Genomic DNA, 111,927 nt, shown 5'->3' with positions numbered 1-111,927 from the left:
ATACTGTATGTAGTTCTCAAAATATTTTTTTACAGATTTTGAGACTAGATCAGTGGTTCTCAAACTTTTTTTGCTTAAGTACCCTTTTTATGATTTCTTCAAGCCAAGTACCCCTTGACCAGACCGCAACATTTTGCATTAAAATACATTTAAATGAGAGTCAGACAGTAATTATATCTGATGCCCCTTAAGTAGATTTATTGGTTATAAACATTTCTGTATGTAGCTTAACACAATTATATAAATCATTTTTTTTACATTTAACAGCAAACTGTCCTAACTTACATTATTTCGCGCCCAGACACTGCTCCTGATTCCGGAAATGCGTTTTAAATTTAGAATTAAAATTTATGCATATTTGTGCAGTCCTAATTTCATATAACAATAATACTATTATGATCTATTGATTTTCATTGTTTATTCCTATTATTCCTATCCTATTCAGTTTCTCTCACATACCCCCTGCAGTATCCCAAAGTATGCGTACCCCCATTTGGGAAACACTGGACTAGATAAATAATTGTTATTTTTGACTGAACGATCCCTTTAAATTGGTCCAAATACAGATGAATGAACGGGTTGATTCTTCTTTTAATGGTAAATACTATAACTTTGTGACTCATGTACCAATATTCTGGCAAAGTTACACACCCACAGTAGTCTGTGGTTGTCTGGGAATGTACGGGTGTTCAATGATAAGGGGAAACCCCTACACACTTCCAGCCAATTCTTGTGACAGCTGCACTGTTGCTACTTGACTGACAGCTCACATGACCAATCAGAATGAGTAAAGAAAAAGAAAATCCGTCTCAAATAGGTAGCTGAAAATAGATTTTGGCAGCCGATTTCGGCTCAGCTGTCCAAAACCAGAGTCTGTCATTTCCAAATACCAACACGCAAGCATGAGCATTCTCTCAAAAAAATGACTTTTATTTCTCAGTACAAAGACATACATGACATGCAATCACACAGTAACAACGCTCATAAATTATTTAACAATTGCTTCAAAATGCTATACAATTTTTCTGTACACTTTCAAGTACCAGCTAAAATGAGGAAACCGTCTGAACACATCCAGCTGGAAGTGCAGCTGTGAATAACATGCACAAAGCATCCCCACAGCATTTCATAAATGTCCGTCATTAACCCAAAATAACGCCGCGCTGAGCGGGCTTATGCACGCTACTGTTTAGTTGCTCTTTATATGCATAGTAACTCCTGCATCTCTCTCAATAACAGTTCTGTCTATAAACGATGCTTAAATGCTTCAAACTTGACATGTGAGAAATCTTAAGAGGCAAAGTAATTTTGGAGCACGTTTTGTAAACGTCACGTCTGTAAAAGTACAAAAAGAGGTTCTGAAAATGTGTTTGAGAAGGAATTTTGAGACTAAGTTTAGCCGGGTCTGTTGTTGTCTGAGGTAGACAGCTGCACCCAACCTGCTGCCCGTTGTGTGCAAGCACCTGAAACTCGGTAGAAATTTGACCTCTGACCCCTGAACTAGACCTCCCTGGCCGGTCCAAAGCCTTAAAAAGCAGTTTTCATAGCTTCAGCTGTTAGTTCATACAGCACGGAGCAGCACTTTAACATACAATCTGTCAACAGCTAAGGGGACACACGAGTCTCAGACTTCTTATTTTTTGCCCTCATGTGGTAACGCTCTGCTACGCTTTGGTTAAATATTATCACCCACGGCAGATTTTTATACACAAAATTTACAAAGTAGTGCTTAGATACTTAGGATATGGAAGCAGAACTGCAGTCGAGCCGTGGACGTTAAACTGCCCATGCCCGAGTGGCCCATTTCCCCCTTTCTCACCCCCGTCCCCCCCCCCCTCTTTCCCTACGTGCACTTCGTCGGTCTGTCAGAGGCATCATGGGAACACTTCAGCCTGCCAGCAGATTGTCCGAGGCTGCCACTGGCACGGATGAATAACTCCTATTCATCATTATCTGAGGAAGAGAGACAGAGGAAAAAGAAACAGAAGCGTTAGGAAAAGCAACCAACGTCTTGAGATCTGAAGAAAACTTCCAGGCTATATTCCTGATGTCAGAGGTCATGTTAAAATCCACAGCGAGATGCTATGAACACACACTGTAAAATGCCAGGAAAGCCTCACATCACTGCCTTGAAACTGCTCAGAGCAATGCAGCATGACTTACATAAGAGTTTGTGAAGTAAATACAGGAGAAAAATAACTCTGGGGGAGTTAAAGAAACACGCACACATAAAGAGATATGATATTGATCGTGTAAAAGGAGGACAAATTTGAGTTATACCCAAACAAAGATAATGGCAGTTGTATTTATTTATCTCTTTATGAATGTGTGTGTCTTCTCTGAAGTGCTTGATATACTGCATTGGATGAAATAGCTTCTCTCTTATACACCCACTCCTCTATCTTTCATTTATCTATTTCTACAGAGATCAGGCTGTGAATGAACTTGTAAATATGTCCTCACAGGATTGTGCGAGACGAACATCAAACGGCTTTACACAGAAGAGTACATGAACGGATCAGAGTGTCAATGTGGTTATATACATGATATGGGGATTCATTCAATTATTTAAAATGAATTCAATTAATACAAATTAAATATAAATATTAAATGAATTAAGTCTCTAAATGAAGATTCTATTAAAGGGACAGTTGACCTAAAAATGAAAATTCTGTCATGAATTACTTACCCTCATGTCTTTGTTTGGTTGAATAGAAATGAAGATATTTGGAAGAATGTTAGCAACTGAGATCAGTTGCAAATGTTAGTTGCTAACGTTCTAACATTTATTTTTGGGTGAATTATCCCTTTAACACATAACATTATTTTGGAAAATGCATAAACTAAAGTACAAACTAAAGGGATAGTTGGCACAAAAATTAAATTGTTTCATCATTCCAAACCTGTATGATTTTTTTTTGCAGAACACAAAAGAAGATATTCTGAAGAATGTTTGTAACCAAACGACCTTGGTTACTATTGACTTCCATTGTAAGGACAAAAAACACACTTCTGAAAATATCTAGTATAGGTTTTAAATAACATGGGGGTGAATACATGGTAACAGATTTCATTATTTTGGTAAACTATCCCTGTTAATAAATACAAATTGTGATGGACACAGCTTTAGCTTGAATTACTTAAATAGCATAAAAATTCCTTCTTATATAATTTATGTCATGTGACCCATTACATTTTTCTTTATACAAAATTACATTATCATGTTAAACGGACAGTCCTACTATATACTCTACCTTCTTGGTAAGCTCCATCCGCCATCACCAAATGGAGAATTTTGGGATATAGGTGCTGATGCTGGGTTCCCAAAATGCTTTGCACCATGCTGGAGACCATTTCAATGTTCTCATCCTCGTCTTCATGGATGGCCTAACAAAGAAACTCGCATTAATATAACAATCTAACTCTGGATGAAACTATGAACAAAGTTTTTCATCTTTAAATTACATTATAAGGTGAACAGAGTTTTATAGCAGTTTACGACAGTTCCATTCTGACAAACTGCCAAAAAAAGGAAGCACATCTGTTGAACCAGTATGTTACCATTTACGCTCTCATGCAAATCTGATTTTGGACCAAGTGAAATAATGACTAATTCAGACCTTGATTTTGTTGTACGCTTGGATGAAATTCTCAAATCCCATCGCCTGCTCCAGATGACACCGCAGCTCCTCCAGACGACTAAAGATGCTGTCTTGCTGCTCTAGTTCTTCACCATCCTCTTCCTCGCTGTCATCTGCATTCAGATCCATCCGAGGCACATTACACAATCAATCAATACGCTTTTAACCTCAAAACAGTTAAATGTGATTCTATTACTGAGAAATATTGTCTGTGTTAGCATTTAAAGTGTTAATACCCAATAACACAATAGTCTTAATAAAGGATCGATAAACAGATTTGATTAAAGCCACAACAATATATTTAGCTCAATAAACAAGCTCTTATTTCTTATTATGATTTGGAGAACAGTCTTGAACGTGAACAGTTTGTTTCTGATGCATTTAGGTTGTGGTTACCTGAATGCCACTCCTCATTGAGCTGGCCTTCACTGCTGTTCTGCTCTTCATCTTCCTCCACTTCCATTCCATCAGTAACCAGTTCTCCTGGCTCTTCTTCATCGTGACTAACATCATCATGTTCCTCAGCCGTCCCATTGTAAACAACCAGAGGAGTCTCAGGACTGGGATTCTCACCAGCCCCTTCTAGCCCATTAACACCGGCTGACTCTTCGTCAGCAGGACTTCCGTTGGATCCTCCAACGTCATCTTCCTCTTCATCATCGTCTTCGTCACTACGCTGTTCTTGGAGAAGCCTCTCCATAGATGCCCTGAGCTCTCTCAAGTCATCATCATCATACACACTGTGAGAACGAGAGAGCGAGTGTGTAAGATATGCGTAGGAGTGTGGGTAAGAGCATATGGGATTGTGTATCTTACTCTTCAGTTTCAGATGGTTCATCTCCTTTGTCCTCCAGATCCTCGACCTCCAGGTTGTTTTCAGGAGCGACAGAACCTTCGCGTTCAACAGCATCACTGAACAGCTTACTGAGGTCTGGTAGGGAGCACGTCCTCAGCATCTGACAAAACACACAAACATGAATGACCAGTGAATGACATGTCAAATGAAAGACTTCAACATGCTGTGGGAACATTATTTAACTGTCTGATTCTACTATAGCACACTTGAGTGGGGGTCTTAGTTCATTCTCTGGACTCACGTGGGAATTGTGGGATTGACAGCGAAGCTAGAAGTGAATTTGTCAAACAAAATATAAAAGCATTCTGTGAGCATTGACTGCTTTTCAAAACCTGCTGAAAGGGGGATTAGGGGATTTTCACATTGTGTTTAACCCTCAATTATTTTCAGATTTAAACCCGGGTTAAGCAAGATTTCCCACTTTGGGTGGGAAGAGACATTTAGGTGTGAAAACGGAAACTACTGTACTGTTCATGTCACTATATCTACTTTAGATCTCCAGTGTGGTTTAAATGATAAACTGTGATAAATTGTGAAACTTTCTGTAAACTAAGCTGCAAGTGCAAAGATGGCAAAATCTCATTCCCACACACAATGTACAGTATATTACCGTATGATCACCCACATCAAAACATTGGATTTGGAGCATGTTCTTTACATTATACCTATCCTTGCGAAGGTACTGCAGCACTTTGTGTCTGCACAGCCTTCTGAGGCATCCCAATTTTAGAAACGAATGGCTGAAGATTATTTTTAACACTGTCTCTGTTCATTTCATTCCAACCTTCAAAGTTTGAACGGAACATTTTAAGCACAGATTGTTTTGTGTACCTGTCACAATGCAATGCAGCAGAGGATGCTGCAGTGACAACCATCTTAAAGGCACAGCGGCAATAAACAGCCTGATAAAAACTGAAGTGTAGGGCAGCACAATATATAAAAACGATCAAAATATCACAAATGTGGATATTGCAATGGTTTGGAATAACTAAATAATTAAAAAAAATTAAAAAGTAATTTTTATTAAAGTTTCAAGTTGATTCAGATAAGCGACTGGCTGTGCCCGATGTGCGGAAGATGCTCAATAATCAGAAAGAATGTGAAAAGTATGTTGGTTGTATTATTTTTAGTATAAATATATTTAAAAAAAAAAAGATTTTGAAAATAAATTTTTCCAAAAATGAAAATTCTATCATCATTTTCTCACCCTCAGATTGTTCCAAACCTGTATACTTGTCTCTGTTTTGCTTAACACACAGGAAGAAATTTGGAAGAATGTCAGATCTCATCCACCATTTACTGCCACAGTACGGAAAATAAATACTATGGGAGTCAATGGGGTTGAGATTTGACAATCTTCCATATACGTTCCTGTGTGTTCAACAGAACAACAAATTTTATACAAGTTTGGGACAATCTGATGACGAGTAATGACAGAATTTTCATTTTGGGGTAAAGTATCACTTTAATATAGTTTAAATTAATTTTACAGACTTAAAGAGTTATTGTATTGCATATCCTAGATCAACATTTTTAGCAACTGTTCTTTATCGTGCGACCCTACTGAAAGAAATAGTTCACACATAAATGAAAATTCTGTAACAATTTACTCAAGTTATTCCTGTATAAAATGTGTTGTTCTGTTGAACACAAAAGAAGCTTTTTTTGAGGATTATGGAAACTAAATAGTTTTTTCCATAGTGCCCAAGAACTGTTTGTATACAAATACTAAATATATTTTTCTGTTCAGCAGAACAACAAATTTACACAGGTTTGGAACAACTAGCAGGTGAGCAAATGATGGCAGAATTTTCTTTTTTGGGTGAACTATCCCTTGAAGTGTGTACTTTTTTTATTTTAAACAGAAGGTAAAATCAACATTTTTCATCATTGGGGAAAATACAGTTTTGGATCTCCTGCCATTGGTTGAGCCATAGACATTTCTGCAACAAGCTAGATGTGAACTTTGCAAGAAACCTTGGCTAACATACACCAAGTTGACTCGTTGACCCAAAAATGCACAAGCACACTCTCCATGAAGTTGTTCAATCAGAATCGTGCGTGAGAATAAAAGCCCTAACTATTAAACACTCAGCGGGGACTTAAAATTCTCTCCACAGAGCAGAGGAGGGTTTTAATATCAGTGCAGTCATCCATCTCCAACACCGCCGATGGTACGGAGCAGCACTCTGTTCTCTCACTTGCGCAGTAGAGAGGCGTGTTAAACTACTGATTAAACACTTACAGTCTGCTCCGAGAAAGTCCAAAGTTTGTGTGTGTGTGCGCGAGTGTTTGCATCTCGTCCAGTTGTCCGGGAGGGTGTAAGCAATCCGAAAGGCCATATGTGCGTTTGTTTGCGAAAGTGTGGGCGAGGTGTGAATGTGCTTTTGCTAGGGCGAAGTGTGTGTGTGCCTGTGGGGTGGGCAAAAACGTACACGGGGCAGAGAAAAGCCTTTTGGTTAAATGGCATATCAAGGATGTGGAAGAATCGCATTAATAACGCTCCACTCAGGAGCTCAAACACACACACAGTGGTCCTGCACTGCAATGGCCCGCGGCACATCCAAACACACATTCCCACCATTATGTGCGCGCAAACACAAAACTGAGTCTGGGGAAAACAAATCACTGGGTGATGTATAAGTCGAACCCCCTTGATTCTCTAAGTGTAACACATTTTCAGAGACTGCCATCTGTTTCTCCTGCGATAGTGTCATCTTATCTTCCATCCATCTTTTGCTTCCAGTCTCTCTCTCTCTCTTTCTCTCGCTTTCTCTGTCTAGTGTAATGAGTGTGATGTATGGTAGCAGTGGAGTTCTCATTACTATGTTCTGTATTGGCTGTTATATCTTTCTATTAACACACACACACCTTTCACAGTCCTCTGGACATTACCTGCACACTTAAATGGTAAAATTATGCATCTAAGGCCTGCTTCGCCCGGTGCACAAGGTGTACTTATTTATTTTGGCAACCCTATTGAAAGATTCACGCCGCCCGTGTAAGCGCAGTGCAGCTGCAGGCTTACTTGTGCTGCGTAATGCACAAAACTCTGCGGAAAACAAAATGCTGAGCAGCAGAGTAAAAACACAAGTTTTTACAATATCATTTTTTAATGAGAGCATTGTACATGCTTGCAAGTTCAGCAAATCTGCATTTGGACCTTCAAAATCCATCTGCATGAATTACTTTTTCCATGTAAATGTCGTACACAAGTTTGTAATTAGCAAAGGCTCACTCCCATTTAAATGTATAATTATGGAACATTAACAAACTTTAATAGCTTTCCTTTCACTCCGCTGTTCTGATTAATGGGCCAAATACATAATTGGGTTTTCGACACAAATTTTTGTTTATGTTTGGGCTGTCCGTTTACACGAAAAACGGGGGGACTGAAAGCAGTTTTGAAAAAGTCGCCCATTATCGTCTCTGTGTAAACTGTTGTTGCGTCAAATTGGCATACTATCTGACCTAAATAGTATTTGAAAATATAAATATCATGTCCCAAATCATAGTATGTTGAATAGAGTATGCCAGAGATTGCCAGATGGTCTACTAATTTCGGTAGAATTTAGAAGTGCAGAATTTTGCAAAATACTACCAACAACTAGGTATGTAACGATTCACTCAGTTCACGATGCATTGCGCTACACGGTTTTTATTTCACAATACGTTTTTTTTACAAAATGAGTTGAGAAATTAGAAATGAACAACTACCCTTTAATTATACCTCAAATACTGCACATTTCTTTGTAAAATAAAATAGCTTTTATGTCAAATAACAAAATGAAACTGCAATTTTAAAACAAATTGCAAATAAAATAAGTTAAAATAATACAAAAGTCTCTAAGACTTTGTGTTTTTTGTAACTTGGATTTTAAAGAAATATCAACATATCCACCTTTACCAAGTTTGCAGTAAACACAGCGGCCCCTGCTTTTCAAAACATGTATTGCGATTCAATTAACGTCTCATAATCACATATTATAATCGATTTTCAATGGGCTCACTTATCCTTACATCCCTACTCACAACTCACCGGGAGAAGGGAGAGTTTAGTGACGCTACACAGCATTAATAAAAATGAAATAAACAATGCTTCACTGAATTAACAAATGCAAGTATACAGCAAACATTACATGTGAAATAGTGAAACCTCTTATCTACTCCATATTTGGTGATTTTTATTTTTTGGGCATAAATCATTATTATTAGTCACCCTATGTTTATCACTGGGTTTTGCAAATATCTAACCAATACAAAGTATTAAAAGAGCTATTCAACTTCGACAAAACCGTACAACGATTTAAAAACTACAGGGGCGGTTTCCTGGACAGGGTTTAAGACTAGTCCGTAGTCCCAGACTAATTTAAATGTTTCTTGATTGAAAACAACTTGCAATGGCATATCTTGAATTGTCTCAAGATGTACACCAGTAATGTTTTTTTTAGTTATGTTTTTAAAAATGACTAAAATATCCTAATTTAACTAAAGCCTAGTCCTGCCTTAAAATAATTCCTCTCTGTGAAAATACCCCAGAGTGTTTTTTCCATGTCCTGAAAAACAGCGAATTTGGTCGTATGAAGTTTGAGAAGGACAGCGACAAAATACATACTTAAATGCAAAGAAGGGCTGTATTTTGTATCATGTTTTCTCAATGAGACAGTTGTGCTCTAGGCAACAGCAGCCACTTTAGTTTTGTGCCAGTATGTCCCAGTGCGTGCATACACAAAAAAATATCAATACTTTTCGGTAACAAAAACAATACATACTTTAAGTGCATAGTATGAGTAGGCGGACTGGGAGGCAACATGCGAAACCGTGAAACACTGTTGTCAAGCGTATGCATATTACATGTTCAATATGTGGGTATGCACGAAAGTACTTCTTTACAAAGTGACAAAGCGCCAACTACTGGCCTGGCATGCATAACACAGCGTTTTTGAATACACTGTCGTGTGTACGTAAAACTTTTTAAAAACGCAAAGGAAAAACTATTTTGTTTGAGCTAATCATTGTGGAAACAGTGACTTATATTGTATGTTTTTTCACAGTTCAACAATCCTAAGCAGTTAACTGTCTAAAGCACAAACACCCACATGCACCCATTTACTAACCACTCACAGAGGCTGAGGTCTCAAAACTTCTACTTCTATTTTCTCCCACTTTCTACAAGCTATTCCCATCACTCCTACACTTCTATCTGCACACCATCAACAAATTGTTCCGCATCGCCACTTTTCCCACCACAAAACAGGCTCGGGTTAAAAAAAAACATCATATATCCACCTTGCCAACACAGAACAATCTCTCCTCCTGTTCAGGACGAAAACACTTGAGCAGGTTGTTTTCAGTAAGATCCTTTCCTTCCTCCCACAGTCTGCTTGACACTAATCAGTCTTTAGAAGTGAGCATTCAACAGAGACCACCTCGCCATCCCTCACTAAGGCTCTGCAGCTGTCGAGAGCATCTTCAACATCATCCATCTTCACTTGTCTGCTGCTTTTGACACTTCACAACTATCTAATCCTCCCGTCTGTCTTCTCCACCCTGGGCATCAGAGGAACTACATTCTGCTGGTATAAGTTCTCTCTCACAGGTAGATTCTTTCAGATGTTATGAATGTGTTTCATGATGTGTCTAATGTTAAATAACCAACAGGGCACCTAAGGGTTTGAGTCTCTGTTAATTCGTGAAAACCTTTCAAAAGTAGCCAAAAATATCCCTGTGAACACCAAACACAACAAAACACGTTTTCCACCCTGTGTCCCACATGTTTTACCGTGATGGCGATTTACTCACCTTTGGGTTGTTTGTGTCAAAAAGGCCGGTGGAGAGGCCGATGAGAAGCGCATCGTCATGACGGTGCGACCGCTGCGGAGAGACCGACCGAGACCGTGAGGTGACGGAGGAGGAGTCATCCGCCGAGGACTGGGCAGACAGGAGGGCCAATGCTACCGTGCGTCTGTGAGCCGGACTGCTGCTCAGCTTCACAAACAGAGATTCATCAACTACGTGGAAAGAAAAGAAGATATCAACAATTTCCTTGAGTTAGTCTCTTTGACAGTGAAGCTTTATTCAAGATGGATGTTCTGGAGCTTCTGGGGTTTAGTGAAGGTTGAGAGAAAAATGAGGTGTAAAGGGAAAGCCTCCAGATCTTTGATCGGTGGATAATGAGACACGTTTGTGTGTGAGAGAGATAAGGGTTCTTAGCAGTACACTGGAGATTACCTGCGGGTTCAGGCTGTTTCTCCTCCCTTTGAGGCATCTCTGTGCACTCTTCCTGAATTAGCCTGCCATCTGCTGGCCTAAAGTGACATTGCCGTGATAAAAATATTAGGCTATGAAAACTAATTTAAGAATCTACATATTAAACAGGATTATTATTGATGAAACCAAATTATTTTTACAGGTGATATGAAAATTTAGGATTAAGATGTCCATCTGTACTTACTCAGATATTTGGGAATCATTGGTCCAAGCTTGCAGAACGTCCTCTGGGGGCTTTGTAGTTTGTGAAGCGGCTTCCTCCAAAACGATCGACTCCATATCATCAACCACTAGATGGAAAGAAAAAAGATATCAGATTTCTGCAGTGTATTCACATTACACATTAATATTCAATACATTATTCTCACCTTCTGTCTCACTTTCACCAGAATCTGTGTTTTGCAGCTCCCCCGTTGATGGTGAGATTAAATCCTGACTTTTAACCTCTGTTGTGATCGGCACTGTGCTGTGATATGTCACTTCCTGTTTGGAATCTTCAGCAGGCTGGCATGGCTGAAAGAGAGGCACTTGATTGGCTTGTGTGGCATCTGGAGACTCTTCAATGGGATTAAGGCTTTCTAATGAAGACACAGACACAAAACCATTAAGATTAAACTGTTGTGGGTCACACAGTCCGTCACTGAACACATTAAACAGAATATAGAAAAGACAAAAATCAAATGACTCGCCAGTTTGTATGTTGTCGCAGATGCTGGTATGACCTAGTTGCTGGGTAAGGGTTTGCAGTTCGGCTTTTTCCAACACCTTCAGAACCTCTGCGTCTGGGCTCCGCCCCCAAGCTTTCCGTGGCTCCTCCTCCTTCAAATCGTCCATGCGAATGACTTCACCTACTGTGGGTTAAAACAAACAGACGATACTGCAAAATACCAAGACACACACTGTGAAAAACACTATAGTCACACAAAACATCTGGCTTTCTAAGAAAGTTGTTATTGTAGACTGGTGGTGAACAAACATGTACACTAAAGCTCTGTTTGAGTTTGTTGTCAAGGTGGTTGCGATAGGATGCTCTGGAGTCCCAAAGCATAAACACACCCTCCATGGATACAAACCAAAACACATCAATACGTAACTTATTCACCCTGTAAATACTAAGGCGATCTAAAAAACATTTACATCCTAGTTTAGGAAAATAAAAATATAAATAAACATTACGAAAAAAAATCTACATATATTTGGGAAGACAGTTTGTTTAATATAATGCCAAATCAGTTTCATTGTGAGAACTAGAAGATGCCAAAATAAGCAAGAGCACCTGTTAGTCGACCTGCTGTAGCAAGACAGGTTTCTTCCAGAGTTTGTTGAGCCACAGACAACAGAGACGCACCATCCGTCTCCCATTTCTTCCTGTCTCCACCAGAGGGAGCACTCGCCTCTGGAGATGCTGCCTGAGAAGCTGAACAAAGCGAAGGGGAAATCAAACATATGTTGTGCTCACATAAAATGAATTGTGAAAAATGAACCTTACGTTTTAATACTAAAGTATAACTCATGAATATAAATTGATGAACTGTTCGCACCTGCCAGAGTCGCACAGGTCTCCTCCAGAGTTTGTTCGGCTACAGAGAGTATAGGTGGAGGTACAGCCTCCCATTTCTTTCTATCACCACCCGTCGGCGGTCTTTCCTCTGTGATGGGATGTTGGATTGGTTGAGGAGGAGGGGGGCATGGTTCACTGCTACAAGATGTGGAAGCTTTCTCTCCATCTTCCTCAGGAGTCTGTACCTTCTGATTAAGCCTCCTGAGAATCTCCTTCTTTTCAATCTTAACCAAAACGATGATCATTAATGGTACTGTACATGATCAAATGAATGTTTTCATTGGTGATTGTTCAAGACAGTGTTGTTACATGAGTGATGAATTCCTTGCACCTCAGCAATCTACCTAACATGCATCCAAAAATGGCATTCTTACCTGTACAACGGAAGTTTCTACTCTGAGAGAGTCCTCTTTCATAGGTGAACTCTGCCCAGATGAGATCTGCAAAAAATAAATCTTATTGATATTACGGTAGCCAGTGTAGCATGCGCAGAAAATTGGCATAAATTCAATATCATCGGTAATACAGTGGAATTAGAAGATAATCTGAAACAAATCTATTTACAAACAACTTGTAAGAATAAAAAGCAAAGAGGGGAGTTCAGTGTCCCAAAAAATGATTATCGGTTATTTGAAGTTCCTAGAAAATTATTGGACGCCTCCACTATTAGCGAATGTATTTGGTGACTAACCGCGCCCACATCCTTTAAAGCAGCGGTCATGGAAATGGCTGGAATGGAGGGTCTAGAAGAGGGTGTGGCTTTGGAGACGGCTTCCTGAGGGGTGGGTTCAGACTGTTGAGTGGGAGGGGCTACAGGAGGTGGAGCTCCACCTGCAGGTCCAACGTTGACCTTTACTCCTCGTGCTACAAGCTAGACAAAGGCAAAACATAAGTGATACAAAACTAAGAGACGAACGACTACGGAAGAAGGGTGTGATAAAGTTTGACATACATGATCCTCCCATGCTTTCTTCTCTCGCTCATAGGCTTCTCTCCTCTTCTTTTCGAGCTGTTCCTTGAGTAGGGCGGCACGAGACTTTGATTGGGCCTAAAAAACAGACACACACACAAACAGCCAAATAAAAAACACTAGTTTCAAATAGATGTCAGAAAGCAAAATTAATTTAAGTCTTACCTTCAATGCTTCTATCTTCCTTCTCCTGAGAACTGCTTCTTCACATGATTCCTGACTGTCTAAACCATCACTGTCACGCTGGGAGAAACCGTGCGAAACAAACGGTTAAACATAGCATTCTACAGCTTTCCAAAAATGAAACAATACGTTCTGGAATAACGGTGTGAGAAAACGATAAAAGAACTGACATTTTAAAATATTAGATTCTGTTAGAAATATTAGATGCGTTTTTGAAACTGTTGACAAGATCATCAATTTAAAATCAAAAGCTTAAAGACTTTTTCAATTTAGGACATGAATGTGGGTGTTTCATCCGTACCTTCTCTCCTCTGAGGAGAGCTTTGATCTGCTGGCGTTCATTAAAATTCTGCAGTCTGATCTGCCGTAGCCTTGCCAAGTACTCCTGAAGAATACACAGATCACATTTCATCTGTCTTTATTCTCATCCCACCACCTCCCTCCAACAAAGGTTTGCCAAAATTGCCAGGACACAAACGGATACGAAATTTGGTGAACGGGGGTGAAAAGAAACGAGACATGAAACATTCTGGATGCAAAAACAAGAGGGGAGCGATTACAGCAACATTCATTGATGAGGACCATATTAGGAGGAGTCACGTGTTCTGGAATCCAGCAGAAGGTGTTATGTTCATGCCTTTAAAAAAAAAAAATGAAGGATCCAAAAAGCAGGAAAACATCCACAAACGAAAAAATTATTTATATCATTTTGCCAGGGGTGTGTTTTGGGTAAACTGAAATAATGCACTGGAGAGACAGCTTTGATCATTGTGCAGGGACCGGACATCAGTTGAAGATGGCAGTTCAACAGAAAATAACTGAATGATGGGGGTTGAGGTGCGATGAACTGAGCAATATTGTTCCATCCCAATCTGGACTCCTACCTCCTCCTCTTTGTTGATTCGGGGTCTCCTGCATCGAGAGGAGTTTGACCAGCTTGCAATGATGGCGGCCAGGTTTTGCCGGGACCCCTATTCACCCATTGGTTAAATCGGTATTATTAAAGCCACATATTTAGACACATCACTGACTCCAAAACCCAAACACTGTCTTGCTGAAAGAATTCTTGATTTTGAAATGTTTGTAAATGTGCGTAGTGTTTATTGCCTGGCACCGTTTCTGCCCTTTCTCTTTCAAATCATGCCACAAATGCCATGAACCCGTATTGAACTTGGAGCATTCCTTGAATTAGAAGAGGAAGACATAAAAAAATCATACCAGCTGTCCCTCTGCTCGGACTTTATTCAGCATGGCTTCTCTTTTCCGCTGATGAAACTCTTCCACCTGCTTAGCCCTTTCTGATGCCAGCTGACCTCGAAACCTAAAGATATGATAAAGTGATCGCATAACTCGCTTTTAAAGGACTTTCAATTTGCATATTTGCATCTATAACCTGATGAAACCCAGTGAACTGACCTGCAGTCGTTTTCATTTTGGAGGCTTGCTTTCCGTGGTTCTCTTCTAATGACATCCTTACCAGGAATGCAGGCATGACCATTGAGATTCCCTGAGTCTGCAGGAGTCCTTTAAACACAGACATACAAACATTAATATGACAAATCAATCCTCAATAATGTTACAAACAAATATCCCACCTGTTGTGGTCCCCTGAAGCCATGTCTCCTACAGCAGCATCTTTGGGTGCAGGTTTATCGGCAGGTGAATGGGCGTGGTCTAAAGGAACTCGGCTGGGAGGAGCATGGAAAGGGCCAGGAACATGGGGGGTGAGATGGGTGGGGCCAGGCAGAGGGGTGGGGACTATTCCAGCTGCTCCAATGCCGCCACCACCACCACCCCCATAGAACTATGAGAATCCAAACATAAAACGAGAAATAATAAGACACTGTGAGATTATAAGATATTTTCACCTAAACTGAAAAGTATTGTACCTTCCGCTCAGGACTGCTGCCTCCACTAGAACTGAGTACATGTTTCCAGCCCTGTTCTCGAGCCCGGTTTATGCGGTTCAGCTAAGATGAGAAATGTCAAAGTTTGTCAAAGAGTCAAACACCCAATAACACATGCATTAATTGATTTAAATAATCGTTTATGGGGATTGATCAGTTTACCTTTTCCCTTTCAAATCTCTTCATCTGAGAAGCCTTCAGTAACCACATCTACAGAGAGAAACACGATTATTGATGCTTCTTGACTCAATAAAAAGGCTTTCAAAGAGGCATTCTAATGTCTTCAAACACAATAGACGCATCACTCGAATAAAAGCAATGAGGCCATCTGTTGAACTTCGAGTGAACTGCTGTTCATAAGCTCACCTGTTCTCTTTGTTTCCTCTCCCTCTCCATCATCTCCATGCGTTTCTTCCTCGCTCCTTCCTGGAAGAAAACGTACGTGTAATGCTTATAGACAGTAACAGGTAAGCAGCATTTTCGGAACCAAAATAAATCTTTTAAAATGAACTTCACAGGGATGACATTTTTCGATGTAAAATGAACTCGGATTTCCATATACAGTGACCGAAAACAATTATTTTTGGACAAAATATCACATCAAGTGAGATCTGCAAAACAAATACTTCATCCGAGCTATCTTTGCAGTGACTTTTAACCGAGTGGTCCCAAGGTGACTATGAAGTAGATGTATTGGTTTTTAACTTAAACCAAACCGTTTCTTTTACCAAACAATTGGTCGGAGAAGTGCATATGTGCAAAGAAATGCCACCACATGTGACATGATATTGAATAATAATGACTTTTATTTATGTGTCCTAAGATTTTACGGTCATTGCATGTACTATACTATGTACAACTGCTCAACAGACATAATAAAAAAGCAAATGACGATTTAAACAAAGGTCTAGGATAGGACACTGGACATCTCAAATTCAGAAAGTACAGCGGGTGTTAAGAACAGTGAGATGGTGAACAGCTTAATAGAAAGGATGAAGAGTAGGAAATGTAGATGCCCACCATTCAGGTGATGGCAAGAAGCTACCAAGAAACGATAGAGAAAATAGAAACATGAAAAAGTTGGGTTTAAAATAAAAAAACAGGACAGAATACACTAACCTTATCACAAGACTTTGTGACACTACTACACCCAAACCATTATCCAAACTTATCAACTAAATAGTTAAACTGCCTATCACACCAGTGACATTCTCTAGTTCACAATCTTCACCACATTTAGTCATTTAGTAGACGCTTTTTTCCAAAGCGACTTACAGGTGGGACTACTGGGGTTAACCCTACAACCATCCCAAATCTTTACCCAGCCATCACTATATAATCTCTCTAACCCTGTTCTAAATTGGTTTTATTAGCGACACAGAGGGATTTGGGTTAAAAAAAACGAACGGGCCGAGAATGAGCTGTTGCAGTACAGTGGGTTGGTGCAGGGGTGGGTGAATTAAAGGAGGAGTTCTAGGTGTTAGAACAGGGAGTTGGAGACAGGGGGCGCTCTATGATGTACCTCATGCTTCCTCCTCTCCTCCTCCACTCGACTCATTCTCCTCCGCGCTGGCACAGGAGGGGGGGCCTGGACAACAACATGACACCAGGAACGAGGATCAAAAGTCTCTCGCTCTCATTTTTTGCAGAGCCGGAAAACATTGACAAATATCCATATGATACAAACACTATATGGCGATCCTTGAAAACAATTACCACCCCAACTGACATACAGTAGACACAAACTGGTTGGCCATGGAGATGGATTAACCAATGGAATTCATGGCGCTCGCTATTTGTTGTCAGGCTCAGGGCTCTTACCTGCTTGAGTTTGATTGGTTTCTTTGCTGCGTCCGGGACATTCCTGAGAGCTTCCGGTGGTCTCCGTACTGTTAAAGGCACTCCATATTTGGCAGCTGGTTTGGTGATTTTCTGAGCTGGAGAGATGGGGGCGGGGCCAGGGGCAGGACGTTTGGCTGGCGAGAGAAGAGGAAATGAGTTACTCATTCAGTGTAAGTGTCTAATGCTGATCTACAACCAAGAAACATGTTTACCTGGTGCTCCCTGGGCCACACTTGTTTTAGGCTGATGAAGGTGAAGTGAGTGACTAAATTCTTGTGCAATAAGCTGTAACACACAAAAGGATACATATTAAAGTAAATCTGCAACACATTCAGGTCTGAAATTAAACTTGAGATATAACACATCTGAGTCATCGTGCTGCTAAATAAGCATGTTTTGGTGCTTGTGTCACCTGGGGAGTGAGAAACTTGTGAATCCTGCGCACAAGAAAAGGCTTGTCCAGAATGGTCGAGACTGAGGGTCTCTCCCTGGGGTTGCGCTTAAACAGCTTGGCCAGGAGAAGGCGCAGATCCTGGGAGTAATGCACTGAAACAGCCGGGTACGAACCACGGATGATTTTCAGCACCAGGTTCTTCATGTTACCTGCCTCAAACTGAAAGAAAGACATCAAGATCAAGCTGAAAATGACATTCACTAAATCACACACACCTACAATATTATAAAAATAAAGATACTGTCATCATTTATTTACCCTTTCGTCATTTCAAACCTGTTTGACTTTCTTTCTTGCGCAGAACATAAAAGAAGATATTTTGAAGAATGTTGTTAACTGTTCCCCATTCACTTCCATTGGTTTTGTGTCTATACAATAGATGTGAATGGGGGCCAGTGCTGTTCGGTTACCAACTTTCCTTAAAATATCTTCTTTTGTGTTCTGCGGAAGAAAGAAAGTCAAACAGGTTTGAAATGACAAGAGGACGAGTAAATGAAGACAGGATTTTAATTTTGGGTTAACTATCACTTTAACTTTCATTCCACTGCAGTTTCGCCTCTCGACTGTCAATGCTATAAAATATTCCTCAAACTTTTAACTCCTCAAACTTTTCAGAGAGTAAATAATTAAACAAGGGAAAAGAGAGAATGAGGAAAGAGCTGAGACCTAAATTCATATGCAGAGATTAATGAGACATTAAAGAGCTAGTTCTTTTTGATCATTCACATAAAAAGGCGCTTTTAGTCAAAAAAGCTGCCACTCAAACTAGTACGAGAACACGAGGTACTTACAGCATGCTTAAGCGTGCACATTTCATATAGGACACATCCCAGGGCCCAGACATCACTAGGGTGAAACCCGACAGAATGAGGGAGAAACAAACAACAGAACAACAGGAAGAAAGTAGGACAAATGGGTAAATATGGGGTTGAACATGTGCCTTGCTCACATGTACACATGGAAATATGTACACGCAAAGAAGCGTATAACAACATCAGAAGTCTATCTTGAGCAAACCCTCTTCTAAAATGAAACTGAGCAATAGGATGCTGTAAAATTAACCTTTATGAATATATGGACAAACTCATACATTAAAGTGTACATATTGAATGCTAGTCGCTTTAGATAAAAGCATCCGCCAAATGCATGAATGTAAATGTAAACTTATAGCCTGTTTTCATCAATAGTGCCTGAGAATATTCTGACTGATTAAATTACATATAGTGCAATAGCCTCTTTGAAGGGATCAATATGTAATTGCTGGCATCAGAGGTACTGTTAACTGTCTTTCCTGTCCTGCTCTTATATAGCCATCGTGCTCAAAACAGGAAGTTGTTTACCTTTTGTTATTATATGGTTTATTTTCACATATCTCTGGTGACAGGTAGTATGGTGTGCCGATACATGTCCTCGCCAACTCCACAGTACTGAAAACATAACCACACAGTCTATAAGGGGGATTCCCATCACATTTATTTTGGTGTTTGTGAAATCAATTAAAAATAGCATGTAAATCGGACAACATCTTGCCTGTTTAAAACCCTGGCGATTCCAAAGTCTCCCAGCTGTACAGTACCATCTTTGGTCAGGAAAATATTCTTGATAGAAAACAAAAGCAAAAGCTTAACTTTGCATTAAGCATAGTGGATCAGCTTCATTTCAACAGCAGTGTTGGTAAATCTAAAGTGTACCTGTGACTTGATGTCCCTGTGTAGGATTTTGCGGTCATGCACGTGTTTAAGAGCCAAGCAGATCTGCACAAACCAGTCAAGAATCTACCAGGAAACAACAGATTGCAAAACATCTTGAGGTTTTTCTTTGATTTCAGATGAATGCCTGTTATTGATCTGCAGCAAGCTTGCTATTAAAATGACTTTTTGGATCCTAATATACCATCTAGAATTTCTATATTGTGAAATGCATTTTTCAATAATGGAGGCACTTCAAAATAGTGAACGTAGTCATTTTTCTCACCTGTTCTTCAGGAAATAGAATCCCTTTCTGGTTATTGATCTTCTTAAACAGGTCCCCTCCTTCACAGTAATCCATTACTATGTACAAACAACCACTCTCTAGAAAAAAAAATCCTGTCAATGACAAACTGCCAGCAATGGTTCGGTTCACAACTCAAGTGGCTCCTTGACATTTAAACAGTTTGTATTGACATGCCATAGTAAAAAAATCAAAACACAGTAATTGGTTTGAATGTCGGTGATTTAAATAGCCGAATAAAGCAGACTCTACATTTAATTTTATTAACAGCCATAAACTCAACCTCTATGTCACTACACTGTGGTTGGATCATGCAAGAGATGCTGAATAAATCCACAGAGAGCATTAACTCTACAACATCCTCTTTATAATTAAATTCACGAGGTTGGGCCTTTGCCAGATCATGCAGATCTCCGCCGGCTATCAATCACAGACCATCCTTTACATTAGGTCGTATTTTGCCGGAACAAATGTTCTTAGATAAATCAACATTTGGCAACTAAAAATTGCTCACCCTTTAACATGCATTAGTCATAAAATACATGCCTTCCAGGAAAACGGCAGAGAAGGGTAATGAGGTATAACGTTTCAATATTACATTATGCAGTTTCTGAAGAAAGATGTCTTGCATTACAGCAAGTTACCTTCAAAGGATTCCTTGTACTGGACAATGTTAGGATGGCTCATGTTAGCCAGAACTGCCACCTCTTTACGCGATTCCTGTCTTTCTTTGTTGGACATCTGGTGAGATAAAAAACAGATAAAAAATATATTGTACATAATAGGGTTTTAACTCTCCATATATAGTCCTTAAAAATAAAACTATTATTATTACTGACCATCACATACATATACAGACATCAAACACATAATAAAGAAATGTACTACCCTGGAGATGCCAATCTCCTTGATAACATATTGTCGGCCATCTTCCCTTGACTTGACCAGGATGGCTTTCCCGAAGGATCCCTCCCCAATCTTCTTTAACCTTTCATACTTTTCCATGTCTGTGGAGGACAACACTTCTCATGCTGAGATAGGGAGGAAAAAACACAAATAAAATAAACAAAAATAGAGCATCAACAAAATAACATTATGTGCTAAAGAGCTTTATGTATAACATAAAAATGTGCCAAGACAATAGACCATAACAACCATACGCAAACCATCATCTCTAAAACGTCATTCGATTCAACCTAATTCAGGAGATTGACTGAAAAACTACAGCAACCATGTGACATCTCCAAATTTCTCTAGGTATTTAAAGTCACATTCAGCACCAGATGGGTCTCTGAAAGACTGTCACTCATTCATTCATTCACAGAGCCATCTCAAGCAGAGCACCTCCTGATGAGTAAAAGGTTAATTTCACTTCCACACAGAATACAGAGGCATGCTGGGAATCACTATAGCTGCCACCTGGCATTAGAGATAGCAGTGCAAACTAAAGGTATGAAAAAGAAAAACATGCAGTTTGCAATGGAGCTTTGAAGAATTAAACCAAACTAAAAGATCACACAGTGTATGTGGGCTAATGAATTGAATATGACAAAGAGGACCCACCACAGTTAAAAGGGTGCAGAAAAAATAGAGGCACACGGGCATGTCCAACCATTGCACACATTAAGATAACCAGCCAGCAGACTGTCCAATAATAGTCAACAGAAGGCGGACAAATCAGGTTAGAAACTTACAAGCTCTATTCACATAACACGTGAAGCGCTGCTTTTGACTCGAGACAAGTCGTTACAATAGCGTTGACGTATTATGCACTGCCGAGAAAAGATCGTCACATAAACACAAGTCAAAGTTTTATAAGCATCAAGCGGATTTCTAACATTACAGGCCCTGCACGAACAGATACTCGCGAGCCAAACCACTGTTAATACTGCACAAGACGCTTGCTAAGTTAAACAAGGACGAATTTATCCCTGACACCTTTTGAAATGTAATTATAAACCACTTTTGAGAAAAATAATGTAATGTAATATGAAATGAACACAATTTGGCAAACAAAAGCTGTTCTTACCTTCTGTATACAGAACACAGCTCGAGCATTGGCAGCATCAGTTCAGCTCACATGAATATTTTCGACTGTGGGCGGTCTCGAGACGAAAGGCGGGACAAGATGACTAAAAAGAGCGATTCGATTGGTCCGCTAAGGGGGTTGCTTTTCGTTAATAGGGTGAAATAACGTCTGTCAAAACTCAAACCGGAAGTTTGTCTGCCAATGTTTGGTGCAAATTTCACCTTAGCAACCGTCACCGGTTGGTACACGGTCATCGAGCCGCTATCGGCTTTCATGGCCGCTAACTGAAGAGCTTTGAACTGGTTAGAAGTGGGTGGATGTGAAATGACAAAGCAGACAAGACATTTACAAACGACGTATTGCTAATTAAAATAATGCTGTACATTGTGAAACTAATTATCTCAGTTTAAGTATTTTGTATTTATGAAAAACCTGCATTTTTTATGTCGTAGAATTAATACTTTAATTAACATGGATGCTTTTTTGGTTTACTTACTTGGTGTTTGTTTATTGGTCAGGCTGTTTTCTACTTCCACTGATATTATATAATTTAAACGAAAGCATTATTAACTAAATTATTATGCGAAGTAAATTAATGCATAGATGATAAAACAAATATTTGAAAGCAGTGCGTTTGGCTCCACCTACTGACTCAAGCGCACATGTGCAGCTGCAGCTCGTCAACATGGCGGCACCCATTTCTTTCCAACATCAGGATTGAATAGGGGTCGGGTTTAACAAACCCTGTTTGAAGTATTTAATAAAGAACTCTGCCAGTCGATGGTATTGTCGTACTAACGTGAGTTTGACGTTTCGTAGTTTTATCATTTAAATCCTGTAATTTTGTCGCTTGGAAGAATATTAAAGGTTGCTGAAATGATTATGAAAAGTGCTGTCACCATTACAACATGACACTTTCTGGAACACCGCAAGGAATATATTGATCATTGTATATAAGATGGAACAGCAAAACCAATTTCTTAATCCCAATAAAATCCAAAACTGCCCCTTGGTTTAAATTTACTGAGAGATAATGTTTATAGCAATGCATGTGCATATGACGTCTTTATTTAAAGACCCTTTTTTCTCTTGTAGGGCTGTGATGTCCAGACTTGGCATAGTGTTTGGGGGTTCTCGTGGCATTGGACTAGCGGTTTCTCAGCTGTTAGCACAGAGGGGTCACAGGGTTGTAGTGGTGTCAAGGAATAAGGAAGCAGCACAAACTGCTGCTGAATCTCTCCCTGGAGGTGAATGAATGAATCACTCTGAATCGATTTGAATTACCTGCTATAGTAAAAGGCACAGTTCAGCCACAATCGAAAATCCTGTCATTATTTACTCACCCTCAGTCCCGTATTACTTTCTTCTGCAGATCACAAAAGAAGATATTTTGTAGACGGTTGCTAACCAAACAACACTGGCCCCCATTGACTTCAATTGTATGGACACCATTTCTCAAAATATCTTCTTCTACGTTCCACAGAAAAAGTTATATACCGAATATGAATGACGTTGGAGTGAATAATGATGCCCAGCATTTTCTTATTTTAGGGTGAACTACAAGGGTGTCGAAAGATATTAATTACACTGTCTGTGTTAACCAAAGAAATAAAGGAATCAAACATGTCTCCAGACATATTTCCCTAGTCTAAATCATTCGTTTTATAAAAACATTACATTTTCAACGATGAATTGGGATAGTTTTAACAATTTAAAGGCTCTTTAAGTAGGCTACCTTTAATTCAATTTAAGGCATCTTAAGAACAGTTGGATCTTTCCCTATACACTCATCTGTATAAAACTTGAGCTTGTATGAAAATTTATCAATTTCATTTTATTTGGTATTTTATGAGGTAAATGACAAGTCATCACACACAATATAAAATCCGTATGATGGCTGATCAATGCCACGATCAGATCTTTATTCTATGTGACAAATACATAGATGAAGTTAATTTTTTTCAAGCATTCTCTCAAGTAGACAATAATTGAAGAACCAATCTTTATTTCCATTGTAGGGGAGCATTTGGGCCTTAGTTGTGATGTATCTAAAGAAGAGGAAGTTCAGAGAACATTTGAGGTCATCGGTAAGACATACGGCACAGTTGGATATCTGGTTAATGCGGCTGGCATCAACAGGTTAGAGGTCACCAATTAATCCTGAAGAATAATATGTTGTTGAGTCATTAAAGCCTTGTTTTAAAAAGTCAGTTTCAAAGTCTGCACACTAGCCAGTGTGAACAATAATGATGTAGGTGAGATCTAAATGGATTGCTTTATTTTATTTGATGTTATGTTTTGTATGTCCTAGAGATGCATTGTTATTAAGGAGTAAATCTGAAGATATGGTGTCTGTTTTGCACACCAACCTGCTGGGCTCAATGCTCACATGCAGAGCAGCTTTACGGAGCATGCTCAGCCACGGAGGAGCTATTGTCAACATAGGTGAGACATTTTTTAGTGTAGAACCATTATGTGGAAAACAGCATTTCCTATCAATCTGTGTTGACTTGATCACCACTAGATGGCGCACAAGCTCTAGAGTTCAGTTCTAACATCTCGAATAAAAATATTTGTCTTGATATTATTTACAATTATAAGTCTTAATGTATCTAATCAGACACATTTTGAAGAAGAATAAGTTACAAATATGCGTTCAATCGCTTAGACTAAAGTACAGTATGTATAAGCCTCATGTGGGTTTATAGAAAGTTTTGTGAATACTACATGAATGTTATTGATGTATTCTCAGGCTCTTTGGTGGGTGTGAAAGGTAATGCCGGTCAGTGTGTGTACAGTGCCAGCAAAGCAGGCCTGGAGGGCTTAACACGCTCCTTAGCCAAAGAAGTGGCTGCCCGAAATATACGAGTCAACTTGGTGGCTCCAGGTTGTTGTTCTCACTTCTCCTTCTGTTGGCTTGTAACCAGCAAGTTTACTCTCACATTCAGTTCAGTCAGGAATAAACCGTATTCTTGACTTTTCAGGATTCATCCAGACAGATATGACTGCAGGGCTGGAGAAGGAAGAATTGGTGAAGAGAATTCCACTGGGCCGGTTTGGGGAGCCAGCAGAGGTTTCGCAGGCTGTCCTTTTCCTCCTGGAGTCCCCTTATATCACAGGACAGATTTTGATAGTTGATGGAGGTCTACAGCTGGCCATGTAATGATTCCTGACATCAACCCACAAGGAGATTTATGTATGGGATGGTCCACCAGAAACACCACTTGTTTGAAGAAGCAGTGTTGTCTGCAAGAGAGAGTTATAGCTGTAAGGTCTCTCTGAGGTGTGAGAGATCAGTCTCTGGCTTTAACCAATGATTTGACACTTGTGTGTGTTGAACATAAATCATCACCTGGCAGTAATTCGAGGAGGACAAATGGAGGCCATACAACCATTTCACCTTTGCTCAATCAGTGTCTTAGTACGAAACTCTTATCTGAAGTTGCGCAAGATGTGATTGTATATAAAGAAAATAAAGTCATTTTATTGCTTTATGGATGAACTTTATTTAGCTGTTTACATGCATGTATTGATATGCTGATAGTTCTTATATTTATAGAAAGGCTTGATGTCTCTGGAGTTCAGTTTCAAACAGAATTGTGTAAGACTAGAATGAGCCCAGCTGGATTAGATTAAGAAAGGTTCAGGTTATTTTTAGTTCACTAGTTTTTGGGTTTACAGCCCCACATTCCGTGCTTGGAATGACAGAGGTCACAGGTCAATGCGTGGTGGATATGATTCACTTTGTGATGTCATGGTTATATTTTAAATCCAGACATCTTTCGGTATCTTGCCTGCCTCCAAACTCCAAAAATCAACCCAGAATCATCAAAGTGTTACAATCCGACTTATGTCTACAGAAACTTGGGTGGACTAATTGAAAGACCAAAGAATAAAATCTGGCATTTTTGCCATCATAAAAATGCAGACCACTAAAAAGCTTGTTTAACTTTATAGGGAAACGTTTTTCGCCAAGAAAAATCGGACTCAACCCAGATTTAATACTTTCAGAGACTTTTATTTATGTTACTATTCATAGACCAAAACAGAATAAGAAAAACAGTCTGTATACAGGCACAGGTTGGCTTGGAAAACAGAAAATATTACAGAATAAAAGCCCCATAATATCTGTTTTGTTTATTTTGAGGATAAAACAGCGGTGTAAGAAAGGCAATATGTAATCGAAGGCTTATATGTATATATTTTATGATATTTATATACGTTTTGTAAGTGTCTGTCTGTCAGATGATTGAGATTGTTTCTGATTGACTTAAAGTAAAACCAAATATTTGTGAGTATGTTAATATGACAAAACATAATGCTTTATTTTCCCCCCAAAAAGATGAAATGTAAATTATTAAAATCTTCTATTAAAAAAAAAAAAATCACATTTTGTGTGCATTTCTGTAATCCCGAACCTCAACACTGAGCAAAGCATCACTGTCTGTTCATTTCATGCACCGCCACCATTAAAATCAGTTTTACTTACTCATACTTATAAAAACTTTTCTTAAAGTGATAGTTCACCCAAAAATAACATTTCTGTCATCGTTTATTCACCCCCTTCATTTCAAAACTTTGTGACTTCCTTTCTACTGTATAAGGCAAAAGATGTTTTGGAAAATGTTGTTAACTGGCCCCCATTCACTTGCATTGGTTTTGTGTCCGCACAATAGAAGTGAATGGGGTTCGCTGTTCAGTAACTTGCCTTCTTTAAAATATCTTCTTTTGTGCTTTGCGTAAGAAACAAAGGTTTGAAATGGCACGAGGGTAAATGTAAATGATGACAGAATTTTAATTTTTGGGTGAATTATAACTCAAATCCACGACCTAGCCCTTTTCTACTCTCCAGCCCACAAACACGCACAATCCCATTCTACATCCTCCACTTCCATCATCCTCATTTCCATAGTAACACAACAAACATCTGCATTTATCAAAACCTGTCATTCGGCTAAAACTCTGCAATTTCGCCACTTACGTTAATGACATGTCAGCCTCCTCTTAATCGCTCCAAAAAAACGAACAAAAGATGGGGTGGGAAAAAATCATTAAGGCCCGGCCTTGTGCAACATCTCTGGACTTGTGCTGAGATCCAGACACAGCAGATCTATGGCGGTGTGCATCCGTCAACGCTACGGATGACTGAAATAAGGCTGATTACTATAATTAAGGAGTTCTTTGTCATATTAAAACCCTGATGCTCCAGGGACGATCAGGTCCATGAAGCTTAAGGTGTGTTCTTGTACTCAGCTTTACCTTCAAAATCCCCTCCTCCCCCACTTCTAGAGAACCCCAAGAGTCCTACTTCCTGTGCTGGATGGAAAACACCTCCTCCAGCATTTCATAAATATATCTAATCTAAACCATAACAACTAAATACATTACAAAAGTGTTACATGTTGGCAACGTAGTAACATGCAGCGCTAGATGCTATTCATCTTATTTTTCTGTCTTTTTAATATAATTAACATTAGGCACTTGTGAAAATCAAGAGATGACTCAACAAGGTGATCATCGGTATACTACCTCCTTCCGTAAAGCATGTGCTTGTGTGTGTATGTGCTTGTATTAGTTTTTTGATAGCAGGTATGTCAATATTAAGTGCGCCAGCGAACCAATACATCCGTTTAAAAGCCGGACATGACCTCACTTAACCCCCCACGTCAATTCCCCTTAAAAAACAAAGCATAGTATAGTGAATGGTCTATTTCTCATTCTCAGATGGAGAACTGATGTTAAATATCACACACCGAAATCTCGGAGATGCCGAGCAGCTTCCTCCCTCTCCTTCACAAAGACTGAACGGCTTTTATAGTCATCCACTTTTCTCCTCCAATCTAACCTCATTAAGAAAACAGCAAGAGGTTCATATCGGGAAATTGGTGGGGATTATTAAGTACACTTGGTATTGGCAATGGATTTAAGGGATCAGGGTTCGAAGGTCAGATCCTCCGTGCTGGGTCTACAGGTCATCGCTCTCCACCAGGGTGCCAGGAGGAAGAGAATTGGAATCAGGGAAGAAGGCAGCCTTCACGTCCAGACCTCGCTCTGTGAGAGCAGCGTAGCGGCTTGTTGATGGACGCACCTTCTTGGGCTTTGGAGTGTGAGTCTGCTGCCACTGAGCTGAAAAAAGGAAGCAAAATGGATGTAGTGCCCCATAGCACTGTTATAGGACCTTGCTTTCTTTATATTTGAGTTATGGGTTTACAATAAGATGATGGGATATCTTATCCCGTCTCTATCATGCACTTTTCAGACTGGTAGCACTTAACTTTAGTCATGGTATGACTGATTATACCATTCAGCATAAAACTACACCCATTCCGTGATTAAAAAACACTTTCTTATAGTTCCAGTACACAGACTGCCAGAGCAGTGTTGGTTTAACCTTAGGTAAAGCATCTGTATTGTTAAACATGTTGTGGATGGCAAACACGCAACACTGGCTGACAGGACTGCAATGGAAACGTTACTGGGCGGAGGAAGGGAGTATGCTTTTATTGGAAAGATTAAATTCAGATTTGTTCTTTGTCTGAAGCAACTTATGCAAGTGTATAACACGTTGATCAGATAAACCACTTAAAACTACTTCGTTTCCAATTTGGAATGTTACCAATCCCAACCCGTTATCCCAGATATACCTGGCGTCGTTGCCTGCATGCTTTGTTATACTCACTATGAACGTCGAGACGTGCTGTACTGGAGATGATGCCAGCTTCATTCTTAGCTGAAACCGTGTACCACCCTGCGTCTTCCTTTAGGGCAGGCTGGATGATCATACAGAGGTAACCGAAGTTATCCTGGTGCATGCTGGGTAATATAATGCAAGACGTGAGAATGAGCACGTTGCAACATTTTATGCAATTTTAAGAGAACGGGGGCGTTTTAGACAAACAGGTTGAATATTCATACTCCATAAACATATCACTTTAATTTGAATCCACCTAAATAAACCGCGTTCACATCAAAGTTATTGCACATTTTACAGCTCGTGACAAACTGCTCTCGCCTCTCTGAGGTGGCATGGATGGTAGCGCCTGCGGTAGGGTTACAGTGCATGTTTCTTTTATAAGGCTTGTCGTCACTCTTTATGTATACACACACATTAACAGCTTCAAATCGGCTTTGCTTCAGCAGCCATATATAGATGAACAGTGTGCACATGAAGTGAGGGAGTGGAATAATGTGTCCAAAACAAAATCCTGTCAATAACATTCAGTGGTTAACTATTTCATCTGAAAGTTAAACTGATCATTGGAGTTTGCATTTCATGTCATCTGTTAATGGATAGGAGGAACATAAACAGTTCGATTGGTGAAATGGTTGTAGGAGGGCTGTGATTGGCTGAGCTCTTATACCTTATTCTGTCTGTGTTGTGAGTAAAAGACTCGTTCTCTTTCTTCCAGAATATCTGTGGGAACGGCACTCCGGACACGCGACACTCCAAACGGACGGGATGGCCCTCAGCCACGCTCGTGTTTTGGAGTTTCTCAATGAAGCATGGGGCTTTATGCATCTCTTTGGCTAAGAAGAAAAGAGATACATAAGACACGTATGAAAATTAGAGCTGTCAATATAATTCGCATCCAGAATAAAAGTTTGTGTCCAGATAATATATGTCTGTGTACTGTGCACAAAATATTTTTTGTATTATTAAACGCATACACCTACATATTTTGGAAATATGTGTATATATGCATTTATATACACAAATATATTTTTTATTTTATGTATGTGTATGTTTTTATAAACATTAAATTAGTATGCACAGTACACAGACATTATTATGTAACACTAACTTTTATTCTGGATGCGTTTCATCATTACTGTTTGAATGCCCTAACCAGAAGATGATGGTTATGTACATGCTTACATACCTGCAACAATGAGCTCTAGGTTAAAAGAGTTCTGTCCAGCCCTGTTGCTGGCGATGCAAGTATACACGCCGGCATCTCTGCTAGTGACGGGCTCGATGACCAATGAGTGAACTCCGTTCTCCCTCACCAGCATCTTGTGGGATGAGTCTGGACGGATGGTCTGGCCATTCAGCTGCCAGACAAGGTCAGGGGTTGGCAAACCGCTTACCTAAAGAACAATAGACGCAATCGTATACATTCAGTATAAAAAACATATCTCCATGTGATTCGAATTTGATGTAATGCATTAAGTATTTAATCCCAGTGTTATGTTTACTGGACTGTTTGGTATCTGCTATGCATGCGGTTCTCATGAGAAATGGGTCTGTGCACAATGCCCGGTATCTGTTTTCACCATCTCTCACATTCCCGAGAAACACAACACCTGCCACACCCTGAGGTGTGCCAGCACCAGACCACCAGTTAACGCATCTGTGTGCTCACGCTTGTTTGTGTGTGCATGAACGCTTGTTTACGCATGGGACCGAGATGGGTGGATTGAGATGTTTACAATGCTTGTTTATCTATTCGTGTTTGTTGTGCTGTTCCTGAGAACGTTCCCGTCTGTGAGCTCTCTGTTCGAGTGCCGTTCCCCCGGGTATGAATATTCCCTGCGCGATGCATAAAGCGTCCATCACATCAATCCCAACAGCCAACTTGAGTGTATTTGTGACTTTTATCAAAATAATTGCGTCATATCATCCCTAATGACTTTGTAAGTGAAAAAGCAGATCAACTAAAAAGGAAAAAAGGAACAAACTGTTTTTATTATATTCTTTGATTTAGACCTTGCAAACAACTAGGGATGTATTTGGCTTGGAAAGTATAAAAAGCCTGAAAGCGAGTGGAAATAAATCTGATTTATAAATACTTCTGACATTAAGGGCTTAGTGTCTGTGAGAGTCAGTGATCTTTTTTAAGCATGTGAATCCTTCTATACCACAGTGAAAGGTTTTATTGTGACAGCTAAATGTTTCAATTTGAACAGCCCAGACATGAACATCAGAAAGAGAAATAAACCTGATAAAGTCTGAAGTGAATGCAATGTGATTCAAAGCTGAATAAACAGAATTGGCAGGAATACAAAAATGAACAAAGCACAGGAAGAATGAAAGGAGGGATAGTTAAAGAACTATAAGATGGAAACCGATCTGGAAATAGAAACCGATCTGAGTGAAAGAAAACTAAATAACATTCACTTTCACTAAATGTATTTTTTTATCAATACTGTAATGTAGGTTCAAGGGAACGTCAACATTTGTTTGTGTCTTTTTAAGTGATAGTTCACCCCAAAAAAAGAAAATTCTGTCATCCTTTACTCATCCTCTTGTCATTTCAAACCTTTGTGACTTTTTTCTGGTCGAATCAAAAGATATTTTGAAGAAAGTCGGTAAAGAAACAGCACTGGCCCCCATTCACTATTGTATGGACACAAAACCGTTGCAAGTGGATGCGGACCAGTTAACACCATTCTTCAAAATATCTTCTTCTGTGATCTTCAGAATAAAGAAAGTCATACAGGTTTGAAATGACAAGAGGGTGAGTTAATGATTACGGAATAAAATTTTGGGCTGAAGTATCACTTTAAGTTGAACATTAACTTTACACCTTACAGTCATTTTACAGCCTGTTGTTTTTTTCCACAAAACCCAACTGCCAAAAACATGTTTGTTGAACAAAAGCATGTTGTTTGTTTATGCATCAGTTGGTACTGTGTCTGCGTGTGACTTCCATTGTAAAAGCATAACTGTCAACACATATGTTTTGTCGTTGGTTTTAATGGGCATACCACAGATTTAGTCAATACAACTCAACTTATATGTAGAGGTTTCTTTTCAAGGTTCAATTTCACATTTGTTTAGGTTATGTCACATTGATAATATATGTGCTGAGCTCCGGTATGTGAAAAGCTTTGAGGTCAGGTGGCTGATATCAAAACTGGTGTGAGTAACAGCGCTGGTCACCTTGCAGTCCATACGACAGAGTTTGCCCTCCTGTACAATAAGGTCACCAGGGGCCTGCAGGAAGTGAGGGCGAAAGTGACGTTCCTGAATGTTCTCATTCTCATCACCACTGTCTCTGGACCTTGAGCGGGGTCTGAGAGAAAGAAAAAGACACTGTTTAAACCTGATGCTGCCAGGCATCTACCAAACAGATAATACAACTTTTTACATCTGTTATTTCTATATTTAAAGAGTTAAAGATACCTCAAAACAGAGAACTCATTTTTTAAATCATGATTTTATGGTGTTGTTTTATTGTGTTAGCTCGATTTTTTAATTATTATTTCTTGATCAAAACAACCCAACTGCAGTTTGATTAAGATTATTTGTAATGTACAATAAAAAACATAATTTTGTAACATTTTTTAAAGAAAAGTTTTCGCAAATGAACCCTTCATTTAGATATGCGATAGAATAACCCGAGATTGATGTTTTTCCTATTTAAACTAATTTTATTATATGAATTAGTGCTAGCAGAAATTCATCATACCACGATTCGCATTCAGTGCGAAATTGTAGTTTCCCAAAAACAGAACGGGTAAAAACATATTTTAACCAATGAGAATAGAATCAATCTTCTTAGACGAAGCTCAGATTACTTTTGTGTGTAGGAAATCTTAAACATACGTCATGAATGATAGGCATGCACATTGTGCGGTACCTTTAGAAACTATTGACTCTGTCAATCAAATAAGTAAAGAACTCAAAGGACAGAAAGGACTCATATAATATAACATCTTATCAGGAGGAAACCCCACCCATTGCAAACCATTCCCAAACACACATTCTCTATTCTTCACAAAGACTTTGTTAAATGGTCCTTACATAACTGTTCAAAACATACAGGTGTCTTTTACACAGGACACGCCCTCTTTTACTGCTAATCCCATAAATCAACTCAAGTCATTGGCGGTTGACAATGATCTACATTAAATTCAACAGGTCTGGGAAAAGATTAGAGTGTTTTCCCCGAAATCAGAGTAATTGAGGTTAAACCCGACCTGGGACCTGTCGAGACCAGAATAAAGCTCTATAGAAGCGGCGGTTGCTTACCTGCGAATGTGTCCAGGTGTGGAGCGCTGACTTCTTCCTCTTTGGTTAACAGCTTGGACCATCATTCTGCCAGTACAGCTCACTCTTCCCTGAGAAGAAAAAACCTGTTTTATTTCATTCCATAAAAAAATTGTAATTAGAAACATACAAGTAAAAAAGAAGAGATAAACTGAGGATAGAAATCAGAATTCAGTGTTTAGATCTGTTCACATGCCATCTATTGAATTGAATTAGAAGCCAGCTTTTTAGACGAATGAGTGCTGCACACATGATGTATATGCTTTTTAATCTTTTGTTAATTTCACAATGCCGTTTTTCAACATTTTTGTTTTGATCTCTTCTGTTTATATGCAACCAGCTTTACCAATTTGACTGTACAAACATTTGTCATGCCAACAAGGCGTTTTAAAACTAAAACAGAGAGGGAGAGAGAATGAGAGGCCTGTGACCACATAAACTTGCGTGACTATTCGACCTCCTTGTTTGTCATTGCGAGTTTGTGATGGATTGCACAGCTTGACTGTTTGATTCATTGAGCAGATCTGGAACATTTCAGAATCTGTTTGTGCAAGTGGACCGACTGCTGATGTTTATCTGTCTGAATCACACAACACTGGTCCAGACAACTAGCCATTTGATTGTGTTTGTGCGTTTGCGTGAAGGGTGATGACAAACTAAGTCAATCTGTTTCATTCTCTACCACAATAATTAACGTTCTAACTATAATCAATTCATTCTGACTTGTGTATTATATAAAGTGTTGTGTGTTTGTGTCTCACCGCTGGGTTGCTGGCCATAATAGTGTAGTTTCCATCATCATCTAGTGAGGCAGCGGCCGTGTGCAGGAGGCATGTGCCATCCGGCTCACGGCTGATACGGTAATGCTCACTGCGCTTAGATATCTGCTTTCCGTCCTTAAACCAGTATACCTGCAAACACACACAGACATAATAGATGCAATGACACAACATGTTTTTAACCCCGGTGCCTTTGCTTTTTCCTTTTGTCTTCCTCTTTGTTTGTAATATTACAAAGAATTCTGTCATCACAGTGAAAAGGCCAGATTATATATAGCAGGAATCTCATCATATCAGTGTCCTCTCCCTCAATCCCCTTTTATAACATACATGCCTCTTTGCAAAACACCATAAAATGTAAAACAAACATTTCAACAGCAACTAGCGCATCTCTTAAACTTAATAAAGCTCTGGAATGTTTGAAATGTCCGGAGCTTATAATTATAACCACTCCTATTCACTATAGATGTTGACATTTGAAACTGTCAATATATAGTATAAAAGCTGCAATCTGTAAATCTCCATCTCTGTTTAAATCTTTAATATTTATGTCATTATTAGCATTTTTTCATTTTTCAAACCAAAGTTACTAACAAGCAACATGAATGTAACAACCCCTTACCTTTGGTTTTGGATCACCGATGACCTTGCAGCTGAAGGTCACAGGCATGCCTTCGAAAACCTTGTAGTGCTTAAGCTTCTGATCGAGGAAGGGAGCGACTTTCTCTCCCGGTGCATCTTCATCATGCTCAACATCATCGTCAGATTCCTCCACAGGCGAGCGCTCCAGACGGAACTCAATCTCGCTGATCAACCGCTGCTCAAAGCTGGATACTTTATACTCCTGTCACACACACAGGAAGTGATGTTGGGAGCCATGAATGCTGGGTTAAATGGTCAGTGAAAGCAGAAAATACTGCAGGAAGGGCACACAAAATCTTTAACAGAGTCGTTTCTCCAATGCTAAACTATCATCTTACATCCTAGTCTAATATTCAAAGAGAACTCAGTCACAGAGCTTCTCTGTTTACAATTTTCTAAAAAGTCAGTCTGTCAAAACACTGCTCAGTTTGTTTAAGCATCGAAACCAGCCAGATCATTTTAAGGCAGTGTTTTTAAAAGCCAACCTCCTTGAAACAGCCATTTTATCTTGTGATTTTTGCCACGTTGTTTTGTCCAACTTGTATATCAACGCATTTGGCAGATATAGTGCATGTACAGTGTATTCAGTCCACACATTTTTATTCATATTCCTTGCATACTCCTGCTTTTATGACATATTCTCTTTTTTTCTCTCCATCTGATTTTTCTCTGGCGGCCATGAGAAACATCTGGACAATGGTATGCCCTCATAACATCGCAACAACAATCACAGGTTTAAGATTCAGCTGCAGCGAGAAAAATGCACACACAACTGAAACTGCACATGCCAATGATGCCTCCTCTCCATTTAGTTCTCTTTCACCAACGGCACACACACATGCGCATTAGTAACATAAACACACAGACAACCACAATTTGCTTAAGGACATGTGTGGAACCCTAAACACACTTTATATTTATGACATAAAATTAACAGCATTTCCACTTTTCACGGTTCAGAAGAAGACAAGAATGTGCATTTTAGTATCTGGACTCAATGGTTGGAAATGTGTAAAGCAGAGACGCTCTCTTCCGTTCCCATGTCAACCTATTATTCTATGACCAATAAGAATATAAAAACGTGGAGTTTTATTTAACTCTATTCATAGAATATTGCAATAATCAGTAATCGCTATAATTCTTCCAAATGGTAAAATGCGGTTTGCTGCCAATTTGTTTCATGACACTTCATGGCCATTGATGAATGAAGAAAAAATATTTGACTTGACAAAGAATATTTTCTCTCAAGCATCAACGACTCTACAACTGTGCTTAACAAGAACCCAAATGCACTATGAAAATAGTGCACGGTATTGATAAATATTCTGTGTTTAGTTACATACAGTAGTGAATGGCCAAAACATAGGGGTGACCACACACAGAGAGGTGAGAGAAATAATGTTAGTCTATGGTGAGTCTATGGTGTGGTAAGACAAACTTGGATGCTTAGTAATAAAAAGGAAACAATGCTGGTTATATCAGACCCGATGAGTATGAACAACCTTTTGAGGGACATAATCTGAATCAGCAGAGTTCCCTTCCTGTAAAGAGATCAGAAAACAGGCGGGGGGTCGGGGTTGATGATGTCACATCCTCTCCACAAATGTGCACAGTCACACACACACACACACACACATAACAGCGTCTGTGTGTGTTTATGAATGTACATTTTCGCACACCTCCAAAATGCTTCCTGCACACTGATTGCAAAATGACATCACGCCCTACCAAATGCATATGTGCAGGCATATGCAGGAGCTCAGAGCAATTAGCTGAATTAAAATGTCATTTACAAACAAGCAGGCCAACCACGATGCTCTACATGACTTCCAACAGCTTAGCAACACAAGCATTACTCTTTCGGAAAAAGTGTGTAAACTGATGTGAAAATAATTGCACTTATTTAAATAAGAAATTTAAAGGTCTAATCATTTACAAGCAACTTTTGTTTCTATGTGACACAATGGCATGTTGTGTAGATAGGTGCGAATGCTGCGTTTGAACATATGAACGCATGTATTTCTGTATGTACTGTACCTGTCTGACAGGCTCCTCCTCCACCTGTTGTGTGTTAAACACTGTGGCAGCATTGTCAGCACCCAGCAGCCTGCGAGCCATCTTCTCCTCATAAGTTAACCTCTGAAAGCAAGCAGGATTAATCTGTCAGAGCCTGGGTTAGTGTGCGAGAACACACACGCAAGAGCATTAAGTGTACTTGGACGCTTGTTACAGTGATTTGTGAGGTTAAATATGAGGTGGGTTTTGCTGTGCATTCTGGGTAAATATTAGACCCTTTGTCTAATAGCGATTAATCTTAGTTGCATTTGTAAACATTTTAAAGTTGTGTTTTCTCTAAATTACGCTGGCTTTTTATTTGCCAATTATCTTTGAAACTAAAATTTGCAATTGAAATAATAAGTCAAACGAAGGCACTTTTTTACATGACAGCTCAACTTGTAAATCATATCATATCATAGTAATTATAAAATTACTGTTGAGAATCGTGGTAATGTAAAGATAACACTTGTAAAGAGTACTTGCTCACTATCTTTTTTACTTGTGTAATTTCATAAATAAAAGTCACAGACTACAAAAACGCTTAAAGGGATTTTCTTTGTAAATTTAAAAAAGGGCATTTACGAGAGTACCATGACAGTGCATCTGGGGTCAGCACTGCATGACGCATGCTCGTCAGCACCATGCGCATGCGTCGTGCAATGTTGACCACAGATGTACTCGTGAACCAGCATTGGAAACTAACACAGAAATAGTTGAATATAGTCTGTTTATTTGCGCACAAAACGTATCCTCATCACTTTTTATTATTAAGGCTGCACCACTGGAGTGACATGGGCTATTTTAACTTGTCTTTACTTAATTTCAGCGGTTAGAAGTTTGGTTAATTTGCAGTCTATGAAGGAGTCAGAAAGTTCCCGACTTCTCCAAAACTACATTATCTTAATTTGCGTTCTGGAGATAAACAGAGGTCATAGGGTTGACAAACAACCTCAGGATGAGTCAATTTTGACAGATTTTTTATTTTTTCGGCAAAGGTACGCTTTAAGACACAATATATCCAATTGCGACTCACATTATTAATCAAACTGTTTTAATTCACCCAAAAATCATTTATTCACCACTTATCATTTCAAACCTATATGACTTTCTTCCGCAAAACACAAAAGAAGATAATTTAAAGAAAGCCGAACAGTGCCGGCACCTATTCACTTATATGTATGGACACAAAACCAATGCGTGAAATGGTACCAGTTAACAAGATTTTTCAAAATATCTTCTTTCATCTGAATTAGAAAACAAATCAAACAGCTTTGAAATAACAAGAGGGTGAATGATTACAGAATTTGTATTTTTGGGTGAACTGTTCCTATAAGGTGGAATACATACAAATAGCTTTCCTGTAGCTCAGTGGTAAGAGCATTGCGTTAACAACGCAAGGTTGTGGGTTCGATGCCAGGGGATGTAAAATGTATAGGGTAAAGCAATGTAAGTCGCTTTGGATAAAATCATCTGCCCAGTGCCTAAATGTTAAATTTAAAACAATTACATAAATGTAACTTCTGGGTGAAATTCCTTTATGTGGTAAATCAGATTTTCTATCAGTCAAACCGCCACTTGTATTATTGAATGTAAGTTTACTGATGTGGTTATGCTAGTAACGTGTTAATTTGTATAAGTGATCTAGTACAGTGGTTCTCAAATGGGGGTACGCATACCCCCAGGGGTACTTTGGGGTACTGCAGGGGGTATGTTAGAGAAACTGACATTTAGGAATAAATAATGAAAATCAATAAATTATGATCATTTTATATGAAATTAGGACTACACAAAGATGCATAAAAATAAATTAATAAATTTAGATATAATAAAGGTTTGACTCTCAAACTTCATTGTATTTTAAAGTAAAATGTTGTTGTCTGATCAAGGGGTAATTGGCTTGAAAAAATCTTAAAGGGGTACTTAAGCCAAAAAAGTTTGAGAACCACTGGTCTAGTACAACTATATTATAATTCTTTAATACTGCAAACATTATTTTAGTCACAAGCACGCAATCACAAACCTGTTGGCCATTGCTGAGTCGCTCCTCTTTGAAACGCAGTTTTCTCTCCAGGTCTTGTATAACTGCATCTTTGGAGCCCTGGATATCTGAATCGGAGAAGGTGCGTGGTGTACGGGGTGTGGATTTACGAGGCAGTGCCCTGTTAAAATACATTCATAGCAAAAAGAAAATGCTTTTAAATTTCAACAAATAATAGACTTGCCATTCGTTCAGGTACAGAAACAGCTGTTTTTGACAAAGCAGGTGTTGAAAGATTAATGAAATCCAGTTTCTCTAGCGTGCCAATGTCGTAGAATAGCATGTACGAATATCAGTCTAAACTTTACTAAAAGTACAAAAATGTTAATGCCGTAGGCACCATCAGGACAGGTCAACACTTGATATAAAGAATAATATATTCATTTGTATGCATATTTTGATGGATTTGTAAATTATCAGGTTTAGATCTCATTTTGTTGAATATGGAAAATAGCTTCAAATGACTGATCGAAATTGATTATATAAACTATAGCATCTAATAAGTAGCTGCCCATCAAATCCTGACAAACACAAATAAACAACTGAACTCAACCCCAATAAATAATAAACTGCAATTTCTAAAAAAAAGAATATTGTGTATATTCTCTGAGATGCGTGAATCACTTTCATGATCTGTTTGTGTATATGTGCTCTCTTCAGAATTCCACAGCGGTCTCTTATCTTTTCCCCTCTGGCTCTGGAATGCCAGGAAAGAGCGAGAGACCAAGAGCTAGGGAGGAGGGGATGTAAGAGATGAACTAGTAGTGGAAGATAATAAAGATGAAGAGGTGAAGCTTCGGTTTTGAATCAGGGTAGCGTTCTTCCTCTTTCTTTATCGCTGATGGATGAGTGGTCTTTAACTCTTGTTTCATGAGCGTCTTACATACAGGATCGACTTCACAAAAGATCCACATCTCAGATCATGAGAAACGGCCTTTCAAGCCCTGGGCTCTCCAGTACTTCATTTTTTATCTGCTGTACATAACTTGCAGTAGAAAAAAAGAACGTGGGAATATAAAGAATATAGATGTGGGAAAACGAAAGATTCTAGTTGAATATGTGAGGAGAGAGGACTATTGAACAGCTTGGGCCCTTTGTAAAGTGACATAGCTAGGTGGAGAATTCCTTCAAAAAGGATCATTCTCGGATCATTCTCATATTATCTGAGTTGCTTTCTAGAAATGTTTTCTCGTTCTCAAACACCCAGGCCGGGCTGACTTTAAAGTTTCCTCAGCTCTCACTGGTCCCTGTGTCTCCATAAACATGCCATGTAAGAATGCAAATATATCATCTACACAGCAACAGGAAAACAGGGGCAGCACTCCAGATTACTCATTATCCCAAGAGTTTACTTTGTATATAATGCACAGTGGTCTAGAGCAGGAGATCCCAAACGTTTTCCTTTCAGAACCCACCTAGACAAGTACAATCCTTTCAACCCCCCCCCAAAGAAAATTCTGAAATGGAAACATGGGGTAAAATACATCCCAAAAATAATAAACTGTATTTTAACTCACACAACGATTTGGAAGGAGTAAAAACATAATGATATGTTAATGAGAACAACATTTGTTTTTGGGTAAACTATTCCTTTAAGAATGAGGGAACTGTAGCAAAGAATTGTGGGTACTCACACTGTGCCATTACCCTTGGGCAGCCCCAGTGCGTTCACTGGCGGTGGAGGAGGTGAGACCGGAAGCACGGATACCAAAAACCCGGCTGGTGATGCGGGAGTGGACGTGAAGGGGGAGGAGCTTTCTGAGCGGGTGGGACTTGATGTGACAGGTGGAGGGGGTGGTGGAGGAGGTGGAGGGAAATCCTTTGCCGAGCCAGAGGGAGAGGAGAGATTGCTGGAGCTGAGGAACGGTGGAGGTGGTGGAGGGAACGAGGGAGAGTTAGGGGACTCCACGCTGGTTCCTTTAGATAGCAGCGGCTGTTGTTGGAAGGGTGGAAGAGTGATGCGGCTGAACGGTTTTTGGACAGTCGTGGGGGATAATGGGGAGGTGACGCTGGAGCTCGAGGAGGTTGAGGACTGGGTGCTGTATCCCATCGGTCCTCCGCTTGTCGTGGGGCTCTGTGCAGCGATGAACTGCTTGGGTCGGGCGTAGTTGAAGGTGCTGGTCTGCATGGTGCTACTCTCCAGCTCCTGGAAGGAGGGAGGTGGTGGGAGAGGAGGAGATGGAGGCGGAGTTTCGTGTGATGGTTGCTGAGGAGGCGGAACCTCCTGATTTAGCTGTTGTTGCTGCTCTAGGAGGATCTGATCTTGAAGTTGCTTCAGCTGTGCGGCGTTTCTGTTGAGGAATAATTCAAATGAGAAATGATTAGAATTAACTTTTCATTAAGCAACACAACATGGAACAAAAAACTGGGAGTTAATAGAACCAACTAGCTGTACAGTTGCACATAAAAACAAAACAAGAAAACAATTAGCTTGAAACAAATTAAAGAATACTGCTGTGTTGTTTTAAAGCAACGCTGGGTAAAATATAGATGATCACAACAGCTTGTTTCAAATAAAAAAATGTGACGAAATATAACTTTACAATAAACTAATAATGAGAAAGACAACAATCTAATGGATAAACAAAAAAAACGGATAAGTCCATATACGATGATGTGTACACGATTTTGTTGCGGTCATCACGGAGTAATAACAAATCAATAACTCAAATCAGAGATTCCACAATATTGCACAGCTTCTGGGATAGCCTCTCACATGTGAAAATGTTTTGCTTTCTGTTTTGATATTGACTCGATATTACAGTTTTTTACAGGATACTTTGTAACGCCGTGTCAGTTCAGCAAACGCCTTTGTTTTGTTGTGTTGTAATATGGTGGACGACTTTTGCATGTCACCCCACAACCATCAGTAGCCCAAGACATATATATATTATATGGTAACAGCTACAGTCACATTTACAATTAGTCATTTAGCATATTTTTTACGTTTGCCAGCAATTTTAGAAATATATATATCAGATGCGTTGCAAACATGGCCGCTGAGTGGCACGACTTCCGTAAATTAACTTTGGTATTAGCTTGTAGCATCACCATACAGCCCTTCAAAATTTAGCACTACCACTTGTAAAGTATCGTATCGCTTATGTAAAACAAAGGAGTTAAAACTGTAAATCTACAAAATGAAAAGGTAATATTGCCTTTGTGTGTGTTTTTTTATTTTAAATAAATCAACAAAGAACAGCGAGTGATACAATAAAACCCCATACGGCAGTAGAATACTAACGGTTTATCCTCAATCGCAGGATATAAGGCCTGTCTGTCACATAAGAAAAAGTTTGGTCCAGAGGATGCAAAGTGTGGCATAATGTGTGTTTCTACAAATGCACATGCAAGAGCATCTGTGCAGACGCCATCTTGCAAAATTGTAAGTTAATAAACACTGAAATGTCCGTAGATCTGGTTTTCTGGTCGTTCTGTTACTGTGTAGTTGTACAAGGAAATGAAAATCCACTGAAAAGGGAGTGATATGCTATCTTGGGTAAAGTTTAAATTATGATGTCAACCGCATGTAAACAGGGAGAAAGAAAGTGAAACAGAGACATTGTGCGAGTCGTGTAAATGTGGGTGGATGATTGATCATTGCAGTACGTGCGTCAAACCCGTGACCTCAAGTCATGGTTCCCCCCACTTATACAAACACAGAACTGACCTCCACACTGTCATTTGCTTTTCTATACACCAGATATTTGCTGCCTAGAGTTTTCCATCATCTGAAAAACCTTCTAGTCACCGCATGGTCAGTAAGAAATATTGTGCACAAAACCCAACCTACTCCTCTGATATTTTTTCGCACATTTAAGTGATTGAATTCAGCCATGGTTCACTAACCCTCTAGCCATGTCAAACCTGTATGACTTCCTTTCTTCCACAGAACACAAAAGAAGATATTTTGAAGAACATTATTAACCGGGACCCATTCACTAGCATTGGTTTTGTGTCCATACAATAGAAGTGAATGGGTGCCAGTGCTGTTCGGTTACCAACTTTCTCATCTCATTACCTCTTCTGCTAGAAACTGCTAGATTCCTTTTGCTGAAATTCTACCACATCATCTTCGGTATAAATAAACATTTACCGTGCAGCGATAAACATGGTAAAGTGCGGCTTTGTGCTTTTCTGCCGGTCCTCCCGAATCTCCTGAAACGGAGTTGATGTAATTTCTCCATGTGTTTTGTGAGGGGATTGGGGGGTGTAGGCCTGTCATATCCCAAACCCTGTTTAACCTAATTATTTCCAGATGTTAACTAATGAGTCACTGTGTTTTCCCTGCTTCTCTTTTTTGTTAAAATGGATGAGGTGGACACTATATCCAAGTTTGAGCGAGCTGAGAAACCCTTGGTGTTTGTAATGAGAAAGAGAAAAATGGGGAATATGCAATGTGTGTCAGTAAGATGCCAAGGTGTAACACAAACCTAAAGCACAAGATCAATAAATATCAACCATCAAAGTGTTATTTAAAAAAATAACACTTCAGTTTAGCCCCATCAGATACTGTATAAAGGCGACATACACATTTATTCCAAATGTCATGTATACAACTTGATACTAACAACTATGAGGCTAATCGTGATTATTTCAAATGTATTGACCTATATATTTTTAATTTATAAGTTTGATAAGCTAAACAATGCAATCTCAGACGGTGGCTTTCTCCACATTAAACAAATAAATAACCATCGAAGACCATCTTCTCCTTTTGTCTCCTCAACATCTTTCTGTTTTTTCAACCGCCTGTACATTGGAGTCTTTTACAGGAATATTTTGGCAGCTGGTGAAAGGCTCTTGGGCTGCTGTGCTTTCATTCCTTTTTTGGCTCTGTTTTGAGTCTGAAGCACCAGCGTTCAGGCTCACTTCTTCAAATTTCAATCCCTGCAAACCCCACGTCTCCAAATTCTGTCTCCTCATTTCTTTTCAAACAAGAAGTTCAATCTCGCTTGTTACCACATTTTTACCTCAGAAATGCTTTTTTCCCTCTTCGTCTTGCTTCTCTCTCTCTCTTCTGAGTAAGAGTTGCCGGTTAACGGTCGGTGGAGGTCTGGCATTACAAGTCCCTCCAGAAATATCCCCCTCCAACCACTGCTCCTGCTCTTAATATCCCACCTAATAGTTTCCAGCATTCAAGAAATATCACAATGTACGATCGTAGACCCGCTTTCTAAAAATAGTTTTGCAGGTTTCTTTGCTTACTCTCCCTGTTGCATTTGTGGAATTCTAACCTGAATTGATGGAGGGTGGTCGGCCATTACGGACATAATAAGTTTGCCTTAAAAGGCACAGTGACCATAAATAGGTAGCATTATGTGCGCCCTTAATGTCAGATTATTTATTACACCGCATTCAGACACAGTATATTTTCATCTTAGATGTGGCTTCTATGAAGTGCATGAACAGGTCTTGATAGGAAAATTAAACCAGCTCGTAATGTTCGAGGGGCCCTTGCTTAGGATTTGAGATCCTCCACAGAGGCTGGGAGGGTATTCCATGTGTCATATTTTGTGAGAGAGGGGTAGAGAGACTATAGGAAATTTTGAGGAATAAAAAGGATCGGAGCATATTGAGAGCTAGATTTGAACTCAAGTGACCTGCATGACCACCAGAACTCAACGCCCGCTTTAAAGTGATAATTCGAAAATAAAAAATTCTGACATCAATCACAATCTTGTCATTTTTAACCTCTTGGCTTTCTTTCATACAAAGATATCAAAAGAAGATATTTATCTAACCACGCAATGGCGGTACCCATTCACTTCTATTGTATGGACATAAAACCAAGTCAATGGGTACCGCTGTTGTTGTTTGTTCCCAACATTATTCAAAATATCTTCTTTTGTGTTCTGCATAAGAAAGAAACTCATGTAGGTTTAAAAATGACAAGAGGGTGAGTAAATTATGACAGAATTTTCATATTTGGGAGAACTATCCATTTAAGCACATGCGCTAACCTCTCTGCTATGACTCCCTGTTCCCACAGTTTATTGGGTCCAGCATTGTATCCTGATGACACAATGCGGGGCGCTACTGTTGATTTCAGTGGGTTACTAATGGAAAGATGCATAATGGTTCCATATGCTGATAGTATGAAGCGCTTCTTAAAGAGTACGTAGCATGAGATCATGTAAATGACATTTCATGCAGTCTGTTCTGTTGCCGTGTTTGAAAGTAAGCTGTCTGCCAAGTTCTAAGTCCGAAGGTGAATAAATAACAAAGTTATTTGCTTGTAAAATGGGAGTCGACTCTGAATCACACAAACGAGACGTGGACTAGTACACCCGCGTATCTACGTCACAATACATAGTCCCCGCCTACGTTTTGCTGAGACTGCCGCGAAAACTTATCTCTCCTCCCCCAAACACTGTCGCTCGTTCGTGATGCGTGTGTCTCATGTCTAGAACCTGTGTTCTACGGTGTGAAACTAAGTCCATCTTATTTCAACTACCAAAGGAAGAACGTCTGAGGGAAAAATGGTTACAATTCATTTTTCCAACGATACCAAAGGAGTATAACCCCATGCATGGTTGTACTGTGCGCGCATCATTTCATCGAACATGGGTTTAATAATATTGGCGCGTTCACTGCAGGGTATGTGAAATGACAATCCTTGAAAGAGGGGGCAATACCAACTCTATTCGAACCTGTTAGCTAAACCGAATCCCAACCTGTAAGTGTGACTTTTGATTTTTGTCTTAACTTCAAGAAATAGTTTTGTACCCTATGTCTGTGTTTAGCTAATGCATATAACGCTAACATTAGCATGTACCGTTATTTCTTGGGTGTTACAGTTTGTTTATCTTGCTATTAAGTTTGCATTTTGACACATTTGCCGCACGTGCACCTATATAGAAATATTAGGGTTTCGTATATATCATTTTTCATAACGTCAACTGTCTGAAATGCTCTATGTACCATGCAACGCACAGTTTAGACAAAATAATAGTATTACTAACGTATTAACACTATTTAAAGGAAAATTATATTTTATTTCATTGATGAGCAAAAGCACAACATGCATGTTGTCACACTGGGAGTTTTTATGACAAGAGTTGTCAGTTGCCACTGAAAAACATCCTGCTCCAGTCGTGGTGGAGTTTGTTGTGGATTAGCGTCTTTTTCCTCGTCAGACTCGGGCTCAAATTGGTAAGTTAAAAATCGCAGGCATCTCTAGCTAAACATAATATAAATGACATTCAACCACATGTAAACCGTAATCCTGTAATGATGGTAGGGGGGTTCCATTTGCGATAAATGATGAACGCGTTTGACCAATAACAACAGACTACACCATCGGACCAATCACATGACACAAGGTTAGCGGGTAGGCAGGGCCTAGACGGATGAAATCGCGGAACGAGCCAGTCAAGAAGTAAGGTACGAATAATTGCCTATTATTATGATATTATAGTGTTTTTACACATTGTATTTACATAAACTTGTTGTTGGACACTCCATAAACCAAAGTAGGACCTTAAAAACCATATGCTAGGTACTCTTTAAATAACGACGGCCTTCAGTCAAAGACCACATAAAGTAACCCACTCAAATTTTCTAACAAATTACAAGGTTTGTTACAAGTGGAGATATAGCAGACCCTCTTACACAAACACAAAACATACACTTCACATTCCTGCACTTACACACATTCCAGTTTAATTTCGGTACATGTCTACTAAATGCACACAATGGCAGCTCCTACTGTTTTACTGGAACCCCAGAGAAATGCTCGACCTTGCTTAAAGCAAACACACAAGGAAATTGATCAGGTCTGTTTTAAAGGGGCACCCGAACGATGTGTCATGCATTCTGAGTTCTATACAATGTTAAACATGCTGTCTTCTCATGCTCAACATGGTCCACTTGTCAAAAAACGAGTTGGGCATATACATAGTATGTCTGTGCTCGATACACTCCCCCGACGATCGGTCAGGTTTCTGAAAGTTTTTTTCGAACATATAAAACATATATATATAAAAAAATTCTAGGTCCCTTAATGGAATATTATCACATCTAGCGGATGACCTTGGTATCGGAGTATAAATTCAAAATATTGGAGAGACAAGTTTAGCCAAGTAACAGTTCTTCCCGGTTTCTCATGATTGTTATCATAAATAATATACAGGCAGCTATTTTGTTTGTGAAAGTATACCGGAAGTTCAGTTGGGGTCACAAAAGTGCGCATGCACAGTAACGTTTGTTTATGTTGTTAAGATGAAACCATCATAGGCTAGTTAATATCTGGTGTATCTTTATTGGTTGCAATAGTTATGATGTAAGCATCAACATGATAACAGAACGCTTTTACATATAGCTGTCAGAACTTGACTTAAACTACAAAAATATATTATACTATGCATAACAAAAACTTAAAATTATCTTTTTGCTGCTAAACAAACGTTTTATTCCTGATGACACAACAAGTCAAAGGAGTACATATTAAACCCACTGTAGTCACTCAATCCTTTCCACATCCAGCCTACTCAAAGAATTCTGGAAGTCTATATTATCTTGCCTGTCAGTCCGTTTCTTATTTAGTTTTCTTCTTCCTCCAACCGTCTTACACACTACTGCGATCCTCTTTTCTTCTGAAGTCTGTCGTGCTGTATCTGAATCAAACGCAGACAGGGAGCTAAACTGTTGCATTAGTCTTCTCTTCTTACCAGAGCAGCTAACTACAGGCATATGCTGGAATGATACACTACACCACTATCGTGAGTCGTGCACAGCTTTGATGTGGTGACATTTGTTCCACTATAAAACCCTGTAATTGCAAAATATATGCCCTTTAAAAACAAAATGAAAAGACACGGGTCAGTGCACTGAACAAAGAATAATTAGTACACCAATCGCATTCTTTCATGCAGAGTGAATCAATGACATGATGATGATACAGAATTTATTTGAATGTCACTATAGACCAGATGCACAAAGTGCTGCCTACCTATATCAAATTCTCACAATACACAGTAAAAATCCTCACTACTATTTAAAAAGATGTCCCCATTCTTCTCATGTTATCCCTCTTAACCATATCTCATATTTCGTGTAGTTAACAGTACGACTTTGTCTGTGATCCTTGGAAACTACACAAAATGTAAATATTAAATTGAAGCTTAAGGTCACAGCTACAGTATCCTTTGGTGTGTCCTGCTCCTAAACTTTGTGGCTTCTCTGAGTTCATAATAATTCTGAAACATGTCTCCCTCTTGCTTATCTCCTCTTTCATCTGATTCCATCTGGAATATGTGGTAAGGAAGGCAGGACAGGAGCCGTGAGGTGGGCCGGTGGCGTGAGTGATATTTGGAATCAGCTGTGCGCACACCGGTCCCGCTATCTCACGGAGCATAAGAGGACGAGCGACGGGACTGCTGACGAGAGAGGACATGTGTTTACGTTGGTATTTATGTTCTTGTAGCTGGCAGTCGACTGTGAGGTGGCTGCCGGGCTTTTACTACCGTATTATTGTTTATTTATTTTGATTAAAGTGATTTAAATGTTTGCCGGTTCTCGCCTCATTCCTTCCTTTTATTGAACCTTGTTATAGAATACATATAGCCTAGTATTAATGATTAGAAAATCACACTCGTAACATAACAATGGGAGATAAGTGAGAATGTTAACATTTATTAAAAGCGTCAACATATCAGTTACTGTCATCACTTTAAGGTGAATTTTGTGACAATGTCTGTTTCTTTTCAGCAAACCTGCATAAGCCATGTGACAGATGTAAACAAATGTGTCTTAGCGGGAAATGTGTTATTGATATCTGATCAGGCTCATACAAATTTGTTGTTTAAAGGTAAAAGTAAATAAGTGCTGAGAATAGCTAATAAACTCGTTGTAAAGATGATCTCATTCAGTGTGATCCAGCCTTAACGTTACGTACTAGATGCTAATAGCAATAGCATCCAAGCTGTCCATGTACTTTTAAACATTTAGTTTAGAATACTTCTCCATTTTACTTGACGGGGGGCAGCTGACAGTCATACAATGCTGACGAACATTGTTTATTGTAATCCGGCGAACTTTATGTATGCAGCGAGTACAAATATTCATCTTCTCCTCTGTCATGTTCACAGCTCTAGGTATCGATGAATGGCTTCCGGCGGGGCAGCGGATGTTTTCTCGCCCTCTGAGGTTAAACACGGAAGTGACCGTGGATCGAGTCTATAAGAGCACATTTAATTGGGCTGTGCTGCAAAGTTCTCATACTTCAATTCCTACCTTCTTTTCATCCTCTTACTCTTCCCTTTCATCTCCTTTATTTGTTCTTCTCACGCTAAATTCTTGTGTCTACCCCTTTAATTAAACATCTCAGATCGGTTTAATGGTTGTGTTTACACCATGTTGCACGAGATTCAAATCACTGCTTTAAACGTATAAAAGCTGAGTTCAAACCTTCAGGTGTGCTTATTCTATAGGCATCACTGTTGTGCTTCGGGTCAAATACATACAATACAAATACACACATGATTTCAGAGTAAAAACGTGCCTTTGTGTGAATGTTTCTATGCATGTAGATAAGCTCAACTGTTAACCGGCCGCAAATCACAGGAAGCAGTTTCAACAAGACAGGAAGTTGTTGAGTTTAAAGACTTGATAATAGAGGACTCCCAGTGTTTACTGAGCACCTCCTGAATTGTGTGTGTGTGCATTAGTTGAAGTAAACTAAAAAAATAACCTTTGTACAAAAGGCATTCACATCCTGTGTTTGTGTATCAGGCTGTGAAAGAACACAGTCTTGTCAAATATTAAAACAATTATCTGAACAGCTGAACTGAAGCCACATTGCCAAAACAAACACAAATGCTTTTTGCTACTGGTGTAAAAAAAACATGCTTGATATCGGACATGAAAATGCACTACAATGGAATGCTTTTATGAAATAATGTACAGTAGACAAACCAAGACTGAGGAGTATGATAGAGGAAGCTGAGATATCCCGAAAACCATACATACACACTATTGTGTAGTATCCCGGATTCACACTGCTCACCTTTATGTACTTGTAACCACCCTTGGGACATCGGTATAACATCAGCATTCCACTAAACTGATGATTAATCATAATTAATCATTTGAATTACTATTAAAGCGGCCCTAACACAAGGGGTGTCTGTCAATCACATATTAATCTTGAGTACCTATAGAGTAGTATTGCATACTTCGTATCTTCGAAGAGTATTTAGTTTGATCACATTTATAAATGACAGATACAGCTTTACGATTACTTCCGAAATCATACGCCGAGTGCGGGGGGGAGTGGTAGGCTGAACTAAAGCACATTGCCAACAAAACACAATCATCAGTTTCACTCACCGCATGCGGTTCATGTCCGGCACCTTTAGCAGTGGGAAGGCTCCATATATCAGTTTCAAACGATCTCCAAATCCAGCGTTATATCCACCGTTTATAAAACATTCATCACCCAAATGTAGTGAACAAACAAACACCTGAACTCCGCGAACATATTTTCTATCTTTAAGAACTGCTTTAAGAACTGATTCAACAGATTAGAGGTAGAGCCTAGAATCAATGCCTGTACACATACTGTATATGATCACAGTACACAGTCATTTACAGATGCAAGCTGGAAAACTTGAGTCAGAATTGCGGTGGTGCTGTGATGGAAATGAATTTCGAAATTTTGAGCATTTACAACATCGTGCAATGATGTGGTATAGTTATTCAGCCTAAGCATTTGTAAAATCAGTCCTTCTTTAAACGTAGTGGATGTTTCTCTAATGCACATTAAACTCTTAAAGACTACCACACCCAAACCCTGCCACTGCCAGCTCAGTTCACTTTCTTATATAGCATTCTGTACTTTTGAAGAATCCACTTTATGCAAAATATAAATGCATAATCTATACACCATCACACAACATAATTCAATAAGCATATTTTTTTAAATCAGCACAGACTCACCCTACAGAACTGCAGATTTTTAAATTCTTCGATTACAAGAACAACCGTGCAAAGTATCCAAGGCCAACTGTGGGATCAGACTAGCGTCTCTGATTCCCTGCAGATACATAGCCTATACATACACACTCACCCATAGAGACACAATATTCAAGCCACAGACAGAGAATGAGAGCAGGATACAAAGTCTGATCCTTCCATTAGTTCTGAATGTAATAGCAGTGCTGTCGATCACAGAAAAGCTGAAACGGATGCATTCTCACGCCAACACAGCCACTAACATGCATTAAATCATTTGGATGGTTTTCAGGAATCTTCCAATTTCGGCCGTTGAGTTTAAAGAGGTCAACAGAGTACATCATGAGGACTTTAAATGTTCTTGAATATGCTGAAAACAACACTTTTTCAAAATCATCTAGTTGTTGCATGAACTGCTAGTCAACTTAACTGGTCAGGTTAAACATAGATGACATGTTTTTCTAGTTTATTTTTACTTGACTTTTCAAATTTGACCAATGCTCATCGGCATCAGTGATTTTAAGCGATAAAAATTAAAGCATCACCTCTAAGATTATTCTAAGGAATATGACCTTACTAACAGACTAGTCAAACTATGGAGATCCATCTCCAATACATCTTGGCACACAGAAATGGACTGGAAATGCTGATTTTAAGCGCTCTCTCTGATTACAGGCATTGGCAGTGCGTGTTCCTGCTTTGGGGCTGCTTGACCCAGATCTGATCTCACAATGCGGCTCCCGCCCAAGCCAAGCGGCTCCATGCACTCCACACTCCCCACCAGACCCGTGAAGGAAATGTCCAACTTTCCATAAAGATGTCAGGCCAACATAAAAAGGCTCATTCTCTTCTCCAGCTCACACACTCACTTTCATGCCTGCGCTTTTTATATTCTCTAATTTCACAGTCTTGCATTGTCTCTTTCTCAGATTTAAACTCTCTCCATCTCTCCTGTCCTCCCCTTTTCCAAAGGCATGAATGGAACCTTGCACAGCAAGAACAGTAAATGTGTTTAACATTACATCACTTCATTTTAGGTCCCATTCACTCGTTTCTTACTTTTCCACTCGCGTTATCTGCAATCTAAACGGCTTGACCGGCAAAGTCCATTATTCCAGATTCTCTCTCTCCACCCCCACAGCTTTCTCCTCTAATTGCATGCACAGCACATAAAATAAAACCAGACTGTTTTCTTTTCGCACAGAATGCCCCAATGCATCTCTCTGTCTTTCTCTCGCTCTCGCTCTGAAAGTGTGTATATGTCTGGATTGTAGGAATGTGAGCTGAAGACATTCCACTCCGGATTGGCCGAGAAGACATCACCTATCACCATCAAATAGGATTACCAGCAGGAAAAGTTGAGAGAAAGTGAGAGAGGGAGGAGTAAGAACAGGAGAAATCAGCCCTAAACAAGGGCGAGAAAAGCAACAAAGAGAGGTAGAGGCTTCATGAACCGAGACTCTGCTAAACCATCTATTAGGTATTGCTGCCTACAGCTACAGTAAGTGCCAACCCATACAAACATTAAAGTGCTTATCATTCAGCTGTGCAAAAGAAAAACCCACTAACACAATTATTTTACCAGATATTTGGAGGCTTTGAGTTTATATAACCCACTTCTTTGCCAAGCCCGGCTGCGCTGTGCTGACTAACAGTATTCTGAATCTTAATGCCACATTTGCTTCTTTCTGTCATCTCCTGCTTGTGCTTCTCATGTGTCACTTTGGATAAAAAGCATCTATTACGTGAATCAATGCAAATATACATCTATTGAAGGTTTGCAGTATCAAGTCAGGCGAGTATGAAAAACACTTCTTCTGTTGTTTTCTTCTTCTGTCATAAACTTATATTCAAGTCTTAAGTTGTGTTCCAATGGATGTGCGCAATTGCTCTGAACCTAAAACTACAAGAAATCCTTTTACATACAATAAAAAGTATTAAAAGAAACACATGTATAGCTATTTAATAAAATATAAGCGATAAGTTACATATCAATATGTTCTCTTTTAACATTTAATTTATCAACAAAAAGTTACGTGGTTAAAAAGATCCGCTATAAAAGTTATTTTACAGATAGTTTGAAAAGTTTGTACCTTTTTGTCCACCTTGTTAAAGTTATTCCCGTTGGAAGTAAGTAATTCCTTACAGGTGTGTTTGAGTGTGTACAAAGCAGACGACTGTGCGCTCTGTCAGGTGCTCTTGTCTTTATATTAGACCGCGCAGACAAGCGCTGAGTGACGGCGGTGTCTACATCCACCGCTCTGACTCACTGCTGACTGCAGTCTGCCGCATGCCTGTCACAATAAAAGTCCTACAACACGACAACTGCAGCAATAAAAGTCCCCACTGTCAACTATTTTTAAACAATGTGTAAATAAGTTACAATGTTCTTACCTAAAAGAACAGATCATGGTTTGACGTTTTAAGTAAATATTTGAGCTAGGACTTATTTTACAGCAGTCCAAACATTGGACATCACAGTGAATAAAACTGTACATGTCATTATATTTAGAAAACCAAACACAAACTGGAAAATGATTTTTTTTGGTCATAATGCATTACAAATAAATGTCTTCATGCATCATTGCTAATCCATGTGCTTTCTTTATGTTATCCTGTTGTTAAAGTCTTCAAATCTAAACCATAGACGAAATCTCTCTCTTAAAAATTATAAGATTGTTTTAAAAACGCCCTCTACAGTATGTTAACTGAATACACACAGTACAATTTTACCCTGATCAAGTTTTCCATATTTCCACATTTTGGTCCACTAATGAATCAATGTTTACAGTACTTCAAACTTTATCTAAACATTGTATTTATTTTTTCGTCCTTCAGTCAGTTTGAGCTTGTTAGAGTTAAAGATACTTTAATCTGAGATGTTTAGTGACAAAAATGTATTTACATTGCTCTGCGTACACAGATTGGATAGTTTCTACATCTGCTGTCTATTAAATGTTCTGGAGCAAGTTTTCTCTTTCTCATCCCGGTTCACCTCCCAAATTGTGTTCTGCTCTGTGTGTACAGGTTTGACTGAACTTGCGAGGGACAAAACTTTGACAATGCCCTCACAAATAAAATGAAACATGTTATCGACTCATTTTAGTTGGTCCCCACTAAAACAATTTTTATGCTTTAATTAAAAAAAATGGTCAAAGGTTTGTGTGGGGCTTAGAGGTTAAATTAAACAAAAACATCATAAGCCTGGTATGAAAACAATGAATGTCTATGAGAAGTCCTCCTAAATTATTGCGTGTGTGCGTTCTGATTTTAAGGCCGATGGGAGTATGCAGTTATCATTTCTCTGTTGTTCTGTAATGTCTATTTTAAAAATTGTTCTGTATCTCTCTGTGCTCCTCTGTTGGTTCATTTGGATGTCAGGGGTGCAGATGAGTCGCCCCTATGAGCAAGAGCAGGCAGGGAGGAAGAAGTCCTTTCAACACCCATTATAATCCTCAGAAGTGAGTCATGACCGCCAGTAAAGAGCAAGACCATGTTTGCTAGTGTCAATCACTACAACGTACATCAAAACACTATTTTTAATGACAAACTGGCTATCATTACTGTTAGTACACTTATTTTTCTCACGTTGAATACAATATCTTTTTGTTTTTCTGGTGTCATACTGTACTTTTATTTAGTGAGTGATTAAAAACTAGATGATGTAAACATCACATATAAAAAAATGTGTTGTATTACATATTTAGATGAATAAGCCCATACAGACACAATGCGATTCTCAGAGTGTTTTAGATTCAGAGTGTCATAGTAAGTATGCCACGAATATCCCTCCAGATCTAGAGACCTTTAAACAGAAGATCAGTTGTGGCTTTAACTTTCCATTCTGTCAACACAAGTGCGTGCTGTCATTCCACAACGCCTATCACCCACCCCCATCATATTCACAATTCATTCAACTCTGACCAGATCAAATATATTATGACATCATCATAATATAATAATGACATCATAAAAGTAAGAGTTCTTACAAAGCACTTACAATAAAAATGTGTCTACATTCGGAGGATTTAAATATTCAGTCACACTACTGTTATGCTAATGTTACATTTTTAACTTTAATAGTTCAGCCCCGTTAACTTTCATTGCAAGTGTGTAACAATTCATTTTATGACTTGAATAAGTGTATACAACTGCTTTTTTAAATGAAGCGACGTTTAGTAGTAAAGTTAGTAATAAAGGTTAGTTATGAAAAACAGCATCACGCAGATCGAACTTAATCGAACTTTTTTTTAACTTTTATCCAGAAACTGATTAAACATTATCATAACCAGTTTAACCAGTTTCACTTCTCATTAGCAACGTTCGCTTTCTTCTCCCCTCTTTCTCTCTAGTTTCCAGTAACAGATTTTCTATTGAGATGGCCTGTTCTGGACTCTCTCTTCCATATTTGGAAAGCAGCTCAATTCCCTCTGGGTAACTTTAGCACTACCAGCCAATACAGTGCTGAACCTCCAATCCTCCGGCCAATACTACATCCCCCCATCTCCTTATAAGGACAACACAGGTCAATGATGTCGTTAGTCTCATAGCCTTCTTGGCTTCTGTTCCTGCAGACATTGTCCTGCTCAGTCAATCTAAAGCAAACTGTCTGAGCTGATCCAAAACAAAGCTGATGTTTTTACTCAATAGGTCATCAGTGAAAAAAAAGGCAATTTTTTTAGCTTTACCGATCCTCTTTTTAATTAGTCATACAATATTATAAACACAAAATAAGAGTCAGTCCACAGAGGAAACCTGTGTGTTCTCAAATAATGTTGACAAGATAAAAATGATTTGCTCAATTTATTTGCATAGGCGCAAGAAGGATATGAAAATATTTGGGGGGCTGCGTTACTCAACAATCGTGTTTAAACTGCATTTCCCTGTTGAATGTGGCCTCTATATGTGTGTTTTCTTTTGGATTCGCTTCTTAACCACACACAACGCCTGTGTATGAAAATGATTGTTAATATACCATTTGGGTCTTTACGAGCAACACCTCATAAACAAAAAGGCTTTGAGAAACAGCACTGAGTCACACGCCAGAAATGCAACCAGCTGATCTGTGTGCCACGGATTTACCCATAACACAAGAGGGTTTTAATGCTGCTCCGAATGCTAAAGCTTTGCTGTGTTATCTAACCAAAATGAACGCTACTTGAATGAACTGACCTGAAAAACACAACTCAAACAATAAAAGTGAATGTGACTACTGAATGTGACGACCTTAAAAATATGCAGCAGCCTCAATAATAACATTGACACATTTTACCACGGTTTTGGCTAAACTTTTGTTACAGGAACACAAACTATTAGTTTAGCAGTTAATGTGTGTAATACTCACTGATCTATATAAATGACTGGATTGCTCATGACGTCAGTACACTGAAGCTATCACGACGCCATGTTGGTATGCCCAAGAGCAATTCTTACAATGCAAATGTCTTTAGCATGGAAATGGTTAATTATTTAAAGTCGGGAATTTTTCCGTCTTATCAGAGTGAGTTACTTTCATTTTCTTACTATACATACAGTATCAGATCAGCAGACTAGCGCACATGTTCCATTATAGCAGTGTGCGATTCCCATGCACGTTCTATATTGATTTCGAAACGTCGCTTTTCTGCCCATAATAAACATAAACGTTGTAAAAAACATCAGAAGTAACAATTCATTTAAACACAAAGATCAGTATTTTGACTGTTAGTCAATGGCAATCTCTGTCAGTTGGGCACACCAAGATGGCGGCGCAATCTCTTGCGGTGGCTTCACCTCCTTCTGTTGGTTTAGCATTCTGGGCGCAATCCAGTTATTTATATAGATCAGTGGTAATACCATACAGAAGTCATTTACGGCCAGGTGATTGGCACTGCCATTGAAATTAATAATATATTAGTGTGTATATTATAAACTTAAAACTATCTTTAATCTTATTGTAGGACATTTTGGGGCAGCAATAGTTCTATTAAACATCATATCGTATTTTTTCCAGCATCTTAATAAATTATTCATAAACATCAAGAGTTAAAAAGAAAACTGGTGTGGTTGTGGTCTATAAGAAGCAGGCTCCCTGAAATGTGACCAGATTCCTTGAGACCGTGCCTCAGTTTGCTGCAGTTGTCTTTAGTGTCCATGACGACCACCCCACTGCGGTTCACCGAGGTTTGTGGTAGGCGAAAGGGTTTGATCTGTTCGGTATGGCAGCAATGCAGTCCGCATAAAGATAGCAATACACAGCGCTTAGCAAGGATTAAAGACTTCCTTTCTCATCTGTTATTCTCTCTGTCTCGCTCTGTTTCTCCATCTGTCTTATTCTTTCATTTTCTGTCTCATTTCCAACATGGCAAATCCAAAATAAGCAAAAATCCAGAACGCGGGGTTAAAGTTTAAATATAAATACATAATGAATAAGAAGGTAAGTGTTGCCTAATTTGCTTCCAAAGAGATTTTCTAGTAGACACATTTTGTGTGTGTCACAGACATGATGATTCAGGGTGTAGAAAAAATGTCTTGCTCCTCGGGCCATGACCCAAGTCTCACCTCTGAGCTTGTGGTACATTTACACATTACGCTGGTCCTTTTGTCACAGGAAGTCTATTATTATTGTCTTACTCTCTCTCTCTGTCTGTCTCTGGTGTGGCTCTGACATGATACAACACCTTTTACTTCCTGGCAGAACATGTAGCGTACAAATGTATAACCCATCATTTCACCTCTGTACCGACTCCACACACCACGGAAAGTTCACAACAGCATTGCTAATGAAATTCGAGAAAACTATTAAAATAATCAGATAAACAAAGTCTAAAGAGATCGAAAGCCAAGATCAAAAATTTGTACGTAACTATTGTTGAAATTAATACGACTCTATGACTCTTTTCGAAGTCGTTTAAGTTTTTTCACTAGTTCATTTTAAACGGATCTGTGGTGTTTGTTTTTAAAAGCACAATATTCCATGTAATTCCTCACGAATTATGTTTACATCGACATAAAAAACGTTTTCCAAACACTTTGCAATAAAAATATAGTAAGTAAAATAAGTAAATGCATTAAATAAATTGAACTAACAATGGACGAAAATAAAATAAATATAAATGAAACTGAAAGTTCCTCACCAGTGTTTATAGTTTTTGAGCATGCATTACTTCTTGTCAATGTTAGTTAATGTAAATACATTTTTTCATGTTAGTTTATCATTAACTAATGTTAATAGTTACAAAGTTTGATTTAAAAGATGTATCAGTAAATGCTGAAATTAACATGATCTAAAAGGAATGCATGCTGTAAAAGTATTGTTTTGTAGCTAATGCATTAACTAATGTTAACAAATACAACCTTATTGTATATTGTTACCAAAACTTTAGCAACTGTCTTCTCAAAAAACTTTCCAAAAATTACAGGGAGATAACGCATATCAAAAGACAAGAAACCTCCCAAAATGTATCCAATAGATCATTCATCAACCTGTACTGTACAGGCTGATATCAAAAACCACCTGTTGCTTTTGATTCATCATACACAAACACATACAGATACATACAGAAATGTATGAAAAATAATTTTGACAGCGTATGGACCCTACAGCACAATGTAGACAGTCTTCTGACTCTTTACAAGCTCCAGGTGTTATCATTCCAGTGTGGTATGGGCTTTACAAACTGTGAAGCATGTTCCCATAAAACTGTGATTTCAGTCCACCAAGCTCATAAATCAAAGGTCCAGAAGCAACGTCTATCTTCCTACACAGATGCTCGTAGCTTCTCAAAATAAAACCTCAGCAGTGATTTAGTTGTTCAGATAAATGTCACAAATGTATCTCATGATTTACCCCCATTAATACACTTAATTCCTATATGTCACGGTGGCCTCCTAACTTCTCAAGTTCCAAAAAGGCTTTCCTTTGGGTCCACTGCAGGCACACATCCACCAAACACCATGTTCTTTCACACCTTCCTCTTTTCGCCTCTTTATCTCGGTTTCCCTTCCTGTGCTGAAGGACATAGGGCCCCGTCTATCTCACATGGGAACCTCCTGCTGTCACCAGAGTCTGCAAAAACACATTGCACAGTTTCCTGTATGCTGTGTATGACCGCAGGGCGTAGCGTCACAGACCAGGAGAAGCAACGAAAGATCAACTGTGAAAAGATCTGAACGTTAATCAAACTGCACAGCGAAAAGATGTTGAAAGTTGATGGATGTTAACTCAACCTCTTCTCTTAAACAAGCACACACCAACAGAAATCATACCGCTCACACTTAAATGTGTTTAAATGTAATGTTGTTGTGTTTAATGACTTAAATGTATTCGGATACGACTTGTTTTCCAGAGTAGATCAGGTAAATTTGTGAATTTATTCTGGTCCAAATCGAAAACGTCTGTGTTTTCCTCACACAACCTTGGAAACAAATTACCTGCTGTTTTTCGGCTAACTCAGGGGTCCTCTGAGAATCTAAATCTATACACAAAGCAAAGCCTGATTGGTGTATATTATTTCTCTGCAATGCTTCTAATTTATTTTGACCTTCGTTAAATAGCGCAACTAAAATTAAATTTCTCATTCGGCTTCCAGGTGGACATTTGTTATGGATTTTGATCTTTATGCCAACATTCTGAGTAAAATAACAAAAAGTACTGCTGTCCAATCCCAAACTAAATATACACTCACCTAAAGGATTATTAGGAACACCTGTTCAATTTAAGTATTACAATGGGTTTTGTAATGCGTGTATCCACAGCTCATGACCTTCACAACAGTCACTTTAACCTTCTCTAGACAGACATATCTAAATAATACTTACAGAAATCACAATATCAATCCAAATCAGGAAATACCAGGCAACCTCTGTTAAAGGGATAGCTTTCATTATTTACTCCCCCTCATGTCATTGCAAACCTGTATGACGTTGTTTCTTCTGCAGAACACAAAAGAAGATATTTTGAAAAATGTCGGTAACGATTTAACATTGGCCCCCATTGACTTCCATTGTATGCTGGGCAGACATTTCTCAAAATATTTTTTGTTGCGTTCTACAAAGAGAGGTCATGTACCGGTTTTATAGGGGTCATATGGCACAATGTGTTTTTCTGTGTCTTTGGTGTGTTATAAGTTGCCCATGCATGTATTAGACATTTAAAATTGCAAAAATGTAAGTGTCGGAACAAAAGATGCATTCTATCTAAAAGCAAATGCTCACCCAGAAAATCCTCGTGTAACCACACCTTCACAAATCTACGTCAGTTTGTGGTATGATTTGACAAAGATTGCCCAAACGTAAATGCAAGTAAGGTGGGCGTACCTGTTAGAACAATTGCTTTGGAACCTGATGATCCTAAGAGGCGTTACATTTCCGTGACACGGGTGCAGTATTCGACCAATCACTACACACTGGTTAACTGGCCAATCATAGCACACCTCGCTTTTCAGAGCGATGGTCTTTGTAAAATATCTGCACGTTTCCGAGAGGCGGAGCAAAGAGGAAATAAAAACATGCACAAACGAAAATATTTGTTTTAGCCGTATCATATTTATATAGGGGTATCATACCCCTTTAAATGAATATAAACTTATAAAATTGATAAATGTTATAAAATAAATAACTAATGACAAAATTTATTTTTGGAGTGAAGAATCCCTTTACCAACTACTACACAAACGTAATGCAATCTGAATTGTGTCTTATTATTATAGGGCGCTTTCATCAAATAAAAATGAAAAATGAACTAGATATATGAAGAAGAAACGCAAACCAAATGAATTTGCAAGCAAACAAACACAAACGCTTCAAAACAAAGCTCAATTACTACATAGCAAGCAGATTATTATTATATCAAAGCAATTCTGCGTCTGTGTCTGCAAATGTCATGAGACCTCCCTTTGACTTGTTTACCCAAACAACATGAGCCACAAACTCATACTTTCCACTCGTCCCCTAACTACTTTAAGGAAATTCAGCAAACAACTTAATCACAGCCATAATTGATAAATCACTGTAGCCCTAAATAAAGTTGAACAAAAAGAGAACTCGCCTCACAAGGGACGTGTAAAAAATAAATGTCAACAGTTCCAACATGCCTTCTGTTCCCCACACCATCGTTCTGCTAAAAGTACTGATGTGAACAGAAAGTTATGGGAATCCAGGGGAAATCAGCTGGAATCTGTAAATTGGAATGTGGGGTCAGAAGGCAAAGTTCAGGTCTGGTTGTACCTGGGGGCGAAGCATCCGTGAAATCAGGCCGGTAACAGAAGGATGCGGATAGCTGATAACCTGCCACCCGGCGCACAGCGCTGACCTCTGGGTGATTATACAATTATAAGAATCCTGTTTTTACAACCAAATTACAAGGCAAAGTGAGCAGCGCTGGGCTGAGAGCAATGGGGTGATGTTTGTGTGTGTGTGTTATGATGGGGGATTAGGGTTTCGCTACCTGCTCCCCGTTGTTCTTGGCAGTCGATTTGTGACGTCATGCTGGAAAAACTCTTGGGGCTTTTTATGGCAATGCTGCGATTTGCAGAAGCTCAAGCAAAGACGGGGTTTTGCCAAACAGCATGCCATTTAAAACCCAGCCTGGACCCGGTCCACCAAGAAAAACAATTTCCCTTTCATTGCTAACACATGCCCGTCAAACCCACGCGCATACAATCCATACAACTCTCAGGCTTCATCAACCTCTTCTTTGTTTTACCTTTCATTCGCAAAGTCGTCTGCTTGTTCATTTGATCTGGAATCACAGAACGGATGAGGTGATGGGAGGAGGAAGATTGAAGATCACATAACCAACACGCAAATAACTGAACAGCGCCATGTAAATTTTTTTCTGAGCCATCCCTTGTTCTCTCAGTACAGTCTGTACGCAATGCATGGTCTCCCATTGTGAATACACTTTCAAGAACATACACTTTTGATTCAGTTTCTTCCAAAAATCCAAAAATTACATACACATGCTGCTTTACCAGGGCACCTGAACATAACTTGAAAAACAAAAAGACTGAACAAACAGTTAACATAATATAAGCTTATATACTGTTAAAGAAACCCCCCATATTCCACAAGACCTGAAACGGATAGTTCACCTAAAAATGAAAATTCGGTCATTATTTACTCATTCTCTTGATATTTCAAACCTGTATGACTTTCTTTCGCAGAACACAAAAGAAGATATTTTGAAGAATGTTGGTAATCGAGCAACGGTGGTACCCATGGACTTTTATTGCATGGACACAAAAACAATGGGTCAATGGGTCAAAAGTCAATGGGAACTGCTGCTGTTGGGTTACCAAAATTCTTCAGAAATTCTTCACAAAAGAATGTCTTCTTTTGTGACAGAATTTTCCTTTTTAGGGGAACTATCCCTTTAATGCCAAATGCACACACATACAGTAAAAAGATAACATAACCATACAGTATACTTTCATGCCACACATATTTCAGATATAACTAAAGAACAACTTCTGTACATTATAAAACACTAAAATCAACATCCACTTTGACTGGTTTATTACCTCATCCCTCCCTCTGTACTTACATGCCTTTGCATTCACTTGCCAAGTTATTGATATATCACTGTTACGTCATTCATAGATCTAAGCCAGAATAAAAACTCATCTAACAATGTTGATTTACTTGGGTGTGAACGCAAACCTATTGATTTATATGCAGTGAATGAGTTACACAAGGCTACTCCTTGTAACCAGAGGGTTGTTAGATTTAATCCCAGGTATGAAATGGCCTGCGTGCTCTGGCACGGCCTGCATGGAAGTTGGGCAGTGTGCTTAACCTTTAGTCGACCCTTAATTTAAGTAGGCTATCCACAAAAAAACTAGGAGGAGTCAAATTGCACTTCTATTGAGTAATGTAAAGCCAACAACCTTGAGGCAGCACACCTAAATCGACTTCAAAAAAAGTGCTGACAGAAGACATCTCTTTATATCCGATGACTAAATTATAGTTTAATATGATATACGTCTGATACGCCGGCCAACCTTCCGTCTATGCAAACACAGGCCGCACACATGTCCCAGAGATTTATGGTACAGAGCAATGACCTGAAAATAACATGGAGATAAAGGGATGGAATTCATTTGTTTTTTAAGTGGGGCTTTCCCATTTACCCACCTACAGAAATACCCAAACAGCTGGGAATAGCTACAATAGGTACAATTCTCATTGTTGATGGCCGGTAGCAGTAAAAAACTATAGTGGAGAGATATTTAGAACAAAAACATTTCTTCTGTAAAAAAAAAATTATTCTGTAAAAAAAAAATCTTTGTATAAAGGCGTATAGATGTTTGCATGCATTTTTAGACATCATCTGATTGCTTCAAAGACAATTTTAAAGGGATATTAAAGGGATTCACTCAAAAATTACATTTCTGTCATAATTATTTGTGTTAATTATTAATAATTAATTATATTATTAAAAACCTGTTTGTGACTCTTTTTTCTGTAGAGCATAAAGAAGATATTTTGAGAAATGTCTTAGTGGTTTTGTGTCCATACAATGTAGGTTAATGCTGTTTGGTTACCAACATTCTTCAAAACATCTTCTTTTGTGTTCGCAAGAAGAAAGAAACTCGTACAGGTTTGAAATGCCATGAGGGTGCTTAAATTATGATTTTCTTTTCTTTTGGGATGAACTATCCCTTTAAATGTGTACATTTGCAAAAGTAAACTTATATATTTGGCTTAAACTTCACATTTTTTTTATGAGGCTGTGATGAAGGCGCAGAATTCTGATGCAGTACTCACAGTTTAGGTTTGGGTTTGGTTGGGAGAGGTGGAGCCTTAAGTAGTGAAGGTGATGGTGGAGCTGTTTCCTTCACACTTGAAGGTGACGGTGGGCCGTCTTCGGATGTCTTGTATGAAGCCTGACCATTTTGTAAATGTTGGGTGGTTTGGCTTTCATGTTGGCCTTTATCGATGGAGACCTGAACGGGTAATGCTGTGACACTGGGCCAGATGTCCAGTTCGTTGATCTTGAAGGCCTCGGCACTGGGAGGAGTTTTGGGCGGGACTTCCAACAAACTGATCTCAGTGGATGGAGGAGAAGGAGGTGATTGTGCGAATGGTTGGATGTCCTCAAAAACGCTGTCGTAACCAGAAACACCATTGCTGGGCAACTCTTCGCCAACTAGTCAACAAAGATTATAGTACAGTTCAGTTCAGGTTCAAGCCCTTTAATTTTTCTAAACTAAGGAAGTCAGTTCCTGGCTTTCGTTTTTGTGAAACAATCAAATTACTTTGAAGGTATAGTTCACCCAAAAATAAATTGTCTGTCATAATTATTCATTTATTTATCCTCATGTTATTCAAAACTCCTATGACTCTTTCTTCAGTGAAACACAAAAGAAGATATTTTGAGAAATGTGGTTTTGTGTCCACACAATGGAAGTCAATGGGGCCACATGTTGTGTGGACACCAACATTCTTCAAAATATCTTCTTTTGTCATCTTCAGAAGAAATAAAGACACACAGGTTTGAAATGGCATTAAATCATGAATAATATTCACTATTGGGTGAACTATCAGCTAAAGGTACTGTAAATGATTTGTCTGTTGAAAGGGATTCCGAAAAAAACCCAGGATGACTCTTTCTGTGATGGCTCTACAATCTATAAACTAAAATGAATCTGAAAGCATTGAGTCATTGTAAAAACTGCATTCCCTAAAGGCTTAGTAAAATGGAATAAAAAAATCAGATTTTAGGTTTTTTTTGTACTGTATATACTATAAGATCAGACCAGGGCGACATTTTACAGTGAGAAGTGTTTTCAGTATACTTGTTTAAACATTCATTTTAATGTATCATAAGAAAGCCCATAGAGCCTCAATGTTTCCAGAAGGGAGGGAATTGTGGGATTTATTTAAGGAAGCTATTCAGAATCAAATTTAAAGAGACTCTTAATGCTCCCTGCCAAACGGGAACATACCTACAAGACAAACAGCCTCATAATGTGGACCCAGCCCCGATTATAATCCTGGATCAAGAATGGATCCACAATTTAAGCCTAAACCAAACCTTGACTCCCATCCCTAACCTAAATTTATATACAACAATATCTTTACATCTGGCAAACATTCTCTGAGATTCATTGAAAGTTTAATTTTGTTCAAAGGATGCTGCCGGCCTTCTGGACTGTGTCTAACCAGAGCGTATGCAATTCTTGTTTGTTTGGGTTTGTACTCTGCATTAATGGCCCTATAAGTACACACACTATCACATGGTCTAAACCTTCATTCCTCTCCTTTCTTTGCCATGTGACACAGACGCAGCTATCAACACATACTGCATCCTCTCTCCTCAAGTCACATTAACAGACTGAAGTGATAAGGACAGAATGTGGCTGGTCTCCTGCAATTGTTATGTTTTCAAGAAGAGCCTCATAAAATATGATCCTGGAGAGGAGTTTTTGTTTCGAATTTGTATACACGTGAAGTCATTAGTTTAAGTCTTACATCACTTATATTTATGGATGCTCTTATGTTGAAACCATTAAGTGGTTGCTTGACTGTTTAAATCCTTCATTTTGCTGTACGTTGTTTATCCATTAGCTTTCTTTCAACGGTACGTAGATGCGCAAACAAAGGAAAACTGGTTTCTGAAGACCGACAGAACTCATTCGGTCTAAAACAGTTGGAATAATATATAGGCTAATCCGTACACCAACGTGTCTGTCTAAGCTATTTAAATATCGACATGATTGTAAATGTAGTGTAAACACACCTGGAGTGACAGTCAGTTGTGCTGTGCTTTTAACCGAACCGTACTGGTTAGTTGCAGAGCAGCAGAACAGACCTCCATCTTCAGGAAAGCCTTCCGCAATCACCAAAGTGCAGATTTCCTCTGCAGGATCAGATGAGACGTCACATATTGAGTCATGAAGTTCACAAGCGATGCTAGACAATTACACCAGTATGAAATGCATCGTGACACAAAAAACTGAAAGGAGTTGTCAATGTGACAATGCATCAACAGTCTGTTTGGTATAACATCACATCCTGCCTCCTGATACAAGCAAGCTAGCTGGTCCATCCTAAACAGTAGTGATTTAAACAGTTTACTATTTTACTAAAAAAAATTAATTATGTTTTGTGGAGCCATGTGATTTTTTTGGTTCATAAAAATATTACAGAAAATTGTTAATTAAAACATGAACAATTTTCTGTAATATATTTATTCACCAAAAAACATCGTTAACAAGGGGGAAATCTGTTATGTAAATTTTAGTTTATCTTTTTCTTTTGTCCAGAACCGGACTGTCACTTAATTCGATTTCTGCTGCATGATTATTGTGGCCAAACAAATTCATGATATTCTTGATATTACTGTGATATTTATTGAAAAAGAAATGGTATCCGTCAAATTTATCTTTAATTTTGTTATTTTTAGTTTATCTCATTTGGCTAATAAATCTTAAAATACTAAAAAAATTAGTGTAGAGAGAGGGAGTTTTAACCAATGGCTCATAATGTTAAATGTATACAAAACCTTTACCTTTATTATGTTTTTTACTATTATTCTGGTGCTGATTTTTATTTTTTATTTTTATCATATATTATCACATTGCCACTGTCCTTCCAAAATCTTGGATGTCTAAATCAGCAATTGTATATAAACTGTACATTTTAAATAATTCAATTCCGTGTTGTCATAGTTGACGAGCACTTTCTAAAACTTTTCATGGTTGGATATTTGCAAACCCAGCGACAAACATTAAGGGTGAAGATTCCTTATGATTTTTGGCGAAAACAAAAATCCCAAAACATGGAGATGAGGTTTCAGAAAGACAGCAATGATACAATATCATCATGTATTAACACAATACTAAGAATTATCGTCAGTAACAGAATATTGTGACATCCCAGGATCGTGTTTTGTATGAGATCATGGCTACGTGTATAGGTACACCGGTACATGGGTACAGCCATTGCCATAGACATTAAATGTAAGATATTGACGGCATACTCAGATGACAGACACTTAGACAGACAGGTGTGGTGAATCGAGACAGGTAAGTGAAGGTTACAGAGGTGATTCAGTACTTGAGAGACGGCTGCTGTCACAGACTCAGATACAGGTGACAGTCACTTTCCTAAGAGAGAACAGGTGAACCACACTCACGTACAGATGTATGAAAGTGTGTTACTCATCGGATGTCTCAGCTCTAGTGCTGACAAGTACAGTATGTCACCTTCACAATGTATGTGTACTGTGCTGAGATCGACATTTTCATTGCCTTTGGCTCTTTCAGTCATTTCCAAACTGCTCACTGATGATGTCACAGCCAATAACATCATACACAAAAACTATTGCCACAACAAGAGTGTTGTCAGTATTATCTTGAAATCCCTGTGAGGGAGGCGTTTTATGAAAACGAGGAGTGGTGAGAGAAAGTTGGAAGCAGGAATACATAGAAAAAGACTCACCGGGTTCAGCCATGGATCTTGGCTCTGAAAAACAAGGTTATGGGATATCAGAGTGAAATAAATTACTTTATCTGTATGCTGATAAACCAAACATTTAGTCTCAAAATCAGTTTAAATAGTTCCTCTTACTCTTCTGCAGAATGCGGAAATCGGGGGAGTCCTGGATCTCCTGGCCCTGTCGAAACCACTGGACCTTCAAAGGAAGACTTCCTCTAACCCGGCACTCCAAAACCACCACCTGACCTTCAGATGCCTGTGCATCCTGCAACGTCTGCATAGAACATTGAAGGGTAGTGAAAAACAAATGAGAAAAACAAATGAAACCAGTCTAAACTGGATATCTGGTCTTTTCTGGTTTCAGGCTGACCAAGCGGATTTGAAAGGGTCTAGATGGTCTTCCAGCCTAGCCAAACTGGATTTTAGATGGTTAGCTGAATTGTCAACTAACAAGTGCCTACCAACAAGACCATCTTGATCAGCTTGGAAGACCAGGCATAGCACAGAGAAGAAAAAAAGTTTTGTGCATTATTTAAAACAAGAGCAGATGGAAATACAAAATGGTACACAGAGGAAAAAGTCCTATGGTATACAGGTGAATAAAAAAAAAGAAATAGTCTTTGATGAAAGATGACAAAGTCTAATTCCGCTGTCTTTCAACACCTTTTTAAGCACATTTTCGCTCAGACTGAAGACAAAAAAAGCTGTAAAGCGTTGAATAAAATAAACAAGGCGAACAGATTGATGATATTATGTGAAGTAAGCTTAATGTGCAGTTGCTCTTGTATATTTTACTGTACATGTGATGTTCCAGATATGTTTTAAATTCGTATGGCTTCGTTCGCTCCATCTAAATCATTTTTTTTGCCTGTGCGTTCACGTATGTGTTTTCTTTGGAGTCAGATGACATAAAACCACGAATGAGGAAAAGGGTACATCCTCTCATTTGGAAGATTAAAGTCTTTCAGAAGAAAGATATTGTGGGATGGTGGAAGGGAAAATAGGGGTTTAGAAAAACAAAGCTTATTTCTCTTTAAGGAGGTGGAAAATGATTTAGCATAGTGAGCAAACACAGAATTTGGCATTGGAGTTTGAAGATCTGTCTAGACCTGCTTAGAGATCTGAGTCACATGACTTATCACACACGACACACACAGAGATGAAGGTTTGAATCATTTCAGCAGAAATAAGGAGTTCACAGCCTGATTCATTTTGCTATTTTTAAAGCCTGTATAAACTGTGTAATTACTTTAGTGAAGTTAGGGGGCGCTTTGAGTAGAGCATCACCAGCATAGATAGAGGAAACGGGACTCTGAACCTGTAAGAGAGACAGAGAGATTGTGTTGGTTATGATATTCAGAAGTTCAGCTTCCAGAGAAAGTCCATTGTCCGCTGCAACATCCGCTCTTGTCATTCTTGATGGGTCTTCCAGAAATGTGTCTCTATGGGTCTGTGTGGCCCTGATATGTATGTGACCCTGGACAACAAAACAGTCTTATGGGTCAATTTTTCGAAATTGAGATTTTTACATAATATGCAAGCTGAATAAATAAGATTTCTATTGATCTATGAGTTGTTAGAATAGGATAATATCTGGCTGAGATACAACCATTAAAACTCAGGAATCTGAGAGTGCAAAAAAAATGAAATATTGAGAAAATCGCCTCTGAAGTTGTGAATCAGGGGCACTGTGGCAGGCCATCCACTCACAAAAATAAAGTTTTTAGATATTAAGGGTAGGAAATTTACAAAATATCTTCATGGAACATGATCTTTACCTAACATTCTAATGATTTTTGGCATAAATAAAATCAATAATTTTGACCCATACAATGTATTTTTAACTTTTAATAAAAATGTTCCCGTGCAACTTGAGACTGGTTTTGTGATCCGGGGTCACATATATACTTTTTTTTCATTCATTTTATTTTTTGAAAATGCAGATTGTACAGTATAAAAATCCTCATGATATGTAAAATCCCTTTAAAAGATCAACATCAATGTGTGTTTGCATTTATATGTCTGTGTGGGTTTACTGTACTTAGCTGTTGTTTACTTAGTTAGAATAACACCGGTTAAAATGTACTCAAAGGTATAAATGATTCATAAATAAAGTAAATAAATGCTATATGCATCATGTTAGGGGTAGGTTTAGACAAGAGTATTTCTAGGAAGGAATGTTTATGTAATACTGTGTTTTTGTATTCAAGTGAATTTTATATTAAGAGGAACAGTACACAGATTGACGGTAAAAAGGTCAAGTGTGTCTGTGTGTGTGTGTGTGTGTGTGTGTGTGTTTCTTACTCTCTGTGGTGTAATAGAAAGAGGCTGGACGAGAGTGGAGCGATGAGCCTGGACCTCTGGGCTCTTTGGTGATGGTGTGTGTATCGTCAAGGAAACTGAGGTGGTCTTCTTCTGAGCCCTGAATAAACATACAGTATCACCATTACTAAAACAAACCTCATGCAGAGCTACAAAAACACATCACCAGGAAGCTGAATCTTTCAGGAAACATTTCAACTGAATGATGTAGAATAAACATCAAAAATGTTGTACACCTCCCACATCTTGCAACTTTCATGTGCATTAAACTAAAAAAGAGATGGGTATTGTGAGTCATCATGGTCAAAAGCTAAAGAAATGTTCTAAAGTGCTGACAGCTGAATTAATCTTTTGGTCGATCACAGTCCACTAAAATTTCATCTTTAGGACAAACAAATGAATGTGTTCATTATATGCGACCTAGCTGAGGAGACATTAGCCACAGAGAGCCAATTGGGCCTTTTTAATCCTCCAGCTGGATTCTATTTTGCTTTGGTGGTCAGAATTGGTCTCCGTCCTGGTAGAAACACGTCTATTCATCTTCGCATTTATCCAAAGCACTGAAAGTCACTGCTTTCCTGTGGCTCGGTGGTTAGAGCATGGCACTAGCAATGCCAAGGTCATTGGTTCAATCCCAGGGGATTGCATATAGTCAGAAACAAATGTATAATATAATCAAACGTAAATCGCTTTGGATAAAAACATCTGCCAAATGCATAAATGTTAATGTATGCCAAATGCATATACGCAACTTCCACTTCTAATGTGGCATTACAGGTTTGTTTAAATAAATCTTACAGACTTATTAAACATAAAGGTCATTTCCTTAATGTAGGGTGTCCAACAGCGAACATATACCGGTAGAAATGTAACTTACGTTAATGATTTCATGTAGGAAATAGTTTACATGCACTCTGTGAGGGGTAATTGCTTTCTAACACGCACTAATACACACACACGTACACTCTCAGTGAAGCAATATGCGCTCCACACTGTCTGAATTTTCACTATGCAGTTTGCACCTTATAAATGACTTTGGAGCCAATGGGAGTTCAATCTTTAATGGGTGTGATGATGTCACTGGAAACTAAAGCCATGCACTTAATAAGTTGTGTAAACAGATGGGAAAAAATGATATGCCAGTGGACGAGAGGAGAGGAAGAGAAATGGAAGGATGAGTTCAGAATTGAGGAAAGAGTTCAGGCGAAAGAAGGTCAAACGCAGCAAGATAAAAACACAATGACACAAAGTTTGTCGTGTGCAATTGGTTCAAACTCTATCTACCTCGAGAAGCCTTGTTGCTTTGTTGAACTGTATTATGTAAGGTCAGTTTATTCTCAAACAACCTTAAAAGGAGTAAGTGGAACATTTATGACACTTGGTGAATTGGGGCTATTAGGTGATACATGGATGGGGCCTGTCAGAGGGTCAAAGGTCATATGAGGAAGAACATGCTGAAACACACACATACTGTGGCATGACTCCAGACCTAGACTTCAACACGGATCCTTCACCTTCTGAATCTGAGGAGGAAGCACCTATAACAGAACAAAACAGAATGAGAAGGTAACACTTTTCTTTGAGAGGTTTTACTGTGTCACATGTTACATTAGGACTTTCTTTTACTGTTTAACCAGGTTTATTACTGAAGTAGCATTGTGGAAAAACATACACATACACATTCACTGTATAATGTCATTTTTTGTAATAAATTGTTTGTGTTTGTGTGTTTTATTACGTCTTTTGAACATTTCAGTTCAGTTTGTTACACTGTATAAACTATTTCCTATATTCTATTTTCCATATTGTCTTGTTTTAAAAATGTCCTTAAAGTTATAGTTCACCCAAAAACTTTTTTTTTTCCTTTATTCACCCATGTTGTTCAAACCTGTATGTGACTATTTCTTCTGTGGGACACAAAAGAAGTGTCATGTTCCTGTCATGAGTCTTCTAGTTCTGTGGACAGGGTCATGACAGTACCATGTCTTTTGAGCTTGTTGTGTTTTGTGTGGAAGCACGTGGCCTTTGTTGTCACTTTGCGCCATGTGCTCTCCTGTCGCGTGCATTGGCCCCGCCCCCTTGTTTCCCGTAATCTTTCGTTCAGAGTGTTATTCCCCTCAACTGTCCAGTGTAGCGTTGATTTCCTCTCACTTGTTCTTTGTAATTTTCCCTCGTTAGTTTTCCCCATTTAATGCCCTCGTGTTCACTGTCCTGTGCCGGTTTGTTGTGTAAAGTCCATGTGGAGTTTTCCCCTGCGTTCTGTTTCCTGTTCCGGTCTGGCCTGTCATGTAAAAAGGACTTTAAATTCTTGTTGTTTGGACTTCCTTTGTTTTGCCCCCTCGTGGGAAGTATTTGTTTTGAGTCCTGTTTAATTTACTGTTCGCCCCCAGCGTGGGTTTTTGCTTCAATTAAAAGTATTTTGTTGCTGCCTGCTGTCTGCATGTGGGTTCTTCCCTGTCAGGCAATTCCTTAATGGTTTACCAAAATTGTCAAAATATATTTTGTGCTCCACAGAAAAAAGCCATACAGGTTTGGAATAACATGAAGGTAAGTAAATAATTAAAAGTTTTTTTATTCCTTTAAAACAAAACACATTCAATTAGCAAATTTGCATAGTACACAAAATTTTGAAAGAAATGTAGTAAGATTTATTAAGATTAATTTTTACTCCTTTGGGATTTTATTTTTCTAGCATGATTAAACGTGTTTTCATATTTAAGCTTAAACAATTATACAAAGAAAAATTCTTTAAGATCATATTTTGTAAAGGTGCAAAATAAGTGTTTTATTAACACTTATTATTAACAATATTGAATAAGAGTGTGATTTGGACTGTAGCTGTTCCTCACCTTCAATATAAACCTCTGCAGATGTGTTGTCTGCTCCCAGTGCGTTGGAGGCTACGCAGGTGTACCTGCCAGTGTCGTCCTCAAACGCTTCAGTGATCACAAGAGTGTGCAGGTCACCATCACGACAGATCTGAATGTCAGGACAATGATGCAGCTCCCGCCCCTCACAAAACCACCTGTCCAATGGAACAGCGAGGATGACATGTCAATCAGTAGAACAGCAAATTATATAAGATCACATTAACTTAAGAACTGCGAAATTTGGAGAGCAAATTTTTGTCGATTTGAAAACCAGATAATATGTTTTGGTTTTGCAATTAAATATATTAAAATTGTATAGTGAAATTAAACTAAAAACTAGTAAACTAAAACACAAATGTTGACACATATGACAAATAATACAAATTAAATATTTATTTTAAACAAATGAATTATTACATAGCTGTGGTGACTGAAGCTCTCAAGCTGGAGATCTTTTGAATGTAAATTGTGAGAGAAATAAAAAGTGAATTTAAACACTGAGGTCATGTTTACAGTGAAATCTCTTCAGTTTACAGCAATTATTTGATTTTACAGCCTCTGTTTGTGTATATCAGTGCGGCATCACTAATCCCAGCCAAATCTCTCATATGTGAGTGTGTCAACAAAAAGGCTGAGAGCGGATTTCCCTCATTTCAGCAATATTTCCCGATTTATCAACACTGTACTCAACACCACTAGTGCTGCTCAAACCAAAGTATCCACTCTTTTTCTTTATTCACCCGTTATTTATTAAGCGCATCTATTTTCTTGTACGGTTTTGTGTATATTTTAAATGGAAAATAATACCAAATATGAATTTAAATTTCATTTATTGCAGTGCTGGGTTTTGTGGATTAGTCATGAGATTGTCAAACAAAGAGGAATGCTTAGATTTGTGTGTGCAGCTGGCAGAACTGCACATGACACATCAAACACGGCTACAATAGGGACACACACACACATACAGTGTGACACATAGGTCTGGGAATCACAGCTTCTACAGGGAAACCACTCCATCCGCACACACGCACCTAGACACAAAATACAATTTCAATGCTATAAATCAGTTACGTGAGATGCTGTCAGCATTATGGGTGTTCACAGCCCTTGAGGCATAAATATGAAAGTGAGATAGTATACCTGTTTCAGACCGCCCTGAGTGTATTCCGAGAAGCACAACTCATATCTGCTCACACACACATAGACCACTTTTTCAAAAAGTTAAAAACCAAACCAGACCTCCCTAATATATCATACTGTGAGGTTACTTCAAACTTTCTTTGTAGTTTAAGTGTACTTTACCACTGTTATCCATTCATCTACCCTCACACACATACACCCACAGTTTAAAATGTGTTTCCTAAAGACGTCTGGACCGAGTCCTGCTTTAGGCCCACAGCTGTTCCTTCTGCTCGTCTCCGGATCTTAAAATACTCCGGGACATCATTAAGACTGCTATAAAGAATCCCAAAATTCCGGGTCCTGCTGAGTCTATTTCATTCCATCCTGGCACTTGAACGCTTTATCCACTCTCTGCTTTATTCTTAATGCCCTATTAAGTTCCTTTTCCCGTTTAGATGGGAGAAACTGCAACTTCTTTCATCCTCTTGTTGAGAAGCTTTATGACTTTGCAGATTTTGAACAACGCTGGTTACCCAAAAAACACTGGCCCCCATTGACTTTTATTATATAGACATTTCTCAAAATATCTTATTTTGTGTTTGACAGAACAAAGAGCCATATACAGGTTTTGATTGAGATGAGAGAGCCTAAATGATGATAGACTTTTTTAGTTTTGAGTGTACTGTCCCTTTAATTCCTCACCCACCAGCTGCCATAGTGCCAGTCCGCTCACCACACACCAGCTTTGTTAAATCTCCAAGGCTATAACATTGAAAGATGACTGAAACACTGTAAGTGTTGGAAATGTTAGACTGTCTAAATCATTTAGTACATCTTTGTGAACCCTGGAAAGATTCCAAGACATTCCAAGATTTGGCACCTTAGATTCACACCCCTCTGCCAATCAGATGCGTCAGACAACCCACCACTTACACGTCACTCAGCTGAGCTGCTCTCCGATTCGTTCATATGTTCATTCACTTCATTAATATCAACTTCTTTTCAATATTTCCAGTAACTTTCAACATTGTTCACAGAGTGGTTGACAGTAGCTCTTTGAAGGTTTATTTTCTATTTATATCCTACCCCCCTACAGGCTCATGCAGGCCTAATGCTCTGATTCATCCCAGAGAAAGAGTTAAAGGATGAATCTGCTGCCCCCACAGGTGTGCGTCTGATTCACCAGAGTCTCAAACTACTGTCAGTGTATCTGAGTGAGGGAGATTTTTTCCCTTCAGGATAAGTGATGGTCTATAAGTAAATTCCAATAAAAAAGCTTTCGACAAAACTAAGTAAAGTCTAAGACAGTTCATGCCATGGCACAAGGCGTCTATGGCAGGTTATTATATGTTATTAGGCAAGTATGTCTAACAGCCACTATTGAATCAATTGTATAATTACTATCGTTAAAGGGACAGTAAAAACGGTATACATTTCTTTGTTTGAATGAATGGTAGTCAAACTTGAGCCAGAACTGTTTGCTTTCCTACATTCTTCAAAATATCTCCTCTTGTGTTCAACAGAAAAAATTAATCTTCTTTTTTTCCTGCTATGATTGTCAATGGTGGTCAAAAACTGTTTGGTTACAGCATTCTTCCAAATATCTTTCTCTTCGTGCATTAGAAGAAAGACATTTATACAGATTAGGAACAAATCAAGGGTGAGTAAATGATGACAGAATTTACATTTTTGCGTGAACTGTTTCTTTAAGGTATGAGGACGATAACTATTTGAAAGCACAGTTTCAATTTCATTTAATGATAACAGTTATGTTAATATCAGATGTTTATATTAAATAAAAAAATACACAAATATCTACAATGAGGGTGAAAACAAAGACTTTTAAATATTTCATGGACAAATGTTCATATTGTAATCTTGGTGATGTTGGTAACCAAACAATGTCGTTACCCATTCACTTCTTTTGTGTGACACAAAACCAATGCAGGTTATTAGGTTGTTCGGTTACCAACATTCTTTAAAACATCTTCTTTATTGCTCTGTTGAGGAAAGAAAGTGATACAGGTTTGAAATGGCAAGAGGTAAATGATGACAGAATTTTCTTTTGGGGGAAACTATTCCTTAAATACACATTATTTAAAAATGTTGAAGAAACCAGTTGAATTGAACAAAACTTATCCGGGTTTACAGTGCTAATATTGGAGGCTCCAATAGGTACAAACTGCTTGTGTTTCTCCTCATTTAAAACCAATTTAGACGATACATCTGCTATATAAATGAATATAAATGAAAGTGGCCCATGATTGGAGGCGGGGTTTAAACTCATGACAGCACAAAACAGGCCTGGGTCTTCACCCAGCTGGAATACATTATGTAAATTATACAGACAAGGAAACATGTTGTGTTTGTTGTGTGGTGAAATCAGTCCTTTCTCTGTGTTGGACACTCGGCGCATAAAACATCAATGTCAGCGAGGAAGCAGAGTGAAATGTGTCTCAGCTTGTGAATATGTCTGTGTGATCACATTCAGATGGAGCGGATACTAATCGCTTGACTAAAGCAGCATGTCCATGTGGTCGAGATCCTGCGCGAAGGCGAAAGCGTTTGTCTGCTTTACCGCAAGTGTGGCGAAATCAGGTCCAGATTTGTCATCCCCATCGCTTCTTTTCTGTGGAGTTTTTCGCTCATTTGTCTTCATTATTAATTCTTTCCTCTCTTTTCTCAAGTTACCACTTCGTGAGGAAACTTCAAGATCTGAGGTTTGCTGTGAAAGTCTTTTGATAAACTGCCTGTAATGATCCCACATATTTTAGGGGCTGAATCTCAAGTCGCATTAGGATTCAATTTAAGTAGGCTCTGGTGTGCCCTGTGCATGGACCCCCTTCAAGTCTCTTCCACCCTGTTTCTTTAACACATTTACCCAATTTTGCTTGTTTACTTGCATGCGTTATTTTAATGGTGTTTCATAACCATTTGACAAGAGGAATTTGCGCAACATTGCAAATGTTTGCCTGGCAACTACCAGACCTACAGGATTTTTCTGAGAGCTGTGATCTGGCATAACATACTGTACACTGTGAACCAGACACCTAAATCACATCTTTAAAATACTAGATTCTCAAAATTTTGAGTTGTCTCAACCCAGTGTTTGGTCAAAAATGGCAAAACCAACAGTTAAGTTAAATTAACCAAGAAAATATTGGACCCGACAATGGGTTAACACAACTCAGCATTTTCGGTTCAATGATGGTTAGGTTGAAACAGCACAACATTTTTTTGAGAGTAAAACCAAAGATGTGATAGTCCATTGAATTATTCCTGTTCTGCTTGATCAATAGAAATGTACACAAACAACACATCCTCGCTCCCAACTCGTGAGAACGAGTTGACACAAACAACTCAATGTAATAAAATTAATTTGATGCGGGCCAGATTTTTGCACTGAAACTCTGTGTAAAAGTGGTGCTCGCCCATCCTTGACACAATTCTTTATATCTAATTTATATAACAATTACTTTCTCATAAATCAAATGGGTCCTGGAAGAAAGGCTTCTCTGCTTTGTTTCATGATGACTTAAATGTGTCCGTCCTTCCCAACCACAACTCAAAGAGAGGCTCGAGAAACCCATGAAATTTTCCCCTAAGAAGGAATTTTATCCATCATTTCTTGCCATGAACAAAAGGATGACAAATGTGCCACATTATAAAACTTTTTGTAAAAACCACAAAAACAAACAGATTCAGCTGGCTCATTGCTTCAATAAAAATGCAGCTTTAGCACTATAATATTACTACTAAAAATCTCTAAAAACATTTATCATCGCCATTGAACACTACAATATAATAATAAATGCAAATGACAAATGGGGGACTCCTGTCATAATAGAACTGAACAAACAATATTTGATTTATTTCCCTCTCGGATATTTACACTGTTTAAGGATCTTTGTTTACTTTTCTACTGGAGTTCCACTGCATGCTTCTCATAAATTAAATGTGGGTGGATTTGGGTTAAAGGCTTAGATGACTTTATGATAGCTGAGAGCAGTAAGAGAGTAAGCTTTCAGAAATAAATGTATGTTTATATTTATTTACCTAAAGCTTTTTTTAAAGTACATGTTTGTATATTTCAATAATATACAATGCAATACATATTAAAAAAAGCAAATTAAATATTGTTACGCTACAGTAGGCCCTATACTATATCAACCATAACAGCAACAGACGTTCCATAGAAATCTTTTTTAACTTAAAGAGTACATAACATGAGATAATGAAAAGAACGTTTCATGTAGTGTTTCCAAGTTGGTGAATGAATAACAAAGATATTGGCTTGAAAAAGGGAGTTGACTCTGAATCACGCAGGCGAGTCACCTCTAGTCTTATTCGCGAACCATCGCGGATTTACTTCACTACATTTAGTCCCCACCAACGTGTTGCTAATACTGCACTCATCTCCCCCAAACACTGTAGCTCATGAGCCTCATGAGCGGTAGACCAATCACAGCAGACCATCTGACCAATCACATCAGACTAGTCCAGCGGAGGGGATTAGACCGATGAATCGCGCAACGAAGCATTTGAGAGTCAGTCATAATAGTGTTTTTACACCTTCTCTGTACATAAACTTGTTGTTGGACACTCCATAAACCAAGGATGGACCTTAAAAATCCCTAGTTATGAACTTTTTAATGTGTTTTTCTTTAGCCTCTGTTTAAATTTATTTAAAAAAATGATACACAGGTGCAAATTTCATTAAGCATTCTGGTTGGTGAAAGTATTGCGGACAGAAAGAATGCCAAGTTGTCACCATAGATACACTCTCAGTCCTATCCACAAACTAGGCCTAGTGAGCATTCATTATGGGCAATTATTGAACCATATAAACTAATTCAGAAGCACTCATATCACAACCAAACACCATAAGTGACTGTGAGAGAAAGAAGTAAGATAGAATCCTACCAACTCTAAACTCCCAAGCCTACAGTATATGTGGTTTGTCCGTGATGTGGCCAGTGTAATACCAAACTCCATATTTAAACTTTCCATCTACAACAGCAAATAACAACAAGTCACGGCATATTTATTGTCTTTGAGTACATGAAGCTTACTGTCCTGCCAAGAAGAGAAGCAACTGCATCTCTTGGAGAACACAGATGTGCCAAAATTGGCTCCCCACTCTTACACTTTCACCATTGTGCAAAATCACCAAAAAATGTCAATGGAAACTTCACTGCACTTATTTGTGTGCACTTTGGGAAGTGACCACAGGAATAGAGAAAAAATAGGGACTTGGATAGAAAAATGAAAATGCCACTAGGTACTTTCATGGATAATTATAAAGCATCATCAAAACCAGGGCACACTGATCTTCTGGAAAGAGTCAAACACGCAAGAAAAGCCAAGAGTGAAGACGGAGGTTGAGTTTGATGGTCAGGGCTAAACACACTGGTGAGGTTTTAAAAGAAACCAGTACCGGTTTTATTCTCAAAAGTAGGACCTTTCTGAAAAAATTGCTTGGTTTGCTACTAAAATACACTTATGGAGGTACAAACAGTGTAGAAGTGATCATTTGATGTGTGTGTGTGTGTGTGTGTGTGTCTGTTTCTGTTTATCTATTGCAGTTTAATGTGCCTCACATTTGCTTTCTGTGCCATCTGCTCTCTTTCAGTATCTTTCTTAATTCTTTCTTAATACATTATGACCTGAAATAATCCCATCTGGTTTCCCCCAATCTGCTTCCCCAGACCTGACACACAATCGTATCTGTTAGTGTAAATGTATGCTAGAGATGTTTCATGTCACTGACATCAGTCCAGACAGACACTTTAGAAACACAGGAAACAAAGTCTGAAGACAGAATTAAACACTGACAAGGAAAAGGGGAGACAGACGGGGTGAGGTGAGGTCAAAGGGAGTTGGATACATGTCTGAAGCGAAGGAAAGTTCCTAATAAATGATAAAGTCCCTCTGCATGCAGTCAGTAGAAGAGTCAGTTTGGTTATAGATTACATCACAGGTCAGAGGTTAAAGGTCAGAGGTCAGTAAGAAAATATACAACAGAGCATAGCCAACTGGAATGACTAACCACAAGATCACAAAAGAGAGATGACCCAAATAGAAATAGTGATGGATGCATCCATAGCAGCTGAATTGTGCTGAAAAAGTGCTTGGAAACACACAAACACACACACACACAGTTGATTATTACTTTGCCAACAATCCTTAGTCCAAATGACATTTAACAGCCTGTGTCTGACGGGAAATCCACACACACTCACACTGCTAAAACAATGTCTGAATAATTCTGATGGTATTTGTCATACTGGGTCATTCCTGTTATATTAAGCACTACTTTTTGAAATAATAAAATAAAATATAATAATGTACGAAAATAAATTCTGTGCTCAAATTTGTAAGACAAAACATATATGAAATAACTACGTTTCAATTTAGTCTTATGCATCCAAGCATGTTATGTTTAAAACCTTAATAGAAAAAGAAAATATGAAGAAACAACGGGAATATTTTTGATTATTTGACACATATAATTTTAAGATATGAAATTAATACAATAAATGAATTAATAAAAAACATTTTATGATAATAAATATGTACATATATATAATAAAAATCATAAAAAGGAATTAATTTGGTTTAGCTAATAGTAAAAAAAATTCTGTAGGTTGTCAGTTTAAAGCATAATAAAATATAATATTTAATCTAATATACTGATGGAGACATAAACATGTATTCCAGAGATTCAGTAAAGGTGTACTGTCACTAAATCCTTTAATTTAAACCAGAAGTTCTCAAACCCCCTCAAACTCTTTTCAGAGTCAAAACATACAGTCTCAAAGCACATGTTCTCTGTTCACACACACACACATAATCCTGTTTTCTGGGCTGCAATATATAATACAGTCTGATCACAACAGATAAAAAGTATAACATTATCTAGATATCTAAACATTAACACACGTCAGAATGTATTTATTACAAATCAGTTTATGGTTTAAAGATAACTAGACAAAACACATTTATCTCCTTTTATAAATGCACCATATATTTACTAAGACAGACACAAATTCAGTTACGAAAAATGACACAGAATATAATACATTTATAGAAGATGTTGGCACTTGTTTGGTTGAACAAGCTACAAACAACAAATACATATTATTGTTAAAACTCCAACAAACCGAACTACGCTCATAAAAAGAATCTTGAAAAGTTTCAAAACAGTTTGCAACCTGTCATTCTAAAATGTAGTAAGATAACTGATGAAACTACATGGTAAAGGATAACTGACTTCTGTACTGTCACTATATTAAGTTCAAGGTTCAACTTACCTGAGCTCTTCTCTTGCTTTGAAGTATCCAAAACCGATGACTAAACATGCAGATTTTGACAGCAGGAAATGCTCACACACTTTCTGAACCCCTGAAGACGTCTGACAGATCCTTCAGTCACTCATACATGAACACACTCTGCCAGAGAACTGATTGAAACACACATACGGCTTGAGGAGAGGGAGGGCACTGAAGGTTTACATGAGGAGAAAGAGAGCGAGAGAGAGAGAGAGAAAGAGAGACTTTAACTGGGAACAAAGACTCAATGGCACTCTAACCTTTTGGCATGTGTCCAGGTAGCCCACTGTCTATTTTTCTCTTCTACAAAACATTTCGATCTTTGATGTTGGCTAGATTAGGAATCGCCTCAAATTAACATTCCTATGTCACTTTAATTTTGCGTCAATGAACGATTTCTTAGATATTTTTCCAATTTAGAGACAAATTCCAACTCAATTTTCAAGTTGTGGCTTCGAGAGGTGAATGCAGGACATCTCTTAAAGGAACAGTAACGTGAAAACAATTGTTTCACGTGTCACAAATGTTTTTTTAATTTTTTAATGCAATGAAAATACTGACTGCATAATAACGTTGTAAATATAAAAATTGAGCATGTCAATGTATTAAGTGCCTCTGAAAACCATTTCTATACTTGTATTCGAGTCCAATTCAGAAATTCTGAAGTTTTTTCAGGTCTCTGAACCTCACACATACGTACATGAACTCTACCACATTTAGATTTCATTCTTCAGTCCAAGACCGAAATAGTACCTTCTAGTCTGGGTTAAAATAGCTCACTTAGCCCAGAGCTAACAGCACCTGGTTTCGGTCAAACAAATGTCTCCCACCTGTTCCAGAAATGCATCGTGGGACAAATACACACAAAATAGTAGTATATGCCACCTTATCACTACTTACTTTTGTTGAAACCGGCACAGGCATGTTACATTTGCACAATAACACAATTGAGTTGTATACGGTACAGTTAATCCTGTATTTAGGGTGAGGTTTTGACGTGTTGTGGCATATTGAGATTATAACAGTACAGAGCTTCGCAGTTAGTTAAACTCCAACTGAGTGACTCTCTGTCTTTCAGCCCATAAACAGGTGGGACATTTAGGTGGGGTATTTATGGAGCTTGTTACACAGAGCTCTGAATATGTACTCGCTCTCTCACGCACTCACACATACACAGTAAACAGAAACACACACACAGGGCATCCAAATCTTTGAAAACCAGCACGCACTTGTTCATATGGGCATGGGCATATAGGGGCATCTATACATCGAAAATAAAATCTAGCACAATGCTGTACACACAAGTGTATACTGTGTATGCATAACGTTTCTGAACAACCCTACAAACACGCCCACAAGTCTCACACCCAGACACACACTGTGCCTTACACAGGCACACTCTGTAGCCCCCACCTCAAAAGTGTTCCCCTGTTTATTATTTATCCGACCGGTCGGGTGCTCATGTTTCACGAATTTCCCTGAAATTTTCTGGGGACCCCTTGTAACCTTCTTGAGGCACCCTGGGGGTCCCTGGATCCCAATTTGAAAACCCCCAAGTCTAAATATTTTTTAACTACATATTAGCTCATTCAGAGCACATCAGAGTACAAATTAAATGCATATAATATTGGATATTATAATTTAGTTGATGTCTTGCAGGCATTTCGAAGGTCATCTCAGCAGATGCTTTGTCAATCACCATGGCAACTTCTAGATGTCATCATGGAGACAAGTTAAAACAAGCTCTATTTCCCCTACCCTCAAGATACTTGAAGGTAAATGAAACGAACAACATGTCCACAAACAAACAAACCATTAATCTGTCAAACAAATGTAAACCAGAGCTAGGCATGAGGATTAATGAGGACTAGCGCCTATTCACATAAATGAATGATGGTGAAATATAGTACATTAGTGTAGCAAAACTCTGAGAAAGAGAAAAAGCAGACTGTGCTTCAACAGACCAGCACTAGGGATCAAGGTATATCTGGATTTTGAGCGAATGAAAGGAGTCTTTGTGTATATGTCTAGTTTTTTGTATCACAACCGGTTATAGTGGATACATAATATAGTGGAATACATAATACCAAACGCTTATTCCTATTCCTGTTCAGTACGTGGGGGGTGGAGGTTGAAATATGGATCCCATTTGTTTGTAAACCATAAGCTGGAAAATAATGTAGCTGCATACACAAACTTTCTTTCACATCTGCCTACCACAACAGTACACACACGCACATTATATTATCCTTCTGCTGGTTTCCATTGTGAGAAGATATGGACGCACACTCAGTTTATTTGGCTTTAGAAATAACTAAGCCTTCCAAAGCAAAGACTTAAACACACATGCATGCAAATCTATGTATGCATGAAGGCACCCGAGGTTGTTAAATACACAGATGGGCTGTATATGAGCCACAAAGCTGAGAGATCCAAATCTAACAGTTTCCTTTATCTACTGTTAAGCAGAACCATTCAAAGACAGAAACACACATACGGTACACATCTACAAAAATCATGCTTGGCTGACTTTACCTCACTATTTATTTGTAACACTGTATCTATCTGAACATTCAGCACTTTCCAGAACATCCTCTAACCATTGCCTTAATATTGTGTTCACAAATTCACATAATCTTAAAGGGATAGTTCACCCAAAAATACAAATTCTGTGATCACTTACTCACCCTCGAGTTGTTCCAAATCTGTACAAATTTCTTTGTAACACAAACAATTAGCATGCTAAACATAACCTTTTTTAGTATTTACTATATGTAATTTATGGTGTTGGCAAGAATGTTAAGGAAAATACTGGTCACACACTTTGCAAAGTAATTGTTTTCTAAATATCAAAGCACTAAGATGTCTGCCTTTTTACATTAAATAGCTTTATTTTAATGTTTTATATCAGATAGTATCCCTGTAGCCTGTTAACTGTCACCCGTTCCGCATACGGGACACCTAAGTTTGGGTCAACATTGTGCAAGTAATTTCTGATCGATTCATGACAAACTATATATCATTGGAAAGGTTAGGGACTCTAGAATACAGATTTCCTTGGTGTTTTTGTAAATAATGTATGTAGGGAAAGTAATTGATTATTGAAAGAGTGTGCTTAGATTTTTTGTTATCGTTTTGCGACCATGTATTTGATGATTTGATTTTAATCAAATTTTTTATTTATTTTTTCAATAAACCTTACAACATACCTTCATTTTTTTGTGTGTGTCATTTTTTTAGCAATAATCAGCTACTTTTCTTTTTTCAAACGAAACCAACCATTAGTTAACCACCATTTTAGTTCCAACATGCGTTTTCATGTGTAGGCTCAAAAAGGGCTCCGACAGTTAACAGACTATTAGTTAAAAAAAGACTCAGTTTTATGAATGAGCGTACTGTATGTAAAATCGATTAAAACCGTGAGAAATGTTCAGGAACACAAAAACACTATTTCTCAAGCCAAAACACATTCAACTTTACGAACACGTTGAGCTGTCATAATCTGACCACTTCTAATACAGTTTTTTCCTACATGTACTGGCCTACTTTTCACTCAAGTGAGTTCTTGCACAATGACTAAAGCAGTTATAGCCTTGAATGATTCAGCTGACCCTTGACCCCTGCTTGGGCAGTCCATCAACAAATGTCTCTTAATGCTCTGTTTTATTGGGCTGGGATTTAGGAGGGGAAGTCATTGTATCAGAGGGGTCAGTCTAACAGCCTGCATTACAGATGAAACTGAGCACTCTTAGACAAACTCCCTGTCAATGTGACATCATCACCAGGCGCCTTACGGTCAAACCCTAGCAAACTCAAAGGCAACGAGAGATGGATGGAGATGAGGAGGAGGATTAAAAGATAGACGGGAGAAGGATGTGCAGTCCGGAAAGAATTTTCTTAAGGAACAAATAAAACAAGGAGGAGATGATGTGATAAGTAAAAGCGCTAAAGAGGATACTCATCTTCAACATCTGGGCCAAGTTACTAAATGTTGAGGAAGTGCATAAGAATATAATACTATTGGCACACTGTCTCTTTCAAATGCACTTTATAATCTCATAAATGTGATGTTTTAATGCTATTTGTTATTTCAGTTAAGCTTATTGTTTGACTAGGCTTTGCATGATGTGTCGCTGCATGTTACTAACTGGCAAATTATCTTGTTTCACAAAATAGTTGATTGACAGGTGAGTAGGAGATCCCTCACTTTTATTTTGGGATGTATCCATTTCCACTAAAAACGCACTGTGGTCAGAGCTTTAAACAGCACTCCAGACATGAACTGTGGCAATCTCTCCAAGACACTAGAAGAAACGTACCTGCAAAGCAGACGCGATTTCTTTAAGACTGCAAGGGAAGCTCAGCTTCCCCTATAATTGTCAAAAAATGAATGGTCAAATATATGTACTATTATGTTAACATTTTATTGACTAAAAATGCGTTAAACACGTTCATCTCGAACGAAAACAATTTCGTTCAGAATCAGCTACTTAGGTCGGCTGACTCGATTTCCTTCTCATTCATTCCCGTACTGTACAGTGCATTACTCTGTTGAAGCCCAGCGTCCATTGACTTCAATGGGGCTGCTTTAAACAGTTTTTTTCAGTGCTTAGAAACAAGACGGTCATTGGATAATGCTGCGATTATGTCCCGCCCACGGACGCTCAGCGTCTCTGGGATGAATGGAGGAGTGGGCTGGCCCGGACTCCGAGCGTCTGCGTGATGATTGGAGGGTCTGTCATCTCTTTTTAATCCACTTTTATGTCCTAAAACGCTCGTTTTTTGGGGTCGACAGCTTATAAAAAACGTATTTCTTGTTTTTTTTTTAGCTTGTTTGCTAAACACATTGTCACATATCAGCTTTTAGACATTTTTTTTTTGCTATAAATCATAAATGACAAGGAGGCGGCAGCTTCTCGCAATGCAAAGAGACGGTTGGTGTGGGTGTGGTCTTCAGATTATTACGCGTATCACTCTGTGTCTCCATTTCCAACTCAGTCCCATCGCGGATTTTGCATGTGTAGTCGAAAGACAAACCCCCCCCCCATTCGTATATTTCACACAATTTCACACCACATTCATTGTTTCAGTTTAACATAATTTGCTCCCGTTGAGTTAAATATATATGTATATATTAGATCGTATTAAATAAATATGAGAAAAATGAGCTTCCCCACTTTATAAGGTCAGCAGCCGCCATCGCTGCAAAGCTACAGTACTGTGAAAAGTTTGAGGCACTTTGTTGATGCTTTCAAAAATATTGTCATAAATTGTTTCATCCAACTTCTATGAACTATATAAATTATAATATTTGGTGTGTGACCACCCTCTGCGTTTAAAGCAGATTTTGTCATAGGCACACTTGCACATACAGTAGTTTCTTTTAGCCTCTTGGAGACATTGCCAAAGTTCTTTTGGATTTAGTTTGTCTCCTTTTTTTCTCTTTCTTCATGTTATAATAGATGGACTTAATGATGATGAGACCAGATCTCCATGTGGAGTGCCGGCTTTTGTTACACTCCTTGTACATACCAAAAAATACAAAAATATTTTTTTTAAATTTAAACAGATATTTATTTTTGACAGATGTAAATAACAGGCTGTATTAGACTATGCTGTGAATCAATTTTATTGGAGTTAAAATACTTAGTCTTTTGCACAGTATTGTAGTATAGCAATGTGTGAATAAAATGCAATATGGCCTTAGAGATTCGATGAGCTTTTTGGACCCCATTCACACCCTTGAAAATAATGCTCTTGCTGCATATGCCAGTTTTCAGTCATTAGGACTGTCCTTATGGACTGTCGCATGACATCATTATCGTGATGTAATTTGACATATTTAGCGCTTACTCGTTCTTTCATAGAAGTGCAATAAACACATTCGCTCACACACAACCACGTTCACCTGCGTGCATTCACAAGCAAACACAGATCCCCAAAAACACATATAAATACAATACTGTTGTTGTCTCTGGGCTAAGTGGGCTTTTTTAAACCAGACCAGAAGGTGCTATTTTGGTCTTCGGTCCTGATTTTTACATCTACGAATTTCAATACCATAGTCACAACACAATTATACCACAAAACCAAACAAAGCTTAAGTTCAGTATTTAGATATGAGAGAAACAAGCTACATAACTGATAACAGGTTAAGGTTCAACAGCTGTAAATGTTTGGCTCGCACACAAGAAAGCGGGAACACTCAAATCTAAGAGCCGTATCAAACGTTGTATCACAAATGATGTATCTCATGAAGAAATCCACCTGACATGCCTCATGTATGTGTGTGTTTTAGTCTTTCCCATACATGGTCCACAGGTCATGAACATCAGTATGTTCTCCAGCAGCAAATGGACGTCAGTGTGCATAATTGTATGTTTGGCAAACAGACTTTAGCGTGCCGAAGTGACAGAGTCTTTGTTAACACCACTGTGTTTTTACGTCGTCTTATGTCACCAGGATGACTGTGTGTGAGTCTGAATGTGAACCAAAACTGAGTATTTGAAGTTAAAGTGTCTGTGCTGTTTCCCGCAGTTCTGTGAGTTTGGAACCTTTTGGTGTCTTTTCTGTCCGGTCATCATGACCTGTGACCTTTCTCCACGTCTTTCTCTCGTTCACACCAGCCGCTATGTGACCCTTACGCTACACATTCATGGTTAAGAGGACAAATAGCTACTTTAAGGGTCTATTTATTTAGGATGAATCTGAATGTTAAATAGTGACATGCATTATACAGAAGGCCACATACTGTAGGCCATGCATTATTATTTATGTTGCTTTTGTGACTGACAAAAACTAATTATCTCATGTAGCCTCTTATTTATAAAAAACAATGGGACGTAATTGTTATAAATTATAATTACATATCATAAAAAATTGAATATAAAAAGGTCACACAAAGTAATAAAAATGCATTTTATACTGTATATAATACTTTAAAATATACATATACATAGGCCAAAGTTCGGAAATGTTTCTAATAATCAAATAAGTTATCTCAATGTATGAATGTCTGAAATTACTTTTCTAGCACATCAATTTATTTTATTAGAAAACTATTTTTTTATAAAAATATATTTCTGAAATGGATGACTTGGACCAAAAGGCAGCCAATAAGAGCCCTGAATATATGGAAATGCCTTCAATACTCTTTAAAAACCTTCTCAAGAAGTTTAATGAAAAAATGCCACGAAAACAGTAAACTCTAGTCAAGGGTTGGCAAATTTGAAGATGTTCAAATATAACAGTTTTGATTTATTTTAGATGCTTTTATTTGCAACTTAATTCCCAAAATTATAATTGTGCTACAGTTTGAATGAGTTGACTTATGTTCTTTAAGGTGGAAAAATTTAACAAAAGAAAAAGTGTTTCCAAACTTTTGACTTGCAGTGTATATACTGCATGTTTCTGTTAAATATATGTGTCTTTAACTATATCGCTCTTGCTGACACGCCAGTTTCTAGTCATTATCATGACTGTCCTTATGAACTGTCTCATGACATCATTATCATCTCTTTCTCCTCTTCTCTCTGTGTTGAACTGTATTCTGACAGCAAGACTCCAGTTCCGACTTATCAGTCACGCTCAGGCTGCTGACTGCTGCCTATCAGTTTACAGCAGATTATAATTGTATTATAAAAATATCTGCAGAATATCCCTAAGAAACCAAGTACAAGCATTGACATCATAAGCATGTCACATGGTTCACACAAATCAAATTGTTGGTTACCTTAAATCTGAACAACAATGTGAATTATCATGGGTTGGGATTCAGGTCAGCATTTCCATTATTGGGATTCAGGACTTTACATCCTTGATTCAACTCAAATCACACACACACCTGAATCTCCCACTTAGTCTTAGACTCATGTTTACGAGATGACATCATAATTACACGCTAGTGTTAACCAACAAGAGCAGGTGAGATACGAAAGAGATGTTTTCCCACAGTGCAAACAGTAACGTTGGTGATACTTATAAAATGAAATAATCACTTGTAATTGGCACACAACGCCCTCTAGAACCTCACCCCATCTAACGTAGACGAGTGCGGGTTAGAATCTACGTGTTTTTCGCATCGCTAACCTCAGAGCATGGCTCACATGTTTGTGCGGTGTAGCACAGTGACACAGTTGTGGTTCACATGGCTGCCAAGCAAAACGTTTCCAAGAATTCCTTTTTGCTTTCACCCCCGTTTTTACTGAGCTTCTCACTATTTGCATTTGACCTTTCCCCCCCGAGCAGAATTCTTCCCTACATATCCACGCTTCTCCATCTCTCTCCTCCCATCACCCCTTTCAAATTCCAATTCGAGATTGAAAATGCTCCATTTGCATGACAAGCCGTTTTGTGGTTCACTCCAAGAATGTTACAGAAAAAAAACATCTTCTTTCACTCTCGAGCTGGTCTCTATTCTGTAAAAACAGCAGGCATCAAGGATACTTCACCTAAGGTATGTTTTGATATTTTCCGAAAACAAAGCAATGATCCTTCCTTCTGAGGACATTTCTGACTGCAGTCGATTACGTCCGGACATTTCGTACTCTCACTATGATGCATCGCTGCACCGTTCCATCCATTTGAAGAAACAAGTAAACAAGAAGACCACCAGGTGTTCAAGGTTTAACAACAAATGGATCACCCATTTAAAGGGTTGTTCAACCACAGCACATTGCATAAGACCAAAGAAGGATGAAAAATGATCCCTGAATGCTTTTATGGCAAAGAGGTAAACTAGAAAACATTCTCTTATAAAGTGAACATTGCGTCCGTACCAGCGTTAACTAAAGCAACAAGCGGATAAATGTATTTTATGCAACAAATGACAAGGCATTACATTTTGCTGCTGGTAATGTGTATAAAGTTGAACTTTGCTCATTTTTTAATCCCTTGGAAAAGCACCGCTCTCATTGAAAACCGTTTGTCGCTGCCGTGTGAAGGACCCATTGGAGCGACAGCAAATGTGTGGTCACATGATGGGATTACTTGTAGTGTTACGCTTCTATGGAGTGGAACGGCATACAGATTTGATTACAAAACATAATCCATCAAGGTCTCATCTGCAACAAATTGACTTCGTGGTTTCACTTTTTTTGTTTTCATGACCATTTTTTCAGTTTAAATGATGAAAAGTCAAATAACTTATAGCACTGAGGAAAACTACAACATCGTCCTCCAGTGAGGGGAAAGACGGGGAGAATGTTGGCACGGAAACCCAGGCTTGTTATTCAGAGTGTCTGCAAGGGGCATTTTTAGAAGTACGAAGGAGGATCTCCTGCTAAGACCTGGCAACCTCATCAAAGTCCATGCCCAAGGGAAACAAGTGATAAACTGGGAAAGAGCCATTACTTGAGAAGTAATGAATATGCACATATGCTACACACGCATTGTGAAGGTGCTCCCATGGGTGAACAGAACTTCCTCATCACTTTGTTTCCAATTAGTTTTATTATAATGAGAACCGTGTCCTCCTGCTGCATGTAGGTTGTGTGTATGCGCATATACTGTAAGTCTCTCTCTTTGGCATCGATGTTGGTTTGCCCCTTCCATAAGGATATCTTGCAAAAAATGTTCCAGAAAATCCAGAGTACAAACTAAGCTTGTGTACATGTGTTCATGGATGAGCTATGTTTGTTTATGACGGGTTCAGATAAACACGCAGGGAGTTGGCAGCTGTAAGCTTTAACAAACATTAGCAGGACATTCTTCTTGGCTGATAACATTTAATCCCACTGTTGTCATCCAGTAAAACATAAAGATTTATTATCCATTACAAAAAGATAACATTATATCACAGTTTACATAAGACGAATGACAAATCAAACAAATTCCATTGATAATAATGCATCCTTTAAGAGAAACTACTGCATTAACATAATTTTGCTCAAACACCAAATTAGTTTTGGTGTTCACCGGAATGTATTTTAAATCATATAATATAAAATAGAAATAAAGAAACATAATTTATCGATTTTTTCGGTTTAGGGGTTCCCCTTTCATCGCTCAGGATTAATAGAGTTTTCAGTTGTGTTTTATTTAAGTATCATCTTAAAGTCTAAAATTGCTTTAAAAAACATATAAAACACAATTGTTGAAATGTAATAAACGATTAGAGCGTTAAATGAATGAAAATTGCTTGAGTTCAATAATGTAGATTGAGTTACATTTGATAAGAAATGTCTAAATTCACAATCTTGGTAACTCTTTATAATAAAGTTGATAATTTTTCTTTAGTAAGGGTAAGCTTATTCCTTTGTGAGGAAATCATATTTAGCAAAATGATTCCTCTGTTTTCGGTTATTTGGTTATTATGTGTGTCCTTGCATTTTGCTGTAGCCAGTGTGGATCTGTATATCAAGATGTTTGGGTAGACAGCTTCATCTACTAGATGAATGAATGAGGAATTAAGTGTCCTTAAATGATAAATTAGCAAAGCGACGTGTAACAGAGGCTTTCTCATTGACTGTCCCGTCTAAACTACAAAAGGAACATATGTGAATTACTCTGGTGGACACATAGACACACAAAATGAAGGAACTTGCAGCTTCGTGGCATATGTCGGGATTCTCAGCTTTATGCACACACACATTTGCATGCTCACTACCTCCAAGACCCCTCTGGGCTTCATAGAGGCATACATCTACCTCTATCACCTTTCAAAGCCTCTCTGCCAAAGCCAATGTTTACAGAACCCTTTGCCTCCCCACACCTGCAAATGATTGGGGCTAATGGTTTAAGTGGAAGAATGTGAAAGAAGAAGAAGTGCTGCCTTCTAACAGAGATGATGTCATCCGGTCACTATCGGAAGAACGGATCACTCAAGCACAAATCAAACAAGCTGTTATCAACATTCTATGCAAATGTTATCATTGGAAAAAATCAACTGATACCCAAAACAACAAAACCTATTTTAGACCAATTACCGTTAGGTCTATATTTTGCTTTATTAGAATGTTATAGCAACATTTTTAAAGTTTCAGAAGCTGGGTAACATCAAGATGCTAGATGTCCATTGACACATAGAAAATATAAAATTATTAAAATTCAATCAGACAGCAGTCCGTCATGGTCCAAGGATCTGGCACAGTAAAGGATTATTGTGTAATAAACAACACATACAGAAGTCTGGTGGCTGCATAAGCTCACTGCTTCAAAAGATGTCAGTCAGCTCGGATGTGAAGGTAGACAACGGGCTGCCACATGCTGATGATGTCATTACAGATTTAGAAGATGCAAAAAAAACTGCAGCAGTTTCTTCACACATGATTTGATTTCAAAAGGGTGCGTGAGAACGGTTCACACCCATGGCTGTGTGAAAGTGAGGAAAGTGGAAAACTGAAATACTGTTGGATGAGACGTGTGTGTGCTCTTTGTAAGCATCTGATGCAACTAAATAAAACCTTCAAAGTCTGTCCACAACACATTAATGGATCACACAGATAAACTTTACTTTTATTCTCAATTTCTGTCAGCCAGTAGATATTATAATATAATATATTATACTATTAAAATAATCTACAAAGAAATCTACATTGTGTTATCATGTACTCACCATAGCATTTTGAAAGCAGTAAGTTATTCTTTCATGGAAAAAACCTTTGAAAGGGGGACAGACACTGACGCTAGCTTGGCAAAGAGATGAGTGGAAATAAATGACGACAAAATGTAAGATACTGAGTGAACTGTGTTTTTAGATAAATTGGTTTATGTTCATTTAGATTTAAATCAGTGTATTGGTTTTCAAGCAGCAAATCAGAAACAGAAATAAATGTACAGTGCTCAATACAGCAATGCATGCAACAGATACTTTAGATCTCCGAGTGCATCAGTCTGTTTATATAAACCACTGTCTGCTGTTTAAGAGGAAGACCAGAGCCACGCTTTGTTTATTCTGTCACAATTTCCATTTTTACTCAATAAGTGCAGAGAAACACAAATGAGATCATGGATCTGGATGTGACACAGACTATCCTCACTCTGTATTAAGACGCAATGATGATCTACAACGTGTGGTTAAAACTTTTCTCAACAGTGTGCATGTTGTGCAGATGAAATATATAATATATCTATAATATAACTATATAAAGACAATATGTTCCTCTAAATTGTAAAATATTTCACAAGGAATAAACTTCGCTATTTAATTCCTTCTTGGTCATTCACAGAGTATGTATTGTATTTCAACTACTGTAGTGTTGGTTTCTTCCACTGCTATTCCCTGATCCGTAAACTTTAAGTCTAAATGTGTGCCTTCATGTCTCCAGAAACCTCAAGCTATCTGTTCTATCTTCAGTCAGTCTATGCAAACTATGAGAAACATGTGACAATAAATATAACCCTGGGTTATATAACACCTGTATGTAATCACTGCAGTATTTACATTGAGTGTCTCTCGCTATGTTCAGAGAGGTGCAGGTTTCTAAGAAAATAAACTTAATCTGGTCTCTGTGAGATTGTGTAAACTGAATTGAAATTGAAATGCAACACTCCCATCTAGAGGCTGAAAATCCCAGCGTCAGTCATTCATAGATAAATGACAGATCGCATGCTACAAGATTCCAATGTACAATCAATAATCTATTTTATTATAATCTACACCTACAGAAAACAATCTACAGGCATAAGTGGGATTTTCCAATACAATATGTATAACTTGTTCTCAGAGGAGTACACGACTTTCGTTTTCCTTAAAACTAAACTTTAAGATTGTTTTCATGCATTGAGATTAAGACCTTCATAAAATACAATACAACATGTCTCCTTTAAACTTTGTTGTCTTTTAAAGGCAGTTTTCAAAACAAAGATTAAAATTAAATGCAAAGTGAAACACTTGTCAATTGTCAAACTACCTGTCGACCTACAGTATTCTAGAATAAATGTAAGATATCACAGCGCTGTTCAATATCACCAGCACTAAGGACCTTATCCGTTTAAGCTGTTATGTAGGTCCACAATATCTCTCTATCGTAGTTCTCTCTCTCTTTCCAACACCTACATACTCCCTAAGAAGGTGTAGAGAGATGGAGAAAGTACCGCTGTGTGGAAAGTGTCAAGTCATGGCATGGCCAGCATTCCAGAGCCTGGCTCCTCCATGCCGGCATGAGGACTATTTATATTGACAGGATGAGGCCCGGTTGCGGTGGAGAGCGAGAAAGAAAAGATTTTGCAGCTTCAGTGCGAACCACCACGTCCATTAAGCCAAAGTGTGTTCCAGCCTCCTTTCATTATGTAACCCACCGCATGGGGAGAAATCCCCGTTCAGAAATCCAGCTCTCCTACATGACTACAAACATCATGTTGCCGGGTTAAACTATCAATCATGCCTTGTTTATGCACTCTTAAGACTCTTTATGTCTACCAATCCTAAAAATGTAATTGACTTTGTTTTCTGGATTAAAAGGAGATATTTTGATATTGTTGTCTGTAAAATGAATCTACACAGTTTGTGGTATACACACGAAATTTGGAATCTATTAATGCATATTCATGACACGAATATCCCCATTTTTTCGTGTCAGTGAGCACGGCCTTTTTTAAATGTCACTCAGCACGCCTTTCTTTTCATGTCACTTAGCACTCAAAACACAGACTGCATGTGTATTTACATTTATATATTTATAAATATGATGTGTTCAACAGGAGAAAAAGTCATATGGGTGTGAATCTGTGCAATAACATCTAGGTTCAGACTAAATACTTGTGATCTCTCAATCCCAGCTCTGAATCAAATATGAAGAGTTAATTTACTAAAACAGATTTATTAGATATTAATTAAACTGCAAATGGGTTGCTTTGATTAAAGGGGTCATATGGCCCCAACACGTGTTTTTCTGTGTCTTTGGTGTGTTATAAATTGCCCATGCATGTATTAGACACGTGTGCATGTATTAGACACGTGAAATTAAAATAATTTAAGTGTCGGAACGAAAGATGCATTCTATCTAAAAGCTAATGATCATCCAGACCTGCTGTAAAAAGTCAGTGTAATCACAAGCTCACAAATCTACGTTAGTTTATGATATGATTTGACTTAGACCGCCAAAATGTATATGCAAGGTGGGCGTACCTGTCAGTACAATTGCTTTGGAACCTGATGTTCCAAATATAGCAAGAGGCGTTACATTTCCGTCACACGCTTGCAGTATTTGAACAATCACAACACACAGGTTAACTGGCCAATCATAGCACACCTCGCTTTTCAGAGCTATGAGCTTTGTTAAAAATCTGTGCGGGGGAAAGAGGAGATACTAACATGCATGGTATGTGGAAAATAATGCATTTTTTAACCGTGTGTACACATTGCATTACAGCTAAAACAATCTATAATATTCGATTTAGCCGAGTCATATGACTCCTTGAAGAAATAATAAAAAATACAGCTTACTAAAAATAAAACACAAGAAAACATAGTAACATCATAAAAAGTGCATTTTTGAACATTTTAAAAACAGGGTTATATGTTTCTGCAATGAACTCTTCACATATAAACCTGAAAATTTGATTAATTTCAAAATCTTCTCATAAAATTTCCGTTGATTTATCTAAACAAAATAATAATTGTATATGTTTAATTTTAGATGTTTTTAGATCATTTTTTCTTTTTTTTTCACTAGTAGTTTTTTCTTACATCAACTACATTATTACTGCAGTAAGCATTGACACACAAATGCACATCACTATGAAACACAATGGCTACAGTGCTCTATAATATAAGTGTTGCTGTTGTGGCTTGTCTAAAGTGTTTGTTCCGCCAAAAATAAAATAAAAAATCTCACAATTGATTTCTATCATGTGATTCTAAACCTGATATGTCTCTTTCTTCTGTGGAACACAAAAAATACATTTTGCAAAATGTCTCAGTGTCCATACATAGTAAGCCAATGGATGGGCAAGTGTTGTTTGGTTACAAACATTCTTCAAAATATATTTTTTTGTGTTCTGTAGAAGAAAGTCATAAAGGTTTGAAACGACATGCAGATGAGTATATGAACAAATGTTCATATTGGGGTGAACTATTCCTTAAAACTATCTATAGAGCATATTTATTCTGCACAAATTGTAAATGTATAACTTGCCTTGTCCTAGACTGTCTGTGTTATAAACACACATAACCCCCCCCCCCCCCCCGATATTGTTGCCAACTAAAAGCAAGTATTAAAACATTTGTCCTTAAACAGCAGCTGTACACTAATTCTTCTGGTAGGTAATGAGACCACACAGAAAGTCTGTGAGCTTTGACAAATGTCATGATGTAGAACATTTATCTCAGGTGGCAGTTGCCCCATCAAGAATATCCTAACTGTACACATACGCACTCTAAAATAATCATCTCAAATTCACAGGTCTGTTCTCTGCTAAGTCCCTATCGCACCCTAATGTGCATTCTTTAGCTACAAACTATAAAGACACCGATGGGTTTTAAACCTTGCAAACCCCCACGAGAAAAAGCAGGAATTCTTCACTTCCACACTGCTAAAAGACACATGTATAGCTCATTTTCCTGTTAAGACCATCAAGAAATAAATGGTTCCAAGTTGGCAAGTGAACTTGAATTCTTAACCAGCAAAGCATTTGATAAGGGTCTATATTTGTGTTTCTTAAGACAAACTATGACTTTTGATGTCATATCATTTACAGGAATAATTAAGATCATTGAGCAACTTCCATTCAAAAGAATGCACCAGGAGGAGTTTGGCAGCCCACCAACTAGGCTGCACTGGCTCGCAACGGATTCTCTAAAAATAGCATCTGTTTGTTTCTTAGCCATCTAGGATTGGGAGGAAAGGAATATCAAATTCCAGAATGATCAAGCAAGGTTTGCCTAATAAGACTCTTCCTTACCAAAAGTGATCTCAATTTTTACAGTAATCCACACAGGGGTTATGCCATCTATTAGCAACCGGGACTTTGACGGATATGTTTATTGGTTATAAAAGGAATACTCACATTGTTTCTCTCTGTCTCACCTCATATCTATCTTTCTCTTTCGAGTTGATAGAACATGGTAATAAAACAAAGAATGAGAAGGTCGGCAAGTACCTTTTTACACCTTGTATTTTTGTCAATGCAAAAGTAAACCAAACCACTATTAACCCACAATGTTTGTGTTGACATTTAAGAAAACAACATGTTTTGAAAAAACAAAAATATAAATCATAGTAATTGTACCTGACTAATGGAAGAGGGTTCCCGGTCACCCGGCATTCCAAACGGATTGGACTACCCTCTGCCACCTCCTGACTCTTCAGTTTCTGGGTGAAGCGTGGGGGAGCCATGGGTCCCTCTAGACTAACCCCTTGCCCTTGATGCTCAGCCACATCCGGTCCAACACCAGCCTGATCTTGGTTTGTGGCTTCCTGCTGGAGCTCTGAAGAAGAGGAAGATGATGAAGGCAGCTGAGCCTGTTGCTTGGCCAGCCGATGGCTCCTCGGAGACAAGTAGCCGCTGTCGGGCGAAGAGGAGTCATCCTCACCTTGTTGGTCACCACGTGTGGAGCCTTTGAAGATGGACGAGAGCTCCTCAATAAAGGTGGCAGCTCGGCTACAGAACTCGCTAGTTGAGGCAGCTCGCTCATTGAGCTCCAGACCTCCATGGACTAGTCGGGGTCGGTCTTGCTTGTATACTGGTTTGATAGATTTTTGGCAGACAAACTTCTCAGGTGATTCAGGTGCAGTGGTTGCTTGATTAGGCCTGACTTTACATGATGGTACATCGGTTGACTGTGGTGTTTGGGTTAATGTTGATTCTGGGAGGGTGTGGTCTTTGGTTTCCGAGTACAGGGGAAGGTGTTCTGAGGGGACCGGGGGTTCATCTAGGTCATTTGGATCTCCTACATCACTCATGGCCTTTTGGGCCAAGTCCAAACTGAGGTTGATCTCGTCTTGGCTGAGAAAAGCAGAAAGTTCTGGAAAGTCCCCGTCCCCGCTCTCCAGCTCGGCTATAGAGTCAAAGTAACCCATGCCATCAAAAGGTGTCACAGAAGCCATGCCCCCAGTTCCCTCCAGGGACACACCAATAGGAGGACACGCCTCTTTCATAAGCAGAGAGAGGGGGAGTGTGTCATTCCAGCCTCTGTCCTGCATCCTGCACCAATATACAACCAAAATGCACAAAGGTGAGAAAATGCATCGTACACAAGTTCATATTGTGCTTACACAGTGGCCCCAAAACTAACACAAACAAGGCCAACACCTTCATGAATTTATTTCATACAGTTATCTCTTTTTTTTTTTAAACACGGTGAACAACAAACCAGTGTAAACACACAAATGAAACAGCTCATGGGCAGTTGTCGTACGATGACTCAGGTCAACATAACTTTGGACACAGCTGTCAAGCATTAACAAAAGCTTTGAGGCCAAAAGCACGACTGTCATTTAACTCTGCTGCTTGCTTTACCTCTCCCATTCCCTTATCTGTCAAAGTCTTCTTTACTGTTCCTTCATCAATCTCCATTTTTTCATTCCATTGGTTATGAAAGCTGCTCTTGCGGACCTCTGGCACTCATATGACACATTCAGTTCATGTGTCTATGAGTTGAATACACTACTGTTTAAAAGTTTGAAACACTCGCCTAAAATAATTCATAAGAAGGTGTATGCTTCAATGTTTGAAAATACTTTTGTCAACAAAAGTATAATTGTGCCAACAATTTTAATTTATTTAATTAGAAAACTAAATGTTTTTGAAATGGATGACGAGGACCAAATAATCGAAAGAAAAATCGGCCAATAAGAGCCCATAATAGATATTTAAACATTGTTTAAAAAGCACAGTTCATTTTTACAAATTTAAGGCTATAAGGTTGGCTACGATCCTTAAAATAACATTCTAAAATATACGTGGTTTTTACATATTTTGGATACTTTTAGTCACAACTAAATTCATACATTGAAATGCTGTTATTACATGGTTCTGATAAGTTGACTAATATTCAAAAATGTGAAAATTATAAATAATATAATAATAATAATATTTTTTTAAAACAGAAGTTAATCCTTGCTGCCAGTCAGTTTAAACAGGCATTGCTTTTATATATCATATATGAAGTATACAAGGTTATAGATGGGTTTCCATTACATCATATGTAAATTCTAAAACAAATTCAAGTATTCTTTAAAATACCCACGCAAACATTTTAAAAACTGACAATTGTAAACAAATGTAGCCCTTCCTACATTTAATTGTTTTGTGATTAATTCTTTAGAACTTTATCAGTTAAGGATCTATTTTGTCTTTGAAAACTATATAAATGTTTCTAAGTAGCATAACATTGAATGTTAATATGCCTTGTTGCCCAGCCATACACTTCTGGGGGCCACAAGGAGCCAAATAGAAATAAATAAATCTTATTCTGCTTAGCCTCTTTGATGTCACAGGTAAACTATAAAACTTAAATGTAATAAATAAATGTAAAATAATAACTGTAAATCTTTAAAGTTTTAATAGATTTTCCATGAATGCAAATGTTTGTTTAAATTCTTATAGACACATGTTTTGTTTTCATTTACAATAAGCTACTTCATGATTTTATGACCCTGTTCATGGATTTGACTTTAACTAGCAGAAAAAAAAGGACTTGACAGTGAGTGATTGTGTTCTCAATAACTTGTGGAAAGGATCGGTCGCCATAATTCAGGGAAAGTGTTTGGTCTGACATACCGCACACCAGTGTAACATTAATACCAGACTGTTTCTATAACACAGCAAAGCCCATCGACCAACAGATCAGGTCTCTGAGAAAACACAGCTCAACTTGGATATGTGCGGATAATGCATGTATGAGACATATTAATCTGTTCCTGTAAACTTTATGACTACTTCATGAGTGCAGAACATTTCCACTGTAAAAAGTTTGTTTGTACATGTAGATTTATTATTTATAGTCTATCCATTGAAAGTCATACACCGTTGCCGTTTCAATTATTGTTAGTGCCGACATTGCTTACACAATGTTTGTATAAAGTGACCAGGTGCTGTATGTAAAGGTGTGCGAGCGTGTGTTTATGAAGAGACACGACAGTATATGACTTTCTCTCCGCATTGGCGTCCTGCAGGCCAGCTGTTGTTATTTTTAATCCTCAAGGGCTGCGTTTCACAGGAGCAACCACCTCCTAACCAACAGTCCTTTTTAACACACACACTCTCTCTCGCTACATTATTTATGTGGAAATTATGGCAGCGCTATTCTATATTGATGAATTATAGATAATGGAATGTTAAAGGTAACTGACAGGCCAAACAATTGAGAAAGCCAGGACTGACAGATTAATGTGCTTGATTTTCCATCCCTGTTGTAGGTAAGTACAGTTGAATTACATAGATATATAGATAAACATAGATATATTTGACTTGTCCTGTACAAACAACAGAAAATAATGAAATATACACTGATGCTTAATACACCATTCACTGGCGCAGTACACCATTCATATTACAATTTATTTCATTTCACAAGTTTCTAATATAGTGTAATAATACAATTTATTTGTTTTCACTCTTGTATAATGAGAATGCAAATAACACACAAGATATTCTAATGACAGACACACAATGACAAACAAAAATAATGGCCTTATTTTACCTTAAATCAGTTTGAAGGTTCTTCTTCTGAAGGTTCCAGTTTTTCTGAAGATCTGTACGCCAGAAAATGCAAAAAAGATGTGCCTTTACTTCGAGTCTTTTTCTTTTCTATTTCTCGTTTCCCTTTCTTGTTTTCTTTGTCGGAGCGCACTAAGGTGAGCCGGTTTGAGTGCTACACTTTGGCTGCAAAGTGGCCTGCTGTCCCATCTGTCTCGGGCCCTGACGCTTACTGAGCATCGCTAAATTTGTCCCCTAGATCAGGTTTCACAGCAAAAACGACACAGTGAGAGAGAGAGAGCGTAGAGAGAGAGAGAGAGAGAGAGAGAGAGAGAGAGAAGGCAGAAAAGTGTAGCATCCATGTGCCCACACCACATCAAACAAACGCACATACATCATGTCATAAGACAAGTCAATGCATTTTGCAGACATCCACAAACCTGACTTTTTGAACTCTTCCACATGCACCACTAATAATTTAAAGAAGGTTATAGATGATTCAGATCGATTATTTGTGTACAATTCATTTTTGTTAGGTTATTCAGCAATATATTTAGAAAATAAAACATATTACATTGTAAAGTACAAGTGTACTGCAGCTCACTTTTAACTGTTGATTTTTCCGGTGATATCCCCAAGAACTGTAGATTCACATTAGGCTACATAGCAAATTCTTTCATCTAAGTGTATATATACAGTACTATGACACGTAAAATTATTTTCCATGTTACAGATGAAGACAGTTTCAGATCCAGTATGTGCCCCAGTCACCAAAGATTCTTAATTTAACCTCAAATGAATCCTTAAATATCCATTAAGACAGCCTGCCATTAACACAGTACTTTTTATAGGAATGAGAACCCAACAGATGAATGTTCTACTACTATAATCTCCTATCACAGACTTTACAGGCTCAAGAGTACCATTGGCAGACAGATGGCTCACTGCTTACTGTATACTTGATGATCTACCAGGTTTAGATGCTTCATGCCACTCTCTCTAACTGGTGTAAAACCAGTTTACCAGCCCCTCTGATTATGAACACACACATCTCTCGCTTTGAAGAAAACCAACTTGAAACTAAGTTCATTCGTTTACTGGGGAAAAGAAAGGATAGGCTCTTTGGAGGTATAAGAGAGGTGTGTGAGACGTAGGGCAGATGTGTCTATAAGTGGCGGGCTGAGTCTATTTCAGGACCCTTATCACGTTCACTTCATAAACACTGACAGCACACAGCTATTTCTGCTGCTCAACAATCAATCCACTGATTATAGTTGAGGCCTCAATGACAGCAACTCAAACATACATATCACGGACTGATTCAGAGCATTTCTCCATTCTCACAGACCTGCATGAATGAATGTAGGAAGCATTATATTGGCCTCAGATTGCCTGCTGTACTGATATGCTGTGGTTTGTTTACTGATCTCAAACATGAGATGCTGGTATGTAGGTCTCTACCCCAGAGTTCTTAGATTAACCAGCAAACTTCCAAACAAAAACAACTTTTTTTGACTTCCAAACAAAAACAACCACAAAGATTGAAGTTTTCATGGCTGTGTAGAGGAGGTTTTACCTCTAGGTGGCATGGCATCTCACGCACAGAAGCCGTTGGCACATGCCATTAAGTTTAGTGTCACGTCCGATGTCACATCCGGTTTCTAGTGGCATATGCCTATTCAAGGGCTCTGGCATGTGCCACTATTTAGTGACACGTCTGGTTTCTAGTGGTTGTGGTGGGCTATGGATAATCGCGAAAAGGACGCATGTTGTGGCACCTCCGGGAGTGACTGCAGCATACTTGTGTCATTATTATTACCTTTTTTTTGTTTGTTTTGTTGTTGTGATTGCTTGGTGTATTAAGTGCAAGCGCAGCGTTCTGCTCAATGTTGAGCATTTTTGAGCACACACTCCCTCCAATATTTTCGTCCGTCATAAAAAAATTGGACTAGGGTCGATTTTCTGATTTTTTCGCATCCGTAGCAGGCATTTTGAGAGGCGTTTTAACAGTTCAGAGACACCAAACTGTACAAACGAGCGCCAAATGCGAACATTTCGGACTGTACAATATGTGCAAAGAACTTAACCCTACATAGATTAGATTAGATTAGATTCAACTTTATTGTCATTACACATATACAAGTACAGTGTAACGAAATGTAGTTTAGGTCTAACCAGAAGTGCAATTAGCAAGTGCAGATATACAGTGTGAATAAATACAGAATACAATATTAGGAAAACCGGACACGCCACTAAATTGAGTGGCACATGCCATCGCGAGACCATACGGAGTGGCACGTGCCATCGCGAGACCACCAGACGGAGTGGCACATGCCACTGACGGACCGGACATGCCACCGAACATTCCACAAGACAATGGAATGTGCCGATGGCTTCTGCGCGTAAAGTGCCACCCTGTGCTAATATCGCCGTGATGGTCTGCCCGCTGGTAAAACAGGAAACCAGCAAGGAGTAGGATAAACCAACGTGAGAAAACGTATGATTTTGAAAACTTACGTTATCAAGGTAACGTACCTGTACCACACGCATATAGCCCACGTTTTAAAGCGGTGAATCTCACGAATAAACAATAATAAAAGTCCTTTTATATAATAAAAACATTACAACATCTTAATATACCATTAAAATGTTATATTTGCATCCTGTTTATAAAATTCCCTCTAATTTAATTTTCGTAACTGATTCCTTATGAAGTTGCAAAAGAGTTTCGCGTTTTAAAAATATGTCTTGGCTCATTGGTGTTTCCGTAGCCCGCATGTCATTGGCGCGTCAGAGTCTTCTGTTCATTGGTCAGTGTGTTGTAAGACGTTCCAAATCATAACCGAATAATGTAATACGTCAATTTTCTAACACATTTAAAAGGGATTTAAAAGAAGATAAGTATTGTACAGTTCACCGTCTGTCGTCATCTATCTAGTAAGTATATGACGTATTAAAAGCTCGTTTTGCAGCGATCTGGTCATTCACTTACCTGTTTGTTTTACTGTAGTTTCATTTGCGTCTATTACACGTGTTAAGCATGAGAAGACAGTGTGATGCATTAATGATCATTGTTTGTTTCTTGTTCCTTCCGCAGAGTTTCAGCAATGCCGGCTTTCCGCCAGGTCGGGGAGAAACAGCTCCCAAACCCCATTCTGTTCATGGCCTGGTCTCCCAAAAGAGATCTTATAGCCCTAGCTAACACATCAGGAGAGGTTGGGACTTTAAATGTCAATAGAGCACTATATATTACAAGTTCAGACTGTAGTTAAACGATAGGGGTCCAAATGTTCCTTATGACCGGCCAGATAGCCTACCTAGTGGGGCTTAACTAGACTGATCTGTCTTTACAGCTTCTCCTGCATCGCCTTGCAAACTTCCAGCGTGTGTGGAGTTTACCACCTAATGAAAACACAGGGAAAGAGATCACAGCGGTGGCCTGGAGACCTGATGGAAAAAGTACATTCAAATAACATTTGATGTGCGCATATAAAGCACATATGTGGAAGTCAGAAATGATGTGGATGTCATATTTTTACAGTCGTATTAAATGCAGTTGCTGTAGATCAAAACAGACCTGCGAGTATTAACTCAATGTGAGTATTTACACCGAATTGATGTTTGCAGTCCTGGCGTTCAGTGTGGGAGACACAAAGCAGGTGGTGCTGTGTGATGCAGAGAAGGCAGAAATCCTACACCTGTTCACTGTGGAATACCCTGTGTCCTGCATGCACTGGATGGAGGTGCAGGATGACAGCAGGTGGGTCTGAATTTTACAGGGAAGATCTGTTCTTTCTTGCTTGTTGTCTGTGAATGAGTTCGATCTGTTTTATTTCTTATTTAGCACTTTGTCTTCATTCAGCGAGTCAGAGGATGAGTCCAGCCGTTTCCTTCCAAAGTTACCAACCCTTCCTAAAAGGTGACACATCTCAGTTACATGCATTAAGAAATAATTTATTCTATTCTAGAGAGGACTTAATGATCTATGCCCGAGCCACTTTATTTCATTGCATGTTGTTTTGTTGACAAACTCCACATTTTTTTCCATTATTTTATGGCCTTTCCATTTTGCTTCGTATGTGTTCAGCTACAGCACCACATCAAAGATATTTAGGTAAGAATGCAGATTTTATTTCTTTGTTATGCTGAGTATTTGTCTTTTCCTTTGTCATGCTTCTCACATTTTGATTGGTTTATTTGCTTGTGGGGTGTTTCCATTGGATTGGGTGTTTGCTCTGTTTTTTTCTTATCTGTTGTTTTTCATTTTGCAGTGAAGAGAAATCAGATGAAGTCACAAACCTTTTGGGGGACGTGAGGTCAGTGTTGTCTTTGTCCTGATCGGTCCTACTTCGTGAAAGTTCAACAAAAAAATGAAAAATCTGTTATCATTTCCTCACTCTCTTGTCATTTCAAACCTGAATGGAAGAAGATATTTTGACGAATGTTGCAAACCGGCACCCATTCACTTGCATTGGTTTTGTATCTTTGCAATAGAATTGAATGGGTGCTGGCGCTATTCGGTCACCAACTTTCCTCAAAATATCTTCTATTGTGTTCTGCAGAAGAAAGAAAGTCATACAGGTTTGAAATGACAAGAGAGTGAGCAAATGATGACACAATTTTCATTTTGGGTGAACTGTCACAATGAACATTTCCATTTTGATTGATGTGTGACATGTGCATTGCAGACTCAATATTCTGGTGGTGGGTGGTTCCTCTGGATTTGTAGAACTGTATGCGTATGGGCTATATAAGATTGCAACGCTGAATGGGGTAAGATATAACATCTCGGACATATTTTCATATTTTGCACATGTTGATATTCATAACCTCTTACTGCTTTGTGTTTCTTTGTGTCTATATGCATTTTTTTCATTCTTTATTTTTCTTTCAGATTTCAGGGACTTGTCGTAGTCTTGGACTTTCTAGTGATCTCAAGTCCCTTTCTGTTATAACAGAGATGAGATCTACAGAAGGCCGCCCTGAAATCCATTACATGCAGGTAAATGGCTGTTGAAAACCACAGATTCACAAGTTACCATTGTCATCCCAGAATTGTCATTGTCAGCATTGTGCTTCTTCTGGTATTAAACTATATTTTCTCCGATCTATGCAAAAGTTTGTTCCATGCATGCTAAAACAGCACTACTGAGTTCCAGAAACCCTCTTTATCACATTTACATACCATTTATCGGAAGCTTTTAGCCAATGTGACAGTTTGGAGGTTGAACATTTTATTAGTTTGTGTGTTTATTGCGAATCAAACAGATATTTGACCACTATACACACCAGTTGAGTTACAGGAACAACTCTGTATGTGACTGCTATTATCTGAACGTTATTGTTGTGTCATCCTGGATGTGGTAGAGGTTAAGAATTACAAGTAAACAAACTGCAAACAGGTTGAGTCACAGCTGGTACTGTAAAGTTACTGATGGATGGCATGTCTGCATTGTTTGGAATGTGTGAATAACAGTGAATTGTCTGTGTTGCAGTTGGACACCGGGCTGCTTTCTTCATGTCTGCCCGAGTTGACCAAAATGGCCCGCAAGTTCACACACATTTCCACACTGCTGCAGGTGAGTGTCTGTATGCTGTATATTTGCAGTAGTCTTGCCTTATTGCGCACAAAAACAAACATTTGTTCTGTTCGTTTCGTTGTCTGTTTCGTAGTATCTTCGTCTCTCCCTCACTTGTATGTGTGAAGCGTGGGAAGATATCCTTATGCAGATGGACCTCCGTCTCACTAAATTTGTCCAGGTTAGAGGTCATCACCTTCTAGCCAATCACAAACAAATAAACATATGAAATGCAAGGAGTGGCTGTAGAACCTGTAACAAATTGTTTTTATTGGCAACCCTAATATAAATACAGTTATGCTTTGTTATAAATGTAAATGATTGTAATTGGCCATTTTTACACTCTTTAGTGGCACACAGTGTCTGGGTTCTTTCTGGGTGAATAGATCGATCTTGTTTCACAGGAAAAAAATACAAGCACTCAGGTACAGGATGAGTTTCTGGAGCTGCTGCTTTGGGGGCATGCAAGGTAGACATAATTCTGCTTAAACCCTTTACAGGAACACACTTCACAAACTATATAGATCTGTGTGGATCATAAACTACTCATGTTGCTTAACGTTTTTCTTGTGTTTTGTAAATGCTTGTGAAAACAAAGTTGAAATCTGCTTGTGTTTACTCAAAATTCCCAACAGGGGGCATCATTCGACTTCTTAGAGTTTAATGTTTATTTCTGGTTTGTTTGTGTTTCAGCCCTGAACTTCAGGCTCTTCTCATGAATCAACTCACAGTCAAGGTAAATCTATATGGACAGGTTCACTGAATTATTTATACAACAGTAACTTGCTTCATTTGCTCTAATAGTATTTTTACACCCAGGGCTTGAAGATGTTGGGTCAGTCCATTGATTCCTCCTACTCCAGTATTCAGAAACTTGTTATTAGTCACCTGCAGAGGTGTGTACAATTTACAATACCAGATAAATAGAGCTTATTTAATTTATCTTTACTTTTCACTCATTGCATGTTTTGCTGATTCACAGTGGCTCTGAGGCTTTGCTGTATCATCTGAGCGAGGTTAAAGGAATGGCCCTCTGGAAACAGAAATTTCAACCTCTCGGTCTGGATCCTGCCGCCATTGAGGGTCATTATTTTTTGCAATTCATTTATCTGTGATCGTGAAACCGATGTGATTTTATCATGACTTAAAATATGTGTATATAAATACAGTATGCCTGTTATGTTAACTACGGAAGCACATTTATAGTGTTGTGTAGAAAAAAAGGTAAACACTCTGTATGTATCTGCTTCAGATGCCATTGTAGCAGTGGGTTCTTTTACCTTGAAGGCCAGCGAACTCTTACAGTGAGTTTAATTTCGATGTCTTTGGGGTATTGAGTGTCTGTTCTGTATAGTTCTTCACCATCTACCTTTTTTGTTTTGATTATAGAGTTATTGATAAAAGTATGAAGAATTTCAAAGCCTTTTTCCGATGGCTGTATGTTGGTAAGATCTGATTTGTGTCTGTTATGAGCATTAGCATTCAAGTTGAGTCAGTCTGTTGTTTTGAGACTGTTTTTATATTTTACAGCAATGCTCCGAATGTCAGAAGATCATGTTCCTCCTGAACTTAACAAGGTAAGAAAATCAGAAATCAGAAGTGAGACAAAAAGTTGAGAGGCTGTGGATGCAGAAAATGGTCAGGTTGGAAGATGGGGAAAAGCCTTGTGATATTAGCCAACCAATGAGAATTCAAAGTCACGAAATAAAGGAAACATACAATATATCAGAAATGGGTAATATTTAGTGTGCTTCTGTGTTGTTGGATACAGATGACCCAGAAAGATCTGGCTTTTGTGGCTGACTTCCTTTCCGAGCATTTTAGTGCTGTAAGTACATAATTCCTCTGTTTAGGAAACATCTGGACCAACTTTTTAAAGCCCATCTCCTCATTTTCTTTGCTTTTTGCAGAATAAAGAACTGTTTGATCGGAAAGGGAAGTATTTCAACGTTGAGCGAGTTGGACAGGTGAGGACCTTCAGAAATGTTCTAGTGTGAATGAATGTGTGCTTTTTTCTGTACAGTATGTGTAACATGTTTGGTCTGTGTCTTGCAGTACTTAAAGGATGAAGATGAAGATTTGGTGTCTCCGCCTAACATTGAGGGCAACCAATGGGTGACGTTTGTTAAGCAGAGCACTCACCTAAAAGGTAGAGTCGACTTCTGCCATTATTACACCACAAACCTTGTTCCGACATAATCTTTAAAGGACCCAGTCTTTGGCTGTTTTAGAGGCTTTGATTATGATTTTTGGGTGTTCAAAAATGGATGTTCATGTTTCTAGTGTAAAAAAAACCCTTTCTATTTCAAATGTTCCAAGTCTACAGTCAACCGCTGTCTCTATTCTCACGCAAGCAGGACTTCAGAGGACGTTTCATAGAAATGTTTTAGGTATTTGCACACACACAATATCAGTGTGTTACACAGAACAGCTTTCACAGCCGATGTTAAAGTCATGGAAGCTGTTATTTGACCGTTGGTTATCTTATAATGTGTGTAGCTGAATTCTTATGACCAGCTGTAGGACTGTGATGAAAGTGAAAGTAGTTTAGCGCGGAGCTCAGTCAAATGTTTACGATCTCTGATAACCAAACACTACTTCAACGGCTCTTCTTCTTCTCCAAGTAAGACCTCGCCCCTTTTTTGGCGTTTTCCTGTTGGAGGAGGTTATTAAAAGCACTCGGAATGGTGACATCATGTACACGGGAAGTATAGGGCTGTAGTCCGATTCCAGCCGTTCTCTGTAGTCCTTGAAAAGCGAATTCTGTTAAAGACAATATCTCGCTTGGCATTGAACTTTGAGCATTTTGCAGGTATTGTTTATGCTCTAACAGCAACATTACACACTTACTAAAGGTTGAAAAATGGGATCACAGGGAACGTGCTCTTTAAATCTGGGGAAGATATGAAATGCAGTTACATGTGTGTGTCTATGTGTTTATTTGTTGCAGACAGTACACTGCTCTTCCCAACCTACCCGCAGAAGTCACTCCACTTTGTCAAGAAAATGATGGAGGCCACTATTGATCTATGCTTACAAAAACCAGCTGTAAGTTTTCAATGTGCACAATCCTAAACGATGATGATAAAAAACACATAGACATAACACGTGTCAACACGGTTGAAGTTCTGATGGGGTTGGACGCATAAACACCAGAATAAGTTTCCACGTGGTCTGTCTTAAATTCGTATAATTTGGTGTGGCATCGGTAAGTGTCTGCTTTCAGCTCTGTGTTGTGGGTTGTGTAAATTAGAGTGTGTATGAATTTTTGTCACCTAGAATACACACACAAGCTACAATATGAGTCTCTTTCAGACCTCAACAAAGATCTGTCTGACCCCGGCTTAAATTCACCACCTCTGTGAAATACACAAATGTTAAATTTCCCAAATATATAGAATATTTCCCCGTTCACAACAAACATTATTCTGTTCTGTTCTCTCGCTCGCATACATACCCTGTCTATTAATGGTCTCGAATCACATCTGTCATATACAACAGAAGAATTAACTATATAAATTAACTATATAAAGTGCAGTGTTCCCGCTTCCGACTTGTGTGTGTGGAGTTTGCATGTTCTCCCCGTGCCTCGGGGGTTTCCTCCGGGTACTCCGGTTTCCTCCCCTGGTCCAAAGACATGCATGGTAGGTTAATTGGCATCTCTGGAAAAATTGTCCGTAGGGTGTGAGTGTGTGAGTGAATGAGTGAGTGTGTGTGCCCTGCGATGGGTTGGCACTCCATCCAGGGTGTATCCTGCCTTGATGCCCGATGACTCCTGAGATAGGCGCAGGCTCCCCGTGACCCGAGGTAGTTCGGATAAGCGGTAGAAAATGGATGGATGGAAGTGCAGTGTTTCATCCTGTTTGCTGGCCACTTTTTCCTTTAGCACTAATGCATCTCCTAATCATATGCCTGTCTTTGTGTTTGTGTGTGTCTGTGTTTGTTTTTCAGGAGGTCATTGGACGTTCAATAAAACAAGCTGTGTGTTTAAGATTATACACCATTCCTGAGGGGTAAAGCGTGTTTCTAATACATTCAGTATGATAAATCAAAGTCATGAACCTGTAAATCATGAAGCTTGAACCATCTAAATGCATGTTTAAAATACAAACTGGCCATTTGTAGTGTTAATGGTTTAAATGAAATAAATGCTCTTTTGTTTATTGGCAAGACCATAATGTTTATTGTAATAAAACTACCATATTTGTTTTAATAGATCAGAAAATACACCTCGGCTGTTTGAACTTCCTTCACTGTAAGTGACCAGCTCTATCTCTATACGACAGGCAGGGTTTGATATTAACTTGTGAGACAATTTGGCTACTAAAGGTTTCAATGACTTTTTGCAACTATTAAAAATTATCTTTTAAAAAAATGTAATGATGATTTCTCTGTTTAAATGCAGGTGGAATGATAAAACGGCCAGTATGCATTATGTAGTATTCTGCATGCCTGAAGTCTCTCCCTCTACAATCTATATTATGAGGAGAGCAACAGACCCCGGCAGGTATACATACATACATACCATTTAGTTTTACGGTTGTTGTTTTATCTCCTCTTTTATTAGAAAATTGTTAAGCTTCGTAATGAACTGTGTGTGTATGTTTCAGGTCTGTTCCTAATGGTCTGGTGGCTGTTAACATTAACACTCCTCTAAATTCCAGTATAGTTGATGAAACACCAGCCCAAAATCCTGCGTAAATTAACCTTTATAGTGTATTTATCTCAATTATTTAAAATGTTAATGTGTCAGTATGTGTGCGTGACTAAAATTGTGTATTTTAGTGACTCCTTGTACGGTTGTCTTGATGCCCGTTTCTATGACGACGAGACTTTGACAGTAGTATTGCGAAGTCTGGAAGATGATGAGAATAAAATGCGTGTCCTCGCTCAGCTTCCTTTAAATTCTGCTTTGAGATGGGAGGAGGAGTTTATATGGGACATCACACTCAGGTACAAACAATGGGTTGACACAAAAATATTTGATATATGACTCTAGGATTAGCTGTGTTTAAAAGCAGGTTATTGGCACTCACAGCATCACGTACAACTTATAAATGAGAACTTGACATGTAATGTTTGTTGTCCCATGTGTCAGACTGGAGCAGCAGATTGAAGGGATCCCTGTCCAGGCTTTGGCCTGGGGTAACCATAGCAGAGAGCTGGAGAACATTAAGGCTCAGTTTGTTGCTGTTAATGGGATTCGCAAAGTGGCCTGTGTGGTAATCTCCAAATACTTTTAATATTTGCAAATATATTTTTCTTTTTTCAAATTATATGATAACATTTTTATTTTATTTTGTATTCATATCTTTATCAATAATATGTTAAAAATAGTATTCAATATAAGCCAAAAATTATGAAAATCTATCAAGCCTTTTTTCAAATTTGGTGCACTTTGCTAATTATTTACTTTTTTCTTAAGCGTTAAAGACACAAATATTCATTTAAAAAATGCAACGCCTGTTTTTTATCCAATTGAACGCAATGGAAAACACAAGCCATGAATTTTCTCAGTCGATATTCTGTTACACTCGGCAATGCGTCACAGTACGGAAGAAAAAACAATTGCACCTTCCAGTTCACAGGGACTTTAAAACAGCCAAATCCATCTTATCTCGTAAGGAAAGAAACGTAATGAATTCATCAAACCTGGAACTACGTTATAGCTTTAGTGCAACGTCTTATCAAAGTGAGGACTTTAACAATGCTGTCATATAACATTAAAATCCTTGTTTTACCCCTTTCTCATCAGCTGAGTGCCAATCTGAGGCATGTACGTGTGTTTGAGATGGATGCAGAGGAGGAAGAAGAGGATGAAGAACGTGCTGATGAGTCACAGGAAATGAGCTTGGACCAGGACAGACTTGAGGATACGCTGAATGATCAGAGCGACGCAGGGGACGGAGAACATGGAGGGGTGGGAGGGTCTATGGATACTCAGGTGACAGGTCAAAAGTCAGGAGACATTCTTGATGATACTGCTGGATCAGAGACGCTTTGAAATCTGACCTTGACAGCTCAGAATAATGCCACGATTGCCAATTCTTGTTATCTGCTTTATATACTACAATAAATATTTTGATAAAGGAATTTAATGTCAGTTGTAAATAAATGAATTTTGTATACAGTGATACAAGCTTGTTCAATGTGTATTCTTTTAGTTTTATTCAAAACTTCAATATGTTAGAGTTTTCAATCAGGAGTACTATGGGGGTCAGAGTAGATCATGTATAAAACACACGGTTTTAAATAGTTAAATTTTCATAACATTTTTAAATAAAGTTAATATAAAGTCTTAAAATATAAGAGATGATCTAGGTGTTTTATATTGGATTGAAAAGGCTTTCTGACGAAAATCTTGTCTCTGCAACGGTTATAAACTCTCACGCCAGGGCAATAACAATCCCTTGGTTTTCTTACTCTCTTCTTTAACTAGCCCAAAAATGTCAAGGCCTATACATATTTGGAGTTTAATGCCAAAAAACTCCAAAGTAAGGTATATCCAGTTTTAGTCTTTGGCCTAATAC

The 111,927-nt window shown here is 38.4% G+C and overlaps 4 protein-coding genes across 11 annotated transcripts; 2 read left to right on the top strand and 2 right to left on the bottom strand.

Moving 5' to 3' along the window:
* Positions 1-909: 909 nt before the first annotated feature.
* nek1 (NIMA-related kinase 1) lies at positions 910-21,827 on the bottom strand. 3 transcript variants are annotated; one of them, XM_056763626.1, is made up of 36 exons: positions 21,706-21,827; positions 20,565-20,707; positions 20,321-20,417; positions 19,659-19,756; positions 19,376-19,459; positions 19,215-19,282; positions 19,025-19,111; positions 18,476-18,530; positions 17,643-17,843; positions 17,443-17,515; positions 17,210-17,364; positions 16,911-16,976; positions 15,755-15,814; positions 15,551-15,598; positions 15,371-15,451; positions 15,077-15,285; positions 14,898-15,005; positions 14,700-14,802; positions 14,366-14,452; positions 13,783-13,866; positions 13,464-13,541; positions 13,281-13,376; positions 13,020-13,199; positions 12,703-12,768; positions 12,309-12,552; positions 12,044-12,184; positions 11,457-11,618; positions 11,136-11,345; positions 10,952-11,057; positions 10,729-10,805; positions 10,300-10,508; positions 4,458-4,597; positions 4,038-4,381; positions 3,621-3,754; positions 3,255-3,387; positions 910-1,953 (listed from the first exon to the last, which is right to left on the bottom strand). In XM_056763626.1, the coding sequence occupies exons 2-36, from the start codon at positions 20,679-20,681 to the stop codon at positions 1,940-1,942; spliced, it is 4,215 nt and encodes a 1,404-aa protein (XP_056619604.1). In that variant the 5' UTR covers positions 20,682-20,707; positions 21,706-21,827; the 3' UTR covers positions 910-1,939. The 3 variants fall into 3 exon arrangements, with proteins under 3 accessions (XP_056619604.1, XP_056619605.1, XP_056619606.1); XM_056763627.1 differs by lacking the exon at positions 16,911-16,976; XM_056763628.1 differs by lacking the exon at positions 14,366-14,452 and having other exon boundaries at positions 21,706-21,826.
* A 75-nt stretch (positions 21,828-21,902) lies between these two features.
* cbr4 (carbonyl reductase 4) lies at positions 21,903-25,197 on the top strand. 2 transcript variants are annotated; one of them, XM_056763635.1, is made up of 6 exons: positions 21,903-22,007; positions 22,801-22,952; positions 23,724-23,844; positions 24,017-24,150; positions 24,458-24,592; positions 24,690-25,197. In XM_056763635.1, the coding sequence occupies exons 2-6, from the start codon at positions 22,808-22,810 to the stop codon at positions 24,866-24,868; spliced, it is 714 nt and encodes a 237-aa protein (XP_056619613.1). In that variant the 5' UTR covers positions 21,903-22,007; positions 22,801-22,807; the 3' UTR covers positions 24,869-25,197. The 2 variants fall into 2 exon arrangements, with proteins under 2 accessions (XP_056619613.1, XP_056619612.1); XM_056763634.1 differs by lacking the exon at positions 21,903-22,007 and adding an exon at positions 22,251-22,504.
* A 505-nt stretch (positions 25,198-25,702) lies between these two features.
* On the bottom strand, positions 25,703-100,033 carry palld (palladin, cytoskeletal associated protein). 4 transcript variants are annotated; one of them, XM_056763629.1, is made up of 22 exons: positions 99,823-100,033; positions 96,408-97,322; positions 71,764-71,939; positions 70,386-70,452; positions 68,897-69,014; positions 67,842-67,910; positions 66,725-66,866; positions 66,596-66,619; positions 64,893-65,012; positions 62,918-63,299; positions 39,850-40,506; positions 38,198-38,336; positions 36,157-36,258; positions 35,622-35,660; positions 34,100-34,321; positions 33,460-33,609; positions 32,681-32,769; positions 31,589-31,721; positions 29,586-29,793; positions 29,067-29,232; positions 28,385-28,518; positions 25,703-27,831 (listed from the first exon to the last, which is right to left on the bottom strand). In XM_056763629.1, exons 2-22 carry the CDS (start codon positions 97,319-97,321, stop codon positions 27,671-27,673), a joined length of 4,212 nt encoding a protein of 1,403 aa, XP_056619607.1. In that variant the 5' UTR covers position 97,322; positions 99,823-100,033; the 3' UTR covers positions 25,703-27,670. The 4 variants fall into 4 exon arrangements, with proteins under 4 accessions (XP_056619607.1, XP_056619608.1, XP_056619609.1 ...); XM_056763630.1 differs by lacking the exon at positions 35,622-35,660; XM_056763631.1 differs by lacking the exon at positions 36,157-36,258.
* A 2,582-nt stretch (positions 100,034-102,615) lies between these two features.
* Positions 102,616-111,523, top strand: anapc4 (anaphase promoting complex subunit 4). 2 transcript variants are annotated; one of them, XM_056765370.1, is made up of 29 exons: positions 102,616-102,755; positions 102,916-103,033; positions 103,172-103,277; positions 103,446-103,578; positions 103,663-103,737; positions 103,906-103,932; positions 104,090-104,134; positions 104,507-104,591; positions 104,713-104,820; positions 105,314-105,397; positions 105,492-105,578; positions 105,802-105,866; positions 106,091-106,133; positions 106,217-106,293; positions 106,380-106,480; positions 106,650-106,701; positions 106,787-106,842; positions 106,928-106,974; positions 107,169-107,225; positions 107,308-107,364; positions 107,453-107,546; positions 108,348-108,445; positions 109,349-109,410; positions 109,614-109,652; positions 109,803-109,904; positions 110,008-110,094; positions 110,183-110,350; positions 110,496-110,619; positions 111,153-111,523. In XM_056765370.1, the coding sequence occupies exons 2-29, from the start codon at positions 102,926-102,928 to the stop codon at positions 111,399-111,401; spliced, it is 2,436 nt and encodes an 811-aa protein (XP_056621348.1). In that variant the 5' UTR covers positions 102,616-102,755; positions 102,916-102,925; the 3' UTR covers positions 111,402-111,523. The 2 variants fall into 2 exon arrangements, with proteins under 2 accessions (XP_056621348.1, XP_056621350.1); XM_056765372.1 differs by lacking the exon at positions 103,906-103,932.
* Positions 111,524-111,927: the final 404 nt, after the last annotated feature.

This window comes from Triplophysa dalaica, chromosome 13 (genome assembly GCF_015846415.1).
Source record: "Triplophysa dalaica isolate WHDGS20190420 chromosome 13, ASM1584641v1, whole genome shotgun sequence".
Classification (NCBI taxonomy): domain Eukaryota; kingdom Metazoa; phylum Chordata; class Actinopteri; order Cypriniformes; family Nemacheilidae; genus Triplophysa; species Triplophysa dalaica.
Note: the sequence above shows the minus strand (reverse complement) of the source record. Positions and strands in the feature narration are given on the sequence as shown.

What these genes read in the sequence shown, in the direction of transcription:
- cbr4 (XM_056763635.1), top strand. Translation starts at nt 22,808, where the DNA reads ATGTCCAGACTTGGCATAGTGTTTGGGGGTTCTCGTGGCATTGGACTA. An exon ending in AGGAGCTATTGTCAACATAG is followed by an intron (nt 24,151 to 24,457) that starts GTGAGACATTTT and finishes ATGTATTCTCAG; the next exon opens with GCTCTTTGGTGGGTGTGAAA. An exon ending in AGTCAACTTGGTGGCTCCAG is followed by an intron (nt 24,593 to 24,689) that starts GTTGTTGTTCTC and finishes TTGACTTTTCAG; the next exon opens with GATTCATCCAGACAGATATG.
- palld (XM_056763629.1), bottom strand. Translation starts at nt 97,321, where the DNA reads ATGCAGGACAGAGGCTGGAATGACACACTCCCCCTCTCTCTGCTTATG. An exon ending in CGCCCCCTAACTTCACTAAA is followed by an intron (nt 66,867 to 67,841) that starts GTAATTACACAG and finishes TGTTCTATGCAG; the next exon opens with ACGTTGCAGGATGCACAGGC. An exon ending in TCTGTCGTATGGACTGCAAG is followed by an intron (nt 29,794 to 31,588) that starts GTGACCAGCGCT and finishes ATTGTTCTTTAG; the next exon opens with GTAAGCGGTTTGCCAACCCC.
- nek1 (XM_056763626.1), bottom strand. Translation starts at nt 20,681, where the DNA reads ATGGAAAAGTATGAAAGGTTAAAGAAGATTGGGGAGGGATCCTTCGGG. An exon ending in TTCTATTTCCTGAAGAACAG is followed by an intron (nt 19,460 to 19,658) that starts GTGAGAAAAATG and finishes GTTTCCTGGTAG; the next exon opens with ATTCTTGACTGGTTTGTGCA. An exon ending in CTGCGACAACATACAAACTG is followed by an intron (nt 11,346 to 11,456) that starts GCGAGTCATTTG and finishes TGTCTTCATTAG; the next exon opens with AAAGCCTTAATCCCATTGAA.
- anapc4 (XM_056765370.1), top strand. Translation starts at nt 102,926, where the DNA reads ATGCCGGCTTTCCGCCAGGTCGGGGAGAAACAGCTCCCAAACCCCATT. An exon ending in GGATCCTGCCGCCATTGAGG is followed by an intron (nt 106,481 to 106,649) that starts GTCATTATTTTT and finishes TATCTGCTTCAG; the next exon opens with ATGCCATTGTAGCAGTGGGT. An exon ending in CTGTTTGAACTTCCTTCACT is followed by an intron (nt 109,653 to 109,802) that starts GTAAGTGACCAG and finishes GTTTAAATGCAG; the next exon opens with GTGGAATGATAAAACGGCCA.